Source organism: Lagenorhynchus albirostris, chromosome 12 (assembly GCF_949774975.1).
Source record: "Lagenorhynchus albirostris chromosome 12, mLagAlb1.1, whole genome shotgun sequence".
Lineage (NCBI taxonomy): Eukaryota > Metazoa > Chordata > Mammalia > Artiodactyla > Delphinidae > Lagenorhynchus > Lagenorhynchus albirostris.
The window spans coordinates 58,133,080-58,277,258 of record NC_083106.1 but is presented as its reverse complement, the minus strand read 5'-3'; the positions used below and the strand labels follow the sequence as shown (position 1 = coordinate 58,277,258).

Here is a 144,179-nt window from a genome sequence, read left to right as displayed (position 1 = left end):
AATCAAAACAGTGTGGTACTGACATAGGGATAGACAAAATGCCAATGGAATAGAATTGAGAATCCATTTGAGGCCATTAGTGGCTGAGAACTAAACTGTGTCCACTAATAGCACCCCCAGCAGCTGGGGTAAAATTTCTCTCCTTGAAGAGGGAGTTGAATGGCATATCTCTGTAGCCACCTTGCTGATGCATATGATTACATTAAAATTAAAGATTTTTGTTTGATGAAGAACACTTTGGATCAAGTTAATAGGCAGGAAGCACAAAGGGTGAAGATGTCAACAATGTCTATAACTAATAATTACTATATCTAGAATGTACAAGGAATTCCTGTAGCAATCCCAACCAAAGAAAGATGGACAATGGATATAAATGGGTAATTTACAGAAAAGAAAACCCAAGCATGAAAAATATGCTTAAACATAATCAGAGAAAAACAAAATAAAATAAAAGGGAGATACACCTTCATACATATAGATTGGCAGAAATAGGAAAGCTGGATAGCATCGAGTTGGCCTGGAGGTTGGGATAGAGCAATTTGTCTGAAACAGTCCTAGTTTACACTTATTGTCCATCATAATTATTAATATCTGCTTTCATTGTCAAAAGTGTCTCCATTTGGACAATATATCACATGATCTCCCTGGGATAGAGGAATCATCATAGACTGCTGGTATAATGTAGACTGGTGTAGCCATTTGGGAAAACAATCTGACACAGTATTCAGTCACATTAAGTATTTAAATAACTTGTGATGCAGAAATTTCCCCCTGGATGTTTGGATTATGAAAAAAAATATGTGTGTGTGTGTGTGTGTATACACATATATACGTATATATGAAACTCTCACAAAACTCCATGAGGAAACATGTATCAATAATAAGCTGATCAGTGTAGCATTATTTGTAGTGGCAACGAGTTAGAAGCTATCTGAGTATCCATAACTGGGAGAGTAGAAAAGTAAAACCTGAGGACACAGGAGGAGCCATACAGCAATTAGAAGCAACACAAAAGATGTAAACATAAGAGCACAGATGGATACTTAAGACAATGCTGAGTGAAAACTTTTTTTTAATAGCATGTATGTAGTATGTAGGATGACTCCCACTGACCCATATTATTGTACAATTCCTTCCCCTTGTCTATGGGTGGGATCAGCGAATATGGTGGGATGGCAGTTCCACGATTACATTATTTTGTGTGGCCAAGGGAAAGGGGTCTTGCTGATGTAATTAGGGCTCCTAATCAGTTATTTTGATTTAATCAGAAAGATTAAATGAATCTTTCTGATTAAATGAGTGGGCACCACTCAGTTTTCAGAAGCAGACACATTTCACGTTATAGCCCCAATCAGGACTGTCCCTGAAAGATCATGGTGAAGAGAAGTCCACCTAATGGGCAGAAATTGGAGCAGTGTATTTGCCGCCTTTGTCAGGACTGGATACGGCCAGAGATATGCATCTGACTTATACGTAGTGACAAATAGTTTGGTTTGACAGTTAAGGACAAGGTAGGACTATCGATGCCAAGAACGACTAGGGAAGAGGTTTGTGCCTAGACCTACAGAATGAGCACAGAGTGTGAAGACATCTGCTCACCAAATAGCCTCCATTGCAAGTAAGGCTGCAGAAGTTTTGCTTTCCATACTCACAACTTTGTGCTCTGCTGGTTTAGAGGTCTTAGTTCCCACAGGAAGAATGTTTATACAAATAGACATAACAATTATTCCATTGAACTGAAAGTTGACACTGTCAACTTGTCCATTTCTTAGTTCCTTATGCCATTGAGCCAATAGGCGAAGAAGGGGATTGCTCTAATGACTAGGCTGACTGATCCTGACTGATCCTACTGCCATAAAATGCAGGTAGTGAAAATAGGAGACTCACTGTGATGCCTCTTAGAACTTACATTTCCAAGAATGAAAGTTAATGGAAAACCAAAGTAATTAAAAAAAAAAAAAGACAGAACCACTGAGGATTAAAATCTTTCATAAATGAAAGTAGGGGTCCCTTGGCCAGGTACAGAACTAGCTGAAGTACCAGCTGAAAGCCAAAGAAACATGGAATGGGTACCGGAAAAAGAAAGTTAGAAATATCAACTATAGCCTTGTGACCAGTTGTAGAAACATGGACAGTCGTAGCAGCTATATATTTTTATCTTCCTTGCTTATATATATTTTTATTTCTATTTTCCTATTACTTTATATAAGGAACATTGGTGTTAGTTAAATCTGTAATTTAGTGTTTTTGTAACTGAAATACAAGAGTAATTAGTGGCCCATACATGGAAACAATACCTGTTGGAAAATTAGGTCTCCTTTGTCGGGGGGCAGGTTGAGGGGCGGTGATGAGAGGGTTAGAGCATCTTGTGAAGAATAGTTGCAACTTAACTAGGCAGAAGCATAAAGTTCTTGTATAAAAGTTCTGATATGTGTAGAAACACAGTATTACACCATTGTCCTTTAACTCTAATTTTCCCCCTCGTAGATCGTACTTTGTAAAAATAGGGCTGAGAGTCTTTAGATTACTTTGTCAGTTGGATCCGTATTAAATTCTGTCAAAAGAGATCCTAGAGAGAGACCAGAAGACAGGGCGAGCGCAGAGAGATTTGGTCCTTTTTATCTGCTTGTTCTTCCTGTCGATATCGTCCAAGCAAAGGTACTTCACCCTGGCCACAGCAGTTTGTCTCAACCTCCAACTTTTTTTTGGCACTTCTGAAGCAGCTGCCTCCTGAACTTTGAGTCTCAACTCTTCAAGACTATTCCTCTTACCTCAAGGTATTAAGACTAGCTGAGCAGCATTCTCTCTACAGAGGTCTGAATCCCCTCTCCCTGGGGCCCCTCCTCCAAACTCTAAAGTTTTAGTAGCCTCAATCTTTCATATTTACTCCCCCAGCCCTACTTTTTGCTGCAATTATTACCTCTATTATTCATTAGTTTTTGCTTTTTGCATTTTCAGCTCTCCAACACCTGTGTAATCAAACCCATAAATTAAATTCTTTGTTGAAATACCTAGTGTGGTTTCTTCTTTACCTACTGGAGCTCGACAGATACACACACACGAGAGAGAACTATGAAGCAATTATAAGCAACAGATTAGATGTATACATAGCAACATAAATTAATATTAAATATACAGTACTGAGTGAAAATGCAAGAAACAGAAGGAGATTTTCAACACAATGTCATTTACATGAATTGAAAATAATTCCTTCAGAAAAACAACATGTATTTTCAAGAATATGTGGAATTCTTGGTGGGAATGTAAACTGGTGCAGCCACTATGGAAAACAGTATGAAGGTTCTTTAAAAAGCTAAAAATAGAACTACCATAAGATCCAGCAATCCCATTCCTGAGCATATATCCAGATAAAACTATAATTTGAAAAGATACGTGCACCCCAATGTTCATTGCAGCACTATTTACAATAGCCAAGATATGGAAGCAACCTAAATGTCCAATGGACATATATACAATGGAATATTAGCCAGCCATAAAAAGAAAGTTAGAAATAATGCCATTTGCAGCAACATGGATGGACCTAGAGATTATCATACTAAGTGAAGGAAGTCAGAAAGAGGAAGACAAGTATCATATGATATCACTTATATGTGGACTGCAAAATATGATACAAATGAACTTATTTACAAATCAGAAACAGACTCACAGACATAGAAAACAAACTTATGGTAACAAATTGGGAGAGAAAGGGTGGGGAAGGGATAAATTAGGAGTCTGAGATTTAAAAAGAAAAAGAAAAATACATACAAACATATTAGAATGGTGACCTATGAGAAAGACAGGAATCTGAGTGAGATATGGGGATAAAGGAGAAGGGAAGGAGGAGGGAAGGAAGGAAGGAAGGGAAGAAAGGAGGGAGGGAGGGAGGAAGATAAATAGGAGAAGGGCTTTGCATGACCCAACGATGTTGCTGTGCCATGAACTGAGATGTATGATTAACTTAACCCTCTGCCCTTAAGAGCATGACAATCATGAAAGAGTCATGGCTGTTTCAATTTCAAGCGACAGAAACTCAAACTAACTTCAGGGGGAGAAAGCGTGATTCCTTGGCTTATATAACAAAAGAATCCAAGGGTCGACTTCAGGCACAGCTGAATCCAAGGGCTTGATTATATCATCTTACGTCACTCTGCAGTTTGCTTTTCTCTGTATTGGTTCCTTTCAAGTATCTCCTCTTCACAACAGAGCTCCTAGAGGATGAATACTTATACCTTAGCATATAGGGTAACCAGAGATTTAACTTTTTTCTTCTTCCTCACCATTTTAGCCAAAATTATGAGGCTGATATTCATTGGCCCTAACTGGCCTGCTCCGGTCATGTGCCCTTCCTGAACCAATCACTATAGGGTGCATATACTTTCACTGGCCAAACATAGGTCATTCTCCCCAGATCGTAGGGTCGGTCCCATGGAACCTGCTACTAAAAGCAAATTCTTCACTACAACACCAATCCCATTAAAACAGTTCCAACACTGCCCAATTACTAATAAAGAATTCTACAACGGCACTGTTTTCCAGTAGAAATTTCATATCTGGGTAGATCACAGAGGTAGAGCTGGTCTTTAAAGAGAGGACAAAGAAGGTGACTCATGACCATGTGGCTATATTTTAGGAATGCTGCAAATTCCTCTTGCCTAAAATATCTTCCCCATCTGCCAACCAGTCTTAAATTCCTATTCCACAACTGAGATTCATTGTTTGGGGCCTATAACATGGACCCTCCAAGCTGCTTTGGAAAAACATGTAAATACCTCTTAGCATGTATCAGCTTTTAACACCTTGACATTGATACCTTGGCAGATGGATGATGACAGGGAAGACAACAAGTCAGGAGTCCCTCCGAGGAAAGAGTCTAACCAGGCTAAAATATCACAAAGGGCAGACCTGGAACTGTGTGATCAGGGTGATGGGGCAAAGTGAAAAGGGTGGCAGGTGACAGGACATTCGAGACACAGCCTATCTGATTCACAATTTCTCTTGGTAAAAACGTTACCCACAACACACTTAATTGTGTGTTAGAAAGGGTATCCTCTGAGAGGATGTTTGGGAATCTAGTCCCTTCCCCTAACAAGACAAGTTCCATGTTGGAGACATGTCTGTAGAACAGCATCTGTCCTGGGTCTGCAGGGAGAGGGGAGATTGTTTAAATAGAAAATGCTCACCAGAAAGAACCTCAGACGCTAAGAACCTTCTTGAAATATTTCTAGCTTCTAATAGTTAAACAAAGATGTTCCCAGAACGTTTGTTGATCTTTTCTATTGACATGGAAGTGCTAGTTCCTAAATGACGTTTTGTTTTCTTTTGTTTTGTTTCCAGCTAATGCAGCAACAGTGAGAGAGCAATACCCCAAAGCTAGCTTCCCACGTCATTTGGGACAAGGTATTTTCCTTCTTTAGAGTGTCCCAAATTTGAACTCTTCATTACTAAGTTTCTCATCTCACCAGGCCCCATCTTCCTAAAGGGAATTATAACAATAAAAATCTTCCCAAAAATTTAGTAAGTAGGTGGAAAAAGAGACAGAGAAAGGAAGGAACTCAAACTATCAGCAGTGGTTAACCTAAGGGAAGGGAAATGTGATGAAGGTGAAGGTAGTGGAAAAGAAAATTTACATTTTATTCTATATATTTTATTATTGCTTGACTTTTGTTTACCATGATGGTGTATTCATGAATCCTTTTAATAATTTAGAATTTAGTTAAATTTGCACTTAATTGATTCTACTAACTAGAACTTGTTCTCACATTTGGGATTAAACTTGACGGAGGCCCGGCCAGCTCTGTGGCCTAGATAAATGCTGACCACGTGGAGAAAAAGTGTATCCTATAAATGGTCCCCACTGTCTGAATTAAACTTAAGAATGATGCTCAAATTATATAAAGCCAAGCTGAATAAAAATGCAAAATACTCCAATTCTTTGTTACATCTACTTTTTCCTTTTTTCAAGAAGAATGAACTACTGCTGTTCTTGAGAGCGTCATAAAGATACAGGTCGGTTATACTGCTCCCCTGGATGGGTTTCAGTTGGTAATAACCGGTTTTCTGAGAGGTTTGAGTTAAAGCTCTTATGTAAATAGAAAGAGGCTTACATAATGCTCTTTAAACTAGAACTTTGCAGACAATCTGCAGTAGGCATATGAAATCTGTCTGTGCCGCAAATGGCATCTGAAAACTATCAGGAAGCCATCCAAGATTTGGTTCAAGAAAACTGGAAGAATAAACACCCACCGTGCAAGCTTCTGATCAATCGTTTAACCAAACCGCAACCACAACCAAACAGAGAGTATGTGAGAGATGTGTCTTGGGTTTATAGCAGCGCTAGTAAACCAAAGTGTGTTTCAGCAGCGCTCTTGAGTACAGTTCATTGTAAATTTCTGCGTAAAATTCTCCAGGGGCTGGAGTCATGCCTTAGGCCGTTTCCCTCCCTGTAAGGTTAGACAGTGCATCATCTCACGGAAGAGGCTAAACTGGTATCGATTTTCCAATTTCTAAAAGGAGTAACCGTTTCCAGCAAAAGCACGCTGGGGGCGGGAGGTGGCGGGGAGTGGTGCTCTGTGTAAAGGGGAAACACACTGCAAACTGAAAGCGCTGAGGAGTGGGGAAGAGGGAGCTGCGGTGAGCGAGCGGCGGCTCCTCTCTGCCCAAGTATCGAGGCTGCGAAGTTCTGGCCACAACAGCTGCGACGCTCTAATTCTGTGGACCTGCCGGGAGAGCTGTTTCTTTGCCAAAAGAGAGAGATTTCTGTATTTCTCAGGGAGGCGGGACGAACCGTCTTCCATCCGTTTTCACTGCCGCCTCGCGTTGATCACCCCGATCCTTACGCCCTCCTCTCCGAACCTCATCCTTGCACAGCAGAGAGGGAGAGACCGGGGACGGGGTGCGCGCGCGCACTGGATTTCAAACTCGACCAAACTTTCCAGAAGCCCCCGGCTTTCGCCGGACTCCGTGCAGGCGCCCCTCCCGGCTTCCCCGCCCTACAGTCCCCGGGGCCCAGAGGAACGGTGGCCTAACTTTCAGGTCCATTACAACCCTGAGATTGGATTGCACCGGGGGCTCGGGGTTCGTGAAGTAACTGCTGAGTCTGAGCGTGCTTGGGGCCGCGCGGTGGGGGCCGGCCGGCCGGCCGGCCGGGCGGCGGGAGGGAGGGAGCGGCCCCTCCTGCAGCCTCGGGAAGCGTCCCGCCCCGCCCGGCCCGGGAACGAGCTCCTCTCCGCGGCCTCCTCCCCACCCCCTCCGTGGCCACCCTCCCCCCGGTCCCGACGGCCCCGCGGGAAGGGGACCCCGCAGGCAGAGCCCCCCGCCGCCCGCATCTGCTAACTGCCGCGACACCTCTTTCCCCTGCCACGTAACACACCATTGACGACCGTGTAGACTCGCACTCCCGCACGCCTGCCCTTTCCCCAGAAGCCTGAAAGTGGCTGAATGGAAACACTGACACGTGAAAACTCTATTCTGAGTGACTTAGCATCCGCCGCCTTGAGGTTTTAATCTTGCTCGGCTCGTCCCGCCTGGCGCTCGGGGCAGTTGTCCGCAAGGTCCCGGCGTTCTTTACTGTCCCCGGGGAAGGTGAGGGGAGAAGGATGGGGGGAGGAGGAAACGTGAGAGGTCTGGGGCCACTCGGAATATCCAAGAGGACACTCCAAACCCTAATCCCAGGAACTTAAGTCCCGTGCATAGTTTCCAAGCCAAATGCACATGGCAGCTTTCTTCGGAGTCCTGGGATCCCCAAATCACGTCTTAGGAACCGGGAGAACGGACGCGCGCGCCACCACTGACCATCTGTCCTGGGGTTGAGGGGCGGTGCGGGTACTGCTCGCCCTAATCCTGCCACCCTTCATCAGCAGCAGGTTTCCAAGTACGGACACACACACACACACACACACACACACACACACACACACACACACACACACACCTGGTCCTTCTCCTCGCCCTGTGGCCGTCGCCCCGCCCTGTGTTGCCCCAGACAGGGTCAGACTGAGGCTAGACTGGCCTTGAAGGTGTGGACGCCTGTGGCCAACAAGGTCTGAGATTTCAAACGTCGGGGCACTGCTGGGGAGAGGGCAGACAAACCTCTTATCAGACCTCTTCACGAAGGAAATGAGTGCCCTTGTCTTGGCCTTTGGTTGTTCCCCACCTAAGAAAACCTTTTTTCTTTTGCAACCACAACATCGAGGACCACTTGCATCCCTGCAAAATTCTAGCTTAGACGATTTTTCTCAAAAGCGTTCGTGGTACGTTTTGACAGGACATTCCTTCCTTCCGCGTCCCTGCAGGGATCTTCCCGCCTAGTTTTCCCTGCCTGAGATACTGACTGGTGGCCCAGCCTTCTCCCGGACAGTTGCAACGGGTCCCTCTGGTGCTCCAGGTCTACTTGGGGACCGCCCACCAAGCTCCCTGCTCTCCATCTACCACTGTCTGTACCAGGTGGAGAACGACTTCATTCTCTACGGTATGACCTCCAACCCGATGGCTCTTCCTGATGAAGCCAACGGAAGAAGGAAAGGAAAGCAGTGTAGCTGGTGGCTGGACACCCCAAAGGTTGACCTCAGAGAAGGAAAACCTTCCACCACTGCCTCTCCCCACCTTGCATTGTATCCCTGAAACCTGGAAATGAAAATGGAAATTGTTTGATGTATGAGGAGACGTTACCTAATTAGGGCATAAGAAATTTAATCTTTCCAGCGTGGAGGTCATATAATTAATGTTAATTTAACACTCAAATTCTCAGTCATTAATTTTTATTCTCTTAAATGCAGTTTGGCAGGTGCCCCTGATCCATGGCAATGGATTTTACTGGATGTGAGAGCACACTTGGTCTTAGGAGTGACTCACCACAGACCTTCCCATCCTAATAACAAGATCACATCATGTATGCATTATTAAGCCACGTAATTGAACGGTCCATAGTTTGCATATCAGACTATTAAAATAATGTGTTTTGCTTTTCTCTGAACACGAATTGTTCAAGCCTCTGCGAATATGTGGCGATTCTGATAATTATCACCAAATTACTACAAATGTTCTCTTCATTAATGTGATTTCTTTCAAGCATTTTTTAAAATGTGAATATTATTATGAATTAAGGAACTTCTTACAAAGTTGTGTCAACTTTTTTTTTTTTAAAAGACTTATCACTTGGAAGGAAAGGATATAGTTTAAATGGAGGAGGGAGAGAAACTCTCTTGCTATGCTTTTCAAATGGCTTCCTCCAGCCAAATAAAAGTTTTCTCTCTAGTTTTTCAGGCAGCTTCTAGGCAAGAGACTGACACAGAGAAGAGAGACACAGAGAGAGAGAGAAAGGGGGAGAAAGTGGGGGGGGGGAATTTAAAAGTCACAAGAGAGTAAGAGAATTAATTTTTTAAAGTTTTTACTATCTGATTCCCTTCTGGTGTAGATAACTTGTCCCCACAAATAAGATCTTAACTTTTTACCTGTCCTAGAGTAAACGAATATTCCCCATTTAAAAAAATACCAACTCCAAATTTTCTAAAGCTAACAGCTCACAATTAACTAAATAGTGCTGTTTTCCCCTAGCTCTTCTGAGCTATGTGGTTGGAGAAATTATAAGCCGTAAAGAGCCTTATTGTAACCCCTTCACACACTGTTTTCAAAGTTGAATAGCAAGATATTAGAAAGAAAGAAAGAAAGAAAGAAAGAAAGAAAGAAAGAAAGAAAGAAAGAAAGAAAGAAAGAAAAAGAAAGAAAACACTACTGCAAAATAAGAGTCTTTTAAATGTGAGAAATTTGCATCTATACTCCTTTCTAGTCAAATTTCCCTTTGAATGATTTTTAAACTCATAACAAACAGGTCATTCTGCCTCTGGTGTCATCACTCCCTCCCGGTACAGGGTACAGCGTCGGCGCCGCGCGCTGGTCTCTCTCCTCCGACGGCGCTTCCAGCGCGGAGATGCTGCCATCAGTCCCGGCAAAGAGGGGGGTCTACCCATCGGAATATCTCCCTAGTTTGAGAGGGTTGTGAGATTTTTCCTAGGTAAAATATGGCAGGGAAAGAGGAGAGAGGGAGAGAGGGAGCGAGGGGGGAAGGGGGGGGAGAGAGAGAGAAGAGAAGGGAGAGAGAGAGAGACTGGTGCATTCCGCCCGCTCCAGTAGTAACCTGCGTGGCTGTTCCCTGCTGGGCTGGATGCCCCCTCCCCTCTTTCGGTGCCCGAATCCTCTGGGCCCCTCTTCGGGAGCCCGCAGTTAGCTCTCCGGGGAAGGGGTGCCAGGCCCCGGGCGGCACTTTTATTTTGGCTAAGAGGAGGGAACGCTGCTCCCAGGCCCGAGGGAGGCGAACTGAGCCCTTCTGTTTGGATTTCCCTTCTCGCTATAGCAACCAGCAGCATCCGGACAAAAATGCGCCCTCCCTGGACAATGGCCCGGCCTCCCGCTTCTCGCCCTCTCCTTCCTCCCCCGGATCGCAGCCAGAACCTGCCTAGGAGCTCAGTGGCTCGGTGACAGGGAACGCCCCCTCCCAGCCCGCCGCGTTCCCTAGTAGTCCCCCCTGGAGGTCAGGCCGGGGCGCCCGGACGCCGCCGCCCGTTCTCCCCACCCGGGCTGATGCCCCACGCAGGCCCGGGCCGGGAAACGCAGCCTCCCGGCGGAGCATGCGGGCTCCCACCGCGGACTTCTCCGAGGGATTGTGTGGGTGGTTGGCGGGCCCTGAGTAGCACAAACTCCAGCTTTTTTCAGGGTTAAAAAAAAAAAAAGAAAAAAAAAAGGTTAGTATAATGCACGAAGGAGACTACTCCCCCATCCCCTGCACATTCACATAAATATAAGTAAGCCTCCTAAACCACGGTCCGAGGCTTGGTCTCTGACTTTCTTTCACTCTCACAAGGTTCATTACGTTTCCTTCCGCGCCTATTCATTATTCTCTCCCTCTGACCTAGGGCGTTAATATGATCAGGCCTGTGACTGCCGTGTCCTGTTTTCCTATTTTTGCTTTTAATGCTGGGACCCGGCTGCCCTAGATTACCATCGAAACCTCGCAGGAAAGACTTAGAGGGGTTAGCTGGTCTCGCTGCGCCAACCTGACTAAGGCTCCCTTTTTCTGAGTCTTCTTCCAGACAGTGCCAGCCTCTACTCTCCCAGGACCCACATTGTGGAAACCTGTCTTAAAAAATAGCCCTCTCTAACTTCATTAAGTCCAAAAGTGCCTAGAATGACAGCTCTGAATCTCAGAGACCTAGAAGAAGGTCCCGGCCCACAGCTATTACCGCTGTGGTCAACTGTACACAAGAAAAACTTCGCTCCGTGCACCCGGACACTAGCAAGAGACTATTAAGTGCACTCTTAACACTTATTAGGGATTTGCATTCGTGCTCTGTTGAACCAGAATAAGAAAAATGAAGTCCGACCTCAACTAAATGCATCTTTGTTTCCCCCAGTGATGGAAACCCAGCCCTAGACCTTGGACAGAGTACTCGGGAAATACGCCCTCCCCCACCAACCCCGCGCCTGTGCGCAAGTGTGTGTGAGTCCTCTTGCCCCTTGCCTTCCGATTCTCAGATTGTCCCAGAGGATAAGAAAGGGAAGGGATGGTGGCAAGAACTTCATCTCGGTACATCTCCAAAAGCTTTAGAGCTGAGGAGGTTTCTGCTGAAATCACTTTTATTTATCAAAGAGTTGTCATTTCCTCCTGGTGGCCATCCACCTGCTTTAGGGCAAGGGATGGGGGTGGGAAACACCTTCGGGCTCCACTGTTAGGAAGTCATTTAACTGACAGTCCTTTGAAAACGAAATTTCCGAAAGGGAACTAGGAGCCACCAATCCCCTCGTGTTCTGTTCCTGATATTTCAACATAAACAAGCTGCATTAACTCCAAATAGAATTTGTCTTGCACACTGAAGGAATGTGTCCTTTATGCTTTCTCCCCCGTAAGGCCTCAAATTCACCACTCAGAATTTAGCAGGCTTCCTTTGGTAAATTACCCAAAGTAACCCCTGAAACAGCTAGACTGCCAGGGTAATGTGGTTTTAGAAGTCTTTAAGCCATGCCTGTCTATAAAATATTCACTTGTGGACTACAGAGGGGGTATCATTTTTAATGATGAGATTCAGAACTGGAAGAAAAGGAGAAAGAGGTTAATATCCATGAATTCAAGTAATTTCATTTCAAAACACTGAACTTAGAACATTACATCTCACTGGTTTACACAGTAGTGAAGATAAAATAGAATCATCCGTATGTGAGGCATGGACAAACACGGAGTTGCCAAGAATATGAAGAATGGGAGTTTCAACTTTCAGAAAACTTTTCCTTCTTCAAGACCGTTTATGACATGGAGACAGATGCACATTTAGAAACTTGTAAAATGTATGTATAGATAGTAACATATAAATCTATGTGAGATTTTTTTAATTGAGGAGACATTGTGCTCCTACATAATTAAAGATATTAATTTCTGTCCTTTTTTGAAGGTAAATGTTTACTGCTTCTCTCACGAGAACTGGCACCTAGGAAATGCATTTTCCTCGCTCCTTATAAATGCATCCCCAAGCCTGCAATTCTTCGAGCTTTAAGGAGGTTTTCATTAAAGGAGCTAGCTGCCTCTTTGTGTGGATTGTATAAAGCTGCAGCTCTGACGTGCGAACCTCAGTTTTGACATTCTGTAGGCCCTTAGCAAAGAAGTTCCATTACGTGCGAAGCTCAAACAGCTCCTGGGGACTAGCAGAAGAGCAGAAAGCACAGGAATGAATGACTGAGACAAGGGAGGAAGAAGAGGAGAGGAAAAGGAAGAGAAAGAGAATGGATTCACAGAATCCTCCTCCAAGGTGGATACGTTAAAAAGGAAGTCCCAGTAGGCAATTTTACCCAAGTTTAAACCAGCTGCCACCTCCTAAGAAAATGTCCTTCGTTTCCTGATTTCTGTTATCATAAAACTACATCAATAAGAAATAAATTAAGATCAAACGAATACCATCTCACCTCTATTTTAATAACTGTGTCCTTTCAGCTCCATGTATGGGAGTGATTATGGTGGTTTTTCTGCCAAGTCCTGGTATAGAGAAACACAATAAATGATATTTTACATACGGTGTGAGTGCGTTTACCAGATGAACCAAGTTAATAGAGTTCAGGTTACAGTGCATAGGTTTATACCATTACTGTTACTCAGGTGAAGACTTTGGGGGCCTCAGGTCAAGGTGCTGGGCACTACCAAGACCCAGGCCCGGCTCACTCTTTCGAGAGGTGTGACAATGTGGGGATAAATATCGGTCTTTGGGGTTTAGCTCGGATTCGCTGAGTCGTTTCTCTCCAGGCAGTGCAGGAGGGAGTCCGCACCAATTCCTTAGACTCGTCCAGGTCAGGGTACCGACTCAGTAGAGCACTTGCTGGGACATAGGGCAAGGGGATGGGCTGGCGCACTTGCCAGGATCTCCTCTCAGGGCGCCTGGAGCTTGTTCTCGAGGAGGGGGCCCAGGGGACCCCGCAGTCGGCCCCGGAGGCTGCGAGGCCCGCGTGAACCGCCTGCTCAGCCTTTGTCCTAGCCAATGATCTCGGGGAGCTGTACTGGAGTGAGGTAGATATCAAGACACCTTGTCAGTTCAAAGCATTTTTAGGGTTGTTTGAAATCCTCTGCTCGTCAACGTAAGCAGCCTCTGTATTTGAACAGTTGCTTTGAACAGTGAAAGGGAATGAGCTGAATCGAAACCTGGAGGTGTCTCCCCGAGACACCTTCAACGCTTTTATGAGGGTGGAGAAAGGCAGGCAGACGTGCGGACTCTGCTCCAGCGGGGTCAGCTGCAAAGAAAGGCGCCCACGATGGGGGGGAGAAAGGTAAGGGAGGACCGAGAAGCCCCCATCTGGGGCTGAAACCTCAGAGAGCCCAGGTTCTCGGAGCCCCGGGGAGGGGCACCGCCGGAAGGCAGACTGGAAGCCGAGGCTACTCAGGACCCGGCGTTCGCGCCAACCGGGCCTCCGGCGACAGCCGGGGAGGCGGGAGTGGCGCGAGGGGGGCTGGGTACCCAGAGCTACTGTGAGCGCCCAGCCCAGCCCAGCCGGCCCGGCGATTGGCCCGGCTCCGGGGGTGGGGGTGAGATGCAGAGGCTGAGGCCCAGGAGTAGGGCATTGCTTTGTGTACTCCCCGGGATTTACTGGGTGTATTAATCCGGTAGAACCACCCGGCTTACCCTGTTGGGAACGTTTCGGCTCCGTCGCCTGCCAGCGAAATGAGGCGGGGGTGGGGGTGGAGTGGAGACCCGGGACGTCAGCGTGGCATGGATCTCCGAGCAGTAATCGCCAGTGAAGTCCCATTGCAGACAGGAAGTTGGGATGTACACGTGCAGCCTATTCTTGCTCCCCTACCCAACACCCCAGCGCCCAAAGCCCGAGACTGGGGAAAGGGAGGCAGAAGGAGAGGAGGGAGGGGGACTTTTAAACTGTCTCTGAGTCAGGCCGCCTCGGTTCCCTCGGAGATTGGAAACCTTTTTCTTCCCTCGAGTGTTTCACCCCACCGGCTGCAAAGGGCCTTGTCCCTTGAGAAATGAGAAATCAAATCCAGAGAAAAGCAGACACCTGCCCCGGAAGGGGGAGGGTGGCGAGCTGTTCAGCGCCCGGACGCGGCCCTTCCCGGCGGCTGGATCCTTCCATCTGTGGGAGCTCTGAGTTCTCCCAGCCGGGAGGCGGGGAAGGAGGGCCGCCGGGGGCAGGGGGTGAGAAGAGGCGCGGCGGGCCGGGCGGGACGCGGCTGGCGAGCGGCCTGTGCGCTCCCAAAGCCCCGGGAGAGCCAAGCGCCCAGCGCTGGGGACTCAGAACTGCTGCGGAGGGAGGCGGTCCTGCCCTCCGCCCATCCCCTTCACTCTCAGTCGAAAAGCCGCGGGCGCCAGCCGCCGAGTCTGCGCGCTCCGAGGCTTGGACTTTTTCATTTTTTCGTAGCCCTGCAAAGTTACGGGATTCCTAGCAGCCCCCAGGCGAGCGGCCGGAGTGGCTCCGCGCTTGCGCGGGAACCCAGCGCCACAAGGTGTGTGTCCTCGCCTCGCCGCGCGGGTGCGCGCGTGGGGGGATGCAGGTCCGTTCCGTTGGCCGCCTGTGGGCTCGCCCCTCCCCTAACGATTTCTCTCTCTTCCACACACACGCTCGTAAACAGAGGGCACGTGGAAATTCTCAGCCAAAGCGCCTTGCCCGGGCGGGTGCTCAACGTGGTGATTTATAAACAGCTCAGCCACTCCCCAAAGACCTCCGCTCCTCGTTAGTCATGATGAATTCTCTGGCCCGTTCCACTTTGCTGTCTAGATTAAGATGCTCGGAGGCCCCAAACTGCTCCCCTTGAGCGTTGATTTGGCTTCCCTCACAAACTCACGACCACCGGCAGCGCCAGCGCTAGGGCTACAACGCGCGAGGCCGAGGGTGAGAGGTGGGGACGCAACTCACTTTCCCTGTGGTTTTTTGTTTGTTTCCCTTCCCGGCAGCAACTTCTGATTCGTTTTGCAGTATCCGTCCGGTACACTCGGGCCTGCGTGGTGGTTCCGCTGCTCCAGCATGGGTCCGCGCCCGGGTCTCTGCTACCCGGCTAGCAGGCTCCGAAACCCGCGGCAGGCACCTGCTCCCGGCGGCTACGGCACTGACGGCGCGACGCGCTCGCGCTGGGAAGAGCTGGGCAGCCAGGGCAGGGTCCCGCAATCTCGCTCTGGAGTTCACGGCTGAAGGCTAAGCACGGAGCTTCGCCAGTGAGCGCCTGGGAGCTGAGTTAGACCAACCCACCAGCTGGCGTCCGCCGAAGTTTAGGATCAGGAAGTTTCCCCTAGTACTGCCCATTTTTCTTCACACGCTCTTCCTCCCTTTCGAAGCAGCTAACGGAAAAGTTGCATCCAAAAGCTCCAGGAGCACGAGGAAGCGCTCACGCAGTCCCCGCGGTTCCGCTTCCTGGAGCCGCCCTTGGTGCCTCCCCCGCACCCGGAGGCCGAACACCCCCTTGCCAGGCACTCCTGTAGCCTGGCACAGGGCGAAGGTCTACCGGCTCAGGGTCCTAGTTTCCTAAACCAAAAACTGTGCGCGCGCCCCAGTGTTTGAATGTGTCAGAGACTTTCAGAGTTTTGTTTTCAGTCCAGACCGCTGCGCTGTCAGAGCAGGCAACTCCTCTCTTGGACAGGAGTCTCTTACAAGCCGAGGCACGGGCTGAGCCTGCCTCTCGTGGGGTACTCATCCCGAGGGGCTGGAAGACATTTGGGCCTGGAACCTAAAAGGAAGACATCCTACGCTAGCGGCGGGGTGGAGGGGAAGAAGAGGACCTTTACTGGGGCAAAAGTGTCCGCACACCCTGGAGCAAGAAGCTCATGGGCACTGAAATTCTAACTGTGGAGGAAAGGAGACTTCAACAGTGGGTCTAGTCTGACTTCTGGCTCTAGATATGAGACGTTGGCATGTGTGTGTGTGTGTGTGTGTGTGTGTGTGTGTGTGTGTGTGTGTGTCCCAAGGTGAAAAAAAATCGGACTCCCCATGGCTTGTTGGGACTCAGCCTTTCTCTTCCTCCTTCTTCACCCCCCTCTCCCGCCCTATTGGGAGGAGAAGGTGGACAGACACCCCCCTCCCCTTCGCCACCCAAGTCTTGCAAGTGTCTGTGGTCGATAGATGGCTGGGGCGCCCCCCTCCTCCACCGGGACCGCCCGGCGCGTCTGCTTGGGAGACAGATGGGGGGCGGGCCCATCCGAGGGGCGGAGGAGGCCGGGGGTGGGGGAGAAGGGGAGGTGAGAACTCTGAGATTCTGAATTGGGTGGAGAGGGGGGACCAGAGGAGGGCTAAGAGGACTCCGCGCCCGAGGGGGAGGAGGAGGGGACAGCTCTGCGCCAATCAGTGGCGCCGGCCTGGGAGGTTGCTAGCGGTATCCACGTAAATCAAAGGGCGCGGAGCCAATGGGAGGGGGCGGAGGGGGCGGGGCCCAGGCGCGTGCCGCTGCGAGCTGGCACTGCCAAGAGAGCGGGAGAGAGCTGGAGAGAGCAGGGAGAGGGGGGGAGCGCGGAGCTAGTCAGAGAGTGAGAGAGAGCAAGGAGGGAGAGGAGGAGAAAGAGAGCGAGGGCGGGCGGGAGGCGGCGGCGGCGGCGGCGGCGGCGGCAGCAGTAATAGCAGGAGCAGCAACAGAAGGCGTCGGAGCGGGCGTCGGAGCTGCCCGCTGGGGAGAGAGGAGAGAGACAGAGAGCGAGCGAGGAGAGGAGCCCGAGGCGAAAAAGTAACTGTCAAATGCGCGGCTCCTTTAACCAGAGCGCTCAGTCCGGCTCCGAGAGTCATGGCGACCGCAGCGTCTAACCACTACAGCTTGCTCACCTCCAGCGCCTCCATCGTGCACGCCGAGCCGCCGGGCGGCATGCAGCAGGGCGCGGGGGGCTACCGCGAGGCGCAGAGCCTGGTGCAGGGCGACTACGGCGCGCTGCAGAGCAACGGGCACCCGCTCAGCCACGCTCACCAGTGGATCACCGCGCTGTCCCACGGCGGCGGCGGCGGGGGCGGTGGCGGCGGCGGCGGGGGCGGGGGTGGCGGCGGGGGCGGCGGCGACGGCTCCCCGTGGTCCACCAGCCCCTTGGGCCAGCCGGACATCAAGCCCTCGGTGGTGGTACAGCAGGGCGGCCGCGGCGACGAGCTGCACGGGCCGGGCGCTCTGCAGCAGCAGCAACAGCAGCAGCAGCAGCAGCAGCAGCAGCAACAGCAGCAGCAGCAGCAGCGGCCGCCGCATCTGGTGCACCACGCTGCCAACCACCACCCGGGGCCCGGGGCATGGCGGAGCGCGGCGGCTGCGGCGCACCTCCCGCCCTCCATGGGAGCGTCCAACGGCGGCTTGCTCTACTCGCAGCCCAGCTTCACGGTGAACGGTATGCTGGGCGCCGGCGGGCAGCCGGCCGGGCTGCACCACCACGGCCTGCGGGACGCGCACGACGAGCCGCACCACGCTGATCACCACCCGCACCCGCACTCGCACCCGCACCAGCAGCCGCCGCCCCCGCCGCCCCCGCAGGGCCCTCCGGGCCACCCCGGCGCGCACCATGACCCGCACTCGGATGAGGACACGCCGACCTCGGACGACCTGGAGCAGTTCGCCAAGCAGTTCAAGCAGCGGCGGATCAAACTGGGATTTACCCAAGCGGACGTGGGGCTGGCGCTGGGCACCCTGTACGGCAACGTGTTCTCGCAGACCACCATCTGCAGGTTTGAGGCCCTGCAGCTGAGCTTCAAGAACATGTGCAAGCTGAAGCCTTTGTTGAACAAGTGGTTGGAGGAGGCGGACTCGTCCTCGGGCAGCCCCACGAGCATAGACAAGATCGCAGCGCAGGGGCGCAAGAGGAAAAAGCGGACCTCCATCGAGGTGAGCGTCAAGGGGGCTCTGGAGAGCCATTTCCTCAAATGCCCCAAGCCCTCGGCCCAGGAGATCACCTCCCTCGCGGACAGCTTACAGCTGGAGAAGGAGGTGGTGAGAGTTTGGTTTTGTAACAGGAGACAGAAAGAGAAAAGGATGACCCCTCCCGGAGGGACTCTGCCGGGCGCCGAGGATGTGTACGGGGGGAGTAGGGACACGCCACCACACCACGGGGTACAAACACCCGTCCAGTGAACTCGAGCGGGGGGGAGGGGCAGAGCGCGGGGCTCCCCTCCCCTTCGGTCCGCGACCCTTTCCCGGCCCCCTTGTTCCCTCTCTAACTTCTGATTGTTCTTTTCTTTTTAATTATTATTTCCCCGTACCTTAAAAAAAAAATAAGGAAAACAACTAAGGCACTGGACTATCCTTTAAACGGTAGCAGGTGTAATGATATGTTTTGACCTTTACAGGCTAGTACCCAGTCAATGGAGTGGAGTGTCTCATAGAGAGAGTGAGAAGAGAATGTGTGTGTGTGTGTGTGTGTGTGTGTGTGTGTGTGAGAGAGAGAGAGAGAGAGAGAGAGAGAGAGAGAGATGGCTAGCACTGAGTTAAATACCTGGCAAAACTAAATAAATTACCAAAAAGACAAAAAAATCTACCAAACCGTGATAAACACAAAACACAGCTCCTGACGCTTGGAGTTGGCACATGCTGCAGTGTTTATTTAATGTGGATCCCCATCAGGAAAGAGGGAAAAATACACACGTCCTTTGATGTAGGCAAAACTTAACCACATAAATTTGCACTGCAAGAAAATTGAAGTTTACATGAACAAATTCACAAACATGTTTTTCTTTCTCCCAGCGTTAATTTTGAAGTTGCCGGGTTTGGTTTGGTTGTTTGGTTTGGTTTGGTTTGGTTTGGTTTTTATTCCTCGGAGAGAGTTGAAGCCAGCTTTTGGCCACTCTCCATCTCTAATGTTCTTGTGTTGCCCCTCTCGTTATTCTTACTGTTTGTGAACTTTGATTACCTTCAGATTCCCCCCTCCTTACATTGGTATAACGTTTATTTGCTCCTTTTACCAAAGCAAACCGATTGACTTCATACAAAATAAATAATTCTCTGCTTTCAGGAAATGTGCATGGTCTACCCGCTTTATCCAAGGCAAGAATTCTGTTTGGAATACAAAAATGAAAGTGAAGCATTGTTTTTTTTTACCAGCCACAAAGTAAACTTCATTTTCAGGCAGTGTTTCTGGGGCAGGTTGAGGAGGGAAGAAAAAGAAAAATCGATAGTGAGTGACTGATTGCTTCATTTTATCAGGCGGGCCCATTGTGAAAGAGCTCAGAGGAGATGTGGAGGTTAAATATATTTCCAGAGTTGTCCAACAGAAGGACAGTGGCACTTCGAAGAGAACTAGGGAAATATATATCGTCAGACACCCCTGTACAGTTCTCTGCCTTCGGTTTTAATAACTTAATTATGAGGAATTATTTGTGCTGACAGCAGCAGTTAAACTTTGTTCCTCTAATAGCTTTTGTTTTTTAACATAAAGAAAATAATCTGGGAACTTAATGGTGTATGCATAGACTGTGATTCTTAGCACACAGATATCCATATGCATACAGAGAATATCTCCACTCTAGGCTGACTTTGTCTTCACTAGCTCATTTGTTTATCAAATCATATATAAGGTCCCACACCCTCTTCTTCTGTAATTTATGACAGAAAAATACCAGTTTGACTTGGAGAGTTTTCCCACCTCTTTTACTAAAGCCAAATGAAGTAGAAAAAAATGTTATTTTCAATCCTTCCTTTTCTCCCTTTGTTAACAGTTTTAAGTGCGTTTTTTGACCTTATCTTGATGGAAAACGATTAACTCTCATAACAAAAGACTCTACCTGGAAGTGAAGGTGGGAAAAAAAAACTTGTAACTTTATTGAAAATAAATACCATTAAACTGTGATCAGTTAAAATATTAAATAATAATCAGCACAAAAGGGCGCTAAAAGGGAAAACACTTTATTCATCTTAAAAGTTTGGGGCTTTTTTTTCTGGTTAGTTATTAGACACATTTTTATTTTAAGAAATTAAATTCTCACTACCAGAAAATTATTGTTCGGCATCAGATTAGCATTGCAATCAGTAGTTAATGTTTTAGGAACTATGCTTTATATTGTCTTTTCAAACACCTGTGATTGTTTCATTTTCAATGTTTTTGCAAGATAAATGATGGCTTATAATGGGCATATTTATTTGCCTGTATTTCATTTCCCCCAATGACTGTCACAAGGAGATGGGCATGGAGCTGCTTCGGGGAGTGCATCCTGCCGCCTGTTCCTAAGGTGTGGGAACTGGCCTTTAGTGAAGCAATCCAGAGCAGGGCATAGAGCCAATGGTAAAGCGAGGAAATGAATTTTCACATTCTTATTACCAAGTGGATAAGGTCAGAAGCTGGAGTTCAGGGGACGTGTCTATAGCTCCTCTAACTCTCATAGGTTTACTAAGATGAAAGTTACCACTGAACCTTACCACTATGTATATATGTTTAATATCTGTCTTTTGAAATGCAGAAATAGTTTAAACGTTTCTTTGTCTATTTTCTTTTTTTTTAATGCTACCCAGGGAAATATTTTCATATCATTTTTAAGTGGCCTGCCTCAATGTATATTTATTTCTTTTAAAGCAAAAAGGTTCTGGAAACTGTTTTTCTGTAGCTTTAAATGAGTAGGTGAGCAAAATCTATATGGGATGTAATTTTTTTTGTTCAGTCTCTTTAAAAATACTTTGTTTTGGTACATTTGGTTGTGCTTGTGGGGAAAATAAAAACGCAGAGATCCTTATATATTTATGTTAAAGTAATATTTTATTATCTACATAAAACAGAAATGCACAATACCTTCATAGTTTGTTCTAATTATTGAAATATCTTTATTTTATTTTAAAAATAGTGCCAAGTTTTAAGGGGGGAAAACCCTAGACCTTATACTGACTGAGTTGAGTTGTGTGTAAAACACTTCCCTTCCTTTATACTTCGTAAAGTTTTGGAATAAATTTTTTACATATACTGCCAGGTTTCATGTTTATAACTTTCAGGAACTTTTTTTTTTTTTAAGAGAGAATACTCTTCTGATTCACTTTTCTTTGCAAAAACTATCAGTCCCAAACCTTGCAGTCACTAAGCCTGTAGTATTCCATTGAAATGGTCATTGGGTTTGAACTTCAGTTTGTTTGCCATTTCATGGTCTGACAAAGAGGTGTTTGTCCCCTGAAATATCTGCAGTGCCCCTGCATCATCTTTCCAGGTTAGCTTTACCTTATCTGATTGTGCTTTTTTGGAGAGCATCCCTGGAACTAGGTGGACTTTGATCTTCATCCACATGTCCTCACATAATTTGGGACCTACAGAAGAGCAAGGCTCAGTAAAGAGGATTATTCCTTTTCATAATTAACAAATATCTTTCAACAAAGAATGATTCTGACAATACGCACTATGTGTGTTTACAAAGTGATTAGAGGTAGGTCCTCTATATTGTTCCTGTTAGGCTTACAGAAAAAGATGGAATTTGCAATGGTTTATACCAGAGTGTCTATTTCTCATCAGGCAAGCAAACAGGATCTGAAACAAGAAGTGAAAAAAAGAAAATAACATAGGGGAAAGACTCAAGACCGGGATGCTAATAACAAATTGTTTCAGATAGTCTTAGGTGGAACATCACAAGGTTCAAGGTTAGTGAGACATCCAAGCAGTGTTGCATTAGTTTACAAGTTTGCTGATCTATTTAAAGTCCTGCCTGGAACAGTGGTTTAAGTATATATATGCCCATTCTGAAAGGTAGTTTCTGGGCTTATTACATCTGATCATCTTTTCTAACTCCTAGTCAATATTACACAGGTCCCAAACAGATTCAGCCAAATGATCTTATCAATAGTCTGAACAAGAAGTGACAGAAAGAAGAAGTGTTTTGTGACTGCAGTCATGCTGATGGGTAAAATGTTTAAGCTGGCTATAGATTTGAGTTCTGCGTCAATATCCCCCTCCGTTGTAAGCAGAAAACAAGCAGCATATGCCCTCTGCAGGGCATTTGAGTGGACCTTGAGAAGGCTTTTTTTGTTCTTAGCCACAGGGGCTACTGACTGGAAACCATCACGTGTTAAACGGACACGCCACGGTTTTGACCCATGCTTGCCGTTCAGACTCTAGAGCTACTTGGGCAGTTTTGATGCCCGTTTGGGGAGTGTATGGCATGCCAAGGTGAAAAACTCCATGGCTGCCAGTGGGAGAAATTTGTGGGGCAGTCTTCCCTAAAATGTTGACTAGCCACAATGACAAACCCTTCCCTTTCCCTAAAGACAATAATGCAGAACACGGCCATCCTGAAAGAGCTCCTGTGTTTCCTAAGACAGGTCACTTTTAAATTTTATGGGGTAAGATGGGGAAGAAATGATCGTGTGGGAGAGTTATGCGAAGGTCAGATGGAGGGAGTGACCATAAATAATATTACGCTTGGCACTTCTAAACATTCTCAGTTCCCATGAAGTTACCTCCCTTATATTTCAGATTCAACAACAAAAGCACTCTTCTCCTTCCCCTCCCGCTTCTGCCAGTGGGAACCACACACTGGTGGGCAAAATTTTCTGGTGAAATAAAGGCATTAATCTTTCTATCTTCTTATGTCTTCAAAAGCAACTAATAAAGAGATGCAACAGCAACAATGGGGAAAAAATGTCATGTGAGCACATTGGTACCTGCCCTTGTGTGTCTATATGCTGCATTCATTTGCCTTTCATTTGCCTTACTGTGGAAGCAGCTTGCATAGTGCTGGGTTGCAGGGTGAGAGAAATGATCTTTTTATCACTGGTCTCTGTGATTTGTCTTTGTTGATTTTTCAATCAGTTTATAGAACTCTGTTCTAGATTCTATTGAATTCCTAGACAAGTTAAAGAATGAGGTAAAGAACGGAGCTTGTACAGAAAAAGGAAGAAGGATGGTGAAGTGAGGGTCAAAGGTAAAAGTGTTTCTTCGGGTCTGTTTGTGTATTTCAGTGAGGCAAAAGGGACAGTGTTTATTTAAAATGAAAGAAAAAGATGCATCTTTGACGTTACTATGAATGAATCTTGACAATATGACTAAATGGGATGTACAGCTAAATTTATACAAACGTTTTCCCTGTTCAGGAAAGTTTACTTTTTCAGTGGTGCATAGTCTCTTAACAGGGGGCAGATGGTGTTAAGAGAGAACCAGGGCTCCTGGTACATATTGCCCCTACTTGATTCAGGATGGGAAATAATGCAAAAGTGGCAGGGGCTTGCCACTCAGCTAGCAAATCATGGAATAAACTTGCTCACCTTTGTAGAACTTGGGCCAGAGTTATTTCAATGACCCTTATGTAGATGTGGGTACAGAAGGGCCAGAAAATGGCTTTTTAGTTTTCTTTAAGGCTTTGCTTGGTTGTGGAGATAAAGAAAAATCAGAATATTTTCACATTGTTCTTGTGTTTGGTGGGAAGCTAGGAAATTTGTTTCCTCCTTTTTTTTTAAGAAAAAAAGTTAATTAACTTTATCATGTAGTACTTTCCCTTTACCATACCAACAACTCTGCTTGGCCTAGCTATTAGAGGTTTTAGACACAATATCATATCCCATCAAAACAACCCTGGCCTCTCTTATTGTTCCTAGAATTCTGGTTGTTGATAACATTAAGATGTATTTCTTTTTTTTTTAATGTCTGAAATGTTATTTAATACACCAGTAAAAGTGCATCTATATCTTAAAGTTCATTTCTTCCACGTCTTTCTGAGTTTTTATAGCTCTTTGTCTGGGATTTGGAGGCGGGGGGTCGGGGGGACTTCCTTACGCGGATCGCAGATGAAGAGCCTGGGCTCTGGAGTGGCCTGTGGCTGGCGGCAAACAGCTCTCTGCTCTCAGAATGGGGAGCTGTCATCTAGAAAAAAGAAGAAAATAAATGCCCCACAAAGACTCACTTGTCACTGATTTTAGAAAGACAGGGGAGCACTTGGACCCCATCTGAGCAATATGGAGGGGATTTTGATTGTTATAAATTGTATACGATTAACTCTCGGTGTGCAGAACGACGGCGATAGGAAACCTCGCTGTGGAGTAAATCTGAATCTGCATCCATTTTGATTTGGAGCATATATTTTTCCTCCCACCAGTGTTTCCTCTGGGTTTGTTGTTTAAAAAGAAGGAAAGAAGAAAGCCACACACAACTAAATATGGCCAAAGTTTGGCAGCAGAGTGGGAAAAAGAAAAAGTTTCTTGCGGGTTTGTAACACAAATTAGCCATTGTAAATCACTGGGCTTTACGGTTCCGGCAAAAAATCCTCGTGGAAAGTGTTGGGAGTTCTTTCCCTCCTCCTATTAAGAAATCTCATCCCGTCCGAGGATTTTTATGTTCCACAGCACAGGATTCTGAAGAGAATGATTTGACATTAACAACTTTGGGTCGTTTGTTTGCTACCCTAACAATATTCCTTCCAAGTTGTGACAGCGCCTGGGCCAGGCAGGCTAGTGTGCTGCGCGCGGGCGTCGGCCCGGCACACGGCGCACGGGAGACGCCCCAGCCCCGCTGCGCGCCCCCCACCTCGGGGAGCCCGGCCGCCGAGAGAAAGGCCCAGGCACCTCGGCCAGCCGGCACGGTGTGGGGGCGGGACCGAAGGAAGACGAGCCCGGCTCTTCCCTGACTCCAGCCCCGGCCCTCGCTCCGGGACGCTGAACTGCCCCTGAGTGTGGGCCAGAGATGGAGATTCTCTGCGGCTCCCGCTGCTCGGGCGCCCCGACCCCTAGGGGGAGGGTGGACAGCCCGGACCTCCTGGGCTGTTCCAGAACTCTCCCTTTCCAGGCAGACCCTGGGAGGCGGAGGGGGGTCGGCGATTGGTGGGTTCGCCCACCCCAGGCTGAGGGTAGAGCTGGTGGTCAGAAGAAGGAGGGCAGATGCCCTGGGTGCGGCCACCGCCCCCGGGGAAGTTGTTCCTAGTCGCGGTGAGTTGGCGGTGCCTCTCTGGGGGCGCGCGTGGCCGGGGCAGAGATGCAATGGGGCACAGAGGCAACTAAGTGTCGAGGGTCCAGGGGCGAGTGACTCTCCTAGCTTTCTGCCTGCGCGGCTTTTCCGCTTGACTCTGCAAAGTTGGGCCCAGGACATGGCTTTGTGCTTGAGAGAGGCAATTGTGGGAGAAGGAGCCACAAGAGAAGAGGGCAGAGGAGGCGACTGCAGGAAAACTGGGGAGGAAAAAAGCTGCCTGCGAAGTAGATAATTTGGCCTTGTCCTGTTTGTCTATTTTGGGGGGAGAGGGGGTGGGGAGATGGGGAGGGTCAAGGAATGGAGCAAGGGAGCCGAGAGCTGGTGAGCGAAGTTCTGAGCGTGTTCGCTTCAGCCCACACCCATCAGACTTGTGGCTGCCCCCGACCTCAGCTGCCTGCCTCCAGTGGAGCGGAACCGAGTCTCCCAGCGCTGAAACTGGGAGGAAAACGAACCTCTAAACGCTCGGACACCGATCTCTCCCTGCTGGGCCTAAAGTCGCTCTTACGTCTACACAGGAGGAAAGTCAGTTCCCCAGCGAAGGGAACCTGGGAGCCCCTCTGGGCACCCCATCGTCCCAAGTCAGAGCTGAGGACAGCGAGCAGGGAGGGGCCGCGCCGCACCACCCGAGGCCTGGGGTTCTCCTCTGGGGTCTGGGTACCCGAAGCCCAGGCGGATGCCCGCCTTGGTCCCCCCAAGGCCCCTGGGAAGGGTCGCTTGGTGGGAGGAAATCACTCAATTCTTAAAACCCTTGTCGACGGGCGCTGGGAGTTCTAGCAAGGCCTTCCGCCTCCGGAGGAGGGCAGGCCCAGCGGGGCACTGGGGCTCTTAGGGCCTGGGGTGCGCGGCGGGGCCACTGAGGTGGGAAGCTGGCCGAGGAGGGGTGGGAAGGCGGCCAGGGCAGAAGCAGGGATTCCGGCGCGGCGCAGGTCTGGGCTGGCGCCCGGCCCGGCCTCCGCCCCGCGCGCCGGGCCTCCTGCTCTCTCCCGCCGCGCCCGCCCGCGGCCACTCACCGGGCCCCGGAGCCAGCCCGGGCGGGGACGCACGCAAACAAGGATGCTTCTATTTACTCGCCTCTGCCTGTGGATTTCTAAGACATTCAGCAGGCACAATCATTAAACTAATTTGTATTTGATTGTTTGGGCGGACGGAGGGTAGTTTTATTGCGCTGAGCATTCAAGCAGGCACGCATCGCTGATTACCAGTATACATTAAATAAAGTTGTTTGTACACATTGTCTTACCACATATAGGCAGAGGCTTATTATTCTAATTACTCTAATTAGTGCATTGAAATGTTTTCTACTTGATTTGAGGAGACAGTGATTAGTTCTATTACTTCTTTTAACTCGTATTTTATGGAAAACTGTTGGTGCATGTTCAAATTACTTTATTTGCCCCTGGAATATAACGCTGACCCAAACGCAGTGAACTGCACGGCCCTTGCGGGGCCCCAACTTTGATGTGGGCCTCGGCTTGGAAGAGGCGTCTGTTATTTATTATTTCCCTCCCACCCGCGCGGCCGCGTCTCCCAGAGCTGGGCCCGCCGCCCCCGCCCCATCCTGCGTCCCAGATGCGCGCCCCGCACTGGCCGACGGACCCGCGTCCCTGGCCCGCTGCCCCGCTAGTTCCCCGGTTGCGATTACTTTTAAGAGACGCCCTTAAGCATATTTCCCGTGAATCTGTTTCTTGAGCTTTAATGTTACTATTAATTGATAAGATCAGCTCATCAAACATACTATTTCGGTAGGGAATTGTAATTAAAACCTTAATCCTGTTTGAGACTTTTTTTCCTTTAAATTCCTTTTTTCTTATGGAAGGGGTGCAAAGTTCACTATAAAAAGTATTATAACAGGGAGATTAATTCGTTATCTAAATAACAATCTTTGCTATTGATCCAACGTACTTTCGCCACCTTTTGTTGGTCGGGGAGGCCCTTAGAAAGGAGAATATGACAAAGCAGAAGATTTGGAGCGAGCCCCACACACTGCGATCCACTTGGCAAAGCCAGGGGGTCTGCGGCCCTCCCCGCTTAACCACAATCCGAGGAAGCTCCCGAGGTGGGTCTTGGGCGGCTTCGGCGAAGCCACGGGGAAGCGCCGGGTCAGAGCCGCAGGCCTGGGAGCGGGGCCTCCTCGGTGATCCTCTCCCCTGGCAGAAGGAGATGTGCTCAGTTTCTAGGTAAATATTCCACCGGTTCTGCTTTTACTGTTAATATTTAAACTCGGATTATCCCATCTCTAAATGCGCGTTCCTAACCTTTGCCGGTGGCGGGGATGTAATAAACCCTGGCGGGGCCGGGGCGTTCAGTCTAGCCCGGTCTCTGCCGCCGCCTCCCGCCTCCCGCCCCCACCCCCGCCCCGTCGGCCCCCCCTGCCCCCCCGGCCCCCGCCCTCCGCCCCCCGCCGCCCTCAGCGAAAGCCGCGCGGGAATGAAATCAGCGCCTCCCGGCAGCTGACGGCTGAGCATCCTGGGCGCTCGCAGGCTGGGGGAGGCCGCCCTTTATCCCGGCCGAGGAGTCCTCCCGGGCTGCAGATGGACTGGGGCAACCCCGCGGCGTCCCGGAGGAGAAAGCGCTCGGCTTCCCGGATGCGGCAGCCCCCAAATGGCGGGTGGGAGGCGGGGAGGTTGGGCGGGGTAGCTGGTGTGATGGTGGGGATCGGAGCCTCTCCAAATCTCTCTCCCCTCCTCGCTCGCCCTCTTTAAAAGAGGTCGTGGCCCCAGTTTGAGAAGAAACCCAAGAATTTCTGAAGCGAAGAGGAGCGTCTGTGCTCCTTGGTCAGCTCAGTGGTCCGAGAGTTTCTTCTTTTCTAAGAGCTTCCCCCCACTCACACCCTCCTTCTTTCCTTCTAACAAAGTCCTCTTCCCGCACTCACAGACTTGTTATGTAACAGTCTCCCAGGCGGGTTTAACGAGAATAAAGGACACCCCAGCCCCACCCCTCTTTCCTTCCCCTTCCCTCCTTCCTCCCCCCTCTCTTCCCCCGGTGCATCTGTTCTCCAGGACTTTCTGTCCTCGCACCCAAGACGGCCGCAGGCCTTAGCCGAGTAGAACTTTGGCGCCCCACAGTGGCATCGGCTCAGAATTACTCTGGGTTTTACAGCCTCCTAATCTGTTCAAATGTTTTGTTGAAGATCCAGTTCTCCTTCCCTATCCTCCTCCTCTGCCTCCTCACTCTGCGTTCTTTCCCTCAACTACTAACCAAACGCTTGTGAAGGTGACTCTATGCATCTGACTCATACAAAGGTTTCTAAACATCCAGTTCTAGAAACTAAGTAGTTTCTAAACCCTTCGGTTCCCAAAACTGCGTCTGCGAAGACCATACCTGCAACACCAGAAAAGTTCCCAAACAAAGTTAAGAGGAAAGCGCGCCCCCCCCCCCCCAGTCCTTGGTTCCTGCACGTTTGGACTGTGGTGGGCAAGTCTTCAGTCTCTCAGAGAAGCCCCAGCTTTTCAGGGCCATCAAGACCAGAATACCAGGCTAGAAGCAATGGTTAATATCAGGAAAAAGGGTGTCCAGTAAACGCTATTTTAACTCAACCTAGGTTTCACCTGTGATTTTTTCCTATCTAGTAGGTTTGTTCAGTTTTAGGGTTCAAAAGACAGTTTCCATCTGTAACTTGAATAGAGACCCATGCATGAAAGAACTTTCCAAAATAGGGAAAACATCTCCCCCACTCCCTCAACACCTACCAGGGGTGTCAATTCAGCATGCAGAGCTGAGCTTTGCTTTCTTCAGAGCCCAGTGAATTAGTCCCTCTTTCACGCTAAAGGCCATTTTCACCATGGATGGCGATTTTCCCCTCTGCCTTCTCCCAAGTAACATGACAAGGAGGGAGAAGAGGAGAACAAGGGTCTGGAGGTACTGGAACTGGGCCTGCAGTCAGAACACCTGCATTTGTGCACCAGCTCTGCACTTCTCTGTGAGCAACCTGAGGGAGTCAGTTGATCTCTGAATCTCAGTTTCTTGCTGTGCAGAATGTGGTTAATACCACTTCTTTCTTTCCAACAGGATTTAAGTAAGGCTCAAATGAAATAATGTCCAGGAACGCATATAAAATGTGAGTCTAATGGAAAGGGCTCTTGTTGCCAACTCCAGTGGAGGCTTCTGCTGTGACTGTCCAGCAAGAAAGGTTTTTAACTTAAAAACAGTAATGCAGTCTTATGTCTACCAGAGTGGGGAAAGAGAAATGCAGGGACGGCCATCTCAATTGCATTATCCAGGAAAGGCATCACCAATTCTGATTAGCTTTAAAACCGGGCTGCCGCTGCATGAGATTTTTTGTATTTAGGATGTTCAGGCCCTGGCTTGTAGCTAAAACCGTCATGAGGGCCTCCAGCGCCACATCCCAGGACTCCTGCAAACCACTCCATGTCTTTGACATCTTACAACCTCTTGACGTTTATTGCATCCTTCTCCGGGAGTCATTTATAGCTGCCCGCCTTAGCCAGGAAGGGAATACTGGGATCATACACTTAAAAACCAATCACACACGCACGTAAATTAGCAGCAGCAACAAGAGCACTAACCACCGGCAGCTCATCGTGAATAGAAACAGGCCTCCCACCTGTGGAAAGCTCCAGCGCTCCAGGGCCACGTCCAGCCACTGGGCTTGCAAATAAAGGCAGTTTGGATCCAACAGGCGCTCTGCGACACTCTGGAGTCGCCCGGAGAGGCGCTGTGGCGGAAGTCGGTCCCCTACTCCGGGTTACCCTTCGCCGCTCAAGGGCCCCATCCCACTCAGAGAGTCCTTCCACCACCGTAAGTTCCCTTCCACCACCCTAAGGAGTGGCCCGGCCAGTGCCTCCTTTCGCTGGCCCCGGGAGGCCCCCCTTGGGGCGCACAGCCGGGAGGGGCCGCGCCGGAGCTGGGGTCCCACGTGCGCGTCGGGTGCGGGCGAGGCGGAGTCTGCGCTCTAGTCCCGCGGGAGCCCCGAAGGTGCGGGCAGGCCCGGGGCGCCCAATGTGCAGGCGGAACGAGGCTCGCCCAGGGCCGCTCAGAGCTGCACTCCCTCTTCCTGTTGGTAACGTGGGGCGGCCGGGCCTGGGCCAGGGCCAAGTTTTACAAACACTGTCTCCCCAGGAGTTCAAGTGGGGAGGCGAGAGGCGATCGGTCGGGGCTCGGAGCCGCCACGCCGAGCGGAGTATCGGGGGCCCCAGCATCCCGCATCCCCGGGACCCGGAGAAGCCGCCCCGCGCAGACGAGGAGGTGGCCCGGCCGGGAGATGACCTGAGGTCCCGCGATCCGCTCCCCGGCGGCCCCAGCCGCGATCCAAAGGCTCTCCCCTAGCTGTTTTCCTTCTGAACGCCTGGAGGCCCCTGAAGCTTCCCTGGTCCCGCCGCGCCACGATGGGGGCAGAGGGGCTGCAGAGGCTGCCGAAGGCCCCGAGGGCAGCGCGCCTTGTGCGCGGGGAAGGGAAGCGAGAGGGCACCCGGACGACCTCTGGGCGGGAGCCAAGGACTGCACACTAGATGCACTGTCACCTGTTTGCAGGAAAAGCTAAAACACTAGCCCCAGGACCGCAGGACTTCTACCAAGTGCATGGAGTCCTGAACCAAGATGTGTGGGCGCTGCTTCCCGCAACAAGGCGTTGCTAATGCCTGGACGTGAACCCACACGCGTTTCCCAAAGGACACACCCAAGTTCCATTGATTAGGATCCTTAGGTGGAATAATCAAATTTGGAAGGGAAAGGTAATTTAGCACTCTTTTTGTTAAAAAGAGAGAGAGTGTTTTGGCAGAAAAAAGAAACTGGAGTGGGCCCTCTAGTAGGAGGCGACTGGCCCAAGGGGAGGCGGGGAAGCAGGAAAAACAGGTGATCTGGTTTGGTCCCTGGGCCAGAGCAATGGAGCCGGCACCTGGCTTGAGAAGGCTGCTAAGGGAGCCTCCTATGGAGTTAATTAGTAGAGGGTGTTGAAGAAGTTTTAATTAGATTCGAAAGGCAATTAAGAGCCATTGTAGAGGAGTGATCCGATGAATATCAGGCTTCAGGAAGGAAGACAGTCGGCGCAGTGCATTGGGTAGGTCTGGGAGGCCAGAAGGCAAGAAGGTTAGCTGGGGACCTGCGGGAGGGCCTGGACTCCACAGTGGTTGGAGAAGTCTGAAAGAGACAGCGGCTGATGGAAAGGAGGAAGAGAATGGTGAGGCCATGATTACACCTGGGGGGAATCAGTTGGCCCAGGATAGAGAATGGGAAGCAAGGAGAACTCCCCCCCACCCCCGCCTCTCTCTGTCTCTCTGTCTCTCTGTCTCTCTGTCTCTCTCTGTCTCTGTCTCTGTCTCTGTCTCTCTCTCTCTCTGTCTCTCTCTGTCTCTCTCTCATACACACACACACACACACACACACACACACACACACACACACACACACACGAGTCTCACGAAGCCATCAGGATAGCAGCTTTCTCAGCAAGATTTGTCTGTTTATTGAACCTACCTCTAAGGCAGACCTTAGTAAAATCAACTTAATTTCAATTCAAGAAATTTTTATTAAGCACCTACCTACCATATGCGAGGCTCTTTCTTAAATGGTGTTTCTGTAACTGAGCTGGAGAGAACAGGAAGGAAGAGAAAATGAACATAAATCAGAGGCCACACATTTTTCATAGTAGGCGGGATCCACGGGCTGCGAAACCTTTACAGAAGGACCACAGCCAGGCTTCCTGTGACTTCCCAGAAGGAGGCCTGCTTGAGCCATATCACTTCTTTTTTTCATGTATCTTCTACCGTATATCTTCATCCAAATCTTTATTTGCTTCCAAGGAAGTTAAAGAAAGGAGCCTATTTTTAAGAAATTTAGACATCCGTTAAATTTCCTTCCTTAACGCGTCAAGTCATCTAAAACTGGGAGGGGTTAGATTTGGGGATATTTGTTCACATTTAATACTACTTCCCAGTTAAAGTGCAGAAACCCCTTTCTAAGATTTCCTAGCCTTCAAAAGATAGGAATGGTATACTGGATTACTTTTTGTTAGGAGGAAAGGCAGGCAATTTGAATAGAGGCCAATGGAATACAAATATGTCAATATTCTCTTGAATATAGTATAAAGGAACTGAGACTGCCTGACTTAAACGACAGAGCACAAACTGTTCCACATCATATCTTTTCCTCTTTTGTGTGCCACTGATAGTCAACCTTACAGTGGTTCTTTTTTTTTTTTTTTGGCCCTGACCAGGGATTGAACCTGGGGTCATGACCACTGGATCACCAGGGAATTCCCTGGAGGTTCTATTTGCTATTTCCCATTTAAAACCAAGCTAAGCAGAGGATCTTGATTTTTTTTTTCTTAGAAGCTTCCTAAGTAGTATTCAGAAAAGAACTTTTCACCTGAAAAATTTGTTAGAAATTAATATTTGGGGGCTCTTGGGAGAAAAATGAGAAACTATTTTCTGCAATATTTGTCAGAATAAGATGTAGTCCTAATATGTTAAGAGAAGGTTTTCTGGAGTACTTTCACAAGCACTTTTTTTAGATGTAGACATACTACTCCAAGACCACCCCACCCCCTGCAATGTTTTACAAATACGCCATATAAAAAAACCTCTCAGGTGCAAATAAGTGGATGGGACAGGCTTTTGGCTCTGAGTTGGAAGATGTATGTGTACAGTGGAGCCTCTCTTCTTGTCATTACCATAATTAATTTGGAAAGAAGAGAAAAGGGTATTGTGAAATGATAGTGCATGGGGGCTGCATCATCAGAATAATCTGTATAGTGAGGCAACATTTTAGAAACCAATTTAAAAGATATTTCTGAAAGAATTTCAGGTAGCACAGATTTGAATGCTATCTTAATCAGATGATAACTCTAATGGATACCATTCTCTTTATAATTTTGCAGTATTTCATACAGAAAGATCAAAAGAAAAATATAACAAATACCTGCACACCTACCACACCATTTAAGAAATAAAACATTGCCAGTGTTATTCACCCCTCAGTTATGGCTCCGTGATGGCCTTCTCCTCTCTTCCCCACCAGAGGTGACTGCTATCCTGAATACAGTTTTGCCATCCATGAATTTTAAAATATTTTTCTACATACTTTTTACACATGCATTTCTATTTTTTTATGTTTTAAAACGTCATATAAATGATATAAAACTTTTGAATAAACCACACTTCATAGAAACAATATTAAATATCTCAGATGCAAAAGGCATCTTGGGTACACTGCTATACTTTTCAGACTTACATAATGCAACATATTGGTTCAAAGGCCTGTATGGCTCTTCCAAACCAGTTATGTTTTCAAAAATTGAAGCTCTGCAGAGCAGAGTAAAAGGCAGAATTAGTAATTACAATGTGTTTTTGCATTTTTCAATAGGAGCAAAATCTCTATATTTTACGAATTACCAGCTTGGTTGTGTATATAAGACAAAGAAAATAGACTGGAATGTATGTGTACTTATAAATAACTGTATATACTAATACTTGGCCCTTCAGAAATATGTACTTTCAAATAGAAAGCATTATTTTTCATTTGGAGTACTTTTATAAGTATTACATGGTTCAGGAAGGATGCTACTATATATATCAAGACAATTTGGAAATTAAAAGTGTACTCGTTTCTTTCTCCATTACAAATAAAAACAAGAGGGAGGTAGATTGTTCCCAAAGCTCGTCACACAGTAGCTCCCATCCGACACCCTTTCCGCAATGTGATTTTGCCATTCCTCCCATCAGGTGGTAGAGTTATTCCCCCACCACCATTCCTACCTAAGCTGGGTTGGTCCCTGCTGTTACCAAGAAAACGCGGCCATAGACATGACTCTACACGGCTTACAAGGTAAGTTTTAAAAGACCTTGTCACTTCTACTTTTGCACTCTTGGAACCTCTGAGGGGAGAGGAGAGATGAGATGTCTCAGCCAACAACCTGGCTGAGCCCAAGCCCGGCCAGCTAGCCGAATGCAGCCACACCGGCGCTCACACAAGATCAGAACTGCCCAGACCATCCACAGAATCAAGAGGAATAATAAGTCATCACTGTTTTAAGCCAGACATTGTGACGTGGTTACAACGCAGGAGTAACTAACTGAAACAAGGTAATATGAGAATGGGCTTGTGTTATAGCTCAGGCACATTTGCGCGGTAAGGTGAAGTCGTAGGAAAATGTCCACAGAGGGAAGTCTTACCAGTTCTGCATCATAGTAAAACCAAGTATTTTTTAAGTTCCTGGGGTGCCATTCCTGCCCAACTCACAGTCCTCCAAGGTATGTCTAATATGAACAGAGACTTTACACTAGATGAAATTTTTCACACAACCAGTCCAAATGACGCAACCAGTCCAAGTGACTCCCTAAGCGTGTGGGGAGCCCTGAACTCCTCTGATATCAGTATTATTTATATTTGCCATGAGGAGTTTATAATCCAAGTACACAAACACATACCAATTTCCAGAACAACAGAAACAGATAGGTATTATGTGTCAGCTGACTCAATTAGAATCCTTAATTGGAGGAGAATTCAAAGCTAGGAAGAGTAGGGTAAGAAAATGATTTAGCAGTGTTTAATAAAATGAGAAGACAGGGGGCTTCCCTGGTGCTGCAGTGGTAGAGCGTCCGCCTGCCGATGCAGGGGACATGGGTTTGTGCCCTGGTCCGGGAAGATCCCACATGCCGCGGAGCGGCTGGGCCCGTGAACCATGGCCGCTGAGCCTGCGCGTCCGGAGCCTGTGCTCCGCAACGGGAGAGGCCACAACATTGAGAGGCCCGCGTACCGCAAAAAAAAAAAAAAAAAAAAAAAAAAAAAATGAGAAGACGGGATCTGGCAGGAAGTGAGATTGTACTTTACAGAGGGGATGAATGGAAAAGACAAAGAGGACTTGCCGTTTATAGGAAATGGCTGGGAGGAGGAGTTGCTTATTTCTTCAAAATAGTAGGATCTGACTATTAGGGTGCTCCCATTTGCAGCTACTGAAATTCAATCAAACAGGCTTCTAAACCCTCAAAATCAAACAAAACCCAAAAGTAAGCAAAAATGGGAATTTATTGGATCAGACAACATAACCCTTCTGAAATGACTCAATCCCGGGGGACAAAAAGCATCAGCAGGACTGAGTGTGGCTCACTTCATCTCCTGGCGGCTGAACGCACTCTGGTGACTGGAACTGCTGGCTTGAATGTGTAAGTCTGTATTCTGTACAGTGAGGAGCCCTAGCTTGAAGAGTTCCACCTGAGGCCCAGAACTAGTGCCTATCACTAGTGCCCATCACACACACTTACTGTTTAAAATGCCCATCATTTTAAACAGTAAGTGTGTGTGTGTGTGTGTGTGTGTGTGTACAGGTGTGTGTAAGGAGGGTTGCAATGCTCTGGTCAGTCCTGAGTTCACATGCCAACTTCTAAAACCAAGGAATCAGCTGTATCCAAACCATATGTCCTTAGAGTCTGAGAGTTGAGTGTTCCTAAAGAAAATCAGGGTGGTGGGTCAGGAAGCGGTAATATGTGGCTTGAATAGACAAAATAAATGGAATAAAATAAAGTGTCTACTATAATCAATGTACTTTTAATACAGTAATACTTGTATTTTAATCATCTGTTGGCTGTGACTTAAAGTAAGGATACTTGGAGAGCTCTTTCTCTCTTCTATCTTGACTTAGCAACTTAAAGAAATAGGTTGTATCAATATTTGAGTTACAAAAGAGAAGGTTATTTGTCTCTTACCCTACTGTTTCCTTATTTCTTACTATAGAGGTAATAGACCTTTCTAGGAAACTACCCTTAGAAGATTAAAAGATTTCATCTAAAAAATGTACTTATTTGAAATTCCACAACATTCTTAACGAAAAAATATTATCTGCATAATTACATTAAATGGCTTCTGGAATACATTACCACTAATGATGCTAATAGAGTTAGTCCAGATGCAAACTATAAAAACATCCATTATCTTTTGTCCTTGAAGGAACTTCAAAAATTGCTTTTTTTCTTGTAGGAAGCTTACAAATGTTATACTCTAATTTCTTGTCTGTTGTTTTGTAAACTGTTCTACAGAGCCCTGACAACTCACAGAAGTTTCTGAAATGATTCTGAAAATATATCCCATAAACTTGTACTTTTTTCTGTGGCCCAATTTCATATGTAATTGATTTAATGTCTGTAGTCACCAACATATTTAAATATGATTTTTATTTTCCTTCCTAGCTTGTATTCAGCCTACAGATATTAGCACTATATACAACAGAAACATTTTCTACTATTTTGTAAGAAATAAATTGTTACCATTATTGGTAATACGCAAAGTTGAAAATGGGGTTCATTGTGCATCAGTGTTATGTTAACTTATAGAATTTACAAAAAATGTCTGTAGTGATAAAGTAACTTGAATATTCTGGGTCTCAAGTTCATAAAAAAGCAAATGTCCAACAAAAGTGATGTTTATTAAAAAGTAAAGTAGATGTTTGTAAGGTAGGCAAGAGCATGGCGATAGAAGAGTATATGTAATGTAAACTTCTGCTAGCTTTGAGTGATTGTATGACGTCATTATTACCTACACAATATTCTGAATCTAGTTAATAAAATGTTTTTATTTTCTTGTATATAATATGTAGGTCATAAGCTTTTTTGGATTAGGCAGTGTTCTCCAGAGAAAGGATATATATGTATCTATGTATATACATACATAAAGGAATTGGCTCATGGGATTATGGAGGCTGGGAAGTCCGAAATCTGTAGGGTGGGCTGACAGGCTGGAGACCCAGGAGGACCAGTGTTGAAGCCCAAAGGTAGTCTGCAGTAGGAAGAGGAAGAGCCAGTGTTGCAAAAGAAATCTGAAGGCAGTATGCTGGAGAAATTCTCTCTTGCTTGGGAGAAACCAAGCTTTTTGTTTGATTCAGACATTCGACTGATTGGGTAAGGCCCACCTACCTTAGGGAGGGCATTATGCTTTACTTGAAGTCCATCAATTTAAATGTTAATCTCACCCAAACACAAAGAATACACCCGGAATAATGTTTGACCCAAAAGCTGGGCACTCCATAGTGTCAAGTTGACATGTACAATTAACCATTCCAAATGCACTCCTTGTCAACTTGGCATCCATACATATCTCCTGAAACCATACTTATCTCCAAATAAAGACAATAAGAAGGTCACAATTCCACCTAACATGACACAATTATTCTGCATACAACCAAAAGTGCACTAACCCTTTCCTGAGGAGAGGATGCAAAGTCCTTAGATGACATTTACTCTTCTTGATATCCTTAACTTAAATACTACAATGGAAAGTTAACAATACTTAAATATTATGATATAAAGAGAGTACCTCATATTACCTGATAAGGAGATAGGAGAAGGAAGAAACAAAGATATTTGCTATACAAACACACACACAAACATATTCATAGTAAAATAAGGAAGAAATATGACAATTTCTATAACTGGTCACATGGTCCTGGCTGGTGTTCCTGACTACTTCCTTCCACTATCCATTCCGTATTCCCTTTGCCTTTAGCGAGCACCTCTGCTGGTCCTGGTTCTTTACCTGGTGAGGTGACCCAAACCTTCATACCTGACAGTGTACTGTCATATAGGGAATACTGAGGCACCAGGCCAGGCAGTAAGTGACAAGTAGGGAAGTCTAGTCTTGGGTGGGGAAAATGTCCAAATAAGTGGACTGTTTTAATGTGTTTTAATCTTATTTTACTAAAAATGTTGTAAACTTTTCAACAGCTACTTGTTTCCTTCAGTTTTCCTAGTGCTTTGGACCTGTTGTCTGAATAACCTCAGTTCTGTTCCAGTCGGCTTATTTTTATGGCAGAAAAACCTCTACCAGTATATGTGTTGGTTGTAGCGGGCATGTTTCAGAGGATGCTGAGGAATAAATTATCCTCTTAGTTTGTTTTTTAATCAAGAAGGTTTCTAGTTTTCAGAGGAAATCCTGAATGCTATTACCCGTTCCTATACTATCCTGTACATGCTTCACATGAAGATAAGTGCTCATTTTATGGGAATGTAAATCTCGTGCCTTTCACCAACACTGAATTCATAGTTGGAGTTTCATATTCAATTAAGTAATTAAAACTTGTTGAAATGAAATATCCACTTTAAATTGCCACCATTTAAAATAAAGTATCACACATAATTAAAAAATAGACAAGAAAAAGATGGAAAGAAGAGAGTTTGCAAAAGAGATGATAAATCTGAAAGTAATAAATTAAAATGACTTTCAAAATAGATGGGAAATTAAGAAAAAGTAAAACTGCCTTTTAAAATATTGCCTATTTTATAAAACTTGGATCTTAATAGTCTTGCCTTATACTAGAGACAAGGCCAAGCTGTGGATAATCTCCAAAATTTTTTTCAATAAATATTTATTGAGTACCTACTATGTATCAGGTACTATTCTAAGCCCTGGAGACTTAGCAATGAACAAAGCAGTCTTTGTGCTTATAGAGCTAAAAATGAAAGAGGGGTGGATATAAATCCATCCATAGTTTGTCGAATAGTCATAAGTACCATAGTCATAATAGTCCTTTTATGAACAAAAATATAGCAATGTATGGAGCCCAGAGAAGAGACTATGCTACTTTATTTTGGATGGTCAATAAGGGCCTCTCTGTGTAGACAATATCTGAGCAGAGATCTAAGGAAAGTGAGAGCTGGCGTGGTGAGGATACATGGGGCAGAGCATTTCATTAGGGAGCGAGATGCTGAGGGTGAGGGGACTGTTGAGGAACTAAGATCTCATAGGATAAGGGCTCTGGTTTTTGTTTGTTTGTTTTTTTGTTTTTTGCGGTACGCGGGTCTCTCACTGCTGTGGCCTCTCTCGTTGCGGAGCACAGGCTCTGGACGCGCAGGCTCAGCGGCCATGGCTCACGGGCCCAGCCGCTCCACGGCATGTAGGATCTTCCTGGACCGGGGCACAAACCCGTGTCCCCTGCATCAGCAAGCCCCTCTGGGTTTTATTCTGGATGATTTTAAGCAGAGAAATGACATGATGTGAGTACATGTTAAAAGGAGTATATGGATATGGAAATTAGATTGAAAGGAAACAAGGGAAGAAGCAGGAGACTGGATGTAATAATCCAACAGTAGTTGTAAGTTTGTAGTATTTCATTTTCATTTCATTCTGAGATGGATCTGCCCTGTATGCATTTGGAGAAGGCTAACACTAATCAAAGCACTTTTACTTCAAAGGAATATTAAGATATTTTAGTTTCCACATTTCTAAAATTTATATATGAAATAATTCCATCACTTACAGAGGTCCCATGCACTAAATGTGGTGATGAAAGAACTAAATTCACAAAGACAAAATACAAACACCAAATAACGAATGTATAGCTGAGAAGCACGGTATTAATAACTAATTTTAAATTATTATGCTAAGTGTATAGTATCCCAGTATGTGGGTTTTTAAAAAAATTATTATTACCAAAATAATTTATAGGATTTGTACTGCTTAGACTAGTTTGGACAACTGGGGTGCTTGTTAAAAATGTAGTTTTCTGGGTTCTATCTAGTCTCAGAATCTCCATGGGTTTGGGGACAGGAAATTTACATTTTAAGCAAGCTTCCAGATGATTCTTATATATAATGATGTTTAAACCAGTAAATCTCAGAGTAATGGAAGAATAGTAGTTTAAATATTAAGATAAAAACAAGTAGGATTGCATTCTATTACTTGGTCTCAAATCTATTTTTTAATCGGGCACAATATGAATAAAAGAAAATTAAAATTCTATCGCTCTGCCATAATTTTAAAAAAAAACAGTGAGTTAAACTATAATAAAAATTGCAGAAGGATATGCTTTGTTAATTAGATGATGATAAGAAAGCATTAGAATGAGAGCTTTACAGTAAGAATGACCTTAGGAAACTTGTGGAACAACTTTCTTATTTCACAGATGAGAAAATTGAGACTCAGAAAAGTTGAATTAACAGCCAAAAAGAAGCACAGTACAGACTGTGGTCTCATGACTCTCGTTTCCCCTCTGTTATTTCCATGACTACACCATCACTTATCTAGGAATATTTCTGTGAGTTTATCATTTTTTTTTTGCGGTACGCAGGCCTCTCACTGCTGTGGCCTCTCCCATTGTGGAACACAGGCTCCAGACGCGCAGGCTCAGCGGCCATGGCTCACGGGCCTAGCCGCTCCGCGGCATGTGGGATCCTCCCGGACCGGGGCACGAACCCATGTCCCCTGCATGGGCAGGCGGACTCTCAACCACTGTGCCACCAGGGAAGCCCCGAGTTTATCATATTTTTAATTTCCTACAAAATTAAGTGACAGTGATATTTGGGGAAAATTTATTTTATTTTCCAAAACATGAAATACAAAGAGTGAGGATCCTTCTAAAAATCCTGAACCTAAGCCAATGTAATCAGTAATAGATTTTTTTTAAACATTAAGATGTTATTTCCTTTCATATTATTTTGACGTCCTCTGGCTACTCATAGTGAGTACAAATATATGTGGTACATTGTGGTATCACTGTTCAGAATCATCTGTTCCCCACACTGTGGGCTATGACTTAACCATAGCTCCAACAGGATGAGTAGCCTTGTTGTCTAGTGACTGGGCTTGGTCACATGACTTGCTCTGTCCAACAGAATATGAACAGACTTGATGAACAGTATATCCACTGAGACGCTTTCATTTTTTATTTTGAACTTTTTATTTTATGTTGGGGTATAGCCAATTAACAATGTTGTGATAGTTTCAGGTGCACAGCAAAGGCACTCAGCCATACATATACATGTATCCATTCTCCCCCAGACTCCCGTCCCATCCAGGCTGCCACATCACACTGAGCAGAGTTCCCTGTAACCAACAGGGACCTACTGTAGAGCACTTAAGACACTTTTAGATGCACTTCCCGTTGCTGCCAGTTCTCCCGCATCTGCGCCCTCTGCCACCACAGGGCGTACCCCAGGTAAGGCCTTCTCTGTCAGCCTGGGTCCTGGTGGGGCAGACCTGAACCTGAACCACATCTTGAAGGACAGCCACAGCCAACAGCCCACAGAGGCCAACTTGCCACATGACTGAGAAATAAACGTTATTGAAAGCCACTGACATTTTTGAGGTTGTTATTCATTGCAACCTGATAAAGCTAACACACAAATGCTTCCATATCCAGGACAAAAATCTGGTACCTGAGGCAGAAAAATATGAAAAGTGAAAATGTTGAGGGTCCCAAGCCAAGAGTCTTTGTTATAACAAAACCGTGTAAATATCTTATCAATGCGCCTGCATATATGTTAGTGATGTTTTTTATGTAGTTTAGAGGTTGATATACGATAGGTGCATATTTGAGTTATAGTCATTTGTGTCTGGAAAATAGGTGTAATGAATCTACATGACAATTTCATAATGTAAAATTGCACCAACATGCGGAAAGGAAATGTCACAATTTATCTGGGGATATAATGTTCAGTCCATGGAAATATAGGGAAATGGTTTTTAAAATTATAATCCCACAAACACACAATGCTCTCTATCAGTGTACATGACCAGTGTCGGTTTTACATTAGTGAAAACAACTTGCTTCTCCTTGTGAGTTTTTTCAAAATTTTTCTTCTTAGTATTCTTAATTCTCCTACTGATTACTGAATATTAATTTAGAAAAAAATGCTTTTGAATTTTCTTCTTTCAACGTATTCAATGGCAAGGAAGAATTTCATAGATTTTGAAGGACCACCTGATTACACCTCTGGGGGAAAACTAGCAATAGCTTATTACGCCTATTTCTCAGAAATTATGAGATCAACGTTTAATAACGTCATCCGGCAGTGGTGAACTACAGCCAGTTCATAACAACACAAAAGAGCAAACTGTGCATCTCATCCCAACTCAGGCTTGAGGGACTTCACATTGATAGCTTGAAATCAGTCACAGTGGGAGAATTTATAAGACAAAAATTGGAAAGCACTACAAATCAGGGCACTACAAATTTTCCCCCTTTGCCAGAGAGTTAGTTTTTAAACACTTATCAGTGTACCACTGGGCTTAAAAATTCACCTTCTTTAACATTTGGTTTTTTTTTTTTTTTTTTTTGCGGTACATGGGCCTCTCACTGTTGTGGCCTCTCCCGTTGCGGAGCACAGGCTCCAGACGCGCAGGCCCAGCGGCCATGGCTCACGGGCCCAGCCGCTCCGCGGCATGTGGGATCTTCCCAGACCGGGGCACGAACCCGTGTCGCCTGCATCGGCAGGTGGACTCTCAACCACTGCGCCACCAGGGAAGCCCCAACATTTGGTATTTTAACGTTCAAAATATTAAAAAATAGATGGCCTAATTTGATTTATGAGGGAGGATGTAAGGCTACAGTTACAATGGAAGCTAGTGGCTTGTTACAGAGGTTTCAGAAGGACAGAAGGCACTGAGACATGAGACTAGATGATGCGCCAGGAGCCCTGTGCCACTCAGACTCGAGACTGGTAAAACTGATGCACCCAGCTTAAGAAATGAGACCCTTGATTTTGGCAAGGAGTGCCCATAGATGGGAAATCAGAAGATACTTTAAAAGACAGAAGCTGAACAGTCATCTAATAGTCTAATAGTGTTTCTCTTTTCTGGGTAAATACACATGGTCAGACGCTGCTGACAAACAGTAAGGATGAAGTATGCTAAAAACACACATTTAAAGGTCTTTCAACTTTACAAATACTTGTGATTATAAAAATGTATGAATATTTATTTTGGGTTTTACTGGGTGCAATTATTTTTAAGACTTTTAAACAAGTTAGCAGGGCTTCAACCCTATCAGTTCTTTATTTGGGGTGTCTGTCAGCAAAAACATCTCAAGTAAGAAGAACGGTATGCCAGAATGTGTGTTAGTATTAACAGTTCTCTAGCTTGTGTTGTTGTAATCTTAGCAGCAATTCATAAATATTCTATAGAACACATTGCTGAAATATAACTTCCCACTTAAAAAAAAGTTTAACAAAATAAACACATTGTTTTTTGTGAGACAAATAAATACATGTATATATATGTAACTAACATCTAATAGAGTTCATATAAAAGTATCTATTAGGGAAGAAACAAGTCTCATAACAAATTACCACATTCCTTTATTAAAAGACTTTAGCAACAGATGATAGTAGTGAATTGTTATTACTATACCTTTAAAAAATATATTACATATTAAATATTTTTAAAATAGTCACTGATCAGAAGTTAATCTAACATTTCTACTTTTTTCTATTACTACACAATTGATGATTAGAATAGTATATGGGCTAGCACAAATATTAAATAAAGCAACTTGACAGTGAAATTCTACTGCCATTCAGTGTTATTAATACTGAATTAAATATAAAAAATATTAAAAATAATCAGATGGTACAGCAGTTCCTTTAGGCATTTCCAGTGACTAGATCATGATTCATATTTCACAGGATTTTAGGAAACCAATAGTAAACACATTCTAAAAACCTAATATATGAATAAAAATTGAGTGAGAAATTTTGGGCCAAAATATAAGGTAATCATGCTCAGAAATATTATTTTAAAATTCATATTATCAAAGTATTTAGTCAACTTCCTAATCTTCTTAAATAAAAATTAAAAATATTTTTATTAGAAACAAATTATAATGTATAATCTTAAGCAAATATATTAAAAATTATTGTAGTGAATACTTTTGATAATACACCATATAATGGTGCTTTTGATAATACACCAAAATAGCAGCATTTTCCGAACTGTGCTCTGAGAAACTAAAGTTTCCAAGAAATGTTTACAGGTATTCTGCAGAAAATTAGCAAACACTACAAATCTTCACTCTATCCCCACCTTCACAGTGTCCATTAGATATTAAAGGTTCTGAAGTTCAGTAGTGAAGAAACCTAACTTTGTTGAATCCGTCGTATCCTGCGCTTATTCACCATAAAATTTGCTTTGCACAAACCAGTTTTGAAAATTGCTCCCTGGTTGTTTATATACATTCTGTAACCACCCGCCGCATCTTTGCCTAGCACACAGGTGTCAGTACATTTTTGTTGTCAGTATATACTGCTGACTAAATGAATAGATGAATGTGTTTTATCTTGTGTCATTTATTCCATTCTAGCTCACTAAAAGTAGTTTGGGTGTGACCAAGAACTGTGGAACAACTTAGGAGTTTATTGGTAATGAAGGAATTGGCTTCTACAAAAAACAAATAAGGTACATGACACCTTATAAGTAAAAGTAGGAAAATACTGTACCAAACTTCGTTTTGTTTCATTTTATTATTATTACTATTTTGGCCGTACTGCATGGCAGGTGGGACCTTAGTTCCCTGACCCGGGCCCTCAGCGGTGAAAGTGTGGAGTCCTAACCACTGGACCTCCAGGGAATTCCCTGGTTTGTTTTAAATAACAAACTAAACAAACTTTAAGTAAATAAATCTTATTTGGGGTAACTACTGAGAAAGTATAAAGGAAAAGTAAATAACAGTGTGAATGCAGTTTACAGTTTAATTGCAGATGCAAGCAATTTTAGAGTTTACAACGGACCCGAGCGGATGTCATTTCATAGCATGAGGATGGATTGTTAGCGTTCAGCACATAGATGATAGCTTATCTTCCAGGCTTATTTTCATCTAATTTCATAGAGGCTGTGACACAAACCTATTTACCCAAACCTTCCATTATAGTCAGCAGTGTCCTGAAATGATCAGTTTTGAAAGTGAACTAATGAGATACTCAAGCTTATCTCATTACTCTAAAGTACAGGATAATATGAACAATAAAAATCATTAGACACTGAACAGCATTTTTTTTTTTTTTTTTGCGGTACGCGGCCCTCTTACTGTTGTGGCCTCTCCCATTGCAGAGCACAGGCTCCGGACGCGCAGGCTCAGCGGCCATGGCTCATGGGCCCAGCCACTCCGCGGCATGTGGGATCTTCCCGGACCGGGGCACGAACCCGTGTCCCCTGCATCGGCAGGTGGACTCTCAACCACTGCCCCGCCAGGGAAGCCCCATGAACAGCATTTTTATACAAATAAAATTTAAAAACATCTCAGTCAGTTGTCTGCACAGATTCTCATTTGTAACGGAGCTGTTTTATCTTTGGCATAATTTACTCAATTTATCTGATCATATGACTGCTTTGCTTTAAAATTTTTCCTTAAAAATTTTACAGCTAAGACTGCACTAATTTACTTTACCAAATACATTGATAAAAAAATCTTCCTTCCTCTGAAAAATGTCGATTTTGACGTAACAGCCTTTTTCCTTTCAAAATCGAATAGACAATTAAATGGTATTCATATGCACAAAAATTTAAGCCAAAAATTCAGACTCATAGGCAAAAACATTAAATACACTCTGCTCTGCCAAAGGAAAAATCTTGGCCTCTATCCACATTTATAAAGCAACATATAAAATATATATAATAAATCATCTCTGATTAATTTCTCTCTTCCCTTTTGACTTGTAGCTATAGCTGCCAATCATCACCTCATTTGCTTATTGACATTAATGTACTGCTAGAGAACTAGGCTACAAGTATAAAACCATAGCTGCAAGAAGTAGTGTTTTGGCAATAGCTAACATTTTGTTAAGGGTCATTGACAAAATTTTTGGAGTGGCTAAAAAAAGTTCTGAAGTAGCAATATTAAATGTGCTAAATGGGGGGAAACTAACATGCAACACCAATAAATGTGTGATAAATGGCTTTGAAAATGAAAATTACTCTGTTAGTAATAGACATCGTTTTATACCTTAAAGTAAAAAATGAAAAGCCAAACATTCATTAATAATATATATGGTAACTTTTTTGCGGTACGCGGGCCTCTCACTGTTGTGGCCTCTCCGGTTGCGGAGCACAGGCTCTGGACGCGCAGGCTCAGCGGCCATGGCTCACGGGCCCAGCCGCTCCGCGGCCTGTGGGATATTTCCGGACCGGGGCTTGAACCCGTGTCCCCTGCATTGGCAGGCAGACTCTCAACCACTGCGCCACCAGGGAAGCCCCCAAATGTATTTTTTATTGACTCTCCTTGGTTAGTATTATTACACTAGCAAATATGAGTTTTCAGTCTCTAATTCCTAGGAAACACCAAAAAATAGAAATATTTCTGAAATGTTTTTCTTTGCTACATGTTGGTTCAAAATTAATCACTCTGAAGTAGAGGAAGAATATTAACTGTCTAAACGTTTTGCTACATGTTGTCTATTTTTAGGGTCTTATTTCAGAGCCATTTAAATTGAGAGGATCCTTTAATTATGCTCCCAGAGTCAGGAACATACCTTTTATCTATTATGAGCCACTGGGAAGATAATTTGTCTTACCAAAATTCTAAGATAATTATAAAAAATTTAAAAGTCAGTTGACAATGCTAGTAACAATGGGTCATCTGGCTTCAAATTTTAATGGATAGTCTATATATTCTCTCTTATTAAGGGAACCCTTGTACACTGTTGGTAGAAATATAAATTGGTATGGCCTTTATGAAAAGCAGTATGGAAGTTCCTCAAAAAATTAAACATAGAACTTACCATACGATGCAGCAGTCCCATTTCTGGGTACACATCCAAAGGAAGTGAAACCAGGATCTGTAGGGTGCACCCCTACATTCATTTCAGCATTATTCACAGATTCACAATAGCCAAGATGGAAACAACCTAGATGTCTGTCAATAGATGAATGGATGAAGGAAATATGGTGTTTGTGTGTTGGTGGGGGGGATATGTATAAAATGGAATGTTATTCATCCTTAAAAAAAAAAAAAAAAGGAAATCCTGCAATTTGCAGACAACATGGATGAACCTGGAGGACATTGTGCTAAGTGAAATAAACCAGACAGAAAGAAAAATACTACATGATGCCTGTCCAAACACCTAGGGCTTGTCTCTGATTGGTTCCCCCCCTTCCCCTTCATCCTCCAGACAAATTGCAAACTGTTCGAAACAGGATGTTGAAGGTGCGGATTCCCCAAGTGAGGAGATTGTTAGGAAAGAGGCCGGTGGGGAGAACCCGAGCACCAGGAGATGAGGGGATGAAGGGCCTTTTCCAAACTCTTCCCGATCAGACGATGTACCATCCTCTTTGTGTCCCATGCATGTTTCAGCTGTAGGAAGGTTCCCCTGCACCTGGAGTTTTGGGATCCATGGAACTGGGGGCCAGGAAGTATTACTCTAAAGGGGCTGCATTTGCTGACCCATCCTCACCAATTCTCTCAGCCCCACGAGTGTCCAGTCTTAGGTCTCATGAAGCTGTGGGTCTAGTGCGGTCAGTCCACATTGCATCACAGCCCCTGAACGTAATTTGTAAGTATTTCTCACTGTCTTTGTATTTCTTTTTTATAATTTACTTTATAATGGTGTATAGCTGATTTTCAATGCTGTGTTTCTTGCTGCTATACATCCACTTGATTCACTTCCAGAGATACATCAATAAATTTTTTTTCAGATAAAAAAAATACTACATGATTTCACTTATATGTGGAATCTAAAATTGTCAAATTCATAGAAGCAGAGAGTATAATGGTGGTTAACAGGGACTTGGGAGGGAGAAATGGGGAGAGGCTGGTCAAAAGGTACCAAGTTTCAGTTATGCTGATGAGTAAGTTCTGGTGATCTATTGTACAACAATGTGACTAGAGTTAACAATACTTTTTACTTGAAATGTGCTAAGAGGGTAGATCTTAATGTCACCACCCAAAAAATGTGTTAACTATCTGAATAGACAGATAGGTTAATTAGCTTGGATGTGATTTTTTTTCACAATGTATATGTATATCGAATTATCAATTGAATAATTGTATACCTTAAATATATACAATTCTAAATTGTCAAATATACCTCAATAAAAAAGAAAAAAATCCAAAATTCTTGTTATGGTAAAACAGTTTTGTTTTCTCTGAGTCAGTAAAATACTGTCCTTAATTTTAAAATCCAAATGGTAAAATGAGAAAGATTATGAGCTGAGGACAGGTTTGAATGTGGTTTATAAAATTAGGAATGGGCAAACCTGGGTTAACTAACTGATTTGAGAATCTCCTCAGAGGTCGCACATTCGGTCCACAAGCCAAATCCAGACTGCAACTTAAAAATGGTTTTTACATTTTCTAATGGCTAATAATAAATAAATCAAAAGAATATTTTGTGACACATGAAAATTACATAAAATTCAACTTTCAGTGTCCAGAAGTAGAGTTTTATGGGAACGTGGCGACACGTATTCACTTATTTGTCTATGGTGCCTTCCACATTACAATGGCAGAGTTGAGCTGTAGCAGCAGAGACCTATGCAGTGCTCTCATAATTTTGCACTACTGCTCAGCACGTTACAAACTGTAGTGATAGTTATTACTACCAACATTTTGAATGCCGCACATACTGTCATTCCACAGTATTTCAAATTTTTTTATTACCAGTGCATACCGATAATGTCGGAACAACAAAAAAGTAGACTTCAAGTGTCATGTGTTTAAGGCACGGAGGAGTATGGATTATTTTGTTATCGAATTAGATGGCAAAGCATTGTGTCTAAAATGCAAAGACCCTGTAGCTGCTCTGAAAGAATATTATACACGGTGGAATTACCACACTAAGCACTCACCACAATATTTTCAACTCATAGGAATGTAGTGGCCAGAAAAGTTAGAAAATTTAAAACAAGGTATCTCATCACAGCAGAATTTCTTTACAAAAATTAAAAAATGAAAAGAAAGCTACAGCCAAGGTAAGTTTCTGAGTGGCTCATTTGTTAGCCAAGCAAGGAAAGCCATTTACCAATGGTGAGTTAAATTTTTTTGATTCATCAGCTAAAGAAATGTGTCCAAAGTAAACTTGCTTAAGACTATTAAATTAGCCTTTTGGCAAGAACAGTTGCTCAAAGAATTGAGAACATTGAGAACAACATCATTAGTCAATAAAAAACCAAGGCAAATGATTCTGAGTTGTTCTCCTTGGCTCTTGATGTGTCAAAAGGTGTTATTGATACTGCTTAGTCATTATGATTTATTTGATGAGTCAATGCCAAGGTTGAAGGGACTGAAGAGTTGGTTTCTATGAGTCGTCTGCATAGGACAATTATGGACAAGAATATTTTCTAAGAAGTTAAGAAAACATGAGCTCAGTATAACCTGAAGTAGAATCTGCTAAGATGTGTTACAACTTGTGGTGGTAAAAATATGGGTGGGGTAAACAAGGGCTTAGTTGGTCAAATTTACAAAGTTTGTGAAAATGCAATGTTTAAAACCTACGGTTATGTACTGTATTATTCATCTGCAGGTACTCTGTGGAATATGTATGACTCAATCTTATGTTACTGAACTAGCAGTGTCAATGGTGAACTTCATCTTACCGTCATCAGCTGTTATTTTTTCATCAGATGTAGAAGCTGAATATCCTGATTTCCCCTCCCACACAACAGTCTGTTGGCCAAGCAGTGGTAGTTTTATTGTTGAGTTTTTGAGATCAGAGCTGATACTGAGATTTTTCGGAACCAGAAGGAATGCACTCAACCAATATTACAGAATACTGAATGGCTTTGTAATTTAGCTTCTGTTGCAGCCTTGATAATGTTTTGTAATGAATGCAACCAAAAACGGAAACAGTGCGCAACAGTGAGAATAGCTACTCGCACTGTAGGTGGGATTCACTGGGATTCAGAGAAAAGCTTCCAACTCAAGGAGAACTGTAGAGTGGTGCTTCTCAAAGGGTGGCCCTCAGTCCAGCAGCATGAGCATCACCTGACTATCATTAGAAATGCAAATTCTACTGAATCAGAAGCTCTGGAGGTGAAGCCAGCAAAACAGTGCTTAGATGTGAAACAGACTACCGTAAAGTAATTTTGACGACAACTAACAGTGTTTGAATCATGAAGTCATGTCAAGCTGCTTTATATACTTCGCTATCAAAGGTAAGATAAGCGGCAGGAGCTCTATTCTCACATGAACTGGCAGCAGATATACTTTCTGAGCTCAAAGGATATGTCTGGGACCTCAATGCAAGTGTAAAGGAAATACCCATTTGTCAAAATCCATTCAATTATGCAACTGAGGAGCTTCCACCTAACCTTCAACCAGGAAGTGAGTCGGGAAGTGAGTAATCTGCAATGTAATAACATTCTAAAAGAAAAATATCAAGAGAAGAAAGAACCTAATGGAATTCTTTCAATGCCTTCCAAGTGATAATTATGCTCCATGAAAATCATCTTCTCGTGGATTAATGTAAGTATCTGGCAATACTTATCTGTATGAAAAGATATTTTCAAAAACAAAATATGTAAAATCTTACTATAGATCAACATTAACAGATGAATATGTACAATCAATTTTGATGACAAGAAATATTAACATTGAATCCCAATTAAGTGAAATATCCTCCCCCAAAGTATTTCTTTCTTCTTCTTAGTAGAACTGTAATACAAAAAACTGTTCTCAATTATTCTTATGTTTTGAATTCTGTCAATAAAAATGTTGTGGAAATTCATTTTCTCTTTAGTTACATAGGTACTTACATAATAATCTCCATTTTGCCTCTTAGCCCACAAAGCCTAAAATATTTACTATCTGGCCCTTTACAGAAAATTTTTTGCTGACCTCTGCTCTAGAACCAGATACTACCTGGACACTTTTAAAAGCATGGACTGAATGAACTGTCTCTACAGCTGGATGGCTTGAGTCTGTATGCTGCTGGCTCTGCCATTAGCAGCTATGGGATCATGAGTAAGTTCTTCAATCTTTCTCTGCCTCACCCGTAAATGGGAGTAAGCAATGGTATCTATTTTACAGGGTTGTTAAGAGGACTAAGTGAGTTAGTAAATGCAAAACACAGGAAAGAGTGCCCGGCACAAAGTAAGCATTAACTCAATGGCAGCTGTTAGCTTAAGACAAAAGCACTGCTTCACCCAGTTGGTAGTCCAATTATAAATCTCATCCTCCTAAAACGTCCACTGAATAAAACATTTAAGATGTTTACATACATTCCTGGGTGAAAAGAAAATCCAAATGCATGAAGCTAATAATAGAGGATAACCAAGCCCTTTTCCAACTGCCCTTTGCTTCTGCCATCAAATAGAAGACATCGTGGGGCATACCAACAAGACAGCAGCTCTCATACAATGGTTTCTTACGTGGAGGAGATTGGATTACTATTTTAATATTTTAAATGTCACGTATTACATTCTTTATATTCTATAAAAGAATAAACACAGTATTACTAGTAATTTATAACACTTATAATTTTAAAATTTGACATATGGCTTAATTCAATAATATATTCTTATTCATTCAGTATTTACTGAATGCCTACTATTTTCCGTATGTATAAATCCACTAGCTTTACTTGGGGGGTAAAATGCTTTCATATATGTACTATTGAGAGTATCCTCAAAAATTTCCTAGAGATATATATTAACTGTGCTAATTTTTAAACTAAATATGCTTTTTCTTAAATGACTACACCTTATAGCAAGAAATTCTAGACTAGTGCTGTCCAATATGATAACCACTAGCTTCAGGTAACTACCGAGTACTTGAAATGTGGCTAGTACAACTGAGGGATGGAATTTTTAATTAAATTTAACTAAAATTAACTAAAATAGCCACATGTGGCTAGTGGCTGCTGTATTGGACAGCAGAGTTCTACGGGATCACTCTAGGATGTGTGGCTATTGGAAATTAATATTTTGCCCTGTGTGGGAAAATAAATTTTGTTACACTGTATATTTAGTATTAGTTTGCTATTCAAAACAGCCCTGCCTTTTCATTCCACAATATATTTTCTGTCTACTTTCTTAGCAGCAGAACTAAATCAATTTACTATTTGACAAAACAATGTTTGTTTGCTTTGTTTTCTCCACTGTCCCTGATTTCTAATTATTTAAGGTGCTGGGGCAGAGAAAATAAAATAAAATAAAATCCACACATAATTCAGAAGTCTTAAACCTTTCCCTCTGGCAAATTTTTAAGGCATCTGCTGAACAGCTGGAAAACTATTTCATTTAATAGTTCTTGATTATGCCCATATTTTACTACTGTTATTATCCAGTAGTAAAATAGATAAATATATCAGAAGAAAACTGGAAAAACTGAAAACTTTCAAGTTGAAGAATTAGTGTATCAACGTAAACAATAATCTTAACAGATAAAAAGTAAGATTCTTTCTCCAACCAACTCTGACAATTTTGTACATACCAAAAGAAATGCTGGCCAGGTCATAAGGCTTATAATTAATAAGGCATCTTTACATGGAAGTGTGAAAAATTAACTTTATTCTTGCATAAATATCATGATATTTTATTGTTCAAAGTGCTCCTTTCAAAATAAGTTAAAATATTTCCATATTACTCTTTTATTAAACATCTAGTTATTGACTAAAGCACAATATCACTGATTAACATAAGACAAAAATAATATGAGCCACTCACATATTCTTGAAGGAAAGTGCTTACAATATTTTGTGAAAACATTTGTTTACATCACTGATTTAATGGACATTTCCATATTTTTCTTTAAAATCCACAAATGTCTTAAGATATTCCCACCATTATAAAAACTAAACAAAACCAACCCCAAAACAAAACCCTACAAAAGCACATTAATTTTATTATAAGACATATATGAAGTCACTGAGTAAAGCTCTTTTTTATAAACACTTTTGGAAAGCTCACATTGAGTTCTAGCACAGCTCTATTATCAATCTGTGAACAGAAGGACACATCAAGTAAGGAAAGATCTTTACAAGATTCCAGGAGTTTTCTTAAAGATGCTGGACTTACCATTCTTGTTCCTGTTTAAAAAAAACCAAACAAAATATTATATAACACATATAATATCCTGATAAAAGTCCCTTTTTATTATTTAAAATACACTTAAAATAGACTTTTACAAATTAAAAACATTTCTTAAAACAAGACTTCATATTGAAATAGTCCTGTTTAAAAAAAAAAAAATTTCCCAGCAAAATTGGTATCTAGGACCTGAATTTTGTCAATCTCTACCCAATCTTATCTTCATTCCTACCTCCTACCCTTTCCAATCAGCTCCTCCAGACTTTCCTATTTCTGTTCACCCCAGTTCAAAACTGTTTGCACATCTCATTTTCCTGAACCCATGGGTCAAATCAGACAGCAATACTTAATGATTCAACCTCTAATTCCATGCAGTGCAATTACTGAGCAACTACCCTGCAGAAACTTCTGTTTCAGGCACTGGAGATACAAAGATGAATAAGACACGTGTCTGCCTTAAGGAACTCATTGACTAGAGTTGATAGCAAATAACTACAACACAATTTGATAAGTTCTACAGTAAGTGGTAGGTATAAAATGTCATTACTGGAAGACAAATGATGGATGATGAGTACTATTTAGCCCATGTTAAATCTGAAGTGATTATGAGATATTCGGATGGGTTATAAATCATATAAATTATGTAAAGCACCTGATGGCACTCAATAAGTACCAAATATCACTAGGCTCTAAGATGTCATCTGTTGTAACTATAGCTTTTCTAAGGAGAAAAAAAATCATCACAATCGTATTACACATATATACCTGGGATGGGGATTAAATGTTCTGAAACACTAGTCTATGCCTTTTTCTCTGAGAAATCCTTTCTTCGCCCCTCCCCGCCATGAGAAGGGAGAAGTAACTATACTTCTACCAGAAGCTGTAACTATACTGCTACCCTGGCTGCGACTGGCCCCATGATAAACCAATGCAGATTCTCCTGGGAATTTAGAATTGGGATTCAGTAAAGCCTCCAGTGCCCATTTGATCTCTTGAACTAAAGACATGGAAAACTGGGTCAGGGCTGCTATATTTAGCCATGTGTACCCAGAGGAACAGAGATGGCCAGCATGACAAGAAAAGAACAAAGCAAAACCAAAGGGAGAAGCAGACACAAACGTCTCTGTAAGTGTACAGCGGCAGAGGGTGTGGTTTAGGGACAGGGGCCTGAGTATGCAGGATAGAAGGAACGAAAAAGAGAAAAAAGCTTCCTTGCCTTTTGATGGTTTTCCAGTCTCTCCTGAGGTCTGACCATACCCAGTTTCTACCCATGGGATCTGAGATGGACACCTGTATCTTCATAATAATCGCCTTTTTCGTATGCTTAAGTTATCTTGAGGGGGTTTCTGTTATATAAGATCAGAGAACCTCACCTAAGCCATTTGGCCCTGTGGAGATTTTCACCTAGGGCTGTGACTTTTTTCTATTTGCCAGTCTTGGTCATTAGAATCTGAGTTTCCTGATAAATTAGGAGTTCCTAAAGCCTAAGAGAATGCCAGGGAAGGAAGTCAGAGATTGAACATTTAACCGGGCTAGGGTCACCTGTCCTATGTTTCCAGGGTACTTTGTGCTGTTGTTTTGTTATCCACTTAGGACACAATTTTGTTTTCAGTCAGCTTGCTCCTTCAGGGCACTGAATATCTCCAGTGTTTAAAATAATGCCAAACATAGTATATGCTCAATAAGTGTGTAATGAATGAAAAAATGAAGGAATGGTGGTTAACTGTCCGATGCCATCACCCTGGTATAGACCCTCGTGAGATGGATTATTGAAGCTAATCTCTTTGATTTTGATTTCTTCCTTCTCCAATTCACCTACTACTCATTTCCAGGTAAGTATTCCCAAAACACAGCTCTAAATAATATCACTCATATCCCTAATTAAAACCCAGTAAGACCTCTTCCTTGTTTAATTTTGTGCATACTTCTCATCCTGGTGCTCAAAACTCTCCAGGATACCCTCCATTATACCAACATTCTAGATCAAATTAGACTGCCTATTCTCTCAAGATATTCTGTACTTTTAACACCTTTGCTTTCGTTTCATGCTATTCATTCTGCCTAAAATGCCCTTCTCCCCCAATTTCCTGCTCACTTTTTAAGGATACCTTTCAAATATCTATTAGCCTTTTAAATTAGGCTTTTCCTTATTTCTCTGATCATATATGTACTCTCTTTTCTTTGAGCCCCATCAAAGTGGACTTGCTTCTGGCTTGCATTACAGTTATTTATATGCTTGTTTTATTCCTTCTTGCTAGGTTTTCAACTCCTGAAGACAGGGACTGTGTCTTATTCGGCTTTGTACTGATCGATAAGTACGTTTAGTATGACGAAGATTTGCCACTTAACATTCATATGTGCTAATCACAAAATGACAAATAAAATAATGAATATCAGCATGGTTTAACTAAGAATCCTTTTTTTAAAAAAAAAAAAGGATTCTAACACTAAACGATGAAAGGAGACCAAAAAACAACAATAAGAGTAAAGAAGATATAGCACAGTGGTTAGAAGCACAGACTCTGGTTCAAGTCCAGATTCCTTACTAGTTATGAGCCCTGGGCAAATCACTTAACCTATTTCCACCCGTTTCCTCCTCTGTGGCTAATAATAATATCTACCTCATAAGGTTGTTGTGATGATTAAATCAGTTAATATATGCTCAGAACAGTATAAAGCACATAGTCATGTTGTTGTTAACTATTAATTATTGACTACTAGTGATATTACTTTTTATTGTGCTCTTTATATTTGAAATAAGATGTTCCAATATATTCGCATGACAGTCATCTTGCATCGGTAATTAGATTTGACATAATAAATAACGATACTGCCTTGCTCTTACGCTCATGAAAGTCACAAATGTCTTCAAAAAGAAGTCTTTATACTTCGTACCTGCTTTTCTTTTATGTCTCTGTCAAGTAATTCATACATTTATAGACCAAACTTAGGCCACCTGACAACGGAACCCACTGCTCATCACAACTGTGCTTTTGTTTTGGGATCAGTGTTACCGACTTCTTTGGTAGCATCTCTTTCAGATACTGGCTACTCTCCATCTCAAGTGTATGTTTTTGGGTTTATCTGAGGGTTTTTGGAGGGAGAATTGTAAACTAGATTTTAAACAACAATGGCGCCATCCTCTGAAGTGAAGCCTGACGCAATTAGTGATCATTTTAAAAGGCCCTTGACTGCCTTTCCTCATTGTCCCTGTGAATTCATGACTTTTTCTTGAATGTTTCAAAATAATTACCTTATTAAAAAAAAGTCTAGGCTAATTCAAGCGGGAAGGTAGATAGGCAGGCAAAGAAACAAGCAAGGTAAGTGGTGTGGTGTTCTGAAAAGACAGTACTGACTGTGGAGACAAAACCCTTGTACGTGAACCCTTGCTCTGCCACATATTAACTGCTGGCTCCAGCATCCTCATCTATGAAAAGACAATGATACCCAGCTTCCTGAGCAATGAAGATTAAGGAGAATATAACACAGATGAAGTATCTAGCCTAAAGTGTACATATAATAGGCAAGAATTTCTCCCTAAGGTTTCTTTTTCAGTCAACTGTTTTTATTGATTTTTAAAATTTTATTTGTTTCTATTGAAGTACAGTTGACTTACAATATTGTGTTAGTTTCAGGTGTACAGCACAGTGATTCAGTAATTTTTGCAGATTATATTCCATTATAGGTTATTATAAGACACTTGATATAATTCCAGTGTATGTATCCTTGTTGCTTATCTGTTTTATATACAGTAGTTTGTATCTGTTAATCCCATATGCCTAATTTCCCCTTCTTAAATTTTTAAGCAAGAATTTCTGCCTACAAGGAACTTGAATAAGTAACATGCAACTATATAAGCAACATCTACAAATGTACCATAAGCCTGGACTGTGGAGAGATTTTAACTGAAACTACAAACATAAGTGTTGAAAATCTTCAGGTTTCCCTTTGGTTGAATGTTGAATAAACAGTAAAGGATATAATTAGCACTTCAAGGACTAATCTGTTAGTATTAATAGATTACTAGCAACACAGTGCAAGTGCTATTTGGGTTCACCACTGTGTGGGCAATTATAACCGTGGCATTGCTAGCACTTCTGGCCAGTGTCAGAAGTAACAAAATATCACAGGGTTTCTGGCTGTAAATTGCAAAAAAGACACAAGGAATCCCAGCACTGGGAAGGATTTTCAATAGCTCTGCCTTAGGGTAGAACTATTCCTAAAAACTAGAATCATCAGGGATGGAAATTTCACAAGATTCCTTAATCAAGAATTTAACATCAAGAAGCCATATGTGTGTGTGTGTGTCTTGAATTCATTAAACAAGCGGATTAACTTCTTATCTGTCAATAATAATAGAGAACACAGCTCACACAAATTCTCACTCTTCTTACTAGACCAAGAATTATGGTTATTTAGAGCTTTCTGATAGGTTCAACTATAAAATGCTGTTACTGCCCTCACTCTTTTACTTAAGTACAGTTATAATTATCAGGACAACATTTTCATTGTATCCAAGAATTTTTTTTCTCCCTATAAAAAGTCTGAGGTTAGTTTTTATGTCAAGGCTTTAAAAGAAATTTATAGATTGTATCCTTACCTAATATGTCCAGTTGGCGTAATCTGGTACAATTACGTGCTAGTTCTTCAATGTCTGTGTCACACACAGACCTGTTAGCTGTTAGAAAGAGTTTCTGCAAGTTTGGAAGCTGGCGTGCCAGTTTGGCAAAGCAGCCGGTGCTGCTCTGCAGAGTAGGGCACCATCCGAGGTCAAGTTCCTCCAGAAGTGGACACCCAGAAGCCAGCTCTGCTATCCCGTTCTCAGTAATGTTCTTACATCTCCACAGATCCAGAGTCCGGAGTCTTTTACACTTGGCTCCTATCATGCTAGCTATCACGTCATAGTCTTCAATCTGGAAATCAAATAATTTCGATCTTTCCCATATTATGCTCAGAAACACAAACTGTTCTGAGCATGTTAAAGCATTCTTAATCATCTCCTGTTGTTTGCTTCTGTGCAAACATACCCACACTGTCATTAACACAGATGTGCCCACTCATCTCACAGACCTGCCACCGTTTCGTAAAACAGTGAGAGTAATCACTTAACTTAAAAATCCATTTAACAGAATTCCAGACAGAGGACGTTAATGAATTAAATCCCAAAGCAGTCTGAAATCCTCAGTCCCTCTTAAAGAATTTGAGGATTGTGTATTGTCCTTGTATGCCTCCCATTTTGACAGTAGCTGTTGCTACTTTGATATATGTAAGATCTCCCTGATAAAGGTATGCACTTAGCTAGGCTCTAAAACAGTAAGTGAATATGCTGATGGTACTAATAAGGATACTCGTTTTGGGTTAAATGAGGCATCTGGGGACTGAAAATGCAACCTGAAAAATAATTTAGATTGTGATAAGTTAGCTGCTGTCAGTTATTGGAGGTGTCCAATGATTTACCTCATGATCGTGGGATAAGCTTCTACTATTCAAGAATTAAACATTTCAGTTCATGGGCTTTGAATGTTTTAATAATGTTTCTTTAAACAGATTCTTTTAGGAGTTTCATTTGATTTTGTTATAATCAGGTATCAGCATTATCATCAGAAGTCAAAAGGAAATGAAACAGCAAACATTTCCAATGATTACTTCCTTTTGTCCATTTGTTTATTCATATTTTCATCTCCGATGTGCTGGGAGCAACAGTGAATCAAAAAAAAAAGACTGTGTTCACATTTCTTGGAAAGACATACAGACAAATAAATGAGCAAAATAAATTCAGAGAGTGATAAGTAAAACAATAAAACAGGGTGACATGAGAGTGATCAGAGTGGCAGAGGTTGAGGGAGGGAGTGGTGGCTGCCGGGATCTCCGGGAATGAGCGTGGCTCGTTCAAGGAACAGAAATATGATGGGTACACGGCCCAAGGGGAGTGAGAGAGAGGGCAGAGAGCCAGAGAGCTACGCAGGGGCCAGGCCATCAGGCCGTGAAGGACTTTGAATTTTTATTTTAACTATAAGGAGATCAATGGAGGGTTTGAAACAAATATGATTCACATTAAAACAAAAACCCCTCTGGACTCTGGAGGATGGTCTAAGGTGGGTATGAATGGAGGAGGAAGCCCAGTGAAGAGGCCTGCACTAGCGCAGAGGAGAGATGCTGGGTCTTGGATCAAGGTGAAGCAGTGGCATTGGAGAAGTGGACAGGTTGGGGGCTATATTTTGAGTCAGAACCAAAGAGCTGATAGATTAGATACAGTGGTGATGATTTCTAAGGTTCTTCAGAAACAATCATGCAGAAGACCACGAGAAATCTATTTGGGTAAATACAACTATCTTCTTAAGTGAGTGGACCCAAACAACAACAAAACTGTAGCTTTGATCATTAGTGCAGCCAATTAGCTTCTTTAGGAAGAAGCAAATTAAAAACTTTCCAAAACCCATGATTCTGATTGCTATTATTTTGATAGTCAAAAATAAAATATCAAATGAATCATCCTGCCTTTTGGTCAGCTGACAGGAAAGAAACTGAAATAAACATGGTATTAAAGTATCAACCAAGAGCTGTCTGTGTTACTGTCCTGGTGAACCCAGACCTGCTGTGAAGAACAGTACTTCTGTGACAGTATGAAATGTTTCAATCATCACGTTAGTAGCAGTATCAGCAATATTAGCAGTATTTCTGAACTTCGAATGTCAAGTCCTTAAAACTTCATTTCCTGGCAAATAAATATCAATTGTAACAATACTGGTAACTACATACTTTAATTTAAAAATGGCCTATTTATCTGAAGTAGCATTTCCCATACCATATTACATAATAATAGATGTAACATGAAAAAATGGGTTCATTAGTCAGGTAAAGTTGGAAAACACTGGTTTAAGCAAAGGCAAACTGTTTCTTTATTGTAGGACATACCATTGAAAACTCCAGGGGGAGGATATAGGAGCATCGTTTCCTAATTTAGACCCAGAATTCCTATTCCCCCTTCTTTCCCCCTACAATACACAACTTTTTAACTTGAGTATCTTTTAGGACTAATGTTCCATAGGTCAACTTAGGAAAATGCTGACTTCAACTACACCTAATTCCAACTATAAACATACATAATTCCAACTCGAAAGTGTCTGTGATTAGAGGCCTGCTTTTCTAGAGAATGCTGCTCTAGGTTATGGGGAGGTAATTAACAGGCAGAATAAGATACCTCTGGCCAAAGTCAAAGCAGGGTCCTTACAAATCTAAAGAAGGCAGGCTAACAATAAGCAAAGTCCAAGTGACAGTAACTGGTTGGTATGTTGTCACAGAAAGTGCCGTGGAGTGTCACTGAGCCCATCAAGAAGAGCCACTAGAAGGACCCAACAGAAGCCCATGAAATGCCTTACTAACATAAAAAGCTGACCAGAAGGGAAACCTAATGCTGAGTTAGTGGGCTCTCAGATTGTTTCCAGAGACCGGGATGGGCCTGAGCCCATACATGAGGTTTAATAAGGCCTAAAAACTTCTCTGATCTTGCAACCATCCTGCTTATTCAGGTCTTCCTAATAAGTGGATGCAAAACTGGAATGGTTTAGGATCTCCTGAATCTGCTTTGGGTATGGGGGGGCAGGTAAGAAAATAAAGAGGAATGGATCGCTCCACAGTCAGTTATATTGGGAGATGCATTTCCTGTGAGTGTGCATGCATGCACACACGCACACAGGCTCACACGTATGCACACACGCGCACACACAGAGTTCTCCTGTCCCTTGAGTGTCAGTCTTATTTATTAACCATGTAATTTAGTTGAAAAACATTTAATTCATCCCATGAACTCTTCCAATGACATATAAATTATAATTTTATAACTGAAAGGAGTTTCAAGATTATTTATTCCAACAGTCCCTACGTTTTTGGATTTCACAGACCAGTAACGTTTTAAAGAAATTAGTTCCAACATAGGTTGGTGTCCATCTTTTCATCTTACTCAGTAAGGACAGTGAAACAAACAAAATAAACCTATCTACTATCATCAGCATTTCCAGAAAATAATCTCTGAACTCAAAAACTAAAATTAGCTTTGTGAAAAACTTACCAGACTACTGGCATTTGGGTATGATTGATATATTATTTTGTAAAGAAGCCCAGAGAGCTAAATAGCTTGTCTGAGATAACATCTGGCTTGAGGCAGAACCACACTCTTTGCACCACACTATACTCCTTTCCTTGTTCTCACAGATAAATAATGTCAAAGACAAATTCTCCCATTTAAGAAAAATGTTTTAAAGTGGTTGCACATAGTTATCCATAAATCTGAAAAGCTGTGGGTGGGTGTGGGGAGGGTCAGGATAAAAGTCACCCATGGGAAGAAAAAGAGAAGCAGCAATTGAGAATAAAGAATTTTCCAATACTTACCATGACACAACTACCCAAACTGAGGTGCTGAAGCTCTGAACAGAAGTTCAAAACGCTGAGCAGGGCTGTTTGCTGCCATCAGGAACCACATCAGAGGCAAATAAGGAAAGGACAAGAAAGTGAAACAAAGAGAAGAGGTCAATTAGACATTAAAGGCTGTCACTGCTTTTCCTGAAATAGAGCTCAAAACCTTGGTTACAAACACCACAAATGCCATTTAATGAGTCCCCAGGTGTTCACACCATTGATTGGCTTGGAGTCAAGGTAATCATTACTTGTCTCCACGTAGTAAGTCCTCACTCTGTATATGATTTTGCATGCCCTAAAGACACCTATATTCCCTATGACCTCTCAGTGCATTTTCCAAACGTAAGCAGTTTGAAAGCCTGGTGAAGACTGAACAAGACAAGCTAAACCATCCCTCCCTCCCTCCAAAAAAAAAAAAAAAGCACCAAGGGTTGGTGACAACTGTAGAACAGCGGCAGCTCTGACATTCACTGATCAGCTGCAGGCTGATGGAACTGCCAATAGCCACCCCAAATCAGGACTGAGCCCGTGACTTTAATGTCAAAGAATTCTCTTTGTTGACAAGGATCCCAACAGCCATCGAGCACCTGTCACTAGCACCATGCTAACTGAAACGTGCACTTTCTAGTCATGTTCCTGCCATTTCAGCCCATCCATCCTGTGCAATGGAAACGGTCTCACCACTAAAGAAACCCAAAGGTGTCCGAGACAGCTACATAATCATGGTTCCTGAAATATCTCTGAACAGTCAAAATTTCACTTGATGACATGCCTGCCATGAAAAATTTAAAAACGAGCAATGCAAAGCATTCAGATTTTTAGTTTTTCCTTTTATAAATTAAAAAAAAATACTACACAAACATGTGGCAAACTTTCTAAACATCTGAACTAAATAAATCATATCTAACAAAATTAAGATGATATTATACAGCCTCTGTTTAATCTATTCCCAGTGTTCAGAAGTGAAAAAATTATCAGTTGGGGAGGGATTGAAGAATGTGTCAATGACAACACAAAACATTTATTCAGATTCTTATTGAGAAAATAAAGTAACAAAGTACTTCATTTAAAATAAACTTAGGGCAAAAATAAAATAATAGTAGTTATAATAGGCCCTAGATTGGTACCAAACTTAAGACTAATTGTTTCACTGTTGTGCATTTTTTAAAGTTTAAGCAAAAAAAAAAAAGTTTATATTGATTTTATGCTTAAGTTTCAACACAACTTATAACATTTATAAGACAATGCCATGTAGCTCTCAGAATGTTGACATCAGAAGAGGTATATGAAGATAAGTTTCAGATTCTCCATAATACTTAGCTATTTTAACATACTGATGGGAAAATGACATTAGGTTTGTTTTTATTAAAGTACCAGATCTTATCACAAAGTTGTTTTATAAGACTTTCCCAGAGCAAGATCCAGAACATAGTAGAGAATTTTTAGAGAGGATTCCACATACTCTTGTGGATAAGAAATTTTAAATTAAAAAAATACATATACATATACCTCATTCATGATTCATGGAAATTGTTTGGTCATTTATTTTTAAATTCCTTACAATGAAGAACCTCAAATATGCAACAAGTACAAAAGTCCAAGACAATAAACACCCATGTAGTAACAACTCAGATTTATCAAATCTTAACGTTTTGCCTTCTTTGCTTATCTACTCTATTTATGTATCCCTCCATCCATTCACATACTTTCTCAGAAGTGACCTTTATCATGACTCAGGGTTTAAAAACATGCTTGAAAATTACATAACTTTACTATACATTATGATCACTTTTGAATTAATATTCTCATAATTATGTATCTAAAAAACACCTATGTAAGGGCAGATGCATTTCAAGTCGTAGAAGAGGAATTAATGGCCTATTATACTTATTCAGGCAAATATTTTACAATAACTTATACAGTCTGCATATTAAATTGAGAATTAAAAATACATTTAGGGCTTCCCTGGTGGCGCAGTGGTTGGGAGTCCGCCTGCCAATGCAGGAGACACGGGTTCGAGCCCTGGTCCGGGAGGATCCCACATGCCACGGAGCGGCAGGGCCCGTGCACCACAACTACTGAGCCTGCATGCCACAACTGCTGAGCCTGCATGCCACAACTGCTGAGCCTGCATGCCTGGAGCCCATGCTCCGCAGCAGGAGAGGCCACCGCAATGAGAAGCCCATGCACTGCAACGAAGAGTAGCCCCCGCTCACTGCAACTAAGGAAGGCCCGAGCGCAGCAACGAAGACCAAACGCAGCCAAAAAGAGAAAAACAAATACCGTATGCAGCTAAAAATAAAATTTAAAAAATAAACAAATTTATATAAAAAAATTCATTTAGTAGTAGAATTATCATTTTTCATTCCTACCTTAAAAAAGGAACTAACAGAACATAAGAGATTCATATTGAATATCACACATCTTTGCTAAATAAGAGATGTGAGATCAAATGCTGAGACCAAGCTATAAGGGGATAAGGATGACCTTGGAAGGGATGCTGTGAGGAATGTAACAAGGAGTCAAATAGAGATAAATAAAAGGGTTGACTGGTAGCAATGAGGTGAGAAAGCACAAGTTAACAGTTTCCTGACTTTCTCCAGCAGAGCTCAAGATAAGCCAGAGACGGTGGGAGTACCCAGGTATAGAGCACACATCTATAGATCAGCTTGCAATCTCTCCAAATCCAGCTAACCGATTTCCTCCTAGAATATCTTTAGTATCTTCTTTCTCTATGCTATTAGTATTCAGAATTAAAGTACTACTATTGATGCTAAAGCAAAAAGGAGAAACTACCTCTTCACTTCCAGACATAAAATGACCTGGTTTTAGAGAGACCACAGTCTCAGTGATTTAGAGCAGTTGAGAAAATACTGCTCATGGGCCAAATTCAGCCCATTGGTTGTTTTTGTAAATAAAGTTTTATTGGAACATGGCACACCCATTCATTTATGTATTGTTTATAGCTGTTTTCACACTACAACAGCAGGGCTGAATAGTTATGACAGAGACCATATGGCCTGCAAGGCCCAAAATATTTGCTATCCAGCCCTTCGCAGAAAGAATTCGCCCACCCCCAATTTAAGAAAACAATTCTACCTTAACGAGTACTTGCATCACTTTTACCCTTGTAGAACACACAAATAGATGGATTAAACCTATATTAAGCATACTACAAAAAAAGGTATTCAGAAATAAAAACTGAACAATTTTATGAACCTTTTACTTAAGACTTAAGATATCTTTTAGCTTCCCAAATTGACAAATTCTGCTGGTTAGACCTGTAAAATTCAATATAAGCACAAGAGTAGCTCTACAAAATTAAAACACAATTTAAATAGTTAGCAGCTTTAATAATGCAATGCAGCAGATTCATTTTCAAATGAGTTTGCAATTTTTAAACAAAGGCCAACCTTATTTAAATCACTGTGGAACCGGAGTCACTAAGAAGTGACTGGCTCCATGTTAATTTCTTTTACAAAATTTTCAAAACATACTCTAGGTGAAGCTGGCACCTGGTAGTAGGATTTATGTTCATAAAGAAAGAATCCTTTGGGGACTTCCCTGGTGGTCCAGTGATTAAAAATCCGTCTTGCAATACAGGGGATGCTGGTTTGATCCCTGGTTGGGGAACTAAGGTCCCACATGCTGCCGGGCAACTGAGCCCGTGAGCCACAACTAGAGAGCCTGCGTGCCACAACTACTGAGCCCGCACACCACAACTAGAGAGAAGCCCACGCATCAAAATGAAGAGCCTGTGTGCTGTAACTAAGACCTGACACAGCCAAAATATAAATAAATATTTTTTAAAAAAAGAAATAAAGAACCCTTTTATATTCAACCTAAAATTTACCTACTAACTCTGTTCAGCAGCCTCAAAATCCAACGGATAACTATTAAGTTATAGAGAATTATTATTGCCTCTACTTGTTACAAGGAAATTTATTAAGAGGTAAAAGAAGGCAGGAATTCAAATTTTCATTGACAGCTTTTTAAGAGATGCTACCCATAAAGTTCAAAATCTCCTATGCTCCACACTACTAAAGTGCTAAGGAAAAATACTTAATAAAGTGATAACTGATACTTATTATACTCACATAAATGGTTTAGATATTCCAGATTTGTAACTTAGTAGAGTTATAATTATGCATACCATATACATTTTATAATGAGACCTTACATAAACCACATATGCAATGCTGTGTTCATATTTTATATTAATGCAGGTTTATAATTATTATAACTAATTAATAATTTTTGCAATTAAAAATTTTTGCAGTTAAAAATTAACTGTTGCTTATCTTTAATAAAGAATACAACCCTTACTTGTAACACTCAGTATAGGAAGATAGGATCCCAAGTCTGTATTTCTCTAAGTCCTGATTCCTAAGGACTTCCCTGGCAGTCCAGTGGTTAAGACTCCGCGCTCCCGGGACTTCCCTGGTGGCTGAGTGGTTAAGAATCCGCTTGCCAATGCAGGGGACACCGGTTCGAGCCCTGGTCTGGGAAGATCCCACATGGGGCGGAGCAACTACGCCCATGCGCCACAAATACTGAAGCCCTCACCCCTAGACCCCGTGCTCCACAACGAAAGAAGCCACTGCAATAAGCCCGCACACGGCAACAAAGAGTAGCCCCCTCTCCCCGCAACTAGAGAAAGCCCGCACGCAGCAACGAAGGCCCAACACAGCCAAAAATAAATAAATAAATAAATAAATAAATTTATTAAAAAAGACTCCGTGCTCCCAATGCAGGGGGCACAGGTTCCATCCCTGGTCGGGGAACTAGGATCCCGTATGTTGCATGGCACGGCAAAAAACAAACAAATAAATAAACAAACCATGATTCCTAGAAAGCATCTTAAAGAAATAGATGTTTATATATCACAGACATGCACCAGCTAAAACAGAGAGACTAGTGACATCACCTGATCACAAGTATACTTTCACTGATGATATATTTCAAACATATCACAGCAATAACTACAAGTAATGAGATAGGATTTTATAAAAGTAGGCTGATTAAATGAAAATTTATAAATTTACATAAGAAATACCACCAGAGAAATCCTAAGAACACAATCACTCAATTATTGTAATTGAAGATCCATCTACATATATGTATGAATTTCTTTCTCTAATTTAATTTTTTTTTGCCCCAGTGTTCCAATCTCTAAATTTGGGGAAGGGAAATATAGAGTAAAAGTTGAAGTATTTTAAGACCTATTTAAAGTAGTTGAAACTAACTATATTTAGAATATTTCAATTCAATTACTTTATAGATATTTGCTATAAACCAAATTATCCTTTTATACAGTTTAAATATATAATATATATAGTATATATATATAATATATAATATAATATATAAATATATAATATATATTATATATAAATAATATATATAAATATATAATAATATATAAATATATAATATAAATAATAAATATATATTTATTTATAATATAAAATACATAATATAAATAAATAATATATATAAATATATAATATATATAATATATAGTATAGTTTATATACTGATACATAATCACAACTTGAAAATAATATTGTCTTTTATAGGTTAAACCTGAAGATCAGCATTGTGGTAGAAAAGTAAGACTTCTGATTGTTCTCTAAAAAGAGAATGTTCAAGATCATAAATGACATAAATTAATAAACTCTTATACATGCCTCTGAGAAAAAAAAAAGGAAAGTTCTCTAAACCTAACTGTAGACCTACCCTAAACCACAGTCTCAGAAGTTTTAGTATAAGGTTCAAATAATGTGTTAAATTCCAAAAAGCCATATGTGTGAAAGAACAAAACCTAAGACTAAATCACACACATTTGCCTTGCCCTGTAGTCTCCTTTCAGAGCCTATTTTTACCACTGTAGTGGATCTCTCCTGTAGTAATACAGTTGAATACATCTTTGCTCACAGATGACTAAACTGATCAATTTCCATATCAACCCATGATGGATGATGGCAGAGATGTGCAGTCAAAAAGTCATGGCAGTTTGCACACCGGCTGGACTTGACTGTAACCTGATTGCCTATATAAAAGAAAGAATATTTTGATCAGAGGGGTAAGGGTTGGACCACCAAGGGAGCATAGGAATCTGAAGCACACATTGGTTGATTGACACTGTTCATCTAAACGATGCTCAGCTGAAGAGGGTGCACTGGTCCAAAGACTTTATCTATTTTCTTCCAAAAGCATGTCTTTCCTTCCTGTTAAGAGGATGGTATCAATCTGTTTTGTGTTGATGTCTTTAAGCATTTAAGTCACATAACTAATGCTCACTGTTCTCATTCTGAACTCACCAGACAGGTCCTATAACTGTAATTTGGTTTCCCCTGTGACATGCCAACAGTGAGAGAATGTGTTAATCAGCTATCTCTAATGAATGTGTCCTTACCAGGTAGATTTCTTATACCCGGTATACTGGTTACTGTCATAAATGTGGCTGATGATGAATCTGACCCCCAAGAAGCTTCTCAACTGTGACTGAATCATAGCCCATCATGCAGGTCACACACTCAATCCCACCAAAAAGCCTGGTACTTCCCACTGGCACTTCTATAAAGCAATCCAGGATAGAAAAGAAGTAGAGACATATTCTTGCCTGGAGACATAAAGACTTTTAAAAGTTTGTTAGTTTTAGAATATAATATAGTAAAGTTATTAAAATCTTAATTCTGTTTAAGAACAAAGTAATTATTAATATCTTTTGTTTTATATGTTGTCTAGCTAACAAATCTGTCTGAAATGGACTGCCTTTCAGGTGACAGCTAATGACAGCCTGCATTAGTCCATTTAGGTGACCAAAGTAGGTTCTTCTTGCTTCAATTGTTCGATCTTAGTTAATAATAAGCAGTGGCTCTGGTGAGAGGCCACTCCTTTCCTTAAGTCTGTTAAATGCACTTGCTCTACTAAAAGAAAGACCATCCCTGCTTCTACTTACCAATATACAGGAATGTGTTCTCTAAATCAAATAAGAACGCAGTCAGGAGAATACCATTATCTATGTGTCAGAAAGCAAATTCGTGGCACTAAATCAAATCATGCTGTTTGCAAAAGACAGTTTATGTATCTTTTGTAGGAAAGCTCAGATGCTTTCATTAACAGACAGGGTGGTATGCATTTTTACTTATATATGCACTCTGCTGGAAAAAAGAAACTAGGAGGAGAGTGTTGATATCCAACAGAAGTAGAGATCAGCTACTTTTGTTTGTCTTCTAGTTCATGAAGATGAAGGCAGTGGGGTCCTTGAAACTGTCATCCCTGCCTAGCAGGTCAAGTAAACAGTTGCTGAACCACATTTATGGATTACTGTCATATACTAGTCCCCTACAATACCTATAATCAGTTTTTGCACTACTTCAGATCCTTTCAATTTATGCTCTATCATTCTTGAAGTGAGGCAATCAAAATTGGATGCAGGTGTTCCATTTATAACTCCAAATTTTAAAAAAACACTCTTGGTTTTCTTGTCTGCTGCTAAGCAACAGAATGACATTCTTACTGAGCTACCTATCATGCCCCATCTCACCCCCAACTTCAGACATTTTTTCTAAGCAACAGAATGACATTCTTACTGAGCTACCTATCATGCCCCATCTCACCCCCAACTTCAGATATTTTTTCCCAAACAAAGCAAAGGTAAATAAGCTCAAATTCCTAACACTAATCCAGATTGTTTTAGACAATGCAAAGGACTTCTCTTGAAGTCACTTTTTATGCAATATGTTAAAAAGTTATCCTTATGCTATCCTTTGTAAGTTGTATTAGTTTGCTAGAACTGCCATGACAAAGTACCATAGACTGGGTAGCTTAAACAACAGAAATTAATTTTTACAATTCTGGAGGCTAGAAGTCTGAGATCAAGGTGTCAGCAGGGTTAGTTTCTTCTAAGGCTTCTCCTCTTGGCTTGAAACTGGCCATCTCCTTCCGGTGTTTTCATATGGTCTTCCCTCTGTGTGTGTCTGTGTCCTAATCTCCTCTTCTTATAAGGACACCGCTCATATTGGATTTGGCCCCATCCTAATGACCTCATTTAACTTAATTACCTCTTTAAAGGCCCTATCTCCAAATACAGTCACATTATGCGGTACTGGGGGTTATGACTTCAACATATGAATTTTGGGGAGACACAATTCAGCCCATGGCACAAGTGTTTACAAATAGGTTGCAGGTATATGTCCCTTCAGGGGTAAAAGAGAATTATATCTTCTACTTATTTTCAAATGGTTCAGGAAAAATATATGCATATAGTAGGCAAATCTACTTTTTATGCCACTTTTTGTAAGTCTAAAATTATTTCAAAATAAAAGCTTTTTCCTTTTAAGTATTTAAAAGTCTATTTAATGAGTTAAATTTCTATAGCCCTCCTCTCATGAGAATACATCATCATGTATGGCTAAAGAAGTACTTGCAGTTAATGTTTATCATAAATAATAAGAATCTTGTGAATAGAGATGAAAAGGACTAAAGGTACTTAAAGTCTTTCCAATCATTATATACCTCACTGTAGTATAATTACTTCTTTGTCACGAATGGCAGAAGAAACTAAGTACAACTAAAGTTCTCCTTCCTGTTTGTTCTAAGTTCCCATCTTTTGCCTAAAAGTCTTGCCTACACAATTCTAAAAGATCTACCAAATTCAGTAAAAAGAAAATTACTGCATTTAACCACTCATTTCACTAGTTATGCTGGGATCACGCAATAAACAGGGTCTAAATCTCAGCTTGAGGGTCATTTCTGTCTCTCCATCACCTAGTACTATCTTGTTTTTCACCAGGCATACATTTACTGCTCCGCAACTGCTGAAATCCAACAAATGTATACCCCTAACTCTGAAAAGAGGTTATTTAATGATTTTCTTTTTTTGGTTGATGTTATAAGAAGACATTTGCTATTTCTCTGATGAAGCGATTTTTCATCACAATCCTAAACATACCTAAAGAAAGAAAAAGATCTCATGAAATAAACTAACCAAACAAATAGAACTATATTTCACTATTTTTTAGAGCTAAAAATTCTGGACAAATACAGTTCAAATATTTTCTTACAAGTTTTCCAAGTTGTAGATCCACCCACCCCTCCGCTTAGTTGATGTGGTTATTCTGTAGAAAGACAAACTTACGCTTACTAACTTAGCAAATAAAGAAAAAATGAATTGACAAGCGAGAGTTATCACTCATTCATTCAACACAAGTTTACTGAATATCTACTAGACATATTCACTATAGTGAATACCAGACACTGTTCTACGTACTGGTTGTAAAAAGTAAACAGTCAAACATGGTCCCTCCCATTAGGGAGTTTATAAGTTAGGAATGAACATCCCTTTTACCAGAAACAGATCATAAGTGTGAAAGCAGTAATTCGGCCTAAATCTCTCTTAGCACATGATGGAAAAGATATTCCTATTTAGGAAGACCTAAAAGAATACTTCACAAAGTTGGGAATGATTGTGTAGGACTATGCTGAGTAAACCTACACTATCATTTTCACATTTACACAAGTCCATCTAATTTATAAAGTGTGTTGTTGTTAACATGTACGACCTAATTTGGTCTTCTCAATAGCCTATGTGATAGGCTAAGTTTTTTTTTAACAGATAAACTTTTAGCTTAGTATAAGTGACTTACCCAAGCACATAAATCTTTCAAGTGGGAAAGTCAAGAGAAGGACTGAGTTTTTTCATTCTGTCCCATCTGCCACAGATTGGTCGCTTCACCCTCCTCTGATAGCCTCAAATGCTTCCCTCTGTCCCAACCGATTTCCCCATCAGTGAGGGGGCTTCCCTGGATGTGGGAATCTCTCCCCTGCTTCAGCTTCCCACCCCTCCACCCCCCGGGGTGCAGGTCCCATCCGGCTTCCTCTCCTCCTCCTTCTCCCTTCTTTCTTTCATCACACCCAGTTATACGGGGATCTTTACAGTCTTTCCCAGTGTCCAAGGTCTTCTGCTAGTGTGTAGCTGGTGTTCTGTGAGAACTGTTGCATCTGTAGATGTACTCCTGATGCATCCGTAGACAGAGATGAACTCCACGCCCTCTTACTCCTCCATCACCTTGGAATTCTCTAGGACTGAGGTTTTTGACACTGATCTCTGACACAGACGAAATAACAAATATCTTCCCAGCTTTTAAATTATCAAATAATGTCTGAATCAACACCCAGACCTACTGCTAAGCAGTTTTAACCATACCTAAAGTCTGAACAAGATCCTACTGCTGCTTCCTCTCACTGTAGGGTACTAGCTATGGTATTAGCCAAAGCAGTGGAGCTGGGGAGAAAAATCTTAATGAGCTAGGCCAGGTCATAAAAGGCTGGGCTCAAAAATTGGTGACAATGACACTTGGGGCTTGTTTTAAGGTTGCTCTCACACAGTTGACTACCAAAGCAGCAATTAAGCAGTACAAATGAAATGCACTGGGATAGAGCCCCAGTGTCTGACAAGGTTACACATGAGGCTCAGTGGTCAATGCAGCAGGCCTTGTTGGTAAAATGTCAGGTACAGAGAAGACCAGTGCTCTGGGCCCACTGCCTGTTTCACCATTGGCTCAGGGAGGTGCTACATCAGTACACCAGGATCCACCTACCTGCATACGAGGCAATTCTGACCCTACTATAGTTTTGTTCTCCTGCATTCTCATTCTTATTGAGTAACCAGACCTGCAATAGGTCTGGCTCTACCTAACCACTTAAGGACACACTACCTGGACATCAACAATGCACCCCTTTACATGCTAAAATATTTGGGGAAATTATATGTTCCAATGCTGCTCCCCACTATAGTGTAATATTGAGAGTTGGCCTATATATATATATATATATATATACCATGTGCTTGAGGTAGTTCATTAAGTACGGACTCTACAAACTATTACTTAAATTATACTAAATGTAATTTGAATAACTAACTGTTATTATAAATTCAGAACTAAGACTTCAAACTAAGTTTGTTCATAATAAAAATAAAAGGCAAAAGTCCATTTGTCTATAGTAGATATTTTAGACTAGAAAATGTTTACAGAATATAAGTTAATAGTTTGCATTTTACACGGGATCAAAATGTTGTGTATCTTATTTACAATGTTATATTTCCTTACCAATTATGGATTAGAAAAGGATTAAGCAGTAAAGAGAAAAGCTCTATTTTAGATAGACACCCAAGCTATTAGAATAACTACTATTCTATGCTCTTATGTATCTTACAATTTTCACTGTAACTCTGAGGCCACCAAATCTGGGTTCAAATCCTGACTTTAACTTATTGCTCTGTGCCACTGGGAAACATTAATCTTTTGGGACCTTCATTTCATCATCTGTACGATTTAAGAGTAACACTCTTAGACTCAATAGACTAGTGTAAAGGATTAAATAATATGCGGAATGTCTAGGACAGCAAACAACATATTCAGTTAAGTTTTCCCAAACTTTGGGACTAAAACCCAGGTCTCCAATATCCTCTAAAGCTATATTCACTATGCACACAGATTTGCTTCAATCTTATAAAATGGCATAAATACATTACATTTATTAATGTAAATTATATATAGGCACATAAATATAACTCTACTACATCATAAATCTGACCTCTCTGAAGATTATACACTATAATAGAGTCAATATTTTGAAATACTAATTTTTTCTTATTTTATAATTATGTAGTGTTTAGAAAAACAAGGGTAAAAGTGGCACTGGATAATATGTATTCCTATAAAAAAAAAACCTCTCCCAGGAAGTTCAAATTCATATCTTCTTTTTCTCCTCATATATTTCCTTAGAGCCATCACAGGCATCTGAAGTCAACTGCTATTCCTTCTTTCCAAGACAGTTTATAACACCTGAATGTACTGCCAGCGATTACGTGGAAGGTTTAGAGAGAAGCCAATCCCCTAAATCTTGTCTTCTCACTCTGTTTTCTCCCATCCACCAACATCATTGAGTGCAGGACTGAAGCAGTGAACATATGGAAGGGAAAAGGGGGTGACATAATGCTTTGCCTAAGTGACAAGGGAGGTGCTTATGCTGTGGCTTCTGTTTGTTTTAAAAGAGACCAGCTGATTGTGTTGTCTTTTCCCTTTACTCCTCTGAGTTACTTGGTGCCCGTGGGGGAGTCTGATGCAGATCCCAAGAATAACAAGATAACAGAAGTGAATAAAGTATAGGCAGAGAGACCTGGGAAGCTGTAAAAGTAAACACTGCCTGGGTAGGTTTTTCTTAATTTTGAATTTTGCCATTTATATCACTAAGATGACACTATTTTTTATTTTATTGTAAGTCAACTGTAGATCAATGAAAATCAATTTTATAATTTTTTCTATGTACTAAATGTCAGAAAAATTGTGTAGGGTAAGTTTATAAATGATTTTATGGTATTTTAGCAGATAGACTAATAAAAACAAACTTTAACAGGTAGTAACATATGGTACAAACCAAATTTTACTTAATGCAGTCATACAGTGATTTCACATCTATGTTTAAGTAACTGAGGGAAGCTGAGCTGATGCTATTTAGACTTGGATGCATATGTATAGGTCTCCACTCGAGATGAAATCTTCTCAATTCCTATAAATCACACTTTAAAAAAAATACGTAGTCATATTCTATCAGTTTCTTGGGGTAAATGGAAGAAAACTGTGGACTATGTAATGATTCCCTGACACTTAGATCATGTTAATTTATGACATTTCAAAAGCATCACATGGAATACATTTTTACAAATCATCACAGATGTAAGATGCCTAGCAAGTTGATATAATTTCTTGGTTTTTACCCGAGTTTTCTTCCTGAAGGTTCACTTATTAATGAACTATGCTACATTTCTTCTTAAAGTTAAATTTAATCAGAATATTTTAAAATGAGGCATCATCTTGCTCAGAGGATATCAGACACACAGAGCAATATAAAACAGTAAATACACCAGTAAAAAGCAGGTGTGGCATAATTTCAGAATAGATAGGTCTACCCAAGAAAAGATAGCTGACAATTTTACACCCACATAAATGACGAGTCATTTCACCACGGACCAGTGAAAACATGGGCTAACACTATCTTTAAACTGGCATTCAGGGACAATAGTCCTCTCATTTTACAAAGAAAGAATCTTGGAATTTGAGAGACTATGTGAGTTAAGTTTGTCACTGGTAGGACCAGAACTAGAATCAAAGTCTTCTTTCCAACAAAGCAGGTCACCAGTTAAACTTTAGGTAAAAATTTTGCCCCAAACCAGGAATACTATATTCAGACTTCCACAGATTAGTTTAAAAACTACATCAAGCTAAAGATATCTACTCTGATCTACCAATAAAAAATGCTACACACCCAGATGGTTTTATAGATAAATTCTATCTAACAGATAATTCTCATTTGTTAAAGTTATTCCAGATCAAAGAAAAAGATGTCAATGTCACAAATCATTTTGCTAAGGTGTCATAATCCCAGCTCCAAACCTGACAAAATGGCATGAAAAGGAAAAACACAGCTCAATTTCATTGAAGAAAGCAGATGTAAAAACTATTGATAAGTCTTAACTCTTAAAGAATATTCACAATGAACCAGGTACTGTTGTAGACACTTTATATATATTAAATCAGTTAATCCTCATAACAACTCTTTGAAAGGCATACTATCATTATCTCCACTTTACTGAAGCACAAGGGGTCAAGAAACTTTCTCAAGGTAACATAATTCGTAAGTGATAAAGCTAGAATCCAAAATATTGGATTTTAAGTGATAAAGCTTGGCTCCAAAACATTAGGAAAATAACCCAGCTATGTATTAAGTTAAAACATGTAGGACAGGGCTTCCCTGGTGGCGCAGTGGTTTAGAGTCCGCCTGCCGCTGCAGGGGACACGGGTTCGTGCCCCGGTCCGGGAAGATCCCACATGCCGCAGAGCGGCTGGGCCCGTGGGCCATGGCCGCTGAGCCTGCGCATCCGGAGCCTGTGCTCCGCAACGGGAGAGGCCACAATAGCGAGAGGCCTGCGTACCGCAAAAAAAAAAAAAAAAAAAAAAAACATGTAGGACAATTATACTGCAATAAAGATGTTAAAAAAAAAATGTAGGAATTACCGCAGGAATGTAAGGATTGTTCAACATGTCATTATATTAATAAATAAAAGAAGAAAAAAAATCAGTGTAGTAATGGAGGCTTTAAAATTTTTAAATACAATATACATTTTTGATAAAAATATTCTTAATCAAATGAGAATGATAAAGACTACTTATCAGAAAGAAACATCAAACAATATATAAAATTAGTAAGCTACATGAGGAATTTCTATTTAGTTCACTAATGAAGTTCCAGTGCCTACGGCAGTGCCCGGCACGTAACAGGCATTCAAATATTTGTTACATAAATATTAAAAAAAGAAAAAAACATTCCCTCTATATTAGAAATACAACTGGTATACCTACTGTGACTCTATTATTCTACACTATTTATGAAGTTCTACTTAATGTAGCAACACTTTAAATACTGGAACAGAGAGAAAAAGTATATTAATTTCCAGATTATATAACTGTATCATTAGAAAACCCAAAAGATATAAGTTATTAGAACAATTATAAGCATTCAGTAAGGTGAGCAGATACAAGATAAATATACAAAAACCCAATTTTTCTTTATATTAACAATAACCAATTAAATAAAATAGTATCTGAGACTAAAAAATAGAAGGGTTAAATTTAACTAGAAAGATCTAAAACCTAAGTGAAGAAAACTATAACATGTTCTTGGATGTAAAACAAGACCTATATGGACAGATAGGAAGCCTTATTACAGAGCAAAATGAAATATAATAAAGGCACTGCTAATAAAATCCTTGCTGAAAGATATATCTGAAAGAATAATACACAAGGATTTTTTTTTAAGTTTAAAAAGAATAGAGAGGAGACTTTCCTAACACATAGTAAAACATAGTACAAAACTGCCACACTCTTACTACTGTTATTAGTAGCTAATATTTATTGAGAGTTTACTATGTTTTCAGCCCCCTCTAAGTACATCACAGGTAATTAATTCTCACAATGACCCTATGAGATCTGTATTTTTATTATCTCCACTTTAGATATGAGGAAACAGAGAGATTGAATACTTGGCCAAGGCAACGTTCAAGACAGGCAAGGGGTCACTAGTGTGGGGTACACCATTTTGTAAAAGTAATTTGGCTATTTAAATCTTTACTGAATGGCCAATCTTTACCAAGTATGATACTAGATACCAGGGACACAGCAATGAAAGAGCCAGACAAGGGTCCTACCTTCATGAAACTTATATCCCAATGTGAGGAGACAGGTGATAGTATGAAAACCAGTAAGATAATCTCATAGTGATAATGTTGCTAAAAAGAAAATACACTGTGGGTGATATGACAGAAGTAAACTAGAAGGAGGGGGGAGGGTTACCTTTTATCAATGTCTAAGAAGCCATCTCTGAAAAAAAAAAATTTAAGTTGGACATTGAGTTGAGAAGAGGGCAGCCATGTAATGAGCTGGAAGGATATTCCAGACAGGCAGAGGAGAAAAAGCTGTGAGCTGGGACTGGATCAGAATGGTCAAGTAATAGAAAGAAGGCCAACATTACTGGAGTAGAGGAAACAAATATATGGCAGTAAGTGGATGTTTATCACAGGGGCTCAGGCACATACTGTGACCAGATATACCACTTACAGAACTCTATCCAATAGCAATAGTAACTGGTACATATAAAACTCTGTGCAAAATAATGTTATCGCTAGACGGTTTGTAAAAGAAAAACAGCTGGAAAAACCGACATGTTGACCATTTGGGGAACAGTTGAGTAGATTATGGTAAAATGTAATATGTATACATATAGCTGATCCACTATGTTCTACAGTAGAAACTAACACAACATTGTAAAGCAATTATACTCCAATAAAAAAATAAAATGAAAACAGTCAGGTGGTAGTATATTGTAATGACCTGGTAAGATGTCCTAGAGCTATGTGAAAATAAGCAAGCAGATCAATAAATATTTTTCTTTAATGAGACTCCTAAACTATGTATTAGGGATTTTAACTCCAAAGTCTGGTCCTGGATAAACTCCACTTTGCTTCCTCCCACTCCAAGCAAATGTTCTCCTACATACTTTCCTCCCACCTCTTTCTCTAATTCATTCCCTGCCAGCATTTCGGCTCACCTCAGCCCATTGCTTGTTTCTTTACCTACAAACATGAACAGCATTATAAAAATTCTAAGAGCACAGAGGATAACGTTTTCTTAAAATGAGAAAAACCCACAACACAATAGACTAATTCTGAAATGACTGAATCAGCCAGCTCTAATGATTTTAGAATAGTCAGGTTGCATCATATACTTAAACTATTTGAAAATCAGAAATCACATTATTATGAGCAATTACAGGTAACTAAATATTCGGTTGGCTATTAACACTAGCAGAGGTGTAAATCTTACCTCTACTTTTGTTCGATAGAGAACGAGTCGTTTAAGGCCACATAATTTGGCAATGTGGTTGAAAGCTTGAGGTGGTAGTTTATCACAGGATGAGAGATTTAAGTCCTGTAGATTTAGACACATCTCAGAAATAATCTCCAAGCAAGTTTCATTAAGGAAGTGGCTGCAAGATAATTCAAGACGCACTAATTCAGATCCACAGACCTTCAGAAACCTGTAAAAACAATGTTCCATGTGAATTTCATAAAACTAAAAGATATTTTTTGCAAGTACTTTGGAATTATATCAACTGTAAGCAGTCATCTTCAGAAGAATAGATTTCTATTAGGGAAAATTAAAAACTTGTTTCACTTAAATTCTGATTTACTGCATGCCAAAACAGGCACGGGTAGGCTAAAATATATCAACCTAAGAAGATAAAATGGATTCACATCACATAAAAAGTCAGCTACTGCTAAGTGGGAAATTAAGAAAGCAGAGGGTGTTTTTCGTCTACTTACCTGTAATTCACATCTGAGCTGGGAGAGCCAATAAACAAAACATAACAAAACTCTAAACTCTTGGAAGTTATTTCTCCCTAAACAGTACCCATTCAGGACTGGATAATTTATTTGGAATGTGGCACACAAAGTGTCATCTCTAAATGACCTGAAAACAAATCAGACTGGCCTCCTCTCAACTAAGAAAATTTCTGGGTTGGCTTCACTCTACTGTTGAGATATGTTCCTTGTAACTGATACTATTTAATGCCTAGACTGATGTTGAAATTATTACAAGATATTCAATTGCAGCTTCACACAAAATACACAGAAATAACTTCATGTGGAGGACACAAAACCCTTTATCAGAGTAGTAATAACAATATTTATCTTCATTACGTTACAGATGGGGGGAAAACAGGCCTTTCCATAATCATCATCTGATAATAAAAGTAAAATGTGAGCCTACAAGTATTCATATCCCTGAAACTTTATCAACAAGCGGTGCGCCTGTTTATCCCTTAAACAAGCGCACCACTCATCCCCGTCCAGGTCTCTTGACGTCTTCTTGCCCACCTCAGTGTCACATCAGTCACATCCTGTTATTTTATTTATGCTGCATCTTTTTTCTACATGATTTAATTACTAGCTTACAAATACACATGCAAAATAAAACTGACAATCAATCACTCATGAAAGTAAAGGAAGTAACACTGGACTTCTAAGTCAAAAGATGGATATTTTGCCCTGTTCCACCATTTCCTAGCATGTGACCTTGGAAAAGGCATTTACCCAAGTCTCAGCATTTCCTCAGATGTAGAAGGCAGACTAGAAATATGTTAACAGCATTCACCACACTGGTTTTGAACATCCCACAATAATGTGAAAGCAGTTTGCAAAGACCAAAGTACCCCACGAACATTAAAATAAAAGTGAGGGGTGTGCTCAGAGCAGGGAGTCTGAAGAAATGGCTCGTCTGTTTACAACACACCCGACAGGAATCAGGGTTCATTGTGACAGGGGGCACAAAACTTGTGGCCTTCCTATGAACAGATATCCCCCCTTCACCTGCACGTGGCTGCTGGGCAGGACCAGTGGGACAGGCCTCAGTACTGGAAGGAAAGCTACAGTATTCAGTGGGGGAGTTTGCCACCTGGAGCCTGTGTGGTCCGCGTGTGGCTGGGCCATGAGTGGTGTTATAGGCATAAAGACTTTGAACCCCTCTCTTCAAGGAAAAAAGAAAAATAGATTCCGTGTATATGCCATTCTGGAAAAGGCAAAACAATGGAGACAATAAAAAGATCAGCGGTTGCCAGGAGTTTGCAGGGGAGGGAAGATGAATACATAGAATACAGAAGTTTTTATGAGCGGTGAAAATACTGTGTATGACACTATAATGATTTTATGTCATCATACTATCGTCCAAACCCACCATAGAACGTGCAACACTATTCACTTCATAAAGCGAACCCTAAGATGAACTAGGGACTTTGGTGATTATGATGTCAGTGCAGTTCAGCCTTAGTTTAAAAAAAAAGTCTTAAATAGAATTAACACTCAGGGTAGACTTTTTGGCAAAACCTTTGTTTCACTTTTATATATGTATACACATTATATATGTGTCTGTTGGACTGTAATGTAAAATGTGCTTTTTAGAATAAAAAAGTTTGCAGGTTACTGTAGTTATACTGGCAAATAAAAGCACAAATTAAAAATAAAAATAAATAAATAAAAGTGAAATCTTGGCCAACACACATTCAAACAACAATTAAAAAATGTAATTGCTACAAATTTATTTTAAATGTTGCAAATAACTCAATAGCCCACACATCTTATTTACACCCAAACATCCAAGAACATCCCTTTATTCTTAATCCATTGCAGCGTATGTTCTGCTCTCCCTAAATTCATCCTTTCCTTTTAAATGCCAAATTAAACGGCCTTTCTTTCCAGTCCTTGTATTACCTGATTTATTGTGGCATTTCACACAACCGCCCTCACCTTCCTTCAAATTCTCAGACAGTCCTCTCGCTATTCCCTCCTTAAATTCCTCCGACCTGTCTCACTGCTGTGTCCTTTGTATTATAGTAGCTAAACTGCCAGTTTGCATCAAGCACCTTAATTCATTCACTCAACAAATGTTTATTGAGCTCCAACTATGACCCAGGCATTACTCTAGGCACTTGGAAGTTCGCAGTGGGCAAAGCAAAGTTCCTGCTCTCATGGGGCTTACTTACATTTTGGTAGGAGAGGTAGATCATAAATCAATTACATGAGTAAAATTAATAGTATATTAGAGAGTGAAAAGTGCCAACGAGAAAATAAAAGCAGAGAAGGACAACAGGAAGTGTCAAAGGCAGACAGGGTGGTAAGGGAAGCCCCATTGAGAAGGTGAATCAAGACCCAAAGGAAGTGAGGGGGTGAGCAAAGCAGTTCCCTGGAGAAGCAGCACTCCAGGCGAAGGGGGGGGCAAGCGCAACAGCTCTGAGGCAGGACAGCTCAGACAATGCCTAGAGTACGGAACTGTCAGGAGGCTCGAAGTGAGAGGGACATGGGGAGCAGATCAGAGAGGTAAGGGGCAGTTCAGAGTGTGTGTCCTATAGAGACTCTGGCTTTTATTCTGAGGGAGATGGGATCCTCAGTCATCAGAGGGTGCTGAGCAGAGGTGTGGCACGACCTGCTTGTCTTTTAACAGAGTCACTCCAGTTTCTGTGCGGAGAACAGACTGAAAGAGAACAGGGGTAAAAACAGGGGGACCCTCAGGACACCACGACCATATTCAGGGAAGAGAGGATGGTGCACTGGATCCGGTGGTGGCACTGAATGCTGTGCTCAATATTCAGACTCAGGATCTATTTCAAAGGGAGGCAGCGTGTACCACATTATGACACACCTTCTTCATACTGAACTGAACTCAGTTTTCTGTTAACCAGTTTCCTTACATACTGATTCGTTTACATTGAGTTTTATAAGGTGCCTCAAATCCTTCGGCAATTGAAACAGATTCTTGGTGTACCCAGTACTTAGCATGATGTCAGGCATGTAAAAAACACTGGATGACTTTGTTGAATAAATCTTCCAATGGTGAAAATTCATCTGAAGAATTTCAATTTCCTCTACTCTGGAACAAACTAAGTTTTATGGACTCAGAGAATTTTTCCCTTAAGAGGGTCCAACTCCTAAGAAATATGACAAAATTAACATTTTTACCTTACTCTGAGTATACATCATAGTTATGACTAGTTCTTCACTATTTATAAGCTAGCAATCTAGAAATGAATGTAGGGTGGCAGAGATCTGGAGTATCCTATTTTGATTTGATACTTCTAAAATTATTTGCAGATTACAAAAGTTAAATGAGTACATTAACTCTTAAACTTAAAATCTTGAGGCATCTTATCTCCTGAAGGTCTTCATTATTTGGCAAAGCACTTTGTTCTACAATTCTTTTTGGTATTGGACTTGGAATACTTTGACATTTCTTTTCTCTTTGCTCTCACTAATGAACTTTTCCCTTCTAAAGATAGAAAGTAAATCACCAGAAAGCCAACTGTTAATAGATTAGAAAACATCCCAAACTGATTGAATGAATGAAAAAATTTGGAAGCACAATAAAGATAATGATCATGCTTATCTACCTTTATGACTCTCTCTCTTCTTTTTTATATATTGCATATTTTTACTGAGATTATTTGGTCAATATCCCCATAGTCTCTCCTCCTAAACTTACAAGATCTACACTACCTACTTTTTCATATTTCCATTCCAAGAAGGCAGAATTAGCAGCAGAATCAATTAATTAGCTGAACACAACTCTTGTTTCTTTCCTTAATGCTCCTCATAAAGTTTTATTTTAACGCATAATTACATACATGTTTTTGTCTTGGTCATCTATTTATTCATTTCAATTGTGATACTGGTCACTGAAAGGAGAATTATAGCTTGTATACTTCCTGCAGCCTGTTCATACCATGTTATGAATTCTCATCAAGTATTTCTTGATATTGAGGGTATTAAGAGAAGACCTAAGTTCAGATAAACAATCCCAAACAAGGTCTCTTGCTATGAGAAATGGAGTCTCCGGAGAGAGAAATAAATTGCTTATCTTTATGAGGTGAATTCATTTGTCCAGATTAATATAAGTACATAAAAAGTAATTTACTAAATGGTAACTTGCACCCTAAAATAATTAACATCACATGAATGAATGATTTAAGTTTATTCATCACAAAATAAAAGGCACTAATCCTTACAAGCTGCCTGAAGTATCAAGGTAAAGGGGAGAATTAGGTATAAACATCCACGGCTTCTGATTGCTAATCTCATGTTTTGTTAGCTGACCCTCACTTGAGTTTTATAAGACAGTATATTTAAGATAATTTTAATCCCAAGTAGCTGGAGCATTATTTACTATAGCCGATCCAAAATAAAGTCATTAAAAACAAAACTTCTTGCTTAACTGTGTACGGTACTATCTAGCAATGGTAGAAGGAAGTGGAAAAGAAAGTCTTAAATTGTCTTTAATCTCTAGGAATTGACCATCTAAAAGAGACAACAGTGTAAAACACAGGCAGGCAACTGAATAAACACATATATGAATAAGCAAAAAGCTCTCTATTCCATAAAACTGTAGCTCTGTGTCAAAACATCAAGTTCTTAAATCTAGAAAGCATCCAGTAATGTTTTCTGAAGGGAACAAGTAGAAGGGTGAGGGATAGAAATCTCTACATAACTGAGGTGGAGCTCAAGGTGATTATTTTGAGCAACTACCTGAAGAAAAACGACAGAGGAAAAATAAATAGAACCTAAGACTTTTTGAACATCAGAATGATATAATTAAGCCTCAGAGCACCAACAGGCAGGGAGGCAAAGGCATATCCAAGACTTTAGGGAAGTGTATTATAAGAGAAAAGTGGAATTACGTAGATGTGATTTTAATGAGTAATGATATAAATGAGCAGTACTTGAAGTTACAAATCACAAATCTGTAGATAGAATAGGATTTTAATAACTGATTAAAAGTTTTAAGTTCTTATTATTCCAATTTCCCTGTTATTTTGAATAAAATAAATTCCTAAGTTCTTTAAAATCCAGTGAAACAATTCCAGCTTGTGAAGATAAGGTTTTTAGGTAACAAAAATAAACTCTATCAAACTTTTCCCAAAGACTTACTCAAAAAGTAAGCTCGGGCTTCCCTGGTGGCGCAGTGGTTGAGAATCTGCCTGCTAATGCAGGAGACATGAGCCCTGGTCTGGGAGGATCCCATATGCCACGGAACAACTAGGCCCGTGAGCCACAACTACTGAGCCTGCGCGTCTGGAGCCTGTGCTCCGCAACAAGAGAGGCCGCCATAGTGAGGGGCCTGCACACCGCGATGAAGAGTGGCCCCCGCTTGCCACAACTAGAGAAAGCCCTCGCACAGAAACGAAGACTCAACACTGCCAAAAATAAATAAATTAATTAATAAACCCCTACCCCCAACATCTTCTTTAAAAAAAAAAAAAAAGCAAGCTCATCATCATTGGTCTCTATTTTAAAAATGTACTTTTTCTTTAAAGTATTACAAGTAAGTCTTCTTCACAGTAATGAGCATAAATAGACCATACTTACTCATAGATTATTCATTAATAATCAAGCCATGAATATTTATCGTTTATTCTGGGAATGCTGCCTATAAGCCATAATGACTATCAATTCAGCAGTCGGGTCAAGGGGGCCAACGGCAATCAGTAGGCAAAACTCCAGTATCTCCCACCCAAAAAAGATTGCCTCTCCCTGTTATTTAACCTTTTTATTTTCTTAATGAGAACAATGACTATAATTAAAGGAATGCTATCAAGATTTATTTATGGTTTTACTGGCTGAAATACTCCTGTGAAATATGGAAAACTTAAATTAATGTATGTACTTTTGTGATTATTTAAACAGCCCCATGGCAACTAAATGGCTGAACTGAAAATGGAAGAGAAATTGCTGGTGAGAAAGTAGATTGGAGCTTTAACCTCATAAAAGAAGATCTTTATCCATCACGTGTCTAAAATGCTAACAATAGCATCACGAAGTTTTCTTCTCACAACTTATGTTTCTGCTCATGCACCCGAAGAAGCTACATAAAGTCTTTAAAAACTGATTTAATACTATCTCTACATTTTATTCATTATACCATGGTTATATGCAACATTTTGGCAAAGAAGCTGGACTTCAGTCATTCATTACCAATATTTTCTTTAACTCATTAGTTGCCTCCCTGTTATTTTATTTATAAAATATAGGAAGGATATGTTTAAATGTTTATTCTTATATCTTTATCTTTTCTGTAGCAGGAACTATATTATCTATCTCTTTACATGGTCCACGACACTCACCATAATGCCTTACACACCAAGAGTGAAAACAAACAGTAAGTTCCTAATGGTGGGAAACATTGAAAAAAGAGCTATGAGGGATTAAAACACCCCAAAGTCCTTATAATGTAAAATAATGCTTACTGATACCAATGGTTCTATCTGCTCTCAGAGTCAGTTAGTCTTGGTTTATGATCTATAGTGTATGCTCTCAATACCCACAGTCATCATTAGCTTCAGTTCTTCTCGGTCCCATTAATAGCGAGGAAAATTAGCCAATGAAGTGTGTCTGCAGCAAAAGGAAGTAGAAAGGACTGAGCTTGTGTTCCACTGGAGAGCTGTCAAAGAGCCAGCAACTTCCAAAATGTGGATTCTATAAAAATTTACCAAAATCACACTGCCAAAAAGAAATGCCTAATTTTTCTACTATATATATATATATATATATATATAATATATATATCCCCTTTTAAGCAAATTTACATAATAAAAAAGAATTTTGTATACATAGCCTGTTGTAAAATCTTTAGACTCTGACCCACAATCCCATCATGTTTTACCTAAGAACCCCTTCCCCTGGCTCTATTTCTGGCAGAAAAGAAACTCAGTGCATCCATGGTTTCAACATGTGCTATAAGCCATTACTGCTTGTGTTTATTTTTTACTTTGATGCATAAACTATCAATATTAGCATTTTGAACACATTGGTGCTATTTCAAACATGACTTCATCTGAATCTAATGGTATCAAATGCAGTTCTGGAACTGCATCTTTATTTTTATACTTTAAGTCAAGGGGAACAAAGCTCAAAATACAGATTTCTAATTCATAAACCACTGTTCAGGAATGTATCCACTGGGGATATGTGTAGGGAGGGCTGTAGTTCATTCTAACTTCTAAAAACAGGATAGGAGATTATTTGTTAATCAAAAATAACAGGTGGGGCTTCCCTGGTGACGCAGTGGTTGAGAGTCCACCTGCCGATGCAGGGGACATGGGTTCGTGCCCCGGTCCGGGAAGATCCCACATGCCGCAGAGCGGCTAGGCCCGTGAGCCATGGCCGCTGAGCCTGCGCGTCCGGAGCCTGTGCTCCGCAACGGGAGAGGCCACGAGAGTGAGAGGCCCGCATACCGCAAAAAACAAGCAAACAAACAAACAAACAGGTAATTTCCCCAAAGTGTCTACTTCTTCGTTAATGAAACGGATTATACTGTAACATACAATGAGAATAACCATCAAGGTTAGGAGAAAAACACTTGTTTGTTTCACAAGAAAAATGACTATGGCATTACTAAATGAATATGTACTCGTGCAAGCTTTCAAATGTTTAACAGGTGACGTTTAATAGTAAGGAAGCTAAATGCTTAAATAGAAAGGAGCAGAAACACCTAGGCAGGTCTGCAAGTGTGGTCGCCTATTTAACATGCAATTGCATTTTCAACATAATTAGTTTAAATGAGCTTCTAAATTTGGGTGATGTATTGCACATGTAATTAAGATTTAATTAAAAATGTTCTATAATAAATTGTTTTCCATTTCTGACAAATCACATTAGGGAGGTAGATTTTGATTTGGAAATAGTTTTTAGAATGTGTTAATCATCTGTGCTGAAAATATGAGAAAGAAAAAAAGGAGCTCTGTTGAAATTTCCTTGGGATTTAAAAATATGAGGTAAAGGGCATAATTTCCCTCCATCTTGTGAAGTCTAGCTGAAGAGGGTGGTGAAACTAACTCATCCACTTTTGTAAGCAGAAGCACTCTGAACATGATCTAAAGTACATGATATATAATTTCAAACTTTTATTATCGAAACTACTACATAGTAAGTATAGCCTGCTGATTTAAATAACCTCAACAAGGCTTGGCACTGACCTGCTAAATCCTGAAACAGAGATGAAGCCCCTATTGCCAGTCCAAGATAAATTAAGCCACTGGACGAGAGTACAGCGAGGCTGCAGAAATTCCAGAGAGGTGTCATTTAGTTTTGCCCAGTATGGTTGCAGATTGAGGTGGATGTACTGCAGAGGATCACAGCAATGCTGGTTCAGTAGTTTGCAAGTCTGTGCTAATCTACACAGGTCTGGTAGTGTCAGATGATTCAGAATCAGTTGAATGAGCTACATAAAACAGAGAAACCAAGATCACCCAGACTGAAAAAACAATATCACTTTTTGAAGCATATGATATGATCTAATAAAGAATAACAGTATCATACATTTTATAACAATACTTTCACATACTACATAATTCAACAGAATTATCCAAATCAGTAGTAACCATACATACATAAGGCTATATATATTACATTTCAAGAGCATTCAAAGTATATTCAATTCATGTCGACTATTTTTTTTTTTTACAGCGCAAAGGTATATTTTGGTAATCTATTGAATAATAGAATTTTTCACATACTTAACATTTACTAAACATCGACTACACGTCAAACACTGGTGAGAAGAGCTCCCACTTTCAGGGTTTCCAGAGTCCAGTGGGGACTGGTAAGTACGATGATATGTTTTAATAGCTTGGATAGACGCACAGACTGCTACTAGAGCCTGACACAAGACACAGGCCTAACCTCAGTGAAAGCGGACTTGGACCAGCAAGGCTCAGCTTTAAAGAGTGAGAGGCAAAACTGGGGAGAGGAAAGATTAGTTAGTGGTAAGGACTGGATCACAGAGAGCCTCACCGAGGAGCCTGGATTTATTCTCAAAGCAATGAGGAGTCTTGAAGGGATTTATGTAACTGCAGAGTGACAGAGTCATATTTATGGTTTAGAAAGATCATTGCAGGGGGCACTACCGGAGGCAGGAAGGGAAACCCGCCTGGCGGCTACTGTAGATTCCAAGAAAGAGGAATCAGGGGACTGCTTAAGGCAACTGGCAGTGACTAGGGAGTAGCTAACAGATACAAAAAAGTATTAAGGAGGAGGAATCAAAAAGATTTTTATCTCTAATTAAAATAGTTTCTTTGAACTAGTTCAAGATTTGTTTTTTCTTAATGGTGAACAGTCAGGGGCTCCTAAACTAATTTTCAAAGAATCACTGCTAAATAGCCTATTCTGAACCAAGAAATACTAAGAAAAAAAAATCAAATTTTTTTTTTTGCGGTACGCGGGCCTCTCACTGTTGTGGCCTCTCCCATTGCGGAGCACAGGCTCCGGACGCTCTGGCTCAGCGGCCATGGCTCACGGGCCCAGCCGCTCCACGGCATGTGGGATCCTCCCGGACCGGGGCACGAACCCGTGTCCCCTGCATCAGCAGGCGGACTCTCAACCACTGCGCCACCAGGGAAGCCCCTGTATTATATTTTTAAATAATTCTATTCACTATATTTTGTTTGCAGAAGTAAAATTGGTCTGTAATTTTATTTTTATGTGCTAGAGTATTATAACAGCTTCACTAAGAAGTTAAAAACTGTCCCTTTTCTTTATGCTATGAAAGAGTTTAAATAATACAGGATTTGATCACTTCTTAAATGTCTGAAAGAACCTATGAATCTGGGCTTGGCAACTGTAGGACCTTAAATATGTGTAGAATGAATTAAAAATTTGTTGTTTTAACTACAATATTAAAAGCTATTTCAGTAAAATTTTTAAGCAGTTAGTGCAAAGAGACATTAAAAGTTAAATATATCCATGTATCAGAGGATAAATAATTTACTTTTTTCCAGATGATTTATAATTTAAATAACTCCTAGCAATTGCTGGCATCATTCCAAAGTCACCATTATTAAAAGATGTATATTGTGTGAAAACATTTTCTGATCCTTAATATTATATTTTCAGCAAATATCCAAGTAGAAGAAGAATAATGAAGTTATTGAGACCATGACATTGGCATGTGAAAAAGCACTTTTGGATTCTGATTAAGCAAAAGATAACAGGTTTTAGGCCCACAAGATAATACCCATTAATTATTACTCATCTAGTATCTAGTGTCTGTCAGAAGATGTTTTTATATGGGGGTATCCTAGCCTAAAGTACCATTTGACACCATGTTGTATGGAGGATGTTGTATGTCTCAAAACACAGCTGATCTGCCCTCAAAACACACTCCACTCATAATACAATTATTTTCAACTAAGGAAACATTATGTCACTTGACATATTTAAATGTGGGGTTTTTTTTCCTTTAAATAACTTGGATTATATAATTTAGGCAACTTTTAAAAAAAGAGTTTCTCTTTTTACTCACTGTGAGATCATTCAGTGTTTTGCAGCATCAACTCTTTATGCATTGTACTGCTTTCATCATGACTAATTAATGTCCTTCAGGACGACTGATTCTATCTCTCGGTTTCATCTATGTGATTTTGTTGTATTGATTAAACCCCTTGCATGTACTGGAAGCCTTTACTCTTTATTGGCTCCTTCCCTACAGCATAAAAGCATAGTGAAATCTCTCCCAGCTTGCATCACAAGCAGAAACCTTCCCACCCTGCTACATCTTCTGCCACTCATCTTTTCTCCTTTTAAAAGATAAATTAGAGCAAATAGTATCTATAATAATTTCATACTCTTCCTCATTTTGATATGCCTTATTGAGTGTGACATGAAGGGGTGGAGTGTTAGGATGCCAAGTATTATTCACTATTGGTGGACAGTCTTGCCCATGATTGGTGGATATTAATAGAAATATTTTTCTGCTTATGCTCAGCAAACACTTTTTGTCTCTGCTTCTCCCCTGCTCCTTGATGCCTTAACCAGATATGGTAAGGTTTTTCTCATCTCTCACCCTATGGTCATAGTTCCATTGAACTGATACTGGCAAAGGATTATCAGAGATCTCCCGATGACCAAAACCAGCGGGCACTCGTCACTGAGCTCTCTGCAGCGGTGTGGGCGACCACACCCATTTTCTGTTCTCTATACCTCTTTAGCTTCCTATCGTTGTTTTTAAGACAATCTCATCCTTGTCCCAAGTGCCTTTTCTGACTTGTCTTCCTCTCCTGGACTCTTAGATGTTAGTAATCCCAGAATTCTATTCTTGGCCCTTTATTCACACCCTCAGTTTTCCTGGTCAGTTTCATCTACCATGGTAGCCCTCTCCTCTTCTGAGAAGACTCACACAAATGTAAACTCAGACCTTCCTCCTGCGTTTCAAACTCAAATAGCAACTGCCTACTGTCAACTTCTCAATCAGAGAAATTGGCTTTGATGAATCACAGGCACCTCCAAGTCAATGCACCCTTCCACCTTCACCCACTGGTTTACGATTAATGGCATATCCATCCACCAGGTCATTTCAACCAGAAGCCTAAAAGTCCTTGTGATGCTCTGCTTCATGTCCACATTCAATAGTTACTTTGATTTCTACCTTCTGCATCTCTAGAATACTTCTCTGGCTTACCTCCTTTCCAAACTTTCCAGTACCCAGAGCTTCATAACTTCTTGCCTACATTTCTGCAGTAGCTCCTCGACTGGTATCCCTGCTTCCCACCTTGACCTCCTTTTGGTCTATTCTTCATTTACCAACAGAATAATCTAAGAAAGAAATCTCATTTTGTTATTCTTCTTTTAAAGTAAATAAAACTTTCAATGTTTCCCTACTGACTACAGAAAAGGTTCACAATCTTCTTCATACCATGACACATACGAAAAACAGACTTTACATGAGGCCAAACACCTGGGCAATCATTCTCACTGTGGGACAAAGCATGTGCAAAAATGCCTGCATATTATGGATAATTTCTGGAATGCTATTATTCCACATCTTTTTCTCCCACTAAAAAAAGCATATGAAGAATTCAGAGAACACAAGAAAGTGAGTGTGAAATTATTATAGGTATTATCTTGGATTTGTTCTAATTTTTTACCAAAAGTAAATGATTTATAAAATCTAAGGTCTCTATGACTCCCCTCGAATGATTCTGCGGTGTACAGGAGAGACACAGCAGCCTGAGGACCACTGGCTGAAGAGAGAAAATGCAAACCTCTCGGTAAAACCCACAGAGCCCTCTACAACGTGGCAGGGTGGGCTGTGCACTGCCAGGGCTGGGATGTCCCAATCACTGTCATCTGTGTGGATGGTGGCCTATGGAGTGATGCACCGAGGCAGCCCTGAGCCTGTGTCCAAGTTCATCTCTTGCAGCTTCTGCTATCAAATCCTATTCCAGCCACAGTGAAATACTGGCGTTCCCAAACAGGTCACACAGTTTCACTTCTTCTCACCTTTGGACACTCTCTTCCCTTTGCCTGAAGTTCCCGTTATTCATTTGAATGTGACATGTTAAGCATTTCACCAGGTCTGGATAAAATTCAACAAACTCTTTAAAATACATTTGCTGCATTTAAATCTCTATACTGTAGTTTTAAGAAACGGGTAAGAATCAAGGAAGTGAGCTTCCTCCAGATGAGCTGCTGCCACTGCTGCCAGGACAGACCCTCCTTGAAGCCCCAGGGAACAACATTGTCAACATCCCACGTTCCTCTCTCCCAGCTCAGCTGCTCCTCCATCTTTCCTCCCTCCTCCCTCTAAGGGCCAGGGTGTCTTGTTCACCTATGAAGCTTCCTTCCATAACCCAAGACTTGACCTAGAAGGCCTGGGTTGGATCCTGGTTCCATGGCTTACTGACTGAATTACCTTAGATCCTTAAATTCATCTTTATGTGGCAACTTTAGCTACTTCACAGGATGTACCATAGCATTTGAATTGTGAAATGTTGAACAGGCATTATAGCTCCTGTTAGGCACTCAAGAGGCTACCTTATTGTTCCATGCAAGTTAAGCTACTTGTATTATTACAATGAAACCTGAAATACCCACCAGTGTGGAAGGGGGATAGTTGAACTGGTTAAAGTTTAAATTTATAAAATTTTTCTTTAAAAGATCTGATTATATTATTTTTAACCACACACAGCTCTTCTCAGCAGGGGAAGGAATGCCTGGCCCTACTCCCACTCCAGGGGGTGTGCTAATGGCATTCGATGCCTGGGAGCCAGGAGTGCTAAATATACCCTGGAAACACCCCTGCAGTGACACACTGAAAACAAGACTTTAGGTAAAAGGCATTCTATACCTGCCTAGACCAAAAATCATAGCTAGTTAGAATATAGAATAGAGTTAGTATGGAAGAGTATATGACACTTGGAGAAACTGCGCACTATTAAACAGAATTAGCATTTCTCTCACAGTCTTAATACTCTTATTTTTCATAGCAAATCATCTTTAATATAACCAGTATCAAGTTAAGCACATATTGCCCATATTAACACTGTGTAATTATGAATTAAAGTGGACTGTAATTTATCATTGCTTTATGTATTTTGGTTATTGTTAATCAGTGATAAAATAACCTATATTTAATAGTTTATCCAGAATCACTAAAGTCAAATCCAAAACAAAGGTGGCGAAGTTACTGAACACAATTTTGTCTAGTCTTTCCAAAATCAAAATACGCAATACATCAGATTATGTATACCTTGCTAATGCTCCGATTTCTCTGACATCTAGCAAAATAAACATTAACATCTAAACATTTTAAAATGATAGTAGGTCCAATATTGCTACTGAATATCTTTGGCTTACCTCATAAGGTAGTTTATCAAAATATCCATTACTTGTCCCTTCCCTGAGGGCAATACTGCTAAACTTTTTGTTCAGATTGTCCATTCCACATCCATTCTTTTCTTCATAGTCATCTTCTAGATCATTCATATCAATAAGTGAAGTCTTGAGAGAAAGCACTGGCTTGTCCTTTGTACCATGTAATACAACGGCATCTAATTCAGTGTAATAATCCAGAAGAGAACTATTTACTTCCAGCCGTATAAGATTTGTGGGAAAATTTATCTGCTTAATACAAGGTTTAAACTGGCGAGCCTGGGAAGCATTCACCTTCGTAGGTTTCTCTGACCAAAGAATCTCCCATCTGCCAAAGAAAGAAACTTCCCTATAATACAGTTTAGAATGAGATTTACTGTTACCTTAACGTTAGGGGCCCAGCCCAATATGTTACAGTGTGAAGCAAAAGCATTCAACAAGGTGGATAGGATCAAACCAAGAATTGTTTCCAGGATATGAAAAAAATTTTAAACCTAAATGCCATAGACCTTATTACTTAAGATATTTTTACTACTTAAATTATTTTTACAACTCCCTAGAAAGTCCTTTTTGGCAGATTTCACTTTGGTAAGTTAAAAACTGGAATAGGTAGTCAGCGGTACATGAACAACACTCAGTTTTACAGATAAAGTAAACACGAAGTATTAATGCACACAGTAGAAAGCACTCCTGTGTGCATGCCCTAAACCAACTGTGGAAACTAAACTTCTCACCTTGCCTCACGAAGGTCTCCTTCTCTGTTTCTGTTACTGGTGCCATACAAATTCAAAACTTTCCTTATATTTTTCTTTGACCACAGCACACGGCATGTGGAATCCTAGGTCCCCCCACCAGGGATCAAACCCGTGTCCCCTGCGCTGGAAGCGTGCGGAGTCTTAACCACTGGACCACCAGGGAAGTCCCAAAACTATCATTTTCTTTGATTTTCTTTTATCCAGTCATTAAATTTTATCAGAGTTTTCATGAAATTTTCTCATATATGCCCTTCTCCTAAGTTTCCATTATTGTCATCTTTTAGTCATCCTTGTATCCTCAGTACCTAGCAAGTAGCTAACACGTAACAGGTGAATAACATTTTCTCCTATTCCTTCAAAATGAACTTCTACTTTTCAGCCAGGTTAATCATTACTTTCCAGATAATAAACTTATTTCCACACGAAGGTGTTTGCTCATGCTGTCTTCCCCTCCCAATGAAATGCCTAACCTACAATTATCTGCCCATCTTTTCTTCAAGGCCTAACTCATATTCCATGTCTTTATATAGGTCTTCTTAAAAAATTAGTTTCCAAAATTATTTAAAGATTCTATGTAACACAGCATCATTAGATATATAATATTCTCCAATATATGGCATAAATAACCATTTCTCTAATATTGTTTTCTAATATAACAGAGAAACTTAAAAACACAGACAAAAATACTTCAATAAATACTTCTATTTCTATTTACTTTAGCTAGCAGAACTTTTACATAAAGATTTTATGTCGGAGATTAAGAACATTTTTAAGTCTCCCAATACATACTACAAACTGCTTTCAAAGAAGCTTATGCCAACAATATATAAGAATGACCACTGAAAGCACTCTTTATTTTTAAAAATAATCTCTAATTTCACAGTGACCCAGGTCTCTGTGACATAATATATAATTCACTGACTACTAATAACACTTAAAATGTTTTCATATGCTTATTAATCATATCAAATTTTTTCCCCTCCAATATATTGTCAGTTCATTTTGTTGCCCGAATGGCCTATTTACTTTTTATGAATTTTATTTTTTTTATACAGCAGGTTCTTATTAGTTATCTACTTTATACATATTAGTGTATATATGTCAATCCCAATCGCCCAATTCATCCCACCACCACCACCCCCTCTCCTCCCCGCTTCTCCCCCTTGGTGCCCATATGTTTGTTCTCTACGTCTGTGTCTCTATTTCTGCCTTGCAAACCGGTTCATCTGTACCATTTTCCTAGATTCCACATATATGTGTTAATATACATTTGTTTTTCTCTTTCTAATTTACTCCACTATGTATGACAGTCTCTAGGTCCATCCACGTCTCTACGAATGACCCAATTTCGTTCCTTTTTATGGCTGAGTAATATTCTGTTGTATATATGCACCACATCTTCTTTATCCGTTCATCTGTCGATGGGCATTTAGGTTGCTTCCAGGACCTGGCTATTGTAAACAGTGCTGCGATGAATATTGGGGTGCATGGGTCTTTCTGAATTATGGTTTTCTCTGGGTATATGCCCAGTAGTGGGATTGCTGGGTCATATGGTAATTCTGTTTTTAGTTTTTTAAGGAACCTCCATACTGTTCGCCACAGTGGCTGTATCAATTTACATTCCCACCAACAATGCAAGAGGATTCCCTTCTCTCCACACCCTCTCCAGCATTTGTTGTTTGAAGATTTTCTGATGATGCCCATACTAACCAGTGTGAGGTGATAACCTCATTGTAGTTTTCATTTGCATTTCTCCAATAATTAATGATGTTGAGTAGCTTTTCATATGCTTCTTGGCCATCTGTATGTCTTCTTTGGAGAAATGTCTATTTAGGTCTTCTGCCCATTTTTGGATTGGGTTGTTTGGTTTTTTAATATTGAGCTGCGTGAGCTGTTTAGATATTTTGGAGATTAATCCTTTGTCTGTTGATTCCTTTGCAAATGTTTTCTCCCATTCTGAGGGTTGTCTTTTCGTCTTGTTTGTAGTTTCCTTTGCTTTGCAGAAGATTTTAAGTTTCATTAGGTCCCATTTGTTTATTTTTGTTTTTATTTCCATTACTCTAGGAGGTGGATCAAAAAGGATCTTGCTGTGATTTATGTCAAAGAGTGTTCTTCCTATGTTTTCCTCTAAGAGTTTTAGTGTCCAGTCTTACATTCAGGTCTTTAATCCATTTTGAGTTTATTTTTGTGTATGGTGTTAGGGAGCATTCTAATTTCATTCTTTTACATGTAGCTGTCCAGTTTTCCCAGCACCACTTACTGAAGAGGCTGTCTTTTCTCCATTGTATATCCTTGCCTCCTTTGTCATACATTAGTTGACATAGTTGACCATACATTAGTTGACCATAGCTGTGTGGGTTTATCTCTGGGCTTTCTATCCTGTTCCATTGATCTATATTTCTGTTTTTGTGCCAGTACCATATTGTCTTGATTACTGTAGCTTTGTAGTATAATCTGAAGTCAGGGAGTCTGATTCCTCCAGCTCCATTTTTTTCCCTCAAGATTGCTTTGGCTATTCAGCGTCTTCTGTGTCTCCATACAAATTTTAAGATTTTTTGTTCTAGTTCTGTAAAAAATGCCATTGGTAATTTGACAGGGATTGCACTGAATCTGTAGATTGCTTTGGGTAGTACAGTCATTTTCACAATACTGATTCTTCCAATCCAAGAACAAGGTATATCTCTCCATCTGTTTGGGTCATCTTTGATTTCTTTCATCAGTGTCTTATAGTTTTCTGAGTACAGGTCTTCTCCCTCCTTAGGTAGGTTTATTCCTAGGTATTTTATTCTTTTCATTGCAATGGTGAATGGGATTCTTTCCTTAATTTCTCTTTCTGATCTTTCGTTGTTAGTGTATAGGAATGCAAGAGATTTCTGTGCATTAATTTTGTATCCTGCTACTTTACCAAATTCATTGATTAGCTCTAGTAGTTTTCTGGTGGCATCTTTAGGATTATCTGTGTATACTATCATGTCATCTGCAAACAGTGACAGTTTTACTTCTTCTTTTCCAATTTATATTCCTATTATTTCTTTTTCTTCTCTGACTGCCGTGGCTAGAACTTCCCAAACTATGTTTAATAACAGTGGCAAGAGTGGACATCCTTGTCTTGTTCCTAATCTTAGAGGAAAGCTTTCAGTTTTCACCATTGAGAATGATGTTTGCTGTGGGTTTGTTGTATATGGCCTTTATTATGTTGAGGTAGGTTCCATCTGTGCCCACTTTCTAGAGAGTTTTTATCATAAATGGGTATTGAATTTTGTCTAAAGCTTTTTCTGCATCTATTGAGATGATCATATGTTTTTCATTCTTCAATTTGTTAATATTGTGTATCACATTGACTGATTTGCATATATTGAAGCATCCCTGGGATAAATCCCACTTGATCATGGTGTATGATCCTTTTAATGTGTTGTTGGATTCTCTTTGCTAGTATTTGTTGAGGATTTTTGCATCTATATTCATCAGTGATATTGGTCTGTAATTTTGTTTTTTTGGTAGCATCTTTGCCTGGTTTTGGTATCAGGGTGATGGTGGCCTCATAGAATGAGTTTGGGAGTGTTCCTTCCTCTGCAATATTTTGGAAGACTTTGAGAAGGATGGGTGTTAGCTCTTCTCTAAATGTTTGACAGAATTAGCCTGTGAAGCCATCTGGTCCTGATCTTTTGTTTGCTGTAATATTTTTAATCACAGTTTCAATTTCATTACTTGTGATTGGTCTGTTCATATTTTCTATTTCTTCCTGGTTCAGTCCTGGAAGGTTATACCTTTCTAAGAATTTGTCCATTTCTTCCAGGTTGTCCATTTGATTGGCATAGAGTTGCCTGTAGTAGTTTCTTATGATGCTTTTTATTTCTGCAGTGTCCATTGTAACTTCTTCGTTTTCATTTCTAATTTTATTGATTTGAGTCCTCTCCCTCTTTTTCTTTTTCTTTTTTTTTTTTTTGCGGTACGCGGGCCTCTCACTGTTGTGGCCTCTCCCGTTGCGGAGCACAGGCTCCAGACGTGCAGGCTCAGCGGCCACGGCTCACGGGCCCAGCCGCTCCACGGCATGTGGGATCTTCCCAGACCGGGGCACGAACCCATGTCCCCTGCATCGGCAGGCGGACTCTCAACCACTGCACCACCAGGGAAGCCCGGTCTCTCCCTCTTTTTCTTGATAAGCCAATGGCCTACTGAGATCCAGGTAAAAACTGATTACAGCAAGGCATTTAGGGAACTGAAATAGACAAAAGAGTATGAAACTCAGGGGAGAAATCTGAGCTGAGACTATAGAAGTCATCGACATACAAGTACCATAATGGTCTTTAGGCCAAGATGGGGGCAAGAAAGGCATATAGCACCACTCTCAGGAGAAGGGAAGTTTGGTTAATTTCTACGTTTAGGAATAAAAGCATAAGGCAGAAACTCAACGGGATTCCAGTAAACATATCACTAACCATAACAGTAGGACTTTTGCAGTTAACAGAACCCTTATAATCACCCCATATTTGTTAGATTTGCTACTTCTCTCCTGAAAACTAGGAATAAAACCCATCAAACATATAAAGAACCTGTGAGTATTTGTATTCAGAGACAACGTGAAAGTAGGAATGGAGAGACTGGTCCCTCTCTACATCCAATCTTGGGAGGCAGGGGAAGAGTTCTAAGGAACAGAGCAGGTTGCGGCAGATTTGAGGAGGAAAGGAAAGCTAGCTGAGCATCTTCTCACTTTCTGTGACAAGGCAGAAAAGCAAATTTGGAATGCCAGCCTAGACCTAAGAAGTGCCCCTAAAGTCTAAATGCAAAAATCTTTAGGGTTTCTAACAATGGAATTGATTTGAACACTCTACTGAAAATCCACACCGTTAAATAGAGCTAGCCATACAGGAACAGAAGTACGAAACATTTAAAACCATGTTCGGGGGAAAACGCATTCCTAATTTTGGACAACACATTTCCAAGAATCCTGGGGTAAATGGTGGAAGGTATTAGAAAATTCAAACTGGTTTTACTCATCCTTTTGTTGCTGCTGGAAAATGACATGAAATGATGCTGGAGGAATGTCTCATGTCCAAGAAACAAGGACCACTCAGGACCCTGTGAAATAACTGCCTGTACTGGTTCACAACACATGTGGACTAAACCAGCCTATCTTATTGTTTAGCTTCAATTAGAAGTTTTTATGAGCCTTAACAGAAACACTGAAAATGTAATATAGAAATCACCTCTGCCAGGTCCCTTGCCAAGCACTGATTAGAGCAGAAATATTCTACCGTAATAATGTATTAATCCACTAAAGTCCTCTCTCTCTCTCTACCTTGCAGAATGAACAAGGTTAAGATGATGCTTTAAAATGACTTCCTTAACATTTCTAGCATGTTTAAATGTTTAATGCTATGTTAGCATCATTTTTGCTTCTGACTTTATATAGCATAAACATTATATATTTAGTTACACATATAAGTTTAAATATCAGAGCATACTTAAAGTTGAAAACTATCAAACCTTATCAGTTATTAAAAATCGTTTTAAATGTCTAAACATAAAAAAATTCAAGTATCATTAGTTTATTTATATTTTATTTTGATTTTTCTTGATAGCCTAAGAAGTAATAAAGAAAAGTGGTAAAAAGATGGAAAAATTATTTTATAGATCTGTGGCCAGTTGAATTAAATTAACTCTGAGACCAGTACAAATTGATTTGGGGGTATCTGTATTTAGGTGTTTTTGTTTAAAATTCTAATAGAACTAGAATATATTATTTTAAAGTTAGAAAGAGAAAGATATCTACGTTACCCAACAACAGAATATGTCAATCTTTTTTTTAAATTATAGTATGGTTGATTGACAATATTAGAATAGTTTCAGGTGTGTGACATAGTGATTCAATATTTTTACATATTCCACTTAAGTTTATTATAAAATAATGGCTATATTTCCTATGCCAATCTCTTTTTATTCAAGAAAATTAATGCCAGAATTTAAAAAGCTAGTCAGTGAAAATAAGCAAATACAAGCAAATGCACGTGTGCGTGCATGTGTGTACACACACACACACACACACAATTTTCCATGAGATAGCCCTGACTCTTAATCCTCTAGACCCAGAACAGTGTTGATGAGATTAAACTGCTTTAAGTCATGGCCTTTGTAGTCTGCACATTTATGTGCTGACTATATATGCCCACACACCGTATTCATCTACTGGACAAATATGACAAACACTAATGTCCTTTGTAAGTATTTTAAATCTACAGAATCATGTGCAAAATTCGGCATGGAATCCCTATCAGGCTGCACTTTGTCTGCACTTGGAGCCCTTAATTCTGGGTTGGTAACCAGCATTCTCTTTACCAGCCCACTTATTTCTCCTTCTGTTGATTGCACTGAATGCCTACTATATGTCCAGTGCTTGGACACAAAGCACTCTGTCTCTGTAACTGTTGACCTGTTGTTACTCACTGAGAACATCTCTCTATGGCTCGCAGGAAGCAGCAGGTAGACAAGAGAGGAAGAGAGATGTTCATCAATGGAAACCGAAGAAAGCAAGTTTTCTAACATATTCAGGTTGGAAGCTCTTTGCATGGATGCAAAGAGCTTCCCTATAACCAAAATTCCCCCTGGTTAGTAAGCACAACTAGTAACCAGCAAAAAGAAAGTTCTCTTGCCAACACTGTTCCATTTTACCTGCTGAAAGTGAAGGGATAGAATAGGAAAACAAACTAGAATAAAATTAAGTACTCTAATAGGTATACCTACTCACTCCCTGCTTCCCAGCCTGTCTCTAATTGTAACTAACAAAGTGGCATCTGCTTTAAAAAGAACTAACCGATAAAGGGTCTGATCATTTCTGACTTAAATGACAAAATCATGCTTCTTGACTCACAAAGTCAAGGGGACCAGACTATGACCAATTCGTGAAATCATTGCTTAAGCAACTTCTTTTGGCAACAAATTCTTTCTGTGATGGCCACTTTCTTCCTCCCTGCCTTCTTAACTTCAATATTCTGTAGTGAAAATGCTTTCAACACTCAAAAAAAAAAAATCCATACCACTAAATTTTATCCCCAAATAGCTTCATTCCAGTCAGCTTCCTTAATATGACCTCAATTTGTCATTCTCTTCCTCCTCTTTTCTGTCTCTCTTTCCCATGTGTAACCCTGCACTAGCCTTTTTTCTGACTCTTACACAAGCATCTGTTAAGATCTTATACTCAGAACCATGACACTCTATACTACCGTTTTTCTTTTCTCCTAGTAGAGCACTAGGCCCGAAGTCAGACAACTCTGAGATCTTACAGAACTACCTGTAACTTTCCTACCTCACTCACTGAACAAAGAAATGCAATCAGACAAAATGGAGAAAGATTGCTTTTAAATTTTAAATGTTCTGGGACAAGTTCATTTCCCATAAATTCCTGAGCTACTCCAACACACTCTCTTATTTGCTAACTCCTAAGGGAGAAATAAAACAGTATGCAATTAATTAAAGTAATAGGCAGTACAGTCCAGTGGTTCCTAAACCACAGTGTGTGATAGAGCTTTCCATGATTAAATGTGAAAAATAAAGAATACATTGGTATATATAAAGATATGCACACATATACGCGTAAGTTGCCAACCGCTCTTTATTCGAGATTCTGAGCATGCTAATTTCTCAGTATAAACTGGGGTTTCTTTTATGAAATGATAGTGATGAAAAATGATGTTGGTAGCAAAGTAACTAATCTGAGAACCCTATATCAGTTCTCTAACTTTTATTATCAATACCATTATGTTTATACCATTATGTTTACCAGTTTATTGGAGTTGACTTTCTCTACCTGTGCTCTGCTTAGATCTCCTGGTAAGTCTGGTGCCCATGTCCCAGATGTGCGGGCTTGCTCCTAAGGGCTCCCACCTGCAGCTTTCAACAGAGAACTACATAAGCTCCCAGAGCCTCCTCTTCCTCCTGAGAGTGGCATGTGCCTGGAAGACTTCCATCTCCCCTTCCTACTCCCCCAGCCCACTCCGGGGCTTTTCTCACTTCTTAGAACACCAAGATCTCACCTCATGATTTCACCTTTGCACATAGTATTCTCTCTCTACCTTTCCTACCCAAACTAAAGCTTCACTCAACCCTCAGGTCCCAGTTAAGTCACTTCCTCTGGGAGGACTTCTCAGAGCCCCACAGGTTAGGCATTCCCCTCTGCCAGCACATGCAACCTGCAATCTCACAGCCCTCTTCCAGGCTTGCCTGTAAAACTCAAAGAACAAGACCCACATCTGTCTGGCTCTGTTTTGTTCCTGGCAGTGAGTGAGCAGAGAAGGTGTTCAATCAATGTTTCTGATTGTCTAAAGAAATTCACCAAAACGTTAACAGTTACTGAATCTGGGCAGAAGAACTGTGGGGGTTTTTTATATATATTTTCTTTTTTGGTATTTCCTAACAAGTTTTTTTAAACACTGAAACTGATTTCATAATCAGTAAAATTTAAAAGGCCCTTTTTTATTCTGCAATAATATATATTGGTTAGCTTCTTTTTCTCTTAAAAGTTAATGGTATTTTCTGTGGAATAAGGCTAAAAATCAGTTAGGCAAAGTAGAGATACATCTATAAATAAAGCTGTCACTTTGATCACAATCACGCACTACAGCTTTCAGCTAGGAACCCAAGAGCGTGATTCATACTCAAAATCAGTTATGCAGACATTAAGTTTTAGATCAGAGGAAAGACATTACATGTTGCATAGATCTTATCCCCATATTGGTTCATCTTTTTAGAAAAAAAACTAGATAGCTTTGTAGGAAAGAGGCAAAAAATGACAGAGTCCAATGAAACAATTCTCACATAAGAAAGGATCCTACTCAAAGTACTTTTTTTTCCTCTCAGGAAAAAAAGCCTGTATATTAAAGGATGCTGGTTTCCTGTTATTTTAAAAAACTGACCCATTAATAATATTGTTCACAATGAATTATCAAAATCGTTCTGATAAGAACACATAAAGATTATACCAGCAGTCTCCAGCTTGAGTTGAGCTGTACTCTGCATTTGCTTCCTGGTAGACTGGGAGGTGCTCCCTAGGAGTTGAGGGGACAGGGACTTCAAGGAAGCAGTGTGTTAGATGCAACGTGCAATGTGATCTGCGCCCTCACTCCTCCTCCACAGGCAGCTGGGCTCCTACAGTTTAACAGGTGTCACAGACTGCCCTTGGGCTAGAATAAGCTCATAAGGGCAGAGGTTTTTGTCTATTTTGTTCATTGTTCACTAATGTATCCTCAATACCCAGAACAGTGCTTTAGCACATAGTAGACACTCAAATACTTAATGAATGAATCAAGCAATATAAAGGGTAAAAACTGATAAGATCAATAAGTACTCGAAAAATGGACAAATAACATGACAGACAGTTCAAGGAGAAGGAAATATAAATGGCTCTTAAACATGAGAAGATATTCAACCTCAGAGATGATAAAAGCATTTCAAATGAAAGTTAACATGAGATAACATTTTTCCCCTAACATTTTTCCCCTAACAAATTGACAAAAATGCTAAAATTTATTAAAACACTCTGTAGGTGAGGCTTCGGGAAAACATGCATGCATATACATTGCTGGTGGGAACAGAAATAGGAGAGCCTCTTGGGAGGGAAGTTTGGCACTACGTATTAAAATTACAAATACATAGACCCTTGGCCCAGCAATCTTTCTGGCAACTTATCCCACAGATATACTTGCACACGTGCGAAGTGACTCATGGCAAGGTTATTCACTGCATTAATATTAATAATACCAAAAGTATCGAAACAACTAAGAACCCATCAATAGGGGAGTTGTTAATAAGTTGGGGTACACATACACTGCATTACTTGCAACTGTAGAAAAGAATAATGAAGCTCTCTTTGCACTTACATGAAGAGATACAATATACACCAGTAAGTGAAACAAATGAGGTACAGAACAATGCAAATAGTGTGCTTATTTTTGTGTATAAAGAAAAATAAAATAAATACATTTGTATTTGCTTATATTTGCATAAAGAAACTCTGGAACAATGCAAAGAAGTGGATAAAAGTGGTTTCTTTGAGAGAGGGGTGGATCCTAGGCACATGGGGAACAGGGTACATGCAAGACTGCATTATGTAATTTTTAGATTTTTGAACCATGTGAATATACTACCTAGTCAAATAATTATATTTTTAAAAATCAGGAGGCTGAACTACAGAAACGAGAAAGAGAAAGAGAGAGAGAGCGCCTTTAGGGAGAATGCATGAATACTTAAGGCAACATGTATTTATTTTAATTTATTTATTTATTTATTTTTGGCTGCACTGGGTCTCCATTGCTGCACGCGGGCTTTCTCTAGTTACGGCGAGCAGGGGCTACTCTTCCTTGCGGTGCGCGGGATTCTCATTGCAGTGGCTTCTCTTGTTGCGGAGCACAGGCTCTCGGCACACGGGCTCAGTAATTGTAGCACGTGGGCTTCAACAGGTGTGGCTTGTGGGCTCTAGAGCGCAGGCTCAGTAGTTGTGGCGCACAGGCTTAGTTGCTCCGTGGCGTGTGAGATCTTCCTGGACCAGGGCTTGAACCCATGTCCCCTGCATTGGCAGGCAGATTCTTAACCACTGCGCCACCAGGGAAGTCCCCAGCATTTATTTTTAAATGAATATACTTGTTACGAAAACATCCACCTAAGATTAAAGCTAATCCCCTACGGACTTCCTCTAAAGTGTCACTCTGTAGGTCGACTTTGAGTTACTCAAAGTATTTAAAAGCAGTAATATGATGTCTGTTTGAAAATCTGTTAGAAATCATATTTCCAACTAACTTCTCAGATTGGTCCATGTCCCAATTAGTTCAAATCATGCTTTTCATTTATAGTAAATTCACACACAAATCTCACAATCCATGATTATTATGGTGTGAGGTTTTATAGGTATAAAGAATGCATTACATTTCATATGTCTGATCTTTCTTTCCCTATCAGAACACTAAGGAAAATTTTAAAAATCGAATTTGTTTAAATGACTTAAGAGAATGCTTCCAGTGAAAAAAGATCTCCGGTATTAAAACTACCACAACCTTTCAGCCATAGAACATGGTCATTAAAAAATGAGTCTTACCTGACTTCAGCTGGTGGACTTGGGGAATAGGGATTTGCAGAACAAGCTAGAATTCTAATGACTGCTCCAGGATGATAGGTTTCTAGAACGTGAACGGCTGTAGGATACACCTGTTGTTCAAAAGCAAGTTCCACATAGTCTTGGCTCTGGAAATTAGGCGGCGTCCTCTTAAATGGCACAGGAGCGCTGGGACACTGATCCCACCATGTTCCGTAAGTTCGAAACACAGCTGTCTGAGTGAAGTCACCAGAACTCGGGAATACATTTGGTACACCTGCTAAGTTCCACATGGTATAGGACATGCTATTCTCACTCCCATAATGGGAGCTGAAATCCACTACTTCTTTGGCGTACTGGACCACCTCTGCATTGAGAGGGGAAGTCCGGCTGTTTGCTTCTATAGTTCTATGGCTGTTCATCATTTCTCCTCTTGTAGCTGTCCTGGCTCGGCGCCGAAGGCACATATAATAAAACATAGTCAGAACTGTTAACATGGGAAAGACTGGTGGCATCTAGGTGTGAATTATGAAGCTTCAAAAGGTCAGGTGTCCTCGGTAAGACGCGCGAACTCTTTGAAGGATGTTCTAAAAAAATGAATGGCTTGTTGAAGTAAAATAATTCAAATAAACAGAAAAATGCATGGATAAGGTAATAAACGGCTTTTTACCCAATGTAATTTCCCAGAATGAAACTGAAAAAAACAACATTCACGTAAATGAGACTCTCTGGTATAATTTATCTAATGTACTTTTAAGAAAACTGAATACTGAAAATGTATACAATTTTATGCTATATGGGAAGCAAAACTGATATTATAAGGCAATGGCGATGTATGACCCAAAAAAGACCTATTTTATGCAAAATTATAACTATCCTTCAAGAAATACTAAGTCCTTGAACTTTTAAAATTAAAATTATTTAAAATATATGGGGAACCACTAAAATACTGCTGTAAATCCAAAAGGACCTTAGGCATTTTATAACTTCACATTTAAACAAATGATTCCCTATTGTTAATTATGACTCACTTCCGAACATGCTAAGTACAGATTTCACATTATGGGAATACAGATTTCTGGAGCTGACAGTTAATCCAGACCAACTATATTAACTGCCTTACACATCACAGATCACCAGACAGTGTTTAATTTATAACCCCTAGCATCATTTGTGAGGGTAGTCCATGGCTGGCTGGCATCTGGTTTGTTGCCAGCTACTCTTAGAAATCACTCACCCCAGATAGAATGGTCACAGGATACACACCAGAAATGCAAAGGTTGGCACTCATCCATGTGGCCTGGCAATTACACTCTGATTTCAGGTACCAATGTTGAAATATGACATTCTTTTACCTGTAAGACACGAGTTTTAGAAAATATTTTTATTTCTGACTTAGGAAGTCAAATATCCCAACAAGTTTATTATCATAGATAAATAGCTACTTACTAGATACAGAATGTTCAAATTGAACACATCTTTCTGAATTGTGTGGCCAATTTTGAATAATTAATATATTTTTAAAATTTTATGACAGAATATAATAAAAATATTATTAATGAACCCTTTTTATATAGAGGTTGCAAACCCATAGCTTATAGGTCAAACCATGCCAGCAAATATATTAGGACCAAATATATTTGGTGATTTTTAAAATTTGGATGAGATTGCAAGCTTTAACAGTCCAGAAAACCCTGTTGAGAAGAGGCCTGGTGGCCGCTCCTGTTCCCAGCCAGCTCTGCTAGTTTACAACACAGGCCTGGCCCCTGTCTGCACTGACTAGTAATCTCTTGTCTACACCAACAGGGAAATCAAGCATACTCATTTTTCTACCTGTAAAGTCTTGAGTTTAATTTCTCCTAAGTAAAAGAAGGAAAATAAAACAACTTTTCTTTAGTAGAGCAAAACGTTAACACTAAGATTATAAAACATTAAACGCCTCTCCAACCCAAAACCTCTAACGGCTTTTTGTTCTTACGCACAAGATAGAATCTAAATCCCTTGGTTTGACATTTCAAGGCTCTCCTCAAGCTAGACCCATTTCTTTTTGTCTAATGCAGTAAACTCTTTCACTTACTAAACACCCTTCCTATTTTACTTTAACTCTACCGCGACATTCCTTTTCCAGCCACTTTATTCCATAAGTAGGCTTATTATCTGGTACCACCTTTGTATCAGATATATACCCTTGTTCCACAAGGGCCTACATTAGGACCAAGTTTCTTGAAGGAAGGAATCTAGCCAAAGATTTCATTTATCAAAGTGCTCAGTACATAGTAGGCACAAAATATGTCACGTGTTGACAGAAAGATGATGAGCAAACAAAAAAATTATACAAATTTAAAATTAGATAACAGCATCCTCTTCCTCTCGATCCCAGCCAGATCCACACTGAAACGCCTGACAAAAATATAACCGGCAAAACAGTAAATGAAGAGCTGAGTTAGAAACACGTGAGGAAAACCCACGGTTGTGAGAAACAGAGAGGAAAGTCAAAGGGCGGAGAGCAGGAGCTGAAGCTAGTATGAGTCAGGGAACCAATTATGGGTCTTAGTGGTTGTAATAAGGGGACTTTCTAACACACATGCAGGGAGGTTATTTCAAGCCACGGGTCACATTTGGAAGAAACTTCATAAAGCCAAATTCAGGAAAAATCACCCTAGCTGTAAAGCCAGGAACGCGAAAACTTAGCTCACTGGCCAGGAAGCCAAAGTACACTTGACATCAACCTAGGCAGTGGTGGAAAGTCACCGGAGGGAAATCAGAACCCTGTTAGGCGTGTACCACGCAGAGTGTGGGCCTAAATTCACACCGTCTTCATGGCTGAGAATCCCTACACCATCCCTAAGCCAAAAGATCTAAAAAGAAAGAGTGGTCCTGAACTGGTAGGGGCAGATGTGAACCTCTTTGCAGGGATGCTTCCACAACACGAGACTGACTAAACTCTTACTAAAGATGCATCACAGTACAAACTTGCAGACCGTAAAAGAAAATGAACCACAGGGACGGACAGTCAGTAGGCAGACACACTAAATGGAAGAACTTGCACCCTAAAAACAAGAAATAATAGAACACTCTGAACAAGACTTTTCCTGAAAAGACTAACAAAGCATGTATTACAATAAATAAGGAGTTTCTGCAGCACATGCTCTAATGCTGACATATCATGAGTTGACAAATCAGATTCACCTCAGGACATACAACACCAAGTGCTGAAGTATAGGACAGGTTATAAATGTGGGGAAAATAATTATCTAGAATATCACCTCTTTATTCAAACATTTCACCTACCACAAGTATAAATATGTCAAATAAAAAAATTTACAAATGCACAAATATCAAATCTTTAACACCAAAACCTGAAATGAAATAGCTCTTTCTTTTACCACATACACTTTATTTCAAAATAGGCCCCCAGGTAAATTAAGAAGTGTAATTTTCTAAAGAAGTTACTTGGCCCATCTCTTTCTTAAAAGAAAATTAATGAAACAAATTTAAACTGCAAAAATGAAATTTATGAAATAAAGAATAATGTACAAGTATCCAACTCAATTGACAGCTCAGCTAATTTGGAAGACTGTGGAGCTCAGCTAATTTGGAAGATTGTGGATGTTTTATTCCTGGAAATCTTCAAGGGAAGGACAGAAACCCATCTGCCAAGGTGGATGGATGGGTCTGACTGTGTAATCTATGGACATCACCTCTCTCTCCACAGTCTATAAATTGCTGCAACCGAGCTCCTTTTACTTTCTTTATAAAACTGCATTTATCAGAAAGTAATAGTTTTATAAAACCAAAGAAACACCTGCAAAATAAGATATCATCATTCATGTGAACATTCACAATCATTCCTGGCAAAAAGGTTGAGACAAATTGTGAAAGACAAATTCTATTTGACCTACCAAGCCACGAACTTTACAACTGTTTCCCAGCTAGCTTTTACCATCATAGATTATGGGATAATATCAAAAACAGCAAGACTGTAGTGTGGGCAATATCATTTTTAAGCTGTTGTTAAAGTTAAGTAAAATTCTGCACTGAAGTAACATATGTACAAGTGAGTTATAACTTTATAACATATAAAGAAGTTTACATTTACACATGAAGTTTACATTTTCACATTTACATATGAAGAAGTTCAAACTTCTCAGCGAGAAATGTAAATGGATGCTTGATTTTTTCCAACTATGGATAACAATAATCTTTAGAGTTAATTTTTTGTAAGATAAAGCTAAAATGACAAAAAATTTTAAAAGAAGGAAAAGCAGTGTAAAAAAAAAAAAAGCACTGGAAATAAAGCACTGGAAAAGCAAATATATTTATTCTTTTTCCAGCCATACTATTTGGAAAAATGTAATGAAGTTAAAACCTGTTTTTGAAAACAAACACGGCATGGAAATAAAAAAGGGAAATGTGTAAACCCATTGTTAACATCCTTCTTGATTCTAAACTCCTTTCCAGTCAACTAAGATGATACATCAAAGTATTTGGGGGGTTGGGGACGAACATATGGAGAAGAAAGGATAGCTCACTCTACTTTTCCCTGGGAAATGAAGCTGAAAAAGGGAAGAGAGCCGCAGTTTCAGGACTCATGTGGGCAGCAACGACCAATGCAGAAGTTTAAATTGTCCATGTACTATCTGGACTTTTGCCAAGGCATTCAGGCAATTTGTGATAACCAATGAATAGCCCAATGGGCACTGAACCAAATGCAAAAGATACAATAACTCCCCTTTAGGAGGAGAATGGAATTCAAAGACAAAATGATTTTTCCCACCTGGTGCAAATAAACAAATATTAGTCTGGTACACTAAATTTGTCCAAGAGGGTGACTATAAGATATACCTTTTGGGAGGTATATACATTTCTTTTCCAGTTCATTCAAAATGCTACATTATACAAGGATCATTTTTACAGTGAAATGTCTGTAATATATTAAATGTGCTTTTCAAATAATTTTGACTATAATAAAACATTTGAGCAAAACAAAAAAAAAGCTACATTAATTTTAAGGATTCTCACAATACATAAAAATATTATTTTCCGTTTAACAAAAACTCTGAAATAGAAATACGGTGATCTTTATTTTACAAGTTATTTTATCTAATCAATTGTCAACAATGATTACAAAGTAAGAAATTCCCCACAACTCACTGAAATTTTATACTAGCACAATCAAGGAATACAAAACAACAGCCATTTTAACCTGCATCAGGAGACTTTCATACACCTTGGGAAACAACTTGCTTTATGTGACATGATATCATTTTAATACAAGTTTATTTTCAACCACATCTTTCATATTATAAAATGCTTAACGAAGTTAAACAATACAATTACAGAGAAAGCAGTAACAGTGGAAAAGAGAAATTAAGAGGTATAGACAAGGGAGAACATATGTTTACTACTGAGATTTGAAGTGAGATGGGGAGTCGATGAGGCAGAGAGAAGCAGGATGGCAGGAACTGCAGAGAAGATGGCAGAGGAAAGTGGAGGAAGGAAAAGGGCGTTTCATGAAATCAACGAAAGGAGGCAGTTGGGATGAACTCGAAAGCCTAGGTTCATGGTGTGATGGAATAACCTGGAAAACAAGTTTAAAACTCCAAAGAGGATTCTCAACTTATATTAAAGTCAAAAGATATGGGAAAGATAAAAAGGCCAGGCAAAAAGGCAGAGCTCTACACTGAAGGCAAGTCATAACACAATACTTACTTGTAAAATAACACAATACTTACTTGTAAAATAGCCCACAGAGATGTGTCAATGAAGTGACAGAAAAAAACAAGGGTTTCGGCAGCCTTGCAGGATGTTAACAAAATGTCACAGAAGGCGTAATGTGGTAACAGATCAAGAAAAAATGGCTGAACTTTAAATGCTGTCATTTCTGAATCCTGATGAAACTGATCAAGAGACACTGCTTTAAGGAAAGGACTTTTCTGGTTGAGTCTAGACATCAAGACACGAGGGAATGGAGGAAAATATCAATCAAGAAAAGAATGGAATTACACTTGAACTTGGTGCAGCAGCTGACATAACCAGCCCCCTTCCCTGGCCTGCCCCCTGTAGGCTTCTACGCCACCACATGCTCTCCTATCTCCTCCCACCCCTCTGGTAACTTCTCAGTCTCCTCTCTGGGCCTTCTCCCTCCTCATTCTTCTAAAATATACAGAGGTCCCACTAAAGGAAGGCTGTCTTCTTGATAACATGATACATGAGAACCTCCCACCGACCTTGGACCAGTCTTCTCCCTGTCCCTTCCACTTCTACACACCCCACCCTTCCTGTAGACCCACCAGAACCTCTACCATGGCCTCAACTGCACTTGTGCTTTCACACCTCAGCACCTTCAAGTCTCCCATTGAGGCTGTGTGGCTCTGGAATTCCCTTGCTCCTCCTCTGCTTGGCACCCTCTTACTCATCTTTAAGGTTCAGACCTTATCCACTACCCGCTTTTTCCTTGCTATTACATTTCGTGTGCCATTTCTTACATGCTGAGATATTTTTTCTACCTTAATAGACTACGAACCCCTCAAGTTCTAAGAATGTGTCTTAATTAGAACTACATCTTTAGGGCTTAGCACATGCCAATATATACTCAATAAACATTTATTCTTTTTTTTTGGAGACTGGCAGAGTAGATGGCAGAAGAGAATAGACGCAGAAATAAAACCCTTCAATACAAGGCACATGTAGACCAAAAAATGACGCAAAAAAAGTTCCATATCTGGATATAGAGAAAAAGAGGGGGGAAGTGGATAAGGAAAACGGAAACACAATAGGTAAGAATCAAATGTATGACTTTCCTTGAAACACTCCAATAAGGAATAGTATATATATTGAAATTTTACTGTTCAAAGAGAATGTGAAACAGTGGTAACTTTTTGTACTAATTCTATTAGTACAAAAGCAGCCTTGAATACGTAAAAAGACCTGACCTTGGCCACAAAGAAACTCTGATTGAAATTAAAGAAAGATTCATGAAAGAGATGATTAGAGAGGTAAAAGAAAGCTATTCTCTCAAATATGGTGATTTTTTTTAACACTCCAAATCTATGTTAAGACCATACGGTGATTATGGAGAACTGGAAAAACTGTGGATGAAAAAGAAGTTCTTAAACAAAAAAGGGATAACCTCAAGCAAAAGAGAAGAGACAGGCCAAGAGAGGCAATAATATAAGACAGGTTCATATTGTTCAGGTATTAGATATGCTATAGGGAGGAGCAAAGTCTTAACAATAGCATCCCTTAATTACTTACAATGTACTATATTGAAAAAATATGACAGTGTCAGGAAGGAGACTATGGGGGGTTGAATATTATAACTTCACGTTTCTCTCTCTTCCTCTAAGTAAATTCCCCTCCAGTTGAAACATTTTTATTATGACTATAGTTTGTAATCAACAAGGCCCCAATATAGGATAAACAGGTTGAGTTCTTAACTGAACCATGTGGACGAACAGAGAGAAGAGAGCCTCCTATCCAGCTTCAAGGCTTTTTGAAAATCCAGGCATATAAAGCAGAAGGAGAAGGCAAGGGAACCAACCAGGAAGAAAAACCTGAAGGCCAGGGAAAAATCTTGAAAACCAAAGAGGTAAACAGTATCCATTTCTCTTCCAGGAATCAAGGTCAGCTTTGAAAATACAAAAAGTATGGAACACAGTGGGCTCTTCAAAATTTCTGCTGAGTTAATGAGCAAATGGCCAGGACTAAGCAGGTAGTGCCTAACCAGTGAAACTAGGAATACACTTGTCAGAAAACAAAGGAGGTTTAGAATCAATTTAAACTAGGAATTGACAATGGTTAGTTCTACAGAATGTTTTATTTCTCCTCCTTCTTTCCTAGACTTTAACAAGCATATCTAAACTTACGAAATATTTCATAAGCAATCTTTAGTAGCACGAAAAAGGAATTAAGGACTCAATGTTAAAAACACACACACACACAACTGTAGGATAAATGAATGGTGATTTTCTGATACAATAGATCTGGAAACCCTCTTCCTACCCAAGATACTATCTCACAAGTGACAAAGAGGGACATATTTCTAATTACACAGGTATGACACTATAAAGTACCTTACTTACAAATGTCACTAATGCTATATTATCTCTATTTTACATGTTTCTTAATTGTTTAATGATGAATAAGAATAAACCATCTGAATGGGAAGAACTATAATAACCCTAAACCTCTAGCTGACACACGACGTATATTTAACTAAAACCTACAGTATTAAAAATTAGGACTATCTGGTGGCAGATAATTTTAATGGACACACTAAAGAGAGAAAAAAATCTCTCTCTAGCTATTAAAACCACAAAGTAAATATGAATTTATTTTAGCCAAATACTAACTATACATTTGTACATTAAAATAAAGAGCATTTTACCTAATAAAAATATACTGAATTTATTTGGCCTTCCTAACAAAGATCCAAGTACAAGATCACTGCTAGCCATTCAAGCTAAAAGAGCCATTAGTTAAAATGGTGTAATACTGTTAAATTAACTTTGGGGTATAACTTACATTCCAAAACACGTACTCCATTTTAAGTGTACAGTTCAACGAGTTTTGACAAAGACATATACCAGTGCAACCACCACCAGGACCGAGATATAGAATATCTCTATTCTCCCAATCACCCATCCACTCCCTGTGCCAGGAGAAAACTGATCTTCTTGCTGTCACTATAAATCATATTGTCCTTTATTCTAGAGTTAACATATAAGTGAAATATGTATGTATTTTTGTGTCTAATTTATTTTGCTCAGCATAACTGAGATTTTTCCCTGTTGTTACATGTAACAGTTTGTTCCTTTCTTGCTAAATCATATTATACAGACATATTCATTCACCTGCTCATAGACATTTGGGTTGTTTCTAGGACCAAAATGTTTCCAAAATGGCTGTAACATTTTACATTCCCACCAGCAATAAGTGAGAGTTCTAGCTGCTCCACATCTTCATCAACAGTTAATATTGTCAGTCTTTGGACATTCCAGTGGGTGGGTGGTGATACCCCACGGTTTTAGTCTGCATTTCTCAATGGACTAGTAATGATGTGGAGCATCTTTTCATGTTCTTATTTCCCATACGTATCTTCTTCAGTGAAATGTCTATTTTGCCCATTTTCATTGTTTTTTTTGTTTTCTTATTATTTATTGAGTTGTAAGAGTTCTTTATACATTCTAGATACAATCTTTATCAGATATATCTTTTGCAAATAGTTTCTCCCAGTCTGTGCTTCCCTTTTCTTTTTTTCCTATAAATTTATTTTATTTATTTATTTTTGACTGCATTGGGTCTTCGATGCTGTGAGCGGGCTTTCTCTAGTTGTGGCGAGCAGGGGCTACTCTTCATTGCGGTGCGCAGACTTCTCATTGTGGTGGCTTCTCTTATTGCGGAGCACGGGCTCTAGGCTCGTGGGCTTCAGTAGTTGTGGCACACGTGTTCAGTAGTTGTGGCTCATGGGCTTAGCTGCTCCACGGCATGTGGGATCTTGCCAGAGCAGGGCTTGAACCTGTGTCCCCTGCATTGGCAGGCGGATTCTTAACCACTGTGCCACCAGGGAAGCCCTTGCCTTTTCATCTATTTAATAATATCTTTTAAAGAGAAAAGTTTTCAATTTTTAAGGGCAATTTATCATTTGTCTTTTATGACATATTTTTGTGTGTCCTAGCAAATGCTTTACTTAAGAGCAGTTTCAAGTTTCAAACACTAAGACAAATAGTGTTTAATATCTTAAATCTGGAAGTTAAATACAGATCATTCAAATTTTAAGATATCAAACTGGATGCTACAAACACTTCCAGTGGGAATACAAAATGGTACAGCCACTTTGGGAAAGTCTGACAGTTTATTATAAAGTTTACATACTCTTACCAAACCATCCAGCAATCCCACTCTTAGGTGTTTACCCAAGTGTATTAAAACCTATATTTAAACAAAAACCTATACACAAATGTTTAAAGCAGATTTATTCATCATCATTCCAATCTGGAAATATCCAAGATGTTCTTCAACAGGCAAATGGATAAACTGTGGTACACCTATCCAATGAAATACTACTCAGTAATAACAAGGAATGAGTCACGGATTCAGGCAATAGCAGAGATGACTCTTAAAATGCATTTTTTGACTGAAAGAAGACACACAAAGGCTACCTAATTGTTTAATTTCATGTACATGATACTCTGGAAAAGGCAAAATCATAGGGAAGGAAAGCAGATCAGTGGTCACCAGGGAGTTAGGGGAGAAGACAGGGTTGCTTCCAATGACTACAAAGGGGCCACGCAAAAGAATTTTTACAGCAATGAAACCCTTCTGTATGCTTCTGTTTTCAGTCTTTGCTGTGGACCAAGACAGTCAAGTTGGAGATTTGGTATCCCAGAATCAGCTGGTTTATGGGCATCCTAGCTTATTAGTCTGTTTTTGACCAGCACACCCTGAAAGATATCTACTAGTTGGCATGTCCTGCCCATTCATTATGCGCAGGGCAAAGCCTGACCTCAGAGCCCCAGCCACTCACCTGGCCTTTGGGGACCACCTGCCCAGAAAAGAGACCTTCATGACTTCTGAGAGATTCCCGACCAGGAACAAATCAGTCACTACAAATCTCAATTTATATATATGAGTAGAATTAGCCATCTTAAAGACACAGAAATAACTTGGGTAATTAGAGCAAGTGGTCTCCAACAAGAGTTAATGCAAAAAATAGAAGAGTTTTAAAATAATAACTAGTATCTTTAGTGTGAATTCATAGGGCATAGGATCCATAAAATAAGTACAAGCGAATTTAGAAAAAAAATTTTTTTAAGTTCGTGGAAATTAAAGTCATGGTGTTCAAAATAAATTGAAAATCTAAATGAAAAAAATAATAAGTAACCTGGAACACAGATGCAAGAAACCTAATATCTATATAAAGTGAATTCAAGAAGAGATTGAAGCTGATGAAAATTCAAAAAAATGCTAGAAGATACTGTAATATTTTAGAAATTCTTAAGGAAAAAGAACTGACTCAAACTCTTATTCACATAGATAAACAAACAACAAACAGAAAACTGTTTCTGGACATGCAACTATACTTCCCATAACTCTTCTTAAAAACATTACTCAAGAAAGTATTCCAGTCAAAAAACAAATGAACTAAAATAAATAATTTTTAAAAAGGGAAGACATAATATTCAAGTAACCAGTGACCTTATAGTTAAGTCTAAGTCATTATAGATGCAGTAGTGGTAAAGTTGAAAAGGATGGTTAGGGAAAAAAAAACAGAAGATAAGTGATTTAAAAAGGAAATCAAATCAATTGAATCAAGAATGTGGGGAAGGCAAGGAGTCAAGGTCTCACCTTATTAAATGGAGGTGTGAGGGCAACAGAAAGTCAATTCTACATGGTTTTAGAATTTCCAAACTTGCAGGGGAGAAAAAAAGTAAATATGAATAGGTTAAATTTTCCTATTAAGAAGTAAGCCCTTTAGCAAGCGATTCTTGTAATGGAGTGATTCTGTATTTTGACTATGGTGGTGGTGACAAGATCTACATAAAATGTCAGAGAACACACATACACACACAAGTGCCTGTAATGATAAAACTGATGAAATCTGAGTAAAGTGTGCAGATTGTGTCAATGTCAATTTCCTGCATGTACTATTGTGCTATAGCACAATGTTACCACAGGAAGAAACTGGGTGAAGTATATACACAAGATCTTCCTGTATAATTTCTTTTAAGTGCTCGTGAATCTATATCTTTTTAAAAAAGTTTTCTAACAATGCAAAATAAATAATAAATAAAGACAAATTTTCAAGTTGGGAGGGGGGAAGGTTTTAAGGAAAAATGAAAGTCTAGCTTGATGATGTTTTACATTTAAAGAGAGGCAAGTAAAGCAAAATGATGCAGAATAACTGAAAGAAACATACGGGCAATAAAGGTCTATCCAGTATACACAAAACTGACAGAGATGGCAACAGCAATATCAGAAATCATTAAACAGAACAAAAAAATTTATATTTTAGAAGATTAAAATCCACTAAGAACAAACATCTTTAAGGATGAATCCAACCAAATTCACAGTCACAGTAAGAGACTAATATATTTTGCTTACTGATTTGTCAGTTTTGAGAAAACAGTAAATAAGGATATAGTACAATGAATGTGTCAAACCAAAAACAGGGAAAGGACAGCTTATCAAAAATGCTTTGGGAAAATGTCCATACATTTAGAAATGTAAATTTAGAATACAGTTGATCCTTGAACAACGCAGGGGTTAGGTGCATGGGACCTCTGTGCAGTTGAAAATCCATGTATAACTTATAGTTGGCCCTGCATATACACAGTTCCTCCTCATCCTCAGTTTTGCATCTGCAGATTCAACCAACAGTGGACTGTGTAGTACTGAGCATTTACTATTGAAAAAAATCCACGTCATACTAGCAAATGCAATTCAAACCCATGTTATTCACTGGTCAACTATATTATCAAAGCAACCTTTTTTTTTTTTGCAGTACGCGGGCCTCTCACTGTTGTGGCCTCTCCCTTTGCGGAGCACAGGCTCAGGATGCACAGGCTCAGCGGCCATGGCTCACGGGCCCAGCCGCTCCGCAGCATGTGGGATCTTCCCCGACCGGGGCACGAACCCGTGTCCCCTGCATCGGCAGGTGGACTCTCAACCACTGAGCCACCAGGGAAGCACCAAAGCAACCATTTTTTAAAAATCTAAATATATAATACAAAATATCCAATAAGAGAATATGTACAAAGAGTATTTTAAAAACCTTGGAACGGAAACTCAGGAGGCCATAAAGGAAGAGAACACAGAACTGACAACATACATATTAAAGATTTCTACATGGCAAAAGATCCCAGAAACAGCATTTAAAGAATAAACTATGAAAAAATACTAGAAATGGTGTACCAGGTCATTGATAGCATGGCATGTAAAGAGCTATTACAAATCAGTAAGAAAAAGAGGAACACTTCAACAGAAAACTAAGCAAAGAATATGAACAGGTAAGTAACAAAACATTTACAGATATTCGACTTCATCAATAAGCAGACAAATGCAAAATTGAAACAGTAAAAATACTACTTTTCATCCATAAAATTACTAAAATGTAAAAAATGGTATCATTTTAGCACTGATTTTTTTTTCAGGAAAATTCTTCACATGTCTCTCACATTTCTGCATATCCTATAAGCAGAGTCACCGATAATCTCTGTTCCAAACTATCCTTTCAAGGGTATTTATACAGCAAACGTTGTTGGCAGATAAAGAGAGGTCTCCCTCTGGAGTAGAGGGAAGGTTTTTTGTTTTTTTTTTTTTTTTACTATCCAGCATAATAAAGATAATGTCTCTCTCTAGGGCAAAGGTTAGGCAGGTTTACTTGCAGCCTATTATGAACGAGTCAGGTTCCCTAAGCTCAGGGTTCCTCTCTTGTAATGCAATCTACTGCATGTGCTAGAATCATCTGACGCTCATCACATCACCCTGTGGAAATTAGGGTTCAAGGAAATGGCACAAGACAATGATGATCCTCTGGCTACTGTAATTACTGTGCTTTGTCTCTGACCCAGGATCTCATGTCTTCTACCAGCAACCATGAAACTGTGAGCTTGCAAGTAGGGTAAAACTCAGCCTTGACAATTCCTGGCAATGATACAGCAACAGCGGGCAGCATTCTCAGAAATTGTATAAATTTACTCTTATGGCAACCTTTTGAAGAGAAATATGGAACAATCTATCATAATTTCAAAATGTATATAGCCTTTGACCCAGCAATTCCACGTCTAAACATTCACACTAAGGAACTAAGTAAATGTGCAAATATGTGCACATAAAAGTAATCCCTGAGGCTTTGTTTCTACCAGAAATAAATTTGGAATAGCCTAAACATCACCAGAGGATTGGTTAAATAAATTTTGGGTTATTCCTACAATGAAATATCAAAATACTTTAAAAAGATAATGTTATATGCACTGACACAAAGATTTTCATCAATTATTACCAACTGGCAGTTACTGAAAATTATATGTAGTATACTGCCAGTTATTAAACACCCATAGGCTTATACACATGTATTTTTAATGTCTGGAAGGAAAGAGAACAAGTGATTAAACAGTGATGATCTCTGGGGAATGGGGTTACCAGATAGGTGGGCACACCACACTTTTACTTTCCCCTTTGGCTATTTCTGTATTACTTGACTTTTTTTTAAAGAACATATACATTTATTTTATGATCTAATAACATTTGTAAGTATCTATTATAGCAACACTTGAAAATCATTACATTTAAGATGTTCAACTGGGATAGTAAAATACAAATGGGCATGGTGCAGTCCCAGGGATCACTTCTATAGGCATTTATCCCTTAGAGCTACTGACCAGGTACAGAACATCCTGAGTCACAGCTGATGAGGAGAGACACACTCCACTTACTAGTACACAATGCAAAGTCAAAAGACATGCAGATTTTGAATCAAGCTGCTTTTCTAGGTACATCTCTAAGGAGCAACTCTAACATGGCAAGTTGTGAGTTAGCAAGAGAAGGGATTTATTTAACAATGGTTAATGATTCAACTGACCATGAGAAAGGCAAGCTGAAAAATAATTTCAACAAGAGGCAAGAAACTTTAAGGAGGGGGTGGAGTAGGGAGGAAGGGATAAAAAAGGAAATCAACTTACCCTCACTAAATGTGTCCATTCCAAAAATATTTAGGCACTGTTTGAATCACTAGACACTAAAACACATTATAAAGCTAAAGTAATAAGACCAGTATGGTATCAGTACAGGAAGCCAGAGATTGCTAAACACTAATTCAGAAAAAGTCCCAAGAATATACAAGAATTAGGGCCTCAGATAAATACAGTACTTGCCATCAGTAGGGAAAAACAGAATTCAACAAATGATGATGGGGACAATGACTAACAACTACGAGAGAGGAAATAAAGGGCCTTAATTCCATCCTTATACTAAAATATAATTGAGGTAGGTTAAAGATTTCAATATGAAGAATAAGACCATTAAAAGTACTAGAAGAAAAGAGAGGAGGACACTTATATATAATTCACGTGGCAAAAGGTCTTTCTTCAGAGGATACCAGAGTTAGATCTATGAAGTTAAAACCGATTATGTTGATCACAGCAAAATTTAAGAGGATGAGGCAATGAGACTAACCCAGTAAAGAAAGAAAGGGCGGTTTTTGTTAACTGGCCATATTTAGAAGTAAAAGATAACAGCAACATTTTACGATGTCACTGTACAGAGGACTATAATTGCATTACTGGATCACGGCGCTAGTAAAAAGGAATTAACCATCTTACATTGAGCTGATGACCTCTCTGATTTTCAAGTCCATAACAGAAGGGAAGAGTATGAAAATGCACGACTCAGAGAAGCCAAAATTTGGGACAGTAGTAAAAAGAAAAAAAGAGAGAAAGAAAAGAAAAGATATGGTACTCAGAAAGGAAGTGTGGAAAGAAGGATCCAATTCAATGAACGACTAGAGCACCTACTACGGGGCGATGCATACTGTCACTAGAAAAATAAGTACATGTCCCTCTCCCCCAAGAACTTAGTATCTAATAAAGGGCTAGAGAAGCACTGATGTCTCAGGAAACTCTCCCTCTACTCAACCAACAGGTACAATATGTAATATAGGACAACAGAAGCAATGAAGTGAGCTTTAAGTGGAAAAAAATGTACTTATATTCTGAACTTAAGAATACCAAGAAGCAGTAAAGGCAGCTTGTGTCCTCTAACAGATAAAAGCAAGCAAGATCCCACACCTGCCGTGAGTCCTCCGGGGCATAAAGCCAGACACAGCATCCTTGCCAACGCAACTACCTGACCACAGGTTTATAACATCTTGACTTTCTAGTTATTTGTATATTTTAATTAGTGACTGCAAGCGAGGCTCTGTGGCAACGAGCATTTGGGAAACCATCAAGGAAATCCAAAACCACTCCCATTGCAAACATGCTGACAAGGAGGCCAAGTGGATGTTCATCATCACACTGTATTCTAAGGATATCCCTAAAACACAGAAACTGGGCTGCTGCCGGGTATCTCGTGGCAGTCCTGAATTAAGACATGGGCCTGGTTAGGTAAAAACCATCGGGTGCCAAAAAGAAATCAAGGAAGCACGCGCAGGAGGCAGCAAGTACACAGGCGGGCAGGTGGCCGACTCAGGGCTGCAGGGTCAGCACTACCCGCCAACCCCGCGGTGTAAACAACCCTGCGCCGCGCGCACTGGGCGACGCCTCACGCCCGGCAGACAGTCGAGCAGAGAAGCAGCGCCCGAGGCAAGTAAGCTGTTTGCAGGGTCACCAGCAAGCCCCGCAAGCGCAGGCGGGCGGCGGGGCCGGTAAGGCCGGGGAGGGGACCTCTGCCGGACGCCCGGGCTCCCCGAAGCACGGCTCCGCCCGGGCCCGGCCCAGCCCCAGCGCCGAAAGAGGAAGACGGAGACCCGCAGGAGGGAGAAGTAATGGAAGGGCCGTACCCTGCAGGGTCCGGTAGAGGCGCGCGCCGTAGGCTCCACCAGCGGCCAGCCGGCGCAGGGAGGCCGGGGCGCGGGGGCGACTCCCAGGCTCCGCTCAGCGGCGCAAAGGCGGCGCGCCCGGCCGAATACGACCCGGAAGGAAGAGGCGCAGGCTTCGCGGAGGGGCGTGGCCAGGGACGGGGCGGGGCCACGGCGGCGTCTGGACCGGCCCTCCTAGGCCGAGGGGAGGAGCTTCCTACTGCTTTCCTTGCCGGAGTCGTACCCTACAAATTGCGTGTTACTCCCCAGAAGGCAGCGGTTGCAAATGTGCTGCGTAAATAATCTCTTCTTCTCATCAGCCTGCTAGGACTTCTCCAGTCTAGAGTTGTTGGGTCAGGGGATGCACAGGGATTACTGATGTTAAGGTTCTCAGAGGAAAAGTGGAACAAAAGTTATAGGCGCTCCTAAAGGCATAATTCACCAAGTTTGCAAACCTCTTCTGTCCCAGATGCAAGTCCTTCCTGCAGGCTCATCTCCCTCCCAACATTCCGAAGGCCGTGATCATTACCTCTGTTGAAGAAGATGCTCTCACGGTCTCCCTTAATCATTTTAATGTGTTTTGAATAGATACAATATTACCCTTTTTTTAGTTTGCATATTTATCTTGCATATTGCAAGGTTTCCATTAGGATGGAAAACGTTTAATAATGAAGAAAGGTTGACCTACACATTACTTGCTATCTAACTGCTCCTAAAGAGGCAAAATAATAAGGATATTTATTTATAAATTATATACATGAACTGAGCTAATACATGATGTGCAGTATAAATTGTATATAAAAATGGAAAATTTTTAACAGAATTGAAGCTTAATCCCCATTCCACCCTCAACTCTCCTTGAGTGTGGCCAGCACTTGGTGACTTGCTTGCAAAGAATATGGAAAGGAGGGGAAAGTAGCTTCATTGTGGAGAAAGCTGGGAAACACTTCCTTAGCCAGATGGAAGTTAACACGGTTAGTGATAAGCCAAGTTGATAGCATGTGCCTTGATATGGTGAGAGGAAAAGGGTACTTCATCTCTGTGACAGTCTTCCTCAAAACCTGTAAACCCTGTCTAACCTTGAGAAAACATCAGAAAGCCCAGGTATCCTATAAAAAACCTGAACTAAATGCCAAGTTAATGAAAACAACAACAAAAAAAGAAAAACTGAGAAATTGTCACAGACCGGAGCCCTCTCCCTTAGGAGACAGGACCACTAAATGTAACATGGTATTTCGAATGGGATCCTGGAACATGAAAAGAACATTAGTGGGAAATCTAGTTCTACTAGAATAAAGAATGGAATTTAGTAGTGATGTGCCAGTGCTGGTTTCTTAGTTGTAACAAACGTATTATTGTAACATAAAGTATTAACAATAAAAGGAAAATGGATGAGTGATGTAAGGGAACTCTCTGTATCATCTTTGCGACTTTTCTGTAAATCTCTATTTATTCTAAAATAAAGAGTGGATTACAAATAATAAATTAATTGTAAGTAAATGAAACACTGTTTACGGTTGCCAGCTAGACTTAATTGAGCTGATGTCCATAGAGCACTCAGACTCAGTCTTACTAAAACAGTTTCTCATTTCTCATATAATTTCTAAATAAACTTTTCATTGAAGTAAAAAATGTCTTTAGAAAAAGACAAAATACAATGCAGAGTTTGATGAAAAGTGAACATACACATGTATTCATCACTCAGGTAAAAAAAAATAATTACTAGCACTCAGAAGCCTCTCTTTGCTCTTCTAAATCTCTACCCTTTACTCCTCTTCAAAGGTAACGATTATCCTGGGCTTCCCTGGTGGCGCAGTGGTTGAGAGTCCGCCTGTTGATGCAGAGGACGCGGGTTCGTTCCCCGGTCCAGAGAGATCCTACATGCCGCAGAGCGGCTGGGTCCGTGAGCCATTGCCGCCGCGGAGCCTGTGCTCCGCAACGGGAGAGGCCATAGCGGTGAGAGGCCCGCGTACCGCAAAAAAAAAAAAAAAGTAACCATTATCCTGACGTCGAATACCAGAGATTCATTTTGCTAACTTTTGCTTTTATGTAGATGGATTCATACATTTTATGTACACTCTTTTGAATCTGGTTTCTTTCTCCCAAAATTAGGTTTGTGAGAGTTATTCATATTATTGAGTGTAGTGGTAGTTTCTCGAGTTTCTGTGGTACAAATATACCAAAAGTTATTTATCTATTCTACTCCTGATGTACTTTTAGTTTTGATTATTACAAGTGATGCTGCTATGAACATTCTTACTCATATTTGTCAGTGCACATCCTTTGCATGCCCTTCCATACATTTCCTATTGTGTGTGCGTGTGTGTGTGTGTGTGTGTGTGTGTGTGTGTGTGTGTGTGTGTGTAAGAGATGTAGTAGTTGGTGCTGTTGTTTTTAAAGGCACTTGAAGTGCTGCTTGGAACGTATATAAGGTTCTATTTAAGGAAAGGAAAAGACCACGGCAAAGTTCCGTTTCTGTGAGTAGATGGAATTTCGATCATCATTGTTCAATCTATCCTCCCTCCATCCTTCTCATCTCAAGGGCCATGCCATTGCCGTGCTTTGTTTGCTGGGCAGAAGAGCCAAGTGAGGCCAAGGAAAAGGGTGATACTTATCAGTTCATGATGGCACTGATTTAATGGGTGAACTAATGCCTTGTTATTAAATGGAATGTTGTTTAGAGCTGAATAGCATCCCACGCCGTAACAGCGCTATTACAAATAAAGAAAGTCCCAACAAAGCTTAATTGTGCATAAAGTCACCAGCTCAGCAAGTTGCTTACGATCCATTCTATGTTAGCTTCAAAAGTTACAATGTTCTGCTCAGAAGGGGAGGCGGGCAAAGAAGCAGCAGGTTCAAAACTCTTCTTTGTCTCTAACTCTTGAAACACTCACCGTCATACCCTCTGCTATTTTCAAGTGATTTTTCTTCATCTTATTATTTATTTATTTTACTTTTTGGCTGCATTGGGTCTTCGTTGCTGCGCGCAGGCTTTCTCTAGTTGCAGCAAGCAGGAGCTACTTTTTGTTGTGGTGCACGGGCTTCTCATTGCGGTGGCTTCTCTTGTTGTGGAGCTCAGGCTCTAGGCGCGCGAGCTTCAGTAGTTGTAGCACACGTGCTCAGTAGTTGTGACTCGCGGGCTCTAGAGCGCAGGCTCAGTAGTTGTGGCGCACGGGCTTTGTTGCTCCGCGGCATGTGGGATCTTCCCGGACCAGGGCTCAAACCCGTGTCCCCTGCATTGGCAGGTGGATTCTTAACCACTGCGCCACCAGGGAAGTCCCTTTTCTTCATCTTAAAAAGGAATTTCTACCAGTTATAAACTTTCAGGGCAATGAGTAAGCATGGCAATAAGATACTACACCAGAGAGGCAGAGATGTCATTCAATACGCTGCCAAGAGGACCCAAAATGTCTTCATAGTGAGCTCCCTTAGGTGTTCTGCCATTGGTTCCCAAATAAGTTCTTCTGTCAAGACCTCTCAGAAAATGCAACTCCATACATTTCCTACATAACTCAGCCAAAATAATTTACCCCTCTGTGAAATCTTAAGTTAACTAGTTTGTTGGAAAATGGCATTCAGTCAGTAATATTAGTCCAAGGTGTTTAATTTGCAGGTGGCCAAAGAGCATGAATAATAGTGAAAGTGGTCTATCAGTGTACTTTTTTAAACCTCTTACAGTCTAGGAAAGAGTTTCACTTTAATATTAATCTATCACAAAATTAGTCTAGAAATCGTCACAGCCGTTAAGAAGAAAATAAGAATTTTAAGCCAGAAGTAAGCCCAAAAGTTATGTAGTCCAAACCTCCTTTTTTTTTAAAATTTATTTATTACTTTTTTTTTTTTTTTTTTTTTTTTTTGCGGTACGCGGGCCTCTCACTGTTGTGGCCTCTCCCGTTGCGGAGCACAGGCTCCGGACACGCAGGCCCAGCGGCCATGGCTCACGGGCCCAGCCGCTCCACAGCATGTGGGATCTTCCCGGACAGGGGCACGAACCCGCGTCCCCTGCATTGGCAGGCACACCCTCAACCACTGTGACACCAGGGAAGCCCCAAACCCCTTTTTTTACAGATGAGGAAACTGGGGCTCAGAGAGGTTAGGTGACTTCCCCAAATCAAAGTGTCAGAACTGTCCATGAAACTTAGTTCTCTGACCTTAAATCCAGAGGCTTTGGGGTTCTTGTTTTTTGTTTGTTAATGATACCACATTTTCATGTTATTATTTAACAAAAACTAAACTAATCATGCTTCTATATTACCATAACCTTGAAAAGACCTGAATACAATAGAAAGAAAATTGAACTTGGGAGTAGGAAGACCTGTCTATCTAGCTCTGCTATGTAAGTAACTCTGTGATCTTGGATAAGTTACAACTTCTCTGAGCTTGTTCTCAGGTCTATGAAATGTGCCTAACTCACAGGCACTGGAGAGATTTAAAAGAAATCATACATTTGAAAGTAATCTGTGAGCTATAAAGTACTATGCAGCGTATGAATATTATTAATATTTATTACAAGGTGTTGAAGATCAGAAATTGAGTCTTTCCAGTACAAACTGGCAGAACAGAACCTTCAAGTTCATTCTAGTCTAATCCTTCCCATTGTCACCAGAGGTGAGAAAAGCCCAGAAAATGTGAGTAATTTACCCAAAGACTTATGGTAAGTTGCTGGCAAAGCCAAGACTTGAATATAGGTCTCCTAACTTACAACTTCTAATATCTTTGAAGAGTGACTACTAATTACAAACCAGTAAGATGGTTTAAAATAATCAGATAAAACTTTAGACAATCTACACAGGCCTCGAAGGGATATCTTGAAATGTTTTTAAAATATATTTTTAAAATAACTTATCTAACTCAGACTGTTCGTGCTGTTTTGAGTTGTACTGTTCTTTCTTCTGTAGCTTGAATCATTTACTTAAAATTTTATCATTGATAAATGATTCTCACTGGTCAAGAATAATACAGGAGAAATACCACCTGGAGACAGTGGACAGAATAGATCTCTTCCTGAAGTAACTTCACACCTGTGGTTCTATGATGGCTAGAGCACACAGCTGTGAAAATGAAGCTTGTGGTCAGGACCTCCACTAAACCCAGTTGAGGCTACAATCCCTCTCCTTCCTACTTTTCCTTTTTGAAGTGGAGATGCTTTTAAAAGAGCTCCTGTGTGTCTGCATTAGGCAGATCCCTATGGTCTATTCGCAGAAGAAAAGCAAAGATTCTCTGTCCATACAGGTAAAGCAAAAATGATATGTGACTGAGAGTTTCAGTAGTAATGTTCCATATAATTGAAAGTCTTTAATCCCCTACAACTATTTTGTCCTCAGTGGAAGATCTGAGGGGACTGGATTATCCAGATAAACACTCAGTATTCATTCATTTATTTGTGCCCTGGCACAAGTGTGAATAGCCTGTCCACACTGTAATATAATCTATGCAATTATTTAAAAGAAAATTATGAAAATACGATTTTCTAGGTTACGTATATCCATTGGAACATAAAGAAGTGTATCCTCTTTTTGTTATTGAGCCATAACTATTTTCCCCATCAAGTTAATATAAATAATATCACAGGGACTTCCCTGGTGGCACAGTGGTTAAGAATCTGCCTGCCAATGCAGGGGACACGGGTCCAAGCCCTGGTCTGGGAATATCCCACATGCTGCAGAGCAACTAAGCCCGTGCACCACAACTACTGAGCCTGCACTCTAGAGCCTGTGAGCCGAAACTACTGAAGCCTGTGCACTACAACTACTGAAGCCTGTGCACCTAGAGCCTGTGCTCCGCAACAAGAGAAGCCACCACAGTGAGAAGCCCGCACACCGCAACAAAGACCCAATGCAGCCAAAAATAAATAAATAAAATAAATAAATTTATTTATAAAAATAATATCACCTATATAGTAAATACAAATGAACCAAGAATAATTTATTATGCATAATTTAAAATGAAATCTTTACACTAATTGGTGAACCTTTCTTTTAAAGCTTCCCCCAAACCCAGTACCCATTGACGACCTATTTCCTTCATCCAGCATTACCTCTTCTGGATAGCGTGTGAGCAGACAAAGATCATCTGGCAAGAAGCACCCTAAAAGTGTATCTGTAAGTATCATCCTTTGTGGTACTATAACTGTTTGGGATTTCTTGGTTAGAATCCTCAGTGCCTTATTGGGAAAAATTCCTCTATGTCAAAGAAACATAGAAAATAAATTTAAAAGTAGCTTTCTTTTTTTCTCTCTCTTTCTTCTGGTTATAAATTGGTAGAAGTTTTCCAAGTTTTGAGGAGAAATTGACTTTCCCCTTTAATGGGTTCCTCAAAACGTTACCAAGGATAAAGTTCCTATTATACACTATCCTTCTGCTATTTTTTTTTCTTGCTTATCATTTCAGCCTTTAATGGTGACAGATCTGATTGCTTTAGAGTAGGGGGTCTTTCCTCCAAATCAAATGACTCACAAAGCAAGTCACTAAAAGAAGAGGGTGAGAATCCAGGATGGGGTGCTGGCAGCATTCTCCCTTCCGCTCGCTTCTTGGTCTCCTGCCCCCTGAGAACGCCTGCGGCTGCCAGGACAACATAAACGTCTTGGAGACGGGCCAGACGAGATTTAACAATGGTCAGCTTGGATCAATCAGTTATGGAACCGAGCACTTTATTTACTATTTCCTAAGTAGATTGCTATTCATATAATGTTGGACTATTTTATAGGATGAGAGGTCTTGAGCTAATTTCATATTTGTATGTCCTATTTCCCTAATAATGAATATTTTTCCATAGCCTTTAGTGCAGCTAGGAAGCAAGCTTAATGCAATCACTGAAAAGTACCTCTTTAGGGAAACAACACAAGTATTTGAAATTCAGAAGAGTGGGTTTTTGAGCTACTTTCTGTGAAGGTCATATTCTGAAGATGGGAGGGGCCGTTTTTGGTAAGGACAATATCACTATTTATTCTCCCATTAATAAGAATTTATGTTCATTTAGACAGAGAGTTGGACCTTACATACAAATTGTGTTTGGTGGTTTATTCTATTCCAGTTCTGTCTGTGCTTCTGACTGCAAGTAGGAATCTAAGTAGGCATTCTTTCACAAGGAATGCCTGACAAATACCATTTGTTGTAAAAATAGTAGAAGTCATATATGCCAGTACTTTAATGTGAATCTGAGTCTCCTGGGAATCACGATAAAATACAGATTCTGATTTTGGGTGGAGCTTGAGTTCTGAACTTATAACAATTCCCAGGCTATGTGGATGCTACTAAGCCTTGAACTACACTTTGAATAGAAAGCTTTAGGCCATTTCACTTGCGAATATTGTATCTGACCTATGAAGATTTAGTTAGCATGACCAAGCACCAATATTACAGAGCAATATCTCAACTTCAACTGGAGTCTTGAATAAGGTAGTAAGTGGATAGAATCTTGTTAGATATGTGTACCGCTCCTTTAGATGGCTTTACATTTCCTTGGGAATAGGGGGAGGTAATCTAGATTCTATTTTCATTTTACTGAAAAGGCCAATTCAAGAGAAAAATCTGTGAGGCGATAGCCCAAGTGGGTATCCCTTTAGTCTCAGAAGACTGTAGCTGGCCCATCTTTCAAGGTAATTGAGGAAGCCAGCAGCCAGTATTAGCAGAGTTTTGGAGACCAAATTCTGGCATGTGCCAAGACTACATGAGCTGGATGAGTTTAGCTTTCTATGTGTCAAAGTTCTCAACCAGTAATGCCAATCTCTAGCTGCTATTCTGCTCTGGCCTGCTTTTGTTTTCACCAAGCGCAAGTGCAGCACAGAAACGGGGGCATAAGAAAAATATCAGATTTGTTATTCACAGCAACAGCTCCAAGCCCAGACAGCTGCAAAGTAAATCTGAACAAGGTCTTGCTGTGACTTTGTGACCAAAGACTTAATGCTCTCATACCATTAGTGGGCTCTAGCACTTTATCAAACCTGTGATATTCACTAGCTACCAGTAATTGCTGATTAATGAGCAAAGTTTTCTCTGCCTTGTTTTCTTCAGGATTCTAATATACCTTCATCTTCTGGAAATGTGTTGAATCAGTCAGTTGACATTCTCTGTGAGCTTTTTTTTTTTTTTTTTTTCTTTTTTTTGTGGTACGCGGACCTCTCACTGTTGTGGCCTCTCCCGTTGCGGAGCACAAGCTCCGGCCTCGCAGGCTCAGCGGCCATGGCACACGGGCGCAGCCGCTCCGCGGCATGTGGGATCTTCCTGGACCGGGGCACAAACCTGTGTCCCCTGCATCGGCAGGCGGACTCAACCACTGCGCCACCAGGGAAGCCCTCTGTGAGCTTTTTTTAGATATTGATGTATCTAAACAGAGGACATCTTGCTCTTTTACCTGTTCCTCTTGAGATGACCTTGTAGTGCTGTATCCGCATTAAGTTATACCTTTAAGAAAACAATCACACTTTCATGCATTCAGAGAGAGCAATTAACAGACTAGAGCATTTGGGAAAAAATTTTTTTGTTCTGTAATTTTCAAAAGCTCTTTACTTAAGCAGGATGCGAAAATGATATAACTAGAAGGATTTCTAAAGAGCATCTAGTCCAGGGTGACAAATGAGTTTCACTTCCAGTGCCGCAGGACAGAGGAACGAGGACAGATGTACCTTTTATTTTCCAATCCAGATCTAGTATCAACCTTAACTTCTAATCTGAGTTTTTCTTTTCTTTCCTTCTCTTTTTTTTTTTTTTTTAACTATTTCTCTATCCAGACACAAGTACCAACCAGGCTGCAAAATTACATCTGAGGAAGGACTGGGGACATACCAAGAGCCTAGGACAACTCTGCCAACTTCACCTCCCTTTCAGACTTCCTCTACCCCTTATTCCATGATTGACCAGCATTTGGGGCTCCCCAGTACCACATACATGGCAAGCTTCATCCTCTAGCATTTTTAAAGGGGTCCATATTATGACTGGGTGCTTTGTGCCTGATTCCATGGTCACAAAGAATCACGTTACAGCACCCTTGAACCATACGATAGAATGTTTATGACCAAGCCACAGCTCAAAATAGTTGGGTACATAGATGTGTCTCTGGTTTCCATTTACATCCTTTTCCAGAATCAAGGCTTCAAAACTGCTGGCAGGTGCCTCCTTTGCTTTCCACACTTCCTCTCTCATTGCATATAGCACTGGGAGGGAGGCACAGGTGGGTGACAGTACCATTCGAGACCTTATAATATGTTGGAAGCATCCAAGTATAGAAATATATTTTGTCTTGTTTATTTCTGGATTCAGGAGAGTGTTAATTGCAGCCAAGATGTCTAGAGCTGATTTAGGTGTCTCTCTGTCAGTGTGACCTTGGCTAAGTTACTTCACCTTTTTGATATTTTGTCAAGTGCGGATAGTGGCACTTGCTCTTAAATGTGGTTAATCAAGATATGCAAAAGAACTTTGCTCTCTCCACAGGAAAGTTTCTCGTCTACATAAACACAAGGAATTATTAAGATACTGATATTTTCAGGCTGAGTTAAATGTGATTGAATTTGGCACCATTAAATGTGCATGTTCAGTGATTTCGTTATTGGTGGGCTGATTCTTGGTATGTTAATGAAGACCTATCTATAGTTTTCTTGATTAACTCATGGCTCAGGACTTGTTACTTCAAGCACCAAACAAGATTCAGTTTTTTGAGGCATTGCATCCAATATCTCAATTATTCATCTTAGGAATTAGTGTAAAATTAGCACAGATCCTGTTCATATGTAAATAGATGGGTATGTTAATTGAAATGCTGTAGCTGGAAAAAGTTTTGCATAAAGAAAGGATTGATATTAATATCTTTGAATGGAAGATGTATATCATATTGTTAGTAAGGAACAATTCATTCATGTGTACTTTTTCTAAACAATTATTTTATGTAGTTTATCTCACTTCCAAAGTAGAAGCTATTCAGTCTAGCAAATATTTTGAAATAGAAATATGCTAATAACACTTTTTAACTTAACATTGGGCTTCTTTGGTGATGCAGTGGTTAAGAATCCACCTGCCAATGCAGGGAACACGAGTTCGATCCCTGCTTTGGGAAGATCCCACATGCCGCAGAGCATCTAAGCCCATGCACCATGACTACTGAGCCTGCGCTCTAGAGCCCGCGAGCCACAACTACTGAAGCTCGCGCGCCTAGACCCCGTGCTCTGTAACAAGAGAAGCCACCGCAGTGAGAAGCCCGCTCACCACAACGAAGAGTAGCCCCTGCTCACCGCAACTAGAGAAAGCCCGTGCGCAGCAATGAAGACCCAACGCAGCCAAAAATAAATAAATTAATATTTTAAAAAATTAACATTTTTTTCTTGTTCCTTCTTGTCATATTTTTTATCACTTTTCATGTTCAAATTTTCACATTCAGCTGCTGTAAGGGTTTATTAATTCTTAATCAGAACCAAATAATTAGGGTACACTTCTACCAACTATCCAGATTAAACACTCGGTGTGTATGATAACTTGCCATCACTAAAATTCCTTGGTTCTCCCAGGTAAGTCCCTTGAAGCCTTTTCTGAAATTAAATACAAAGTTAAGCCCAAATAGTGGGAACAATAATTTATAGAAATGTGAAGTAAATGAGACACTAATTTACATTGCATGTAAATATATATATATATTTTATACTTACGTATATATCTATATACACACGTACACATACACACCAGACTCAAAGACTCTAATCAGATTTAAATTTCTGAAGCTTATAATCATATATAATAAATACATATCATATAAACCTTATTATACTATTATAACCTTAGTATAATATTTCACCATTCCTTGTCATTCAGAAATTTAACTCAGAAATTTAACTCAACAAATTTGTGTTGTGGATCTCTTATGTGAAAGGTATTCTGCTAAGTGCAGAGGACATAAACACTAACAAAGACCTCACTACCTAGCCAAAGACATAATCCATATGTAAAGATACGTTAATCACAAGAAGAGGATTTAAAAGCATTATAAACAAAATTCTGAAGGAGCATAAAGTTGGATAAGATGCCACCAAGCATGGCTACTTAAAGGAGTTGGCGTGTTGAACTGAGCTAAAAAAGATAGGTAAAATTCCGGGGATCTCCAGGCAAAGGCAAGGACATGAAGAAGAGCCTGCAGGGGAAAAAGAGGCAGGAAGAGTTTTTGGGGACTAGTGATAGCAGAGAGCTGCCAAGAGTAGCGAAATATCGCCAACCATTTTTTTATCCACAGCATATTGTGATCATTTTGCCCCCTTTTGATCAATGTTGTGAAAATATTGTTATTGAACACAGATTGGTATGTGAAGAAATTCTAAAGCAGGAGTGATTTTCTAGGGAGCACATACACTATCATTTCACTTCTTCTGATGACCTGAGATAGCTGAGGTTGGCATTAACTGACACAGTCAACGTTAATGCTCCTTAAGCAAGAGCTTAAGGAGTTCGCAGAAGGAAAAAAGAATCATCCCGCGATACTGTGCTGGCAGCCATCTGACAAAATCTGAGCACAGGGAAGATGGCGGGGGGAGGCACTGGAGGCCCCTGGGCTGAGGCGCTGTTGGCTGAGACTGCAAGTCCAGGCCCCCAGTTCCACCTCATACTCCAGTGGAACCCGGTAGTAAAGGGCAGTAGGAGTTGGGGATAAAAACATTGAGCAAGTAGTCCTCAGAGAGAGGGGCTTCTCCAACCATTTCTAACTCAAAATTATGGGACGTAGGGGCTTCCCTGGTGGCGCAGTGGTTGAGAGTCCGCCTGCCGATGCAGGGGACACGGGTTCGTGCCTCGGTCCGGGAGGATCCCACATGCCGCGGAGCGGCTGGGCCCGTGAGCCATGGCCGCTGAGCCTGCGCGTCCGGAGCTTGTGCTCCGCAACGGGAGAGGCCACAACAGTGAGAAGCCCGCGTACCACAAAAACAAAAAAAAGAATAGCAATAAATGGATCAACAGTCAGGAAAATGTTATGGCTATATCAAAAGATGAGTGAGTGAGTGTATATTTATATGTTCACAAGGTATCTGAGTGTCATTATTTTTACAATTCCCTGCTTAAACAGACTTAAAAACGACATTGAAAGCCATTGGCCCCGACGATCTCAGATAAGAGAGCCTTATCTGAGGCTGGAGGACTCGTGCCAGGTGGGTGACATTAGGGGTCTAGGGAAGGGGCAGGGAGAATGGAGAGTAAGGGTCAGAGAGGAGACACTTGAAGAGAATAGACTCAGCAGGAGAGGAAGGAATATGACCTGAAGGTTTGAGCCTAAGTGCTTGAAAAGATATTCATCAGAAGAGAGGACCGAATTTTGGGAGGGCGTGATGAAAACACTTTATTTAAATGTAATGGTTTTGGGACTTCTCTCATGGTGCAGTGGTTAAGAATCCGCCTGCCAATGCAGGGGACACGGGTTCGATCCCTGGTCCGGGAAGATTCCACATGCCACAGAACAACTAAGCCCGTGCGCCACAACTACTGGGCCTGCGCTCTAGAGCCCCCAAGCCACAACTACTGAGCCCATGTGCCGCAACTACTGAAGCCCATGTGCCTAGAGCCTATGCTCTGCAACAAAGAGAAGCCACTGCAATGAGAAGCCCATGCACCACAGCAAAGAGTAGCCCCCGCTCGCTGCAACTAGAGAAAGCCTGCGTGCAGCAACGAAGACCCACACAGCCAAAAGTAAATAAACACGTAAATAAATAAATCAATCTTTTAAAATAAATAAATAAATATAATGGGTTTTAAACTGTGGTATTTCCCAGGATTTGGTCCTGGCCCTCTTCATTCTTCCGCAAAACACTCTCGAGGCAAACTCGTCTCGTGCCTTTGGTTAGCGTATTCTCATCGTGCCAGAATTCATGATCCGGCTCAAACCTCTCTGCTGAATTTTAGACTAGTATATACAGCTGGCTCCCACACAGCTCTTCTTGAATGTTCCATAGAACATTCACTGAACATTCAATGTGTGCAAAGCAATTTATCACCTTCCCACTAACACCTGTTCCTTTTCCAAATCACCTTAACAAATGATACCGTCATTCACCCAATCATTCTGGCCATGAGTGATCTGGAAACCAACCTAAATGTCTTCCTTTACCCCACCCTTCACATTTAATTGGTCTCTAAGACTTGCCATTTCACCTTTTAAATATTGTTTGAATCTATCCCTTCTGCTTCCTAAGTCATTTCCCTGACTTAACTGGTCTCTGCCTTCATGCTTTCTTCCTTCTAATCCAGGCCTCACATTGACAGAGTTATATTTATAAAATGCAATATGATCACACTACACAAATGGTTAAAACTCTTCAATGACTCTCCATTGTTTATAAGGATCTAGACCCAAATTTTGTAGATGGTACATAACATACAGGACACATCGTGAACTGCTCTCTGCCTCTCCGTCCAGATTCATCTCTACCTCTTGTACCCTATGATCAGTCATATAGAATTATCATGAAAATAGCCCTGCCTTCCAGAATTTACCATTCAAAAACTCTGAACAGTGGAATTCTCAAGGCAGAAGATCTTACCTTGATCAATGAAAAGCATCTGTATTTGCTTCAAGGAATCTTTCAAGAAACAGAGAAAAACAATCTCAATCCAAACTTTCTGAATTCATTTAAAGAAATTCCACAAAGAAAAATCCTCAAAAGGGGATATTTGCAATATATATTTTATTGTAAATATTTGTTTTATGAATTTATAAATATTTGCTTCTAATTAACTATATTTTATAATTTCCTTGCATTTATTTTTATGATTAACATTGGTATTTTTATAGCATGATTAGGACCAGAGCTCCGATTCATAACACTGTATCTATAGGACTTTATCTAAAGAATTTATCTAAAAATGACTTGACTTCTAACAATCATACAAAAAGCAATTATGCTGCCAGAAGTACCCTATACACAAAGACAGAAATGAAAAAGAGAACAGAAAGGATATTAAAAGAACTCCAAGAAAATGTTTTGCACATCTCTATAATAATAAAATCAGAAAGAAATGAACAGTAGTCTAAGAAAATATAAATTACCAAAATTGGCCCTTGACGAGGTAGAAAATCTAAATAAATCAATTTTCATGTAAAAAATAAAGTTGTCACAGAACTACTCCTCAAAAATGTGCAGGACGCAGATGGTTTTACAGATGAATTATTTCAAACTTTCCAGGAACAAATTTTTTCTATGTTATATAAACTGGTCCAGAACATAGATATAGAAGGAAACTGTTTCTCTCCCTTCCATGAAGTCAGCATCCATTCTAACAAGGAGAATACAAACTTCAAACCAACTGCCCTGAAAAGAACCGACACAAAACTCCTAAGTAAAAGATGAGCCCATTTAGTTTGAATATTTTTAAATGTTAAAGAATGACCTAGGGGCTTCCCTGGTGGCTCAGTGGTTAAGAGTCCACCTGCCAATGCAGGGGACACGGGTTCGAGCCCTGGTCTGGGAAGATCCCACATGCCGCGGAGCAACTAAGCCTGTGTGCCACAACTACTGAGCCTGAGCTGTAGAGCCCGTGAGCCACAACTGCTGAAGCCCACGCGCCTAGAGCCCATGCTCCTCAACAAGAGAAGCCACCACTCGTCGCAACTAGAGAAAGCCCATGTGCAACAATGAAGACCCGATGCAGCCCAAAAATAAATAAATAAAAAAGAAATAAATTTTTTTTAAAAAAAAGAATGACCTAGCAAAGTTAATTTCAAAAATGCAAGGATAGTTCAATAGTAGAAAATGTATTAATAAATCAAAAGAGGAAAACCATATTATCATCCTGTAATGAAAAAAAAAGCATTTAATTTATTTTGATAAACTTGAACTAGGAAAATGCAGACAGTCCGTGTTTGGCATAATCATCACCTACTCTTAAAATGGGTATGAAACGGTTAACCAATAAACCCCTGAGACGCCACAAGGTATCATAAACTCCATACATTCTGTACAGTAGAAGAGCCTGTTTCAGTCCAGTTCTGTCTACTCCCTCCTCCCGGAAATGGAGCATGAGATGCAAAGTGCTTCCCACGGCACTGCCCTGGAGCAGAGTAGGTATAGACAGACCACAGGGAGACAAGGCAGAGAGCAGAGAACACTGCACAGGTAAAATCCTCACTCCTAGAAAAGCAGGCAGCCATAGCAGGCATTTCAATGGCATGTTGTCAGGAAGAAATACAACTGATGAAGCAACTGCTAATGCAAAGCTGTTCACTCTCTGGAATTGACATCACAGATCTGGTGTAGAGAAGTGATCATTTAACATATATGACTGAAGACCTGATCAGTGGGGGACAGAGAAAAAAAAGGCAATGATCCAGCTCAATATAAAAAGAGCATCCAAACTGGGGCAGGATAGAAATTGTTACCTTCGTCACACCTGGAACCACACTGTGGATGTGCCCTAGTTTGGGATATTTATTTATAGCTGAATTCATCATATAATTTGTAGGATGAAGAAAGAGGGAGGTACTACACAAGCCCACGCTACACAAGCCCATGAAGACCTAAGGGTCCGCAGTGTAAGCTGCTCTTTTCTAAGAAGAGTCTCCTGAACTGCTTTGTTTTGCTTTGTTTTTTTTTGTTGTTTTTTTAAAATAAATTTATTTATTTTATTTTATTTATTTATTGTTTCTGGATGCTTTGGGTCTTTGTTGCTGCTTCGTTGCTTTTCTCTAGTTGCAGTGAGCGGGGGCTACTCTTCGTTGCAGTGCGCAGGCTTCTCATTGCAGTGGCTTCTCTTGTTGCAGAGTACAGGCTCTGGGCACACGGGCTTCAGTAGTTGTGGCACGTGGGCTCAGTAGTTGTGGCTCGAGGGCGCTAGAGCACAGGCTCAGTAGTTGTGGCACACGGGCTTAGCTGCTCCACAGCATGTGGGATCTTCCCGGGCCAGGGCCTGAACCCGTGTCCCCTGCATTGGCAGGCGGATTCTTAACCACTGAGCCACCAGGGAAGCCCTTTGCTTTGTTTTTCTCTCCCTTTAAAAGCTGGGGTGAGATGTGCCTCCAGCTTCAAGTGAAAACAAACTGCCACAGTAGCCACTGCTGACTGGGGAAGAGATTGTATATGAAGCAAAGGCAGCCTTAGAATGGAGCCCATGAACCAAGCATTAAACTAATAAAAGATGATGAAAATTGTTTAGAGTGCAATAAATTTAAAAAGTAAAAAGATGATGTTTGAACTAAGTATATGATTACTTTCTAAAAATACACTTTGGTAGTTTATACGCATAGGCAGCTATGTCAAGAGTTCCAAGACCACTGTCAGGCTGAATGATTTGCTGAAAGGACTCACAGGACTCAAGAAAGCTGTTGTACTCACGGTTATGATTTATTACAGGGAAAAGATACAGATGAAGATAAGAAAAGGGTAAAGGTACCTAGGGTGAAGTCCAGGAAACACCAGGCACAAGCTTCCAAATGTGTCATCCCAATGGAATTGCACAGGGACATACTTAATTCTCCCAGCAATGATATTTGACAACGCATACAAAATGTTCCCCAAAAAAGCAGCTCAACTGAGTCTTGGTGTCCAGGGTTTATAATGGACGCCAATCATGCAGGCATGCAGGGCTGTATGAATGCTCTCAACTACTCAGACTCTGCCCATATGCCCAGAGCAAAAACAGGCATTCACTGTAAGTCACGTTTTATTTGTTTTTTTTTTAAATATATTTCACTTTTTAGAGCAGTTTTAGGTTCACAGCAATATTGAGCAGAAGGTACAGAGATTCCCCATATACCTCCTGCCCCTACACATGCATAGCCTCCCCATTATCAATATCACCCACCAGAATAGGTACATTTGCTACAATTGATTAACCTACATTGACAAACCGTAGTTTATATAGGGTTTATTCTTGGTGTTGTACCTTCTGTGGGTTGGGTTAGACTTGTAATAACATGTATCCACCATCATAGCATCACACAGAGTAGTTTTACCGCCCTAAATATTTTCTGCACTCAGTCTATTCATCCTTCCCTCCCCACTAACTGCTGGAAACTTCTGATCATTATACTGTCTCCATAGTTTTGCCTTTTCCACACATCATAAGGTTGGAATCATACAGTGTGTGGCCTTTCAGCATGGCTTTTTTCACATAGTAACATGCATTTAAGGTTCCCCCATGTCTTTTCATGGCTTGATAGCTCAGTTCTTTTTAGCACTGAATAATATTCCATTGCCTGGATATACCACATATATTTATCCATTCACCTACCGAAGGACATCTTGGTTACTTCCAAGTTTTGGAAATTATCAATTTAGCAGTAATAAACATTCGTCAGCAAGTTTTTATATGGACGTTAAGTTTTCAACTCATTTGGGTAATACCAAGGAGCACTATTGCTAGATCACATGGTAAGAGTGTGGTTAGTGTTGTAAGAAACCACCAAACTAACTTCTCAACGGGCTGCATCACCAGTGGTGAATGAGAGTTCCTGTTGCTCCACACATAAATCATATTTTTAGGTTAAGTCTATCTGGTCAAACAGGTGTAGCCTGGCCCAAGACCTCAGGCACACAAAACACTCTTAGCTGGCAGAATACTCCAAGGTCTCAGAGGCTATCTCCCAGGAGTTAGTCAAGGGCCAGCTCTGAAGCCACACTTTTATTTCGAAAGGACTGAATTTGAGCAACAAAGGCCTGCTGAGTTAACACTTTCCCGCCCCCCACAGCCCAGGTCGTGAGAGCCCAGCTGCTCCTAAAAAGAACCTGTTCTACACCCAATTAGCATGAGAAGAGGGTTTACCCTATGATTTTCTTCCAGGCAGCCTGAAGTAACAGGAAACACCCACTGGCTGAAACACAGATCCTTCTCTCCTCAACGGTGTTTTCATCATTCCTGGGGTGATACTACTCCAACCCCCAATTCTCTCCGTTACCTCTAGCTAGCACTGTACCCTGCCTAGAGAGACAAGAAATAAAGTTCTCTACTGTTCTCCGGGCTGGAAATCCCTCCCTACCCATGTGGTCCGAGGGAGGCTGGAAGCAAGCATTGAAGGTTGCCTGGGTTTGTTGTGGCATTGGTGAGTTGCAGTTCTTAAAGAATCCATTTGGTTAGAGGAAAAGAACCTGCTCTCAGTTCCTTCTTTGGAATTCAGCAAAATAGTAACCTTTAACTAGACTACTTTAGAAAAATGACAATTCTTTGCGAGGCTGGGATGTGACCTTACAGAAGAAAGCATGTGCTCTGGATTGGCAATGCTCCATCTCTCTCTTAGCCAGAATGTTTGGGTCTGGGACACAAAGAGGAGGTGAGAATGATGCCCTTCATAACGACACCTAAGGACCCACCCTCAACGTTTCCGGTTAGACAAGACCAGATGGAGAAAAATAATGCATGCATGTTAAGAAAGCTGGATTTATCCTGGAGGTAATGGGAAGCCGTTGAAGGAATTTACATGGGCCATGACAGACTAAAATTTATATTTTTAAAATATTGCTCTGCACACAATGAGGATAGAGGAAAACGAGAATGGATGCCAATTTAGGAGATTAGTGCATTAATTAAGGCAAAACTGGATGGATTAAGATAGCATCCGTGGGAGTGGAGAGGACTTTGGATAAGAGATATTCAGAGAAAACTGACATGTGCTGGAAAGAAGCTGACATGATGCCCATATTCTGGGTTGGATGACAGAAGGATGGAGAATCCATTAGCCCAGGGTCTCTAGTAGGAAATAACAGAGGAAGGAGTAACACCTAGCATGATGGACTACACTTAGGAGGGGTTAACACATCTTTAAGTTGAATGTTGGAAGAGGAATTTTAGGAAGATTATTCTGAAAGCAGTAAGTCACAGGTCCTGATTAAGTGAGAAACAAAAGCCAGAGAGACTCCAATTAGGGTGTGGCAGTGATAATAGGAAACGAAAGGAAAATCACTAACTTGAAACCATAAAACTCCTAGAAGAAAACAGGCTGTAAGCTCCTTGGCATCAGTCTTTGCAATGAAAGAGCTATCAAGATTTCTGATATTTTTACCAGAAATAAACAAATGAGACTACATCAAACTAAAAAGCGTCCGCACAGTGAAGGAAACCATCAACAAAATAAAAAAGCAACCTACTCAATGGGAGAAAATATTTGCAAATCATATATCTGATAGGGGTTAATATCCAAAATATATGAAGTACTCATACAACTTAATAGCAAGAAAACCAAACAATACAATTAAAAAGTGGGCAGAAGATGTGAATAGACATTGTTCCAAAGGAGACATACAGGTGGCCAACAGGTATATGAAAAGGGGCCCAACATCATTAATCATCAGGAAATGCAAATCAAAAGGACAATGAGATATTACCTCACACCTGTTTGAATATTATCAAAAAGTCTACAAAGAACAAGCGTTGGAGAGAAGATAGAGAAAAGAGAACACTTGCGCTCTGTAGGTGGAAATGTAAATTGGTACAGCCCCTATGAAAAACAGTATGGAGATTCCTCAAGAATTAAAAATAGAACTACCATATCATCCAGCAACTCCACTTCTGGGTATCTATCTGAAGAAAAAAACACTAACTTGAAAAAATATGTGCACCCCCATGTTTATTGCAACATTATTTACAATAGCCAGGACATGGAAGCAACCTAAGTGTCCATAATTTATGGATGAATGGATAGAGCAAATGTGATTTTTTATATATATGTGTGTGTGTGTGTGTGTGTGTGTGTGTGTGTGTGTGTGTGTGTGTGTGTGATTATATGTATACGTATTATATAATCATTATTATATGTAAAGATTATAATATATACATATATGTGTGTATATATATATATAACTCATCCATAAAGAAGAATGAAATCTTGCCATTTGCAGCAACATGAATGGAACTTGAGGGCATTATGCTAAGTGAAATAAGTCAGACAGAGAAAGACAAATACTGTATGATCTCACTTATATGTGGAATCTAAAATTACAGACTTCCCCGGTGGCATAGTGGTTGGGAATCCGCCTGCCAATGCAGGACACAGGTTCGATCCCTGGTCCAGGAAGATCCCACATGCCGTGGAGCAACTAAGCCCATGCGCCACAACTATTGAGCCTGCACTCTAGAGCCTGCGAGCCACAACTACTGAAGCCCATGTGCCTAGAGCCCATGCTCTGCAACAAGAGAAGCCACTGCAATGAGAAGCCCGCTCACCACAAGGAAGAGTAGCCCCAGCTCAACGCAACCAGAGAGAGCCCATGCACAGCAACGAAGACCCAAAGCAGCCGACAATAAATAAATAAACACAATTTTTTAAAAATAAAATAAAATAACAAACAAAAGAAAAATTTATAAACTCTGATGATTGGTTAATAGAATACAATGTATGATGGGGAAAAAAATAAAGATGATTCCTGTCTTCCAATTTTAATTCCTGGCTGAAGTACCAATGTCATATGACAGGAATGCCATGGATAAATAATATTATTGGGCTTCTCTGGTGGCGCAGTGGTTGAGAGTCCACCTGCCGATGAAAGGGACACGGGTTCGTGCCCCGGTCCGGGAAGATTCCACATGCCGCGGAGCGGCTGGGCCCGTGAGCCACGGCCGCTGAGCCTGCGCGTCCGGAGCCTCTGCTCCGCAGCGGGAGAGGCCACAACGGTGAGAGGCCCGCATACCACAAAAAAAAAAAATCATATTAATTCTAATAAGAAACTTCAATTTGAATTTTTATTATATGGCTAAATTATTTTTTCCATTTGGCACAAAAGTCTCATTATGCTTACAACCATTATCATTGGGAAGATAAGTTTTCTTATCCAGAATTGAGCTGATTTCCAAATTACCACTTGTGCTGGTAATGCTTAAGTGCCATAGCTGTTGTTTCTTCAGTACTCTTGCTCTCTGATGGATGGTGATTTAGTTAGTGTAACTGTTCAACCAAGTGTTAAAGCCTGATTGTAACTTTCAGTTCAAGGTGTTTGACATTTATCCACATTTAAATATCTGAAAAACATTTGGAAACTTCAGCTGGGCGACCAAAAAATTCTGTCACAAAGGTTCCTGACCTTTCTACATTTCTGAGGAAAGGAATTAAGACTTCAGGTTTTCTTAATACACATTTGAAACAAAGTCCATTGATCGAAAGTTTTCTGTTCTGCATTTGTCTCTTTGGCTTCAGCTAACGTCAGTATGAAGTCTGTGGCTCTCCATCCATTACTTTCTCTTTTTTCCTCTAACCCCTATAAAGTTCAAGTGACTTTCAGTAGAGTAAATACAGATCCAGGTTCTGTTTAGGTTTGAGTATGTATTACCAAAGTGGTCAGAATACTAAACTAAAACATCAATAATCCTAACACTGGCTGGCAAAGGATTTGCTTAAATTTGAATCCTCAGTCTTGTTTTTATTTTAGTAAAATTGGATATTTTCCAATTCCTCATTTATTCAGTAAATGATTCCTTATTGGGGGTGTACCATGTGCCAGACATTTGGGATACATCTGTAAAGCAAATGAAGACCTTTCACTCACAAAGCTTACACTTGAGAAAGGATATAAGACAATGAGCATAATAAATAAATAAATCTATGGTATGTGAGGAGGTGATTAGTGCTTTGAGAACAAGAAAATGTAGAGCAGAATGGGGAGGATTTAGGAAAGGGGGGTAGGGTGGAGCAGTTGCTGTATTAAATATGGAGATCAAGGTGGGCCTTAAGGAGGAGGTGAGACAGAAGCATAAACATGAAGGATGTGAGGGAGAGAGCCAAAAAGATATCTGGGGAAAGAGCATTTCAGGTAAAGGAGACAGCAAAAGCAAAGATCCTAAGGCAGAATAGTGCCTAGAATGTTCAAGAAACAGCAAGGACTGGGGTGTAAGGGGATTAGCAGAGGAAGTAAGCTATGGAAGCATAGGCATGGATAGGTATTCACAAACACCTGCTGGCAAGCTCAAGGTCTCATTTGATCTGACAATAACTATGCAACCTTTTTTCAGCCCCAAATAGATTTTCTGCTTGTTGATCTCCCATTTTCACCATTTCTCCAAGACATTTTGTCTATTTCTACCTCTACGCCTGTATGAATTCCTCTTGCACTACATTTCGTAGCTTTCGCTTAGTAATAAAATCCTCTTCTTTGCACAGCAACGTGGATGGACTTGGAGGATATTATGCTAAGTGAAAAAAGTCAGACAAAGACAAATACTGCATGATATCACTTGTATGTGGAATCTAAAAAATACAACAAACTAGTGAAGATAGTAAAAAATAAGCAGACTCACAGATATAGAGAACAAACTAGTGGTTACCAGTAGGGAGAGGGAAGGAGGGAGGGGCAAGATAAGGGTAGGGGACTGAGAGGTACAAACTATAATATGAGGTATAAAGCAAGCTACAAGGACATATTGTACAACATGGGAATATAGCCAATATTTTATAATAACTATAAATGGAGTATAACCTTTAAAAATTGTGAATCACTGTATTGTACACCTGTAACATATAATATTGTATGGCAACTATACTTCAATTTTTTTTTAAATTGGCCAAAATAATTCTCTTCTTTGCTAAGGTCTACCTCATGGTTCATTCATTCTCAATGATGCTTTCCCTAACTTCACTTACCCTTTTTTTTTTTTTTTTTTTTTTACTTACTCAGTGCCACACATTTTATCCCTTAAATGTTTGCTGTCTGTGTCATTCCTTTATTCCATCATTCATGTTACTCTTTTTTTTTTATAGGGTATATGCTTCCTGAAGTCCCAGATCACATGTCATACATACTTCATCTATATTTGACTAGCCTTGACTAGCAGAGTGTTTATATCTTATCAGGCTCTGGTCGAACAGAGATGAGTAACACTCCATCTCTATCCTGGAGGAGTACAAGCTGGAGAGAAAATGACTGGCAAATCAATAAAGATGATATTATACGATCAATGGACAGGTATAATTCTGAGAGTGACAGCACTCAGAACAGAGAGGAAAAGAGGAACAAATATGTATCAGATGCCACACGTTATCTCATTTAATTCCTACAATAGTCTAGCAGATGGAGGTTAGAAACCTCGTTTTAGAAGATGAGGAAATTGAGGTCCAGAGAGGTGAAGTTTCTTGACCGTGGTTACTCAGGTAGAGAAGATCAGTCCTGGGACAAGAACTGGGCCTTTGATTTTCATTTAAGTACACAGTTCTTCCACTTACCTATTATCCTTTATCAGTCCAAAGAACACAGCAACTGAGAAATATGTTTTATACCAGCCAAATAAAATAGCAATTTCTTTCATTTGCCTTATGTTGCCTTTCAAATATCAGAGGATGTCCATGGTAAACATACTTCTCTTTATTTTATAAACTTCAATCTTGTCTCTCCTCAGACTTTGATTTAAAAAAAAATAAAATCTAGTTCTAGCTATATTTTTCTCTTACAATCCCTATTATATGTTTGTTTAAAGATCAGTTGTGAAACGAAAATGTCAAGTTCAAATTCTAACTCTGCCTTTTATTTATTATAGGTTACTCAATTTAGTGGTTTTAGGTCACTCCATTTGTAAAATAGAGATACAAAGATGAGGACCCTTGTAGAATTAATTAATATTTTAAAAATCACTGATACTATGCAACTGAAAAATGTTATTTAAGTGGACAGAATTACAGTTTTCCTGGCATGCATAGGAAAGAC

The 144,179-nt window shown here is 40.6% G+C and overlaps 2 protein-coding genes, 1 long non-coding RNA gene and 1 other non-coding gene across 8 annotated transcripts; 3 read left to right on the top strand and 1 right to left on the bottom strand.

Annotated features, from left to right (window-relative positions):
- Positions 1 to 17,242: 17,242 nt before the first annotated feature.
- Positions 17,243 to 18,559, top strand: POU3F2 (POU class 3 homeobox 2). The gene has a single exon (XM_060167759.1). The coding sequence runs from the start codon at positions 17,243 to 17,245 to the stop codon at positions 18,557 to 18,559; it is 1,317 nt and encodes a 438-aa protein (XP_060023742.1).
- Positions 18,560 to 52,511: 33,952 nt separating this feature from the next.
- FBXL4 (F-box and leucine rich repeat protein 4) lies at positions 52,512 to 120,747 on the bottom strand. Of its 5 annotated transcripts, none has more exons than XM_060168044.1 (10): positions 120,587 to 120,685; positions 109,821 to 110,031; positions 105,323 to 105,440; positions 104,089 to 104,672; positions 92,236 to 92,578; positions 86,580 to 86,824; positions 77,885 to 78,098; positions 61,410 to 61,481; positions 57,622 to 57,934; positions 52,512 to 53,020 (listed from the first exon to the last, which is right to left on the bottom strand). In XM_060168044.1, exons 4-10 carry the CDS (start codon positions 104,598 to 104,600, stop codon positions 52,857 to 52,859), a joined length of 1,863 nt encoding a protein of 620 aa, XP_060024027.1. In that variant the 5' UTR covers positions 104,601 to 104,672; positions 105,323 to 105,440; positions 109,821 to 110,031; positions 120,587 to 120,685; the 3' UTR covers positions 52,512 to 52,856. The 5 variants fall into 5 exon arrangements, with proteins under 5 accessions (XP_060024027.1, XP_060024030.1, XP_060024029.1 ...); XM_060168047.1 differs by having other exon boundaries at positions 105,352 to 105,440; XM_060168046.1 differs by having other exon boundaries at positions 109,821 to 109,985; positions 120,587 to 120,678.
- LOC132530979 (small nucleolar RNA SNORA11) lies at positions 79,300 to 79,429 on the top strand. The gene has a single exon (XR_009543984.1). It is a non-coding gene; the product is annotated as a small nucleolar RNA SNORA11 (small nucleolar RNA).
- A 5,840-nt stretch (positions 120,748 to 126,587) lies between the features above and the next one.
- Positions 126,588 to 130,906, top strand: LOC132530803 (uncharacterized). Its single transcript, XR_009543892.1, has 3 exons — positions 126,588 to 126,705; positions 129,333 to 129,772; positions 130,595 to 130,906. It is a non-coding gene; the product is annotated as an uncharacterized LOC132530803 (long non-coding RNA).
- Positions 130,907 to 144,179: the final 13,273 nt, after the last annotated feature.

Coding starts and splice junctions, on each gene's coding strand:
- FBXL4 (XM_060168043.1), bottom strand. CDS start 104,600: ATGCCACCAGTCTTTCCCATGTTAACAGTTCTGACTATGTTTTATTAT. Junction 92,579..104,088: donor AGTCCACCAGCTGAAGTCAG/GTAAGACTCATT, acceptor TTTCTTTGGCAG/ATGGGAGATTCTTTGGTCAG. Junction 53,021..57,621: donor ACGCCAACTGGACATATTAG/GTAAGGATACAA, acceptor TTTTTTAAACAG/GAACAAGAATGGTAAGTCCA.
- POU3F2 (XM_060167759.1), top strand. CDS start 17,243: ATGGCGACCGCAGCGTCTAACCACTACAGCTTGCTCACCTCCAGCGCC.